This window comes from Vigna angularis, chromosome 3, assembly GCF_016808095.1.
Source record: "Vigna angularis cultivar LongXiaoDou No.4 chromosome 3, ASM1680809v1, whole genome shotgun sequence".
In the NCBI taxonomy this organism is placed as follows: Eukaryota; Viridiplantae; Streptophyta; class Magnoliopsida; order Fabales; family Fabaceae; genus Vigna; species Vigna angularis.
The window spans coordinates 15,061,673-15,188,429 of record NC_068972.1 but is presented as its reverse complement, the minus strand read 5'-3'; the positions used below and the strand labels follow the sequence as shown (position 1 = coordinate 15,188,429).

Below are 126,757 nucleotides of genomic sequence, written 5' to 3'. Positions count from 1 at the left end.
CCTAACTTCTTGTCTTCCAATCTTGATTCAAACTCTTGAATGTATTCACCATAAATGTACTAAGGCGTCGGACAAATTTAACTAAACGAACAAGGTAAATTAATTATGCAAAAGGAGATGAAAAATTGAAGAGTTAACAATCAAAATTGAAAGATCAATACAGATTCATCACATCAAATAAAAATTTCAAAGGAATTTATAAAGAATTTCTCTCACCAAAACCAACCTTCACTAACTTTAAACTAAGACTTTAAACCTAATTCAATAAAAACACAGCACAAGAAATTACAAAAAAAAATCTAAAATATAAGAAAAAAAATTATAAATTTTAATTCTGCTCTTGACCCTTCATACTCTCATCAAACTAGCGAGTTATTATTTTGCTTTTTCTTATTATTTAAACCATGTTTCTCATCAAGCACCACAGAGGGACCCACCCACGGAGTAGACACAGCGTGAAACAAAGATTGTTCTCTTAAAATCGCATGCATTTAAGATCAAAGGATTACGTTACTTTTAAAGGACCTGAAATCTCCAGCATGCATCACTCAAAAACATAAGGACGGTCTACTAATCGCCTCATACTTTTTGCAATTAACAACATCATTGGCCATCACACCGAATCTCTCCCCATATAGAGACATAGTTAAATGAAATTATCAACACTCAATGAATACCGACAGTTAAATACTCTATTAAACTCGCAAAACCCGAAATAAAGTTCGACAACCTAACTTCAGGCTAACCTTGCTCAATGAATGAAGTCAATAGGCATGGAATCCATATGGTAGGTAGGATATCCTTAGTTTCTGACATTAACAGGAATGAGTATCTAAAACAAAATAAATAAATAGACACACAACAGTACACCAAATATGTCTACTCTGGTCTCAATAACTACAACATAAAGAAACTAATCATTTAGCAACGTCAAAAAGATTGAAGTAGAAATTTTTAAGAATCTTTAGTTGTCGATAAAGCTTATCAAGTTAACATAAATGCATCCAAAATGTAAAATTGAAGTAGATGAAAATTCCTAGGTTTCGGTCATTGGCTCGTCCGAGACATCACTTCCTCAATACAACAAAAAAACATTGCATTTACCTCTTTCTCTTCTTGTTTACAGCAACAGCACCCTTATTGAATTTACCATAATTATTCGTGGTCTCAGCTGTATTCTGCTTTTTCAACCCCTTTTTGCCTCCAAAACCAAATCTAGAGTTCTTGACATCTCTTTTCTTTTGTTTATTTCCTTTACCAAAGGCTTGTTTTGCCTTACCTCCTGTCCGATCCCCTGGAGCCACTCCTGGCCTTTTCTTATTAGACCTCTCAAATACTTTTCCATCCTCAAAGTCAAAAGCCTTATCTGCATCATCGCCATTGTCAGCAAACCCACTTTGTTGCCTCTGCTTCCTCCATTTCTTAACAGATTCTATATCTTGCTTTTTCTGCTTAGCCCTTTCTTTTAGTTTCTGAGCCTGAATCTCTTTAGCCAATCTCTTGGCCTCCCTGGCCTTTCTTCTCTCTTCAGCCTCTTCCATCTTTCGTTTCTCTGATAATAGCCTACCTTTAACCTTTTGCATGTGGACATCTGTCTTTACCATTTCAGCATAATAGTCTGCAGGTCTCAGAAAAGGTAGACCCATTGACTGAAGTTTCTCAAAGGCCTGCCTAGTTCCCTCCAGTGCCTGTGTGTAAAATGCAAGTTCTCGCGCCAAATCATCATTGACATCTACTTCTTGCTCTTGATCAACATCAATGGATAATTTGTGTATCCAGTCCACATTCTCAGGCCAACTGATATCTCCAAGTTTATCTAATAGAGCATCTCTCTTATATACTGCATTTTTTGATGGTTCAGCTAATTTCACATCTTCTTCCTGTTCTGATTCAGACGATGACATTTCTTCACCCATATCTTCATTTTCATTCTCAATCATTGTATCTTCATTTTCCGATGGCATCGCCATTAAACCTATACAAGCATTTAAAAAGGAAAAGAAAGTTCGCATTATACCAACACAGTGTAGTTAGCATTTATAAGCAAAACAGAACATCATTTCAGATTTAAGGGACATAGATTTCACAATAATTTATAACCAAAACTCAATTTGGCACCAATCCCTAGGATCAATGGGCCAAATAAACCATATTTCGGAAGTAATGCTATAAGCAGACCCTTAATATAATCAGCATAATTACATACATGATAACATAAATAACTCGCATAACACAATATCAACAATAACAAAAACAAATAATAACAGTCATATTGGGTCAAGAAAGGAAATTAAAGCTCATATTCTTTTAATAGAGAAAAAGCCCAATGTTGAGTAAAATAGAGGTAGCAAAAGATATTCCAAAATTTTACATTAATCCGAAATGCCCTGTTGACTTAACATTAATCCGCTTTCACCGGCCTCCCACAACACAACTACTAAAATACTTCACAACTTTGTTTTACTTTAGAAATAGAAATATAAGAATGAACATGGTAACACAAGGCGCAAGAGGATGAGAGAAACACTAGTCCCTAGCATACAATGGCTTAATTCATGAACAGTGCACCAATTGTACAGAGGGCCGTAGTGTGCAGGTGGGATGAATTAAATTTTAGTAAAGAACCAAATGGAGTAAAGCAGCAGATTTTCAATAATAAAATCTCAATCAAGAATTCAGAACAAAACTTCATTGAAAAGCTGATCAAGAGAGAAGAACTGATGAGCTTCCTTCAAACTCCAAAACTAAAATTCAGTAATCGCAAGCCCTGTCCCCTCAAAAGAGAGGCAAGAACAGCGCCATTTTTGCTCCCTATCCCCCAAAACCTGAACTTTACTCACTCTCACTTAGTCTAGAATGACAAAGGATAATGACAAAAAAACAAATAGAATTAAATAAGTGTAACCTTAATCTTGCGCTTTGAATAGAAAACACGTATAGGATTCTGCTTTTGATCATTTAACCAGAAAAAAAATAAAAATAAACAGGAGGGTTGGGGAAAACCACTCTAACTTCGCCACTGTTTGGTAACAATCTGGAAGTTGAAAAGAAAGAAAATTAAAAAATAAAAACACAACACATCCAATCCAGCGCAGAACATCGAAAGAAAAAAGTGAGGCTTGCGAAGTGAAATCAGAATCAGAAAGTGAAAACAAACCTAACGATGTTGTGAGGGAGATTGCGACGGCGGAGAAACTGGCCGAACGCAAAGTTGAAGGGTTTTAGTTTAGGGTTTAGGACTAAAGTTGTGAATCAATTTTTTTTTTCTTTTAAATACTCTGCGAGTTTGAAGAAAAAAAAGAAAAAAAAACCATTCGGGTCGGGTCAACCTTAACTAGGCTCCGACCAGGCTTATTTTTGTAGTATATGGATCCGGTTAACGTGTTCCTTCAGATTTTCCTTCTTTGGACCAACTACTAAATATTTCTATATTATAAATTTAGATTTAAATGTTTTTTTATTCTGAAACATAATTATATTCAATTTTCTTCTTCTGCATTTTTTTATTTATTTTCAACTCTTTTGGTATAACCTTTTTTTAGCTTCTATAAGATATAAACCCTCTATTTTTAGTTCTTATCAAATATTTAAAAAATAATTTTGAATAAAATATTACAAATCCTTCTTACGGTAAAAAAAAAAAATAAAGAAATACCTTTTTCATATAATAATTATTAACACACAAAAAATATTAATAAATTTATAATAATATTTGTAAAAGGTAATTAAAAAATAAATAATATTTATAAATGTATCATAAGTAATTTTTTGTTGTATACAGTTAATTAAGTTTAAAATAACAATCATCTAAAGATAAAATAGTAAGGATTTATGCACATCATAGAAATAGATAAAAAGGAGAAGTATTATAGTTAATACAAATACAAAGTTAAATATTATAATAACTACTAAAATAAAAATTACTATGGAAAAAATTAAAAAACTAAATATTTTTTGTTAATTTTATAGTGTTATAATTATAGATCAAATGGGCTTGACCTTATATAAGGCTGAACATAATTAACTTAGTTACAGTAAACTATAGATAATTTATACTATTTTGTAGTATAAAAACTGAATTATACTATTTTTTTAGTGCAGTTTAGAAAAACTAAACTTTTTCTATTAAGAGTATATTTAATTGTTTTATACTCTGAATTGTGTTTTAGACTTGATTTAAAACTTTTACTTGTTTCGCTTTTTTTTTCATCAACATAAAAAAATAAAAAACAAAGAAACATGTTTGAATTATCTTTTAGATTATATATATATATATAATATAATATAATATGGACAAATAAATAAATAACTGTTTTTAAAGTTCTTTATAAAGTTAATTATAATAATAAAATAATATTATTAAATTTATACTAAAATTCATTAAATATTTTAAAAAAACAAAATTTTATTAAATTGTAATTATGAATCGATAATTATTTTGTAAATTAATAAAACTAAATATATATATATATATATATATATATAAATATATATATATGATAGATAAATAAATAAGTGTTTTTAAATTTTTTTAAAAAGTTAATATAATAATTATTAAAATAAAATAATATTATTAAAATAAAATAATATTATTAAATTCATACTAAAATTCATTATATATTTTAAAAGAAGTAAATTTTATTAAATTGTAATTATGAATTGGTAATTATTTTGTAAATTAATAAAACTAAATATATTTGTAAAATAAAAAGATAAAAATGTGTATACGATAAAATAATTATAAAATATAATATAATTATATATATATATATATATATATATATATTCTTTTATTTTGTGTGATTATAAATATTCAATATTATTAATATATAAGCAAGATCGGTATATGTATGTAAAAATTTGTTAGATTTCAAAATAATACAACCCATGAAATAATTACAATGAATACACAATTTTGTGTTTCAACACATTCTTAGTATATATAAATAACAATGTATTGATTTAATACAGTTATTAGTTAACTATATAAGTTCAGTTTTTAAAAATTAAATTATAAAACAGTTCAGTTCAATTATTATCTTAAATAATTCAATTTTTTTAGTTTAGTATAATATAGTTAATTATAGTTTATTACAATTTAATTTGATTTGCCAAACCCTAACATTATGCGACAAGGAAGGGTATAAACATCACCATATGATATGCAAAAGCAACTACTAGGAATGGAGATGTTCCTAGCTGAATCATCCAGAGAAAAAATGTCAGGGATGGAACAATATCTGTGGGACTAAACCTTCATAAAGTAACTAGATAATTAATTGTATTGCATAACATTGATTAAGTTTATTTAGCTCTTTGTTGACTGGAACAAAGATTGCATGTATAAATATGTACTGTTTATTGTAGTCATTCATTTCCATCACAGATTTCAATGGATAACACAACCTTGGGTCTAGTGTCTATCTCACTCTATCTTTGGCATTCGGTCTGGACTGGATTCTTCTTTTATAGAGAATTTCAGTTACTGACCGATTGGTTTTCTATTAGTATACTTGTAAATAAGCGTTCAGTCTAAGTATAGTTTTCTATTTAAACTTCGTAATCAGCTTAGTTGAGATATTCTATAATATTTAAAGTCGATCTCAGTAGTGCTCGGTCTTGAACCAAGCGCTCGATCTCAGTAGTGATCGGTCTTGAACCATGCGCTCGATCTTAGTAGTGTTCGGTCTTGAATCTAGCGCTCAGTCTCAGTAGTGTTCGGACTTGAACCAAGCGCTCGGTCTCAGTAGTATATTCCGTAAAATATATGTAGTAGGTATTAAGAGTGTTAGGCCAAGCTCAATAGTGTTCGGCTCGAGTTTGTAGTATTAGGTTTAAACTCTTAGGTCTCTAATAAAAGCTTTCATCATTTTCGGTTAGGTTTAATGATATGTATTCTATAGTATTCTAGTAAAGACCTTTCGGTCTTGTTCTGTGGATAAGTGAAAGACCGATCGGTCTTACACTAAGCATTCTGTTAGGATTAATAAAAAAAAAATATTCTCTTGTTCAGTCTTACTTCCAAGATGGAGGTTATTTCTTTCAGTTCTATTCTAAGATGGGATCTTGTTTTCTTGGTTCAGTTTGAATGTATTGATGATGGAGTATGATGATATTTAAAATGTGATATGAATGGAATATTATGGATATGAAAAAATATTCCAAGGAGGAATATCTCATGGTTGGTTATTGGAATGGTAGAGTATGAATATGGTTATGCTTAGTTGGCGTTTATCCTGATATTCTGTGATTACTCATTCTCAAGTAGAGAGGAGTAAGTCATGTGTGAGAATGACAAGAGGTCCTAGTCCATAAGGTGAACTTGGGCGGAACGGACTAACCTCGGGTGACAACTGTTGAGGGCATCCCAGCTACTACATCATCCGGGTGCACAAACGTCGTAGCTACACAGAATTCATACAGTCAGGACAGTCAGAGTAAAGTGGTCGGTCATTGCATGCATTACTGTATGGTTATGGATGGAAATGTATGATTGGTTGTTGCAAGATTGACCTATTGATTTATCTCAAATTTATGTGAATTATATGTTTTACTGAATTAATTAAATTACATAAGCTTACCCTACTTTCCTGTCATGTCATGTTATCCGTCTGGTTATCCTTCCTGTTGCAATGATCATCCTATGGATGTGAGCAGAAGGGGACGAGTGTTTGCTGGAAGAGGCTCTGGAAGAAGTGGAAGTAAAAGTTGAACCATAGGACCGTTCGGTCGTTAGAGTAGTTCTATTTTATGCATCCGATCGGTATACGCATAGTTTTGAAACCGTTCGGTTTAGTCTTCTGTTTTGTAAAGTTTAAACTCTGTAGTAGTATTGTTGTAAGGTCGTTCGGTCATAAACATACATCTTTTCTCTTAGACTGAACTGTAATATTGTTCATTGTGAATATTCTATGATATGCTTGTATACTGTATTTTTGGGATGTTACACCCTTTAACAACCTAATTTCATTTTAAACATTCAACAACAAATATTGAATAGTATGACAGTAATTTGAAAATTTTTTTAATAGTATATTAGAAATTAAATGTGACTTGTTTTGAAATACTTTTATTGGAAAAGTTTTTAAATAATACATTTAAAATATGAAAAATGAACTTCTTTAAAATTATTAATAAGATTTATTTTTGTAATAGAAAACTTCTATATACTAGGAGATTTTTAATCCAAAAGTCATTCTTATAACTTCAAAATAAGTTTTATAAGATATTTCTATTTAAATATACTCCTATGACATCAAACTATGAACTACAAAGATAACAATTTATTTTTAAATTTAAAAACTTGAAGCATAAATAAAAAACATTTAATTGTGAATTTCATTAGAAATTTGTATTAAAAAGTATAATAAAGTCTTACAAAGTAAAAATAGTAAGATGCACCTAAAGTACCATAAAACCTTATATTATAACATTTGTTTAGAAGAAGAAATAGCTTCAAAAGTCTTAAAAACTGATCCTAAAATCTAATAATTTAATATTACAAAAGTAAGAAGGTAAGTTAATAATATGAAAAATTATTCTTAGAGTGGTAAAAAAGAAACACAATAGAAAAGTTGAATTATTTGTATATAATTTAAAACCACTCATGTTTAACTATTTTTAAAAACACAATTTCATAGTTAAAATTTAGTAATTAATTTAAAACTTATAATAAAAATTATAAAAATCATTTTAGTTTATGTGTGATTTCTAATTAATTCCATTTTTTTCACAAGTATTTATTGACAAATTTATCCAAACTAAGTAATTTTGTTAAAGAAGAAACAAACTGAAAAAGCTTCAATTGCAGGAAGTGTTCATTCGAAGGTTATTAAGATATTGAGTTATGGAGTGAAGGTGTCTTCCTTGTCCTTATATGGCAGGATTACATATTCTTTAGCTAGATTGCGGAACTACTCGATTATATCTGTATGGGAAATATACATTGGAGATTGTAGGAGCGATTACAATCGATGAGGTAGGGTACAAGAGTGTGACTGATTTTTTCCACTATGGTGTTTATGGTATGCTGATGCTCATGGTGTTTTTCATGACTGAGATAGTAATGATGGTGGCGTATCTATGATGGTGATCATAGTGGTTGAGATGCTCCAAGTGATGTTATGTGATAGTGGTGTTATTATAAGAGTATAGTAAGAAGTTAGCATAGGTGCTAAGGAGTGGATGGACCAAAAGTCTATGTGAGATGTTAGTGATGACATCAAGAATCGAGTAATTGATTTGATTGAGTTGTTATGTTAGAAGATTAGAAATCCTATTATTATTACAATTATGTATAAAGTGTTTGATTTAATCAGTATGTTTATATCATATTATTATTATTATTTTACTACCTTACCCCATACATTTTGTATGCATGTGAATGCAATGATCGTATAATGTGTGATATTCGTGAGGAGATGGTGTTAAGACATGATAAATTCGAGAAATGACGAAGGACAAACTTGAAATTTTATTTACAGTTATTATTTTTTAACTTTGAGACAATGTAATTGAAGTCATTTTATTTTTTTCGTTATTTTCATTGGACAAATGTTTTAAAACTATTATTTTTTATGCTCGTTTAATAGTTGAGTTTTTTTGAAAATAAATTTTTGCGTTATATTAAAATTAAAATTTTTACCGTTTTTGAATAACCCGTGACATCTTAAAATTTGGGATGTTACATGGTAAAAGTTTTAACTTTAACATAACGCAAAAACGTATTTTTAAGAACTTCAATCGTATAAAAAATAATAGTTCCAAAACAGTTCTCCAATAAAAACATCGAAAAAAACAAAATAACTTTAGTTACATTATCTAAAAATTCAAAAATAATAACGATAAATAAAATTCCAAATTTATCCCAATTATCTTTCAAATTTATCATGCCTTAACACCATCTACAACATTCACTCCTCACATAACAACGCACATTATACGATCATTGCATTCACATATTAGCGTAAGAAATTGACAAAACCCGAGAAAGGCCATTCTTTGGTTCACAACTCATTATAATAAATCAAACTTTAGAAATTGGAAAGGCATAAACTAAATTCACCTTTTAATGGTAAGTCTACTTACCTCCTTAATTAATTTTCCCCCGTTTGAATGATTATTAAAAAATTCAACCAAACTATTTATATTTATATGGTAACTTATTTTACATCTAATTTTTATTGTAATCGTTTCTACACTAAATGTATATACTGTGAACGATCCTTACACTGAATATAACCATGATTTTTAGAATATTTGACAGAACCTGAAAAGGACTATTGTTGGTTCATACCGCACGGAAAGAAAAATAAATCTATAATCCATACTTCAACACAGGATGCTTTCATTTTTTCATAGTTTCCAGTGCTTCCATTATTGTGTACGTTACTACCACGAAGCCCCTAATAAATAAAAAAGAAACATACAGTAAATTGTAGAAAAAAAAACGCTAAATTCCACCTTGGCAAATAAAAATTGAAGATAGCCATTTCATAAAAAGTAAAGTAAAAATAGCAAACTCTACAACAGGTGGCATAAAAAAGCCAACTGAATGTTGAACTTGACATATCTAACCAGGAGCAGGTTATTGATAAAGGCAAATGGACAATGATCCACTCACAAAACCTGTCCTTCAACCAGACGCGTTCTTCCTCGCAGAATATACCCTGTAGGCTGCCAGCCCAACTACGACCACTGCAGCTCCAACTGCAGCATGATGAGTGATGCAAAATCATTAAATGTTGAAACAAATGGAGGAAGCATATAATCTAAAGATGATTGCTTGCTTATCAAATCAAAGCTCAAAATAAAGTATATTCCACTTCTTTGTTTATAAAAGCTTCAATAACACACCAAAACGAAAATTGTCAAAACAAGCTGAAACCAGAATCACAAAAACCCGAAAGGAGCTCCAAAGATAGGAGCTTGTAATGTAGGATTCAGCGACTCCTTAACTACCATTGATTTTGATGATTCATCTGTTAATTCATCCCTAAATTCCAAGCAAAATCTACCCGACAAGAAACCGCTAAAGCAAGAAGCACAACGAGATGAAAAAAATGAATGAATAAATAAATAAATTATAGTACTGATAATGGAAAACTCCGATGCTCAGTGTCTACCATTTCATTCTGTTCAATGATAATAATTCATTGCCAAACTAATCCCAAAATTCCGAGCAACATCCAACCAACAAGAGACAAACAAAGTAAAGGACCAACTCAGGTGAAAAAAGGAAAGAAAAAAGGAAAATAATAATACTTTAAAAATAAAACAGTTAAGAGACAATACAAGCTTACGTAATTATATGAGAACATAGGGAAATTACAATGAACAACTGCACAACCACCCGGACCAACATAACCTAAATTGATAAGAATATATTTATATTGATAAGAAGCTACGTGCGCTACAACGCTCACCAAAAAACTATAATAAAAAGCAATTATACTCTTCATTCATTGATTGATAATGGTACAGAGGAGTGCATTCATTACCTAAAATGTGCCGATAAGTGAATAACGTTAGGACATTAATTTTAGGACATTAAACTAAAAACTAAATAATATTCTAATTATATCCAATAAAATTCTATAACCATATAATATTCTTTCTTGTGGGCCACCCTTTCGCTTTTCTTTTAGTTAGGAAACAATATTGAAGTTCAAACAACCTTAAGACATACTGTACGGAATAAGCTAGTCAACCTGAAGCTGACATACCTGAAACAGTTATTAGAGATCGATTAATAAGCCTGTGGTACTGCTTGCGGCTTCTTCCAGCTTCAGTTTCTGGAATGCTTAAATGAGGATGCTCAGCAGCGGTTACAATCTTGCGGAACAGACCATTGAAATCGCCTAACTTGACACTGATGGGTATAGGAGCCTCAACTCCCATATCTTGACTAACCTACAAAACACATTTACATGTCAAAAGTGGCATTGCAGTTGACAAATCTAGTGCTTTAAAATTTCTCAGCAAGAAGCACACCTATCACAATTACACATGCTACGATAAAAAGAAAAAAAACATTTACTTGATAATCTGTTCAAACACTCGTGACTATGCTTATCCATCCATTACTTATATAATTGTTGCCCATAAATACAAAAGTTACTCACTTAAATTATTGATGATCAAAGGATACATATACAAAAGCCTATTTGGCATTTATGTTGCTTTTCATATTCCCTTCAAAAGTTTCTTGTCTAATAATTATGTATAGTAATATGCACACAATAATGCAAACGAACAAGTCAATAAAAATACCCTAGTGGACTCCTGGATAGCCATTGGAAATGAATCCAGATCATCTTTAGCTGCAACTATCAGGCAGGGCACCTCAAAGCCGGTATCTTCTCCATGACTAGCAATTTCAACCAGGAGTTCAGATGATGTTCTCCAGGAGGATTCATCAGACCTGAAATGAACATCTAGTCAGCTATATATACATTTTTTTCAGGCATGAAATGAGTTGTCCTCACCACCTGATCACAAAATGATAATTAATTATAAATACAGTTGACGAGTTGCCATTTTAAACAGTGATCTTCTAATGCATAAAATGCAAATCTTGAGCACTAACTTCTAAGTTGTTTAAAACTTGTTTGAAAGTCGCAAATGTTAATCTAAAACGGGTCACCCAGAAATTACTTCCTTTTCAATATACAATCTCTTTCACGAAGTCATCCAAATGCACAGCAGATTTATTAGAAGCGCTTATGAATTTCGATGCTGAAATATAGTATATAAGCTAAAAATATCAAGCATACTACACAATCAATTAAAACATGAATTTTCACAGCAACATGTAATGCCAAAACTCTTTGAGGCCTCTTCTAAATAAGTTATTTAACAGTGAAATGTATCCTCTACTGATGCATATACTAAAAGAGAACAGGAAATAGATGTGTAGATCAATGGAACTTCACAAAAGTGACCTAAATATTTTTCATACTAGTTATGTAACAAAGTTTATCCATGACTTTGATCATATAATGATCTCTGATATTAATGTCACCTATCATGGACAAAAACTGCAATGTCACATGATGCCAAAGACTCCTTATTGGACAGGAGCTTCCTAACTCCATCTTCTGGTATCTCTCTCAGCACAAGATATTTTTTGTTTTCCTGAAAAAGAAATACTTTACTAAGAGACAAAACAAAAGCTCAGATTTATAAAATGAATAAATAGAAGCAGGGGCAGGTACTGAAACAGATGAGAAAGATAGTTTTTTTGCCCTGTAAGTAGCAGCTATTGAAAAATGTCAACCAGGTATCACTTACCATAGAAACATCAACTACATTTACACCATAACGATCTTCATTGGTTGGATTGTAACCTTCAGAATATGGCCTACATTATTGATTCAACAAGGTATAAGTGTTGGAAATTATAATATCAATAAGCTTAAAGGTAACACAAAAAAGGAAAAACCTTCCAATAAAAGAATTCAATAATGCAGATTTCCCAGCCTTCCTAGGCCCAAAAACAAAGCACTGCAGAACGTTTCTGTCTGAATGTTGCTTCTTGCGATCCAAACGCCGCCTCCTTGTCACACGGATAGCAGATGATGGATCACCAGGATAACCAATGTAAATCAGATTCTCCATACTAAAAGTTGGGTTTAGAAGTGTCATAAGTGACCACTGTAAAGAAAAAATTAAAATTTTGTTAAAACAATCAACAATCAATGTCAATGCATATAAAATGCTATCAGCAATTGTAAGACACACACCCCAGATATACAGTTATAGAATACATATTTAAATTATATAAACTAACGGAACACGTAACCACAATGGAGCAAGTAAAACTATGCAACCTTGATTCTTGATGCATACAAATTCATGAGTGATAAAACTCTTAAGAGCAGCCAACAATTTTCTAAAACTAACATTCAACAATATGCAGGGTAGACCGATAAAGATAAAAAGACTTGCTCACCTCTGACAAAAATGCATCCAGTGATAGTCCTCCAAATGCATTTCTTTCTGCAGCATCTTCATATGGAATTCCAGTCCAAGGACTGCAAATCAAAACAATAAAATATCATATATAACACTGGAATACTTCCAAGTCCAATTTCTATCAAGACTCCTGACCTGGTTTACCTGATAACACAAGCTGTTTTGAACAGCATTTTTATTAAGGTTAAGTTATCTAACCTGACTGTTGACTGTTACGAGGTAAAATAACAGGTTTCAAGATCAAATTCACAGGAAGAACATTTAAAGGAGAAAATTTAAATCAAACTTAACCCATTGGGATAACAGAAATAGACAGTACATCAGGAGGACTCCAAAGAGGGTTCATGGTTAAGAAGATAAGAAATTGAAAACCAAATCATAATATGAACAATTTAGAAGTCTTCAAAAGTTCTGAACTAAATCAAGAAAATTTAGATAAAACTCTAACCATTAGGACAACAGAAATATAGAGTGGATCAGGTAGACTCCAAAGAGGGTTCAGTGTTGAGAACATAAGAAATTTATAACAGAACAATACTATGATCAATTCAGAAATCTTCAAATGTCAAACCTTAAGGCGACAGAATAACCTTCAAAAATTAAACAACCAAGCTAGACAGAACTACAAGCTCGGATGTATAACAAACTAATGCTGAAAAAGCCAAAATGATGGCAATCCATTATTGAAAAGAGCATGCAACTTCATACTATAGTAGGTCTAGACACTTCAACGAAAATGTCATCAATAATGAATAACTACCACTGGCAGAAACCAACACACATATATTGAAAGAAAGAAAAAACAAATATATTTAAAAACAACATAATAACAACCTAAAACTTATAGCATTTATACAAGTCTCGTAATTACATGATAGTCATCAGTATAATCTTAAACATAATTTACAAAAAACAATCTCATTTCTGTCATTTTCTTCGAGTTGGGAATGTTTATGTTGGAATACTTTAATTCGCCAGAATAGGCTAACTTATCTTTTGTTCAACTATGGGAAGGCTAAAAAGCTGTCTGTATCTACCCATTGTATCTCTAATAACGTAAGAACTCATACACACATACAAATAAGCTGAGAGATAATGTTCTCTGAAACATCATTGCTCGTGTTTTCATTCCCAAATTAGTATCAAGGAAGGTATATCACATTCAGTTTGTCACTGTCCGTTGAGAAAACTGCCACTTGCCACTGCATACGATCATTCCTTTTCCCAAACTTTACAATTTAATCGTGATAAATATATTAATTATTTATTGAAAAATATAACAGTTAATTCAAATAAAATAGATTAATTTATCAGAAATAATAGTCTCGATTTTAATGCCAATTTTATCCAAATTAAATGGATATGGATTTAATCTAATTTAAACGTAAATTTAAAAATAGACTAAATAAATCCAAATTCACTTGATCCAATTAATGAAATACAGCCCAATCTATTTCATCGAATTTGAATTGGATATGGACTGGGTTTTTAAAAATGCTTCATAAAGGCATACAAATACTTCATCTAGAAATCATATATCACATCATATAGTCTATACATACCAATCATCATAATTTCTCAAAACATAATAATTATGTCATTATATGGATTGTCTTGTTTACAAAGGAGACTACCAAATATTTGGTAGCTCTCCTTGCTTGTTTTTCTGTTTGTTTCTTAATACTATATTACTCTAAAGTGTGGCCCGACTAGGCAAACTGTAGTTTGTGCACCAGTCAACTTCCAAGGAAAAGCCCCACATGGTAGGTGGGGGTTGAACATAGCTCAGGTGGACAGGGGGGACTCAATATTAAAATCTTATAAGTATATATCTTGTAACTTTTACTCTTCGTTGATAGAAAGCATATCCTGATCTGATTTGCTTAGATCTGATATAATTTGAAAGAGAGCTCTAGTACAACATTGATTCAACTAAAATATTACGTTTCAGAAAAAAAAAATTCTTATCATATTGTATAAATGTATCCTAAGGTTCAGAATATTATAAATAGAAAATATATCATGCTAATTCAAAAACCTAAGAAGACTCAAACTTTTCAGTACTTAAGGTTGCAGAAGCATAATACGGTTCCAGGTTGCTAAATTTACCTAAGGATACAATTTAACCACACTTGTGATCAGTTCTGCATCTTAGGTAAGTAACAGATCATAGCATGTGTAAATTTGAAAAAATAACAAAATATGATTAATTCCGCATCACAGTGCTCCATTACCAATTCAAGAAGAAACCAATGCAAAATAATCTATTATAGAACGGCAGATAATATGACAAAAAGCAATCTACCTTTCAGGGGCAGTAGAAAACAATTCTTCAAGTTCACGAGGTCGTAACATCCCATCCTGGGGTAACAAAAAAATATTTCCCAAAATAAAAATAGACTTAGGCAAGTTACTACTTGCAACTTGCATCATAATAGAATCATCGGTGAAAATAATTGAAAAGAATTAACATACCCTATCACCATCAAATGCATCAAAAATTGCCTTTAAAAATTCAATCGCTTCATTTGTCAGCTCCACACTCTGCAGACATTAAAGTCAATCTTAATCAAAACAAGATAAAAAATACCCAGTCATCCACAAATTGATTTCAGACAGGTAGAACAAATAAACCAGTGTCACAATTCATCTCCAAAGAAATACCTGATCAGGGGCAAGTTTTACAGGTGGAATTAGATCGTCAGCAAGTTTGATATCATCATTATATCCAAACTTCCTTAGCACAGTCCATGTTGTCTCAAGACGCCCTTTTTCTATGAAAAGGGCATGAAGAAATAGGAATCCAGTCAAAGTAAGCCCACGTTCATTCACCCCTTCAGACATTTTTTCTTGTACAACCTTCTTTACACCCACAATTTCAGATGGTTGCAAAGGGGCGTTGAAACATTTAACCTGTTGAATGTTTTGATAGCTTTTTCACAATTCAAATATATAACTATCTTGTCATAACATAACGCAAAAATGCTAATAAGGTGGCAGACTATTATACTTGATAATAAATGACTCAATTTTTTTGCTTAATATTGTCATCTTAAAAGGGGAATCCAACCTGAAAGTCATTCAGTTCAGCATCACTAAGGGCACCATCTCTGTCATGGTCACAGAGGATAAAAATCCGCTTCAAGGCTCGCACACATCTAGGCTTTAGGGTTTGCGACTCTTGATCAAATAATGGAGCTGTTGGATGAAGAACGGCCTTTTGTGCATAGTAGAAAACTTCGGGGACCTTCAATAAGGAAATTTAATAGGCAATGCATGAAACGAAATCCAAATACAATTAATCAGCAACTTAATAATATGATGTCAAACCAATGGTTGGTGTAAAAGATACCTGAATATGCCTACATGCTGAACACTCAATACAAGTTTCAATCTCTCGAAATTGTTGCATTATGGGCGACATCACCTGTTCTAAGCTCACCTGCTGATTTTCATCCCTCAAATCAAGCTTACAACCAACTACTATAACTGGAACTTTCACCTGTTCATTAAATTCAAATATCAACATCCATGCATACATACACCAAAACTGAATAGACAAATATATTATGTGAATACGATTAAGCTGTGAAATGAAAAGATGTATGCAAGCATGTACAAGTTATGTTCTTTTCACACAAGAAAATAACATATCTGGTTTGAACAATATGCAATAATCTAGTTGGGTCATTCCCCATCCATTCTTTATGAATATTTACTTCTCGCCGCCCTTTTTCCTCTAAACTTCTAAGACGATAAAAAAAGATCAGGACCTCTAATTTGCGAAGATGTGGAAGCCAAAATGCACTCAGACTTTCAAGTGTCTCAGGTCGATCACATGCATATGTAAGGACTACTGTGTCAGCTCGCTGCAATTCTTCAGCAACTTTATCACTATGCTCAGAACTGCAATAACAACAATACAAAAAACAAATAATAGAATGAACCAATGAAGACATTCAGACTTAGGATCGACATCAACTCAACAATAAATCAATTGTGCATGTTTTGCTAGAAACTACTTTGAGAAATAATTACTTTTTTTTTTTATTTCGCTGGCCAATGTAAAAAAAGATATTAATATTTTCAAACAAACTGAACTCAAGACAAATCTATAAGCATAAGAGTGCATTTATTTGGATCATTACAATATAGCTCTTCGGTTTCAAGGAAGAAAATACGACAAAATACTACCAAAAGGTTTAAAAATTTTAACGACGAAAAAACATCCAATTAAAACAATAACAACAAAACCTAGCGCTGCTAATCAAACCGTTCCACTTCAACCAGATGTTATAAGGCCTATGAATCTTAAATTAAAAAGAGAAAGCATAACTTCAATCATCTCTATATGACTTTCGGCTCTTAACTGGAGAAAGAATAAAACGAATCACACACAGGCTAACCCAATCCAAAACCGCGTCACACTTTACTTGAAATAAAATCTGACAAACAAAAAGAGACCGTACCGAGAGGAGGTGTCGATGATGGTGATAGGTACTCGATCCGGATAGAGATCTTCCGGCAAACGTGTGGGAGGCAAAACCGGCGGCACATTCACTGGAAAATTATCCGCCGCCGCGGTGATGATGAGGCTGGATTTTCCGGAGCCTTGGTCTCCAGCGACGACGATACGAACTCCGGTGCGGCTGTGAGGATTGACTGTTCCAGAAGAGGGTTTTGCCATGGGTGATGGGAGCAGCAAGAGTCTAATATGGAGAAGGGAAAGAGTGAGAGATTGGCGTTGGAGTGAAAACAAAAACCCTAAGGAAGGAAAGTATGGTGGTGTACCCTAGAGTAGACGGTGCTTGTAGGTGGCCACTTCTTCAGCGGTTAATATTTGTAACACCTTTACTTTTCTTGCACCGCAGAATACTGTACCACACTACCAACAGAATTGGCCTTTTCCATAAACGACTGTCGTCTAATAACTTTGTAGTCCTTCTACGCTAACTCTAACGGCCCTCTTCTCTCAACCCAGCTTCTAAATACTATTTTGTATAACTATTTTTGGAATAATCTTTTAATTAAATTGTTTTTATTTTTGCATAGTTTTTTATTCCAAATTAATCGCATAATCTTTACACTCAAAATAATAACCAAAAAAAACTCCAAAGTAAATATAAATATTCGCAATAGTAAATCTTTTTATTTTTCCACACAATCTTTACAACAAAAAATTCTCATTTTGATAAAAATATAAATTGGTAAGAACTAATGTATAAAACCTTTCAACTATAGAGTATCCAATATAATCATTCCATTTTGAAGTCAACATGATTTTCACATTATCTTTCAAAATATACTCTCTTTTTTAATGTAAAATATAAATCATATAATTTATTTTAGGGTTAAATATGTTTTTCGTTATCACACGAATTTGGTTTTAGTCCCTACTTGAAACATTGATGGTTTTTAGTCCTCTTAGTTTTGAAACTTTTACTATTAGTCCTTAAAATTAGACAGCATTAACTTTTAGTAGATGTGGCAAACGGCGAGGTCACGTATTATGCCAGCTTGTCTCTTCATTCTTTGTCACATTGTTTTTCTTTTTAGCTGACCAATAAGAACCTGACACGTGTCACTCCCCCTTCCACCCTAAACTAGGGTTTGCCAGATTGGGGAAACTTGCCCCTGCACCTCCGCCACGATTTTGCTCTTCTATCTTACGTCGTCATAAGCCAAGAACGCGGAAGGGTTGCTCTCTTGCAGGTGGCGATGGAGTTTCTGCTGTGTTTTTGGATTTGCAGGTCTGTTGCAGGTGATGACGCCTCTGGATGACGGTGATGATGCGAGGGAGGATGTCGCGGCTTGCAAGGATTTTGCGCGTTGAAGGTGGCGTTGATGGAGGATGGGCGTCGCTGCAGGGGAGCTTACGAGATGAAGGCGCGATGGCGGAGAGACTTAGGCGATTTAGGGTTCGTCGCAGCACTCGCGATTTGGGATTTCGCTTGGCCATGGTTCTCGATTGGTCGGAGCGAACTCGGTGTGCATCTTCCGACACGGTGCGATTTGCGATTGGGGTTGCTCGCGTTTTCTAGTTTTGTCTGAGTTTCAGGTGATTCTGGGTCTCGCGTTTTCTGGAATGCCATGGAGCAGGTGTTGACGGCGCGAAACAGTGGACGTTGGCGGCCGTCTGCTTCGCCGAAATGGGAATGATAACCCCTACTTTTAGGCCATGCGGAATCAAGGGAAGGGGAGACCAATCCTCACAACTCTGACCGGTTGTCGAGGACGGCGTCGGCAGTGACCATCCTAGTTTGTGGCTCGCGGAAGCTGAGCTCTCTCAGGCGGCGATTGGCGAAGGAACGAGAGAGCTTCTCTCGCGCGCGCGAACAAAAGGCAAGGAGGGAGAAATCGACGCCACGACCAGCAATGGCCCCGGTGGCGATTGGTGTTGCCGTCCAATTTTAAGGTCTAATAGTAAGAGTTTTAAAACTATGAGGACTAAAACCATCAAAATTTTGAATAGGAACTAAATTCAAAATCGTGTGATACTTAAGAGACAAAAAACACATTTAACCCTTTATTTTATAATATATATATATATATATATATATATATTACTTATCCAACCCAACAATTATACTAAATAATATAATTCAATAATATATTATTGAATAAATAATATTAAAAGAGATATTTGTTAATTTCGTTATCATATATAAATAAGAAAAAGATATATAGTCAAATCTCATAGTTTATTAAATGATATATTAATATTATAAATATACTTTATATCATATATCAAATAAAATATATATATTATTAATTTAATTAAATGATATATTATTACTATTTTATCACACGTACAAGAAGTTTTTATTATTTATTAATATCATCTATTTTATAAGAGACTTCATGACCCATAAACATTATAAATATACGTGATATTTTTTCATAAGCTATAATTCAGTTCATATTCACTATATTATTTATATACATCACATCACAATGTTTTCTTGTTTATTTGAGCATCATATGGATGTGCGATATATATTATCTTTATTCTAATATCAGAAGTATTTAAGTTATATCTTGAATATTATTTTCTGTATAAAGGTCTATCTTTGGGTAATATATATATATATATATATAATTGTTTTCTTTGTTTCTAGTTTTAATCAGTGTGTAAAGTTAGTTTTACTTTTTAAAAAAAATTCAATTTCGTCTACACTTGTTATAATTTGCTTTAGTCAATTCTCTTTTCTTAATTTTGTAGAAATGGAGTTAATTATGTACTGGCAAAAAAATCAGTAATCAGTCACTTTTTTCTCTACGTGACTGTCATGGACTCATAGGATTTCTGATTTGAAAAAAGATTGAAAATGATAACATGGCAAAATGTGGTGACAACTCAGCTTAATTTGATGACTCTACATCTGTCACGTTAATTAATGATTCCACTTCACTACATTAATTAATGACTCCACCTCACAGTCACAAGTCAGCTCAGCTTAAATTTAATCCCGTTAATCCAATTTAACAGCAGAGACGCAATTGCAATGGTTTTTCACTTTTAAGCACCCAATTGCAGAAGAAGAAAAAATAAGAAATGGACTTATTTGAGAAGATCCAACGTAAATAGAGACTATCAAAATTATTAAACCTATAAATTATTTATTTCATGATTTGGGTCAAGGAAAGTGAGAATACAAATTTATTTTATGCTTACACTACTACATTAAAAGAAATTATATCATAACTTTCCAATAAATTTAGACTTAGTAATAAGTAATTAGCCTAAACATTTTAACAAATGTATAAATTTAAAAAATAATCAAAAGTATTTCATTTTAAATTAATGAATAGTAAAAATATAAATAAAATAATTAATATATTTAAAACATTATTTTTTATAAATAACTACTAAAAAAAAATAAAAACTTATAAAAAATTCTTGTATAAATAAAACTATTTCCATATTATAATTACCATAATTACTTTAAGGTTTAATAGCCTATTTTGTCCCCACTTTTGCTGAATAATGTCAATTTCGTCCCTCGTTTTAAAAGTGCTTAAAATTGGTCCTCACTTATTAAATTTTACATCAACTTCGTTCCTTTCGTTAAATACGCATGAACGACGTTAACTTTTTTTTTCTCTCTGTGCAAAGCAATCTTTTGTCAGTATTTTGCAGCATAAAATAATTACTTTGTTAGTTTTGAATTTACTTTTCAAAACAACATCTCTGTCTTTGTTTTACCAACAATCAACACACTTCGCAACCTCATGGCTCTCCCTCCCTCTTCAGTTTCCACTACATTCTTCATCACCTCTTCCCTTCTAACTCTCCTCCTCACCGAGTCAACTCAGCCTCCTCATTCCTGCGACTCCTTCTCCAACTCACCCTACTATGCATTCTACATATCCAAGCTTCCCATCCCCCAAAGAGTAAAAGACCTAGTCTCGAGACTAACCCTCAACAAGAACAACGTTGTGAGGAACCGAATGTGGTCCTTCCTGAATCAAGTATTTTCTCAAGGAACCCCCGACCAAATATTCAGTAATAATGCAGAACATAGGAGGTTTCTTGTAAGCTGCAACAAACTGCATAACCAATACATATCATGTTTTAATTATTTTCTTTATTATATTCACCAGTTGAAAACTTTACACACAAAGCTCTGTCTTCTCTATTAAAAAGCAACTCTTATATTAGCCTGCCATTCATATGATAGTCCACAATGCCACATATCTACTTCAAAGAAAATGAATTCACCTGCTAAAACACCTTTTGCTCGGGGCATGCAGTAAAATCATATTTTCTGCATAATTTCCTTTTACTAATAATTGATTCAACTTTTCACAAAATTTCACACTACACCAAAAGTCTTCAAACGAAGGCACAACACCCTCGGTATTCAAATCACATGTCCCCATTTATTTGTCTCTTTTTATTTCCCTACAATTAAAAACTAAAATTTCTACAACAACCACACAAAAAAAAAAACACACTAACAACCTCAGAGAAGGTCAATGACATGACATTTTTCGATTAGCAAGAAAGAGAAGGAGTACCACTGTACCACCACATCATGGAGCGGTTAGGCGTATACACGATTTTTTCTATCTATAACATCTCGCAATACTTGCACCTCTAAACCAGACAAAATGGTTATGAGGGGGGGAAATATTATATATTCTTTTAATCACTGAGAAAAAAATGGTAAAGGGAATAATACTAATGAAAGAACATTAACGTCGTGTTCACTTCAAGGGAAAAGTTTGTTTACGAGTAAAAGTGAGCGCTGATTTGCGAGATATTTGTTGTTCGTTTACGTTGATTTGCGAGGAAAGAAATGTGTTGATTTACGAGATGAGAGTGTTTTAACAATCTCGTATATATGGAGGAGATTTGCGCTGATTTATGTTCAAATGACATATTTTCCCATTGATACTTGTAAAATACCATGACAATATATTAAGCTTTTAAATCTTATTCGATTCCACCCGATTTACGTTCAAAGAACTGTGTTGATTGATGATTTGAAAGAAGCTTCATGTTGAGGAGGTTGATGAATGAAGATGAAGAAACCTTGAAGCAGCCATTGAAGAAGAGTTTGATGTTCTTCAGGGCCGTGTATTCGGTTCTACAAATGGGGTATCCGGTTCTACTGGTGAGAAAATCCACATCTTGTTGTATTCGGTTCCATCTCAAGTGTATTCGGTTCCACTACTTTGAACAAATTTCACACAATGCGTATTTGATTCCTCCCGTGTGTGTATTCGATTCCAGCTCTCATGGGATTTCAAGAATGCCTCGTGTTCGGTGTTGGAGGCGGCACATAAAGTGGATATGGTGGTGTTAGAGGTGAAGTTGGTAATGGCGGTGGCGTTGGAGATGGTACACGAAGCAGTGTTGGAGATGGTACAGGAAGTGGTGTTGGAGGTGGAGTTGATAATGGCGGCAACATTGGAGGTGGTATGGGAAGTGGTGTTGGAGGTGGACACAAAGATGGAGTTAGAGGTGCTGGAACCGGAGGTGGTGCTGTTGGTGGTAAAGGAGGAGGTGTAGGAGGTGGTGCTGATAGGGTTTAGGAGGAGGTAGTGGAGCTGAAGGAGGAGCTGGTGGTGTCGGAGGAGAACCTGGTGGCAGACATGGTGGTGGTGTCAGAGGAGGAAGTGGTGGGGTTGGAGGAGGTGTAGGAGGAGGAGGATGGGTAGAAAGGGAAGGTGCCTATTGATGTATGAATGGTATGAGGATGAGTATTGGGGTGCTGTGCATGGATGGGCTGGGATTATACATGTGCTAATGGATATGGAGTTGAAGCCAGATGAAGTTGAGGACGTTAAGGGAACTCTGAAATACATGATAAGCAATCGATTTTCCAGTGGAAACTATCCCGCTAGAGAAGATGATAGGAAGAGTGATGTTCTTGTGCATTGGTGTCATGGAGCTCTAGGGACAGCCCTTACACTTGTCAAAGCAGCTAAGGTTATTTTACATAGATAACTTTAATTCACTTGTTAACATATGTTTTCTCAAATAAGAACTTTATAATGGTTTGGGGAGATGCAAAAGTTGTATGTTTCTGGAATCCACAGGTTTTTGGAGATAAAGAATTCTTGGATGCAACTATGGAAGCAGGAGAGGTGGTTTGGAATCCTGGTCTACTGAAGAAAGTTGGGATATGTCATGACATAAGTGGGAATGCATATGTGTTTCTGTCACTATACCAACTTACAAGGGATGTGAAACATCTATATAGAGTCAAGGCTTTTGCTTGACAGAGCTCATAAGCTAATATATGAAATTGGTGGTGGATATTAATATATGATATCTTATGCTATCAATCATGCATGGATGTAGCATGATTATTATCTATATATTATTAATTTCTACCATACATGGGTGAGCATGCAATGATATATAGTAGTATATTAATTAAATAAATTATTGAATTTTGTGAAATGATGTTCACCCATGTATGGTAGAAATTGACAATATGTAGACAATAATACAATTACTTGGTAGAAATATATAAAACATAAATAAGTGGAAATAAAATGTAGAACATATCAATTACATGTATATTAAAATTTTTGTACAATATTAAAATTAATTTTACTAAAATAAAATTTGTACAATATTAAAATTAATTATAATAATTAATGTTAAATTTTTACTCTTCATAAACTTTTTTACAATCAAATATAACTTTAACAATTGTCATTTTATATTACATTAATAACTAGGGACATTTTGGTAATCTTCAATTTCTACCAATTAAACAAATTTTTTTATCTGTCATATCAATCAAATCCTACACTAATTCTCATAAATTTTACTTCCAAATACACTTTTATTTACCTACAAATTCACTCAAATAAATAACAATTAATTCACCCTCAAATCCCCTCAAATCCATCCACCCACTCTCCCCGAATCCCTCTCCCCCAAATGAACAAAGGCTAAGAGTGAGGAAAGAGGATCAAAGTTATTATGTTCCATGCAGAAACAAAGATAAAGGGTTAAAGAAAGAGAACTCACAGTGATGATATTTGGATGGTGCAAACGAAAGAGCAAATTAACCGCAGAAGTGAATTGCTGCTCTAGCGAAATAACCAAGTCCTCATCCTCCTCCAGTTGACTCACCAGCTTAATTGCAACGTCCATGTGCTTGTAGATGTCTCTATAGATCCTGCTATGCATCCCAAAAGCAAACTTGGACCCAATGAACAATTGAGACAAATCAACACTCAATTCTTCTTCAGCCTCTCCCTTTATGGTTGCCCCGAAGAGATCAAATTTCTTTAAACCAATACAAGTTCTTCATCCTTCCCCGCTTAATCCTTATGGGAACCCAATGCAGATTCCAAAAGCTAGTCTAAAGTTTTTGTTTTTATAAATAGTGAGGAATACCCAGTTTGGAGAAACTTGTTTTTCATAGCTTTAACTAATTCCCTACGCTACCTACATTTTGAATCATCATCACCATTTACGCAGCTGAAGAAAAGAAGAACAAATAAAAAAAAACTCCAAACCACAATAGATGAAAGAAAAGAAAGGAAAAAAGGGTGAGGCATGAGGGGCATTTAGTGAGAGAGAAGAGTGAGGAAGAGAGAGGAATTGGAGCTTATAATTCAGTAGCATCTAATTCTCTATAATATTTTTCCAAATCACTTTCCTTTTTCTAGTGTTTATGCTGTTTTTTATTCTTCCATTTCTTGTTTCTTTGATTCTTAATCCATCTCTTTTTCCATTGAATAACGCAGTGTTAGTTTCTTTCTTTAACAATATAGTTTCAAAACCAGTTTAGGGGTGATTTTTAACATAACTCAATTCTAGTTTTAAAATTGAATTTATAATATTTTTAAATGAATAAAATATACTCTGCAACAAAATATATTTGTCAGAACCCTTAAAACTCCAACTTAGTGGATTACATGTGTAAGTGCAAGGGTGACTGAAATTCAGAAAGTGGAAGATATTCATGCCTGGTTGAGAAAATGATATGTTGATCACTGTTTCATTCATCCTGTGGTATGTTCGTGTCTGTTTACACATTTTGATCAAGTGAATTCATTTATTTAAAATATTCAGGTGTTGAATTTCATTCATGTCATGTAAAGCCATGTGCATTGTTATTTCAGTGCTTTGTTGATAATTATCTATTGAATTTGTGTTTAACTGGCTTAGTATTCAATTTCATGAGTACTTTGAAGTTACTTTGGTGTAATCTCTGTCAAGCATCAAAAACTATGAAAAAGTCATTTAAATGAGTTGGCCGACAGATTTTCATTAGCAATTTTTAATGATTAAGATATGTGAAAATTAAATTGTCATTTCTATTTCAAAGTTGGTTCTGTGGAGATTTATTTTTAAGTTCAAATGCATAACGAATGAGCTATGATAATATACATTGAGAGCCTGGATGCAGAAAATGAACTTATCAAATTTGCATAATTTTGATGTAAATTATTTTGTTTAAAAAATGTTGAAAGATAGCACCTGAATCAGCTCTTGTGATTGAATTTTTTTTCATATGTTGTTTTGATATGCATAGTTGAATATATGAAGTTGAACAAATTGGGATATGAGAGTGCATGAATCATAGTTGGTGTTTGGGAAGTTGAAATTTGTGTTGTCAAAATTAGTTTCTGTTTCGGATGTGTAGGGCAGTGCGGTTATGAACCTTCCAACCTTCTTTCGATCTTCTCTCAATGGCGGATCTTCTTCCCAAGCTTTGACTTTCCTCTTGACCCGGAGGGGTGGAGACCTACAAAAGATTCTCCGATGCCAAAGTCAGTTTCAGAGCAATGGCTTTTCTCAAGGGATAGCAATAAATGTGCATTCAATGTAACCTATCTACCACTCACCGTGAACCTGTATTTATAGTTTTCGCTATGGGCTTTGGGATTAGTGAAAGGTTAATCACGGCCCAATCAGCCCAATAGCTCCTAATTTCTACTTACCTCTAAACCAGGTCGATTTACTTGAGCCACAGTGATTAGTGATTTGGCCGGTCAGTGTGATATGGGCGTCCGCCCAAGTGATACGGGCGTTCGTCTTTCCTATGGACGACTCGGGCACTACATTGGGCGGACGATCCCCTATGCGGTCGCCCGGCACTTCGTTGGGCGGACGATCCCCTATGCGGTCGCCCGACACTTCGTTGGGCGGACGATCTCCTATGCGGTCGCCCGGCACTTCGTGATACCAAACGTTCGTCTCTCGGCGTCATCCTGTAGAACAGTTTTTGTCAGCATGGAGAGTGCGGCACTGTCTCGTGGTGATGGAATTCCTTGTGAGTTCTTCAAAGTTTCTCTTAGAGACAGAGGTTCTACCCCGGTGGTCGGCGTAGGCACCGAGATGGTCGGCCGACCTCATTAGTGGGCGTCCATACGTGCGACGCCGAACATTAGCTGGTGTAGGAGAGTTTGTACGGTCTAGGTTCAATCCGTACCTACTTGGGCGGCCAAGACTTGGGCGGTTGAGCATTCGTTTGTGGCGGGTGTGACATGGGCGTCCTTTGGGCGGCGCCCGTCGCCTCACGGGCGTCCTTTGTACGGCGCCCGGCTCTCCCTAGTTGGGCGGCCAAGACTTGGGCGGTCGAGCATTCGTCTGTGGCGGGTGTGACATGGGCGTCCTTTGGGCGGCGCCCGTCGCCTCACGGGCGTCCTTTGTACGGCGCCCGGCTCTCCCTGGTACACAAGCCCCCCAAGTCCTAGTGCACGTAGTGAACGTAGGATTTTGGATACGGCGCGCTTTGGGTCAGGAACCCGCAATTGGGCTTTATCCAGTGGGCTTTTCGAATTTGGATTTTGGGCGGGAAAACACGTGGCGCGCTCTTATTGACGGAAGGTGAAGCGTCGCCAAATCCGGAGCGTTGGTCGTGCTAAATCTAGACGGCCAGGATACACCCAACGGTTACTAACTTTTTCCTATAAATAGCGGATTTAGACGATGTCATTTTCACTTATCTTCATTACTCAAGAGCTCAAGATTCTTTTTCCCTCAGGTAATAAATGGCATATGTGTCCATCGAGTCAGGTTCTGGGTCGTCGGGCGGAGTCCGGGAGGGGTCTGCGCGAGGCGACAGCGGCGATTCTCCTAGCTCGGTTTCTTCTTATTTTTTGGAGGAGGCGGTTGGGTCTTCCGGGGGGGGGGGGGGGGGGGGGGGGGGGGGCCCTGAGTCACCAGTCTTAACCAACGATCGTATCTTCCACGGCGTGGCACTGTTCCTGCTTAAAGGCGGTATTCGCGTAGTCGGGTCGCCCTTCGAGCCGGATGGTCAAGGGACGGTGGTATCTGAGTTGGCACCCGTCGTTCCCAGCCGGTATGCTTCCTGCTATGCTTATCGCCAGGAGTTAGAATGGAGAGTCCGCCATACCCATATCGTCCGGGATGTGGAGGATTCGAAGTTAATTCGTGCCGGGGTGACTTTATTAAACGAAAGGGTCTTTCATGATGGGCGGTCTAGTCCATATGATTTCTTCTTCATGTACGTGACCTTCTTCACCCACCTTTTTATCCGGGTGCCCTTTACTGAATTTCAAACGGCCGTTCTTCGAGCAGTTAATGTGGCTCCCACGCAGCTGCATCCCAATTCATGGGCGGCTGTGCAGGCGTTCATGGCGATGTGTTCGGCAGTAGGTGTCACTCCCACCATCCCGGTCTTCTTTTATTATTTCGCAGTCCGCCCTTCTCCTTCTGGCGGTTGGGTATCGTTTAGGTCGGTGCGGGACAGGACCTTTTTCCGCCCCTTCTCCGACTCCTTCAAAAATTTTAAGCAACATTATTTTAAAATAATCGTTGACAAAGCCGGCCTCTACGAATTTTCCGATGGTGAAGGGAGGCCGATGTTCCCCTTCTATTGGACGAGGGACCCTCGGCGCATAAGGGCGAATTCTATCGGGGATTTGACGGCACGCGACCTAGAGGCCGTGCGTACCATTAACACCCTCCCCCGCCGGATCTCCGCCCGTCACTTAGTTGAATGCCTTAGTCTTGAGGATTGTGGACCAAAGGCGTTCGGTATGGTCTTGTCACATTAGGTGTGCTCGTTTTTCGCATACTGACGTTAATTTTTCTGAATTTCTTTGTTTTTTGCAGAACTAATGACGACTCCGGGCCCCCGCAAATCCAACTTCCTCACCATCAGAAAGAAATCCGGGGCCAGCTCGTCAACCGCCCGTCCAACCAGTGTTCCAAAGGTGCCGCGCCCGCCTCCTGCCGGCGCTTCGACTGGACGGGTCCCCCCCACTGATAAGGCCGGGGGTTCAGGCGTGAAGGTTTCGGGTTCTAGCCTACCACTTGAATTGGCGGCCGTTCAGGTAGGTCCAACCTCTGGGGCGGCCATGACTTCCGCGGATCCTACTCGAAAGAGAAAAGATCCTACTGTTGAGGGACGCAAAGACAAAGAGGGTTCTTCGTCTCGGTCAGCTTCAAAGAAGGCCCGGAAGGACAAGGGCAAAGAGAAGGATCGGGAGAGGGTATTGGCTGTCCCCCTACCCGGCGGTGTTTTCAGCCCGGATTTTAGCATGAGCGACCGGACAAAATTCCACATGAGCTCTTCTCAACGGGCGCTCATTGAACCCCTCTCCGAGCTGGAGCTAACCAACGCCATGCTAGAGATGTCTACCCGGACGTCCGCTCTAGCGTGGTATCTGAGGAACTTTGCTGACCGCCCTAGAGTGGCGGAGGTCCGGGCCGAGCTTGACAGGGAGAAGAAAAACGCAGCCTCCCTTCAGGTGACTTTGGAAGAGATGGTCCTCAACCAAGATGAATATGATAAGAGGATCGAGCAGCTGGAGGCCGACCTAGAGAAAACCAAAAGGGAGTCCGCTGAAAGGTTGTCAGCCGCCCGGATCGAGCAGGAGCGCTTGGCGGAAGAGAGTCGCCAGAAAATCGATTTGCTGGAGGCGGAGGTAACCCGCGTAAAGGAGGCCGAATCGTGCCGGGCCAAGGCTAATGAGGAGCTCACTCTTGAAGTGGCTAAGGCCAAGGAGCAAATTGCCGAGTTGGAGTCCACCATCCTGTTTGAACATGAGGAGGGCTTCAACAAAGCCCTTCGGCAAGTGACTCTTCTGGCGGGCGTCCAGGATCCTTTTGCTCTTGGCGTGGATATAGAGAAGGACGTTTTCAATGGCGTCCTCGTGGATTTGAATGCCGCCGAAGAAAATGAGCCGGCTGCGGAGGCCGCCGTCGGGGGAAAGAATTAGGAATTTTATTTTTGAATTTTTTGGACGTGTATCTTTCGACCGTCCGTCCAACGTCTGGGGTTGTCCAGATGTTGGCCGGACGGTCTTTTTGTAAATCTTGGCGCCTTTTAGCGCAAATGATTAATACACTGTGACCTTTTGAGTTTCATGCATTTCCTTACGTATGTTGTTATTCCTTTAGCGATAATTTTTCTTTAGTTAATTGTCCGGCCTTGGTGGAGACTTTCCGAGGCGAACAGTATCGTTTAGCTTCAGTTTTTCGCTTCATTTTTTATCCGAGTTTTGTAGGGCGGACGGTCCTTTCGTGGTGTCGCCCCATCAAACTGATAGTTGTTTCTTGTTGGAACACTTGCCAGCTTGGACTTTGGTAGGGCGGACGATCCTTTCGCGGTGTCGCCCAACCAAGCCGAGAGTTGTTCTCGTTGGAACACTCGCCAGCTTGGAGTTTGGTAGGGCGGACGATCCTTTCGCGGTGTCGCCCAACCAAGCCGAGAGTTGTTCTCGTTGGAACACTCGCCAGTTTGGAGTTTGGTAGGGCGGACGATCCTTTCGCGGTGTCGCCCAACCAAGCCGAGGGTTGTTCTCGTTGGAACACTCGCCAGCTTGGAGTTTGGTAGGGCGGACGATCCTTTCGCGGTGTCGCCCAACCAAGCCGAGAGATGTTCTTGTTGGAACACTCGCCGGCTTGGAGTTTGGTAGGGCGGACGATCCTTTCGCGGTGTCGCCCAACCAAGCCGAGAGTTGCGCTGAAACGCTTTTTCTACTAAATTTCTACAAGATGCTTCGCAGGAGACAATAGATATTTTGTTTGATTGATTGTGGGAGTACATCAAAATAAGTAATTGAAATTAACTAAAATAAAATTTCAAATGTGTGGCGTTCCAAGTGTTGGTGATGGGACGTCCGTCCATGCGTTCCAGCCTGTAGGCCCCGTTTCCGAAGGTTTCCAGTATCTTGAATGGCCCCTCCCACTTGGCGGCGAGCTTTCCATGTGCCGGGTTTCGGCGGGCGTCGCCCGCTTTTCTCCATACTAGGTCTCCCTCCTGGAAGGTTCTTGGCCGGACCTTGGAGTTGTATTTTCTTTCGACCATTCGCTTGCATGCTTCGGCTCTCAGTGCCGCTCGGTCTCGCCGTTCGTCCAGGGAGTCCAACTCGATCCTCAACTCTTGGTCGTTGAGGTTCAGGTCTTCAACTTCCCGCCTTAGCGACGGTTCACCCAGCTCAACCGGCAACATGGCATCAGTACCATAGGTTAGGTTGAAAGGGGTCTCGCCTGTGGTTCCATGAGGTGTGCATCTATAGGCCCATAGGACCTCGGGTAGTTCGTCCACCCATGCTCCCTTCCTTTCTCCCAAACGCCGCTTAAGTTCTGAGACTATGGTCTTGTTCATTGCTTCTGCTTGACCGTTCGTCTGGGGGTGCTCTACAGAGCTGGTGATGTGCTTGATCCCTAGCCCTTTGAAGAATTCGGCGAGTTTTTTGTCAATAAACTGCCGGCCATTATCTGTGATGATGGACTGAGGGAGGCTGAAGCGACATATCAATTTCCAGCAGAACTTCTGGACCTGGGCGGCCGTGATGGTTGCCAAAGGTTCGGCCTCTACCCACTTGGTGAAGTAATCAACCGCCACCAAAAGGAACTTCTTCTGCGCCCGCCCAGCTGGGAACGGTCCTACGATGTCCATTCCCCATTGGGCGAACGGCCAAGGGGATGATATTGAATGTAAGGCATGTGGCGGAAGGTGGGAATTGTTGGAATGTTCTTGACAGCGGATGCACTTCTGGACGAACGCTCTTGTGTCCGCCTCCATGGTAGGCCAATAATATCCAACTCTCAGTAGCCGGGCTTTTAACGTCCTCCAGCCCGTGTGGAGACCACAAACGCCGTTGTGAAGTTCGTCCATGACATAGTATGCCTCTTCAGCCCCCAAGCACTTAAGGAGGGGGGAGGAGAATCCCCTTCGGTACAAGTCATCCCCCACGATAAGATAACGGGCGACTCTCTTAGCTTCGCCCGGACCTACCATCCGCCCCTCATCCTGGCGGTTCATGATTTCCCGGATTCCTGCACGCCAATCTTGTCCTCCACTGGATACCGCTGAGCATTCCACGGAAGGCTGTAGTAGAACCTGTCGTACGACAGTAGTCAACTGCCCCTTTTCCTTTCCCGAACTGAGTTTGGACAGTATGTCCGCCCTCGTGTTTTGTTCCCTGGGAATATGCTGTATATCAACTTTGTCGAACGCTTTGGCGAGCTCGGTCGCTCTCTGGTAGTACCGCAAAAGGCGTTCCTCTCTGACTTGGAAGTTGCCATTCATTTGGCCCACCACCAGCTCAGAGTCCGTCCGACAGGTTATCCTCCTCGCCCCCATGTCCTTTGCCAGCTCGAGGCCGGCCACAAGGGCCTCGTACTCGGCCTGATTGTTGGATACTTTGAATTTAAATATCAAAGAATGCTCTAGTAAGAATCCATTGGGGCCTTCAAGTACGATGCCGGCCCCGCTGATCGAGCGGCCGGAAGCCCCATCTACATACAAGTTCCAGTCATCTTGGCCGGAAGGGGGTAATTCGGCCGCGAAATCCGCCAAATGTTGGCCTTTAACCGATCCCCTCGGTTCATAGCGCAAGCCGAACTCTGAGAGCTCTACCGCCCATGCCACCATCCGTCCGGCTAGGTCTGGCTTCCTGAGGATTTTGGAGATTGGGAAGTCTGTCCGGACTATGACCTGATAACTTTGAAAATAAGGACGAAGTCTTCGGGAGGCATGTAATAAAGCCAAGGCCACCTTCTCTACCCGCTGGTACCGGGTTTCTGCGTCTAAGAGCGTGCGGCTCACGAAGTAAACTAGCCTCGCCTGAGGCCGTTCCTGCATCAATACGGCGCTGACGGCCGTTTCTGACACTCCTAAGAAGATGTGCAAATCTCCACCTGGGACCGGGCGGCTCATGACCGGTGGGTTGCTAAGGAGGGTCTTGACGTCCTGGAACGCTTGCTCACATTCGTCGTCCCATGTCGGACCGGTCCCTTTCTTCAACTTACGTAGGACCGGCCTCATCCGCTCCGCCAACTTGGGGATGAACCGGGATAAAGCAGTGAGGCGTCCGACCAGTCTCTGCACTTCCTTAAGGGTGGCCGGACTCTGCATTTGCAATACCGCGTCGCACTTGTCCGGGTTAGCCTCAATCCCCCTGGATGTTAGCATGAAGCCCAAGAACTTTCCGGCTGCTACCCCGAACGTACACTTTGCGGGGTTTAAGCGCATGCCGAATTTCCTTACTTGGCGGAAAACCTCCTCAAGGTCCTTGAGGTGTCCCTCTCCGTCTGCTGACCGGACCACCATGTCATCCACATATACATCCATGCACCGGCCTATCTGGTCACGGAAGATTCTATCCATTAGGCGCTGATATGTTGCCCCCGCATTCTTCAAGCCGAACGGCATAACCTCGTAGCAGAAGTTAGCCTTCTCCGTAATGAATGCTGTCTTTTCAATGTCCGGCCCGTACATGGGTATCAGGTTATACCCGGAATATGCATCCAGGAAGCTCAGTACTCGGTGCCCGGAAGCGCCGTCCACCAGGGCGTCAATGCTGGGTAAGGGGTGTGAATCCTTCGGGCAGGCTTTGTTCAGATCCGTGTAATCAGTGCACATGCGCCACTTCCCGTTGGCCTTCTTCACCATGACCACGTTAGCTAGCCATGTGGTGTAAGTGACTGCCCGGACGAAACCAGCTCTCCTCAACTTCTCCACCTCTTCTTCCACAGCCTTACGCTTCTCCTCGCCCATTCTCCGCTTCTTCTGGGCTACGGGGCGAGCGTTCTGGAAAAGCGAGAGCTTATGGCTCATTACTGCGGGATGGATGCCCGGCATATCCGCTGCCGTCCACGCAAATAGATCCCGGTTTTTCCATAGGAGTGCCCTCAACTCCTTTTCCATCTCAGGGTTCAGCTCCCTGGCGATGAGGGTGGTCTGAGCGGGTTCCCTTCCTATCAAGATAGGTTGGGTTTCCCCAATAGGTTCCAGGCGGTCCTCGGTATTCGTCCTAGGGTCGAGGTCTGCCATGGCCACCTCAGAACCGGCCGCCCGCCTTTTTACTGGACGGACGTGCAACTTCAACCCCGCTGCGTAGCACTCTCGTGCCGTCTTCTGGTCCGCCCGGATCGTACAGATAGTTCCCTTCTCGGAGGGGTACTTCATCGTGAGGTGGGGGGTAGAGACGATCGCTCCAAAAGCGTTTAAGCACGGCCTTCCGAGCAGTACGTTGTATGACGTGTTAGCCTCCACCAGCAGATACCGGACCCTCTTCTCCTCGCTAGATCGTCCGGTCCCCAACCTCGTCCTCAACTCCACGTATCCCCTCGTGTCAACTCTCTCTCCTGCAAATCCCACTATCTGCCCATCGTAGGGGACGATCAGATCTTCTGAGATATCCATCTGCAGGAAAGTCTTCCAGTAAAGGATGTTGACCGAACTTCCTTGATCAACCAGAACTTTGCTTATCCCGTACCGTGCTATTTCTGCCGTTACGACCATTGGGTCATCTTGGTCGGGATCAGGGGCGTGAAAGTCCTCGTCCGAGAAGGTGATAGGCGGCATGGAGCGGCGCGGCTTATCGACCAGATGGACGGAATGGAGGGCTCGAATATGGCGTTTACGGGCGGAGGAAGATGATCCTCCTCCCGCGAATCCTCCGGAAATGATATTGATATGCCCCCTCAAGGGGCGCTCCCGACTGCGGCTTCGACTTCGGCTCGAGGGCCTCTCTGAGCGGGGCCGCTCCGCTCTTGGGTTCCGTGGCTTATCCTTACGGTAGGCCGGTCTCTGGGCAGGCCGTTCGGTCGGTTGCGGTGGGCGCTCGTCTCGGACGTATTTCTTGAGCTTTCCCGCCCGGATGAGTTCCTCTATTTTGTCTTTGAGGGTCCAGCACTCTTCGGTGCTGTGACCCATGTTTTTGTGGTAGGAGCAGTGTTTGCTCCGGTCAGCGTTCTTCGAAGTCGGGAGCCCTTCATGCTCCGTTATCAGCTCTGCACTCAGGGCCTCTCGGAGAATTTTCTCCCTTGAGGCGTTCAAAGGTGTATACTGTTGGAAGCGGGGTCCTTTCTTCTGCTCCCCGGGTCTAAGGCCGAACGTTTTTCTCGTCGACGAACCGGTTTTATTATCGTCCGTCTTTTCTCCCCTAACTTCTTGATTCTCTTTTTTGTAGGAGAGTTTCATCTCCTCCACCCTTATCTCGTCAGCTGCTCTCTCCCTCAATTCCTCCATTGTTTTAGGAGCATGCCTGCAGACACTATCCTTGAACGGTCCCGGCTTTAGGGCCGGCAGGATATAGTGAAGGGCAAGCTCGGGGGTCAGGCTTTTTACGCGACGGACAGTTTTCTGGTACCTATCCATAAACATCCGCAGTGTTTCGTCCTTCCCCTGCTTGAGGGTCATCAATTCAAATACGGTCAAATCTTGGGTGCTGCTGGCCGCGAATTGTTTGATGAATAGTTGTTTCAATCCAGCAAAGTTTTCTATAGAATTAGGAGGGAGGGTGTTGAACCATTCCAGTGCTTCGTCTTCTAACGAGAGCGAGAATGCTCGACACCAAATGGCGTCATTGCCTGTTCGGAACGCCATCGCGTTCGAGAATGTCTGGATATGGGACGCGGGGTCCGTTGTCCCGTTATACATTTTGAACTGCGGAGCCATGAATTGCTCCGAGATTTGGACATTCATTATGTTCTGGGTGAATGGAAGTAGTAAGGTGGATGAAGGCTCCGACTTGACTACCATCCGCCCGTCCTCGGCAGCGCTCTCCGCATGCACCGATTTAGCCTTGCTTTCTTCTGCCTCCGATCCGGAAGGCCTCCAAGTCCTATCGCCCTCGGTATCCGGGGGCGGGCGTTCTCCTTCCACCCCCTTTCCTTTATCCTTCACTCGCTCTCCCCCGTCCATCTGCCCAATCTCCCGAGCTATCCGGGCTTCGCAGTCGGCCTTTACGGCCGCCATCTCTTCTTCATGACGTTGCTGCATCTCGTCCATTTTTTGTTGTAGCACGCGCATCATCTCCGTGGGATCGTCCATGCTCATGTTTCTCGTGGTCACCATTGGGTTTTTTAAATCACGCGGCCCCACGGTGGGCGCCAAATGTTTCGGATGTGTAGGGCAGTGCGGTTATGAACCTTCCAACCTTCTTTCGATCTTCTCTCAATGGCGGATCTTCTTCCCAAGCTTTGACTTTCCTCTTGACCCGGAGGGGTGGAGACCTACAAAAGATTCTCCGATGCCAAAGTCAGTTTCAGAGCAATGGCTTTTCTCAAGGGATAGCAATAAATGTGCATTCAATGTAACCTATCTACCACTCACCGTGAACCTGTATTTATAGTTTTCGCTATGGGCTTTGGGATTAGTGAAAGGTTAATCACGGCCCAATCAGCCCAATAGCTCCTAATTTCTACTTACCTCTAAACCAGGTCGATTTACTTGAGCCACAGTGATTAGTGATTTGGCCGGTCAGTGTGATATGGGCGTCCGCCCAAGTGATACGGGCGTTCGTCTTTCCTATGGACGACTCGGGCACTACATTGGGCGGACGATCCCCTATGCGGTCGCCCGGCACTTCGTTGGGCGGACGATCCCCTATGCGGTCGCCCGACACTTCGTTGGGCGGACGATCTCCTATGCGGTCGCCCGGCACTTCGTGATACCAAACGTTCGTCTCTCGGCGTCATCCTGTAGAACAGTTTTTGTCAGCATGGAGAGTGCGGCACTGTCTCGTGGTGATGGAATTCCTTGTGAGTTCTTCAAAGTTTCTCTTAGAGACAGAGGTTCTACCCCGGTGGTCGGCGTAGGCACCGAGATGGTCGGCCGACCTCATTAGTGGGCGTCCATACGTGCGACGCCGAACATTAGCTGGTGTAGGAGAGTTTGTACGGTCTAGGTTCAATCCGTACCTACTTGGGCGGCCAAGACTTGGGCGGTTGAGCATTCGTCTGTGGCGGGTGTGACATGGGCGTCCTTTGGGCGGCGCCCGTCGCCTCACGGGCGTCCTTTGTACGGCGCCCGGCTCTCCCTAGTTGGGCGGCCAAGACTTGGGCGGTCGAGCATTCGTCTGTGGCGGGTGTGACATGGGCGTCCTTTGGGCGGCGCCCGTCGCCTCACGGGCGTCCTTTGTACGGCGCCCGGCTCTCCCTGGTACAGTTTCTGAACTGATTGTGCTAGTTGAAATGCTTTCTTGTTAAACCTGGAGATAGATTTTTTGAGCTTAGAAGAGAGTTAGGAGTGTTAGACATATCTTAGAATCAAAATCTATGCAAATTTTTGCATTTTTCGTAAACTTAACGCTTCATAATCGATTATCACTAAGTTATAATCGATTATTCATGCATTAAAATCAATTCTGGAAAATCTTGAGCAGATAATCGATTATCATTATGCATAATCGATTATCATGCAATTCTGGGCAGTAATTATTGAACTGATAATCGATTATCACAAGCAATAATCGATTATCACGCTGACAGGTTCAAAAATAGAGCCGTTGGAGCATCCCATAACGGCCATAAACGACCATAAACGGCTAGTTTGTCCATTCTTCTTATAATGTAATATTTATTTTCATAAATAAAATGATCTCTTGATTATATGCATCCTTTGATTAATTGAGGGGGAGATCATATTTAGGGGGAGCCTTCAACATCCGATCTTTTTGCTTCTGATCAAAAAGGGGGAGAAGAATAATACAAGGGGAGAAGTATAAATTATTACAGGTATTGCTAACCTTGTTGTTGTTTGTTAGCTTGTATGTTTTGCAGGTAAGCCAAACTTGCTTTTAAAATTGAATTTTTGATCATCATCAAAAAGGGGGAGATTGTTACCAATAAGGAGTATTGGTAAATCTTGAAGAAATTTGTTTTGATGATGCTACAAGAAGTTTTAGTTGAAGAAGATATTAGAATTAGTTAAAAGCAATTTGTAGAAATTAAGTGTAGTAGGAAATTCTTGTAAACCTTGTAAACTTGCATTTTTAACTGCAATAATCGATTATGATTAAGCAATAATCGATTATCACAAGTCATACTTGAATAATCGATTATCACTTCATATAATCGATTATCACATTTTTGAAAACCTGTAACGGACTTGAATAATCGATTATCACTTACAATAATCGATTATTCATGGCAGTTGGGAGCTGATCTTTGGCACTCAGTGTACTTGGCTATATATTTTATTTTGGAGAAATTAGAATATAACGTTGTTGAACAAAAGCTCTAGCAGAATACTGTTTGTCAGAGGAAGTTCTCAGAAGCTATAGTTCAAGTTCCCTTGCTTGGTCTCGTGAACAGGAGAGGCTCGCGTTTCGTGTGTCGATTGTCGGAGCAAGCTCTCTTCGAGTTAGCAAGGTGCTCTGCCCGGTCTCGTGAATAGGAGAAGCTCGCGTTTCATTTGTCGATAGTCGGAGCGGTTCTCTTCGAGTTGGCAGAGTGTTCTTCTTCCGGTTCGTTCGTCGAAGGAAGGTTTATTTATCTGTTTTATTAACTATTTGTTGTAATCTGTGAAACATCTTTTTAGTGGAATTGTTAATCACTTTTTATAGTGATTAACGACTGGACGTAGATTCTGTTGAATCGAACCAGTATAAAAATTCTATGTTGTTCTTCTTATTCCCTATACTTATTTTATTGTACGTACATCAACGGTTTGGAAATTTGTCTCTAAGAAAATTAAATTTCTAAAACTGACCATCTTATTAAGAGTTTGACTGAACACGCTTTCCGCTTTATAAGTTATTCCGCTGTGCAAAATTCTATAACGGTACCGATTGTTCCAACAATTGGTATCAGAGCTTGCTTTGATATTCTTTCAAACTTTTGCGAAAATGGCCGGTCATCAAAATCAAGTATATGCTGAGGGTGCATCCATCAACAGACCACCTCTTTTTACTGGTGATAACTATGCATTCTGGAAAGTCAGAATGGAAATTTTTATGGGGTCTGTTGACAGAGGCATCTGGGAAGCTGTGCTAAATGGTCCCTATATTCCTAAAAGAACTGTTGATGGTGTAGAAGAAGAAAAACCATACTTTAACTGGACTCCTGAGGAAAATAGAAGAGCCCAATTTGACATTAAGGCTCGTAATATTATTTCATCTGCTGTTGTGCTTGATGAATTTTATAGAATTTCTGTGTGTAAGACAACACAGGAAATGTGGGAAGTTCTGAGAGTCACACATGAAGGAACAAAGGATGTGAAACGTGCAAGGAAGAACACTCTCATTCAGGAGTATGAGATGTTCAGAATGCAACCTGGAGAAACAATTTCTGATGTCCAAAAGCGTTTCACTCACATAGTGAACCACTTGACAGGGTTGGGTAAGACTTTTGATACTGATGAATTGAATGTAAAAATTTTGAAATCATTGGAGAGGTCGTGGCAACCAAAGGTAACTGCCATCTCTGAGTCTCAAAATCTCACTCAAATGTCAATGCCAATTTTGTTTGGGAAACTCCGTGAGCATGAGCTTGAGTTGAGAAGATTGACGGCTGAAGAAGATCAAGGCAAAAGAAAGACACTAGCCTTCAAGTCCGAAATCTCCAAAGTAAAGAAATCTAATAGGATTGAAGATGATGATTCTGATGATGAGGAGAACATGAGCCTCATGATAAAGAAATTTGCCAAGTTTATGAAGGCAAAAGGTAAGGACAAATTTCATAAAGAAAGGAGAGAAAATCAAGAATCTTCTTCAAGTGTTAAATGCTATGGATGTGGAGAAAAAGGACACATGAAAACTGAATGTCCAAAGAACAAGAAAAGTGAAGAAAAGAAAGAAAGGAAATTCCCAAAGAAGAAGAAAGCTTACATAGCTTGGGAAGACAATGCGTCTAGCTCAACAAGCTCAAGTGATTCAGATGAAGAAGCCAATATTTGTCTAATGGCTGAATCAGAAGATACTGGAAGCCAAGTAAGTGATTCCAGCTTTGAATCTAGTGAATTTGATGTACAAAAGGCTTTTCTTGAATTGCTTGATGAATCTGAAAAATTGAATGTTGCTCATAAAAATTTGAAAAAGGAATTTAAACAATTGCAAATTAAGTATGATAATGCATTAGATGAGGAAGTCATATTAAGAAACAAAGTTAGTAATCTTGAAACAAAATTGTCTGAATCTAATTCAAATGAAAAACCTGTTGAGTGTTTATCTTGTAAAAGTCACATGTTTGACATTGACATATTGGAAAATTTACTTTCTAAAGAAATCAAGCCTATCTCACATGTTCAAAATGTTTTTAGGAAGAGCAATCTTAGAAATATAAACATGCATCTTCATAAAAAGTCTAAAGTTAAGAGAACTCGTAGAGTTTGGGTTAAGAAAGGGACTTTTTTGAAAAACAAGGTGCATGATGTTTGTTGTTTTTATTGTATGAAAAAGGGACATACTTTTAACAAATGTAAAATTAAACATTTTGATGTTCCAAATGGAAAATATGCTTGGATTCCTGTTATAAAGTAAATTGTCTCTAACCTCAAAGGACCCAAATGAGATTATGGGGACCAAAACTCTATTGTTTTTACTTTGCAGGTTAAGTTTTCAAAAGAATAAGAGAGCTCTATGGTATTATGCTCTTTGAAGTGATGCTACAAACCAGGATGTAACTCCATCAAGTGGTATCCAAAAGCCTTCATTCAAGCACCAAGTAATTGAGCTAAGTGTTGTTTAAACTGTGGTGTTGCATCCTGTATTTACTTGATCTTCCATTATTTAGTTACTGTTATATTCATGCCTGGTTGAGAAAATGATATGTTGATCACTGTTTCATTCATCCTGTGGTATGTTCGTGTCTGTTTACACATTTTGATCAAGTGAATTCATTTATTTAAAATATTCAGGTGTTGAATTTCATTCATGTCATGTAAAGCCATGTGCATTGTTATTTCAGTGCTTTGTTGATAATTATCTATTGAATTTGTGTTTAACTGGCTTAGTATTCAATTTCATGAGTACTTTGAAGTTACTTTGGTGTAATCTCTGTCAAGCATCAAAAACTATGAAAAAGTCATTTAAATGAGTTGGCCGACAGATTTTCATTAGCAATTTTTAATGATTAAGATATGTGAAAATTAAATTGTCATTTCTATTTCAAAGTTGGTTCTGTGGAGATTTATTTTTAAGTTCAAATGCATAACGAATGAGCTATGATAATATACATTGAGAGCCTGGATGCAGAAAATGAACTTATCAAATTTGCATAATTTTGATGTAAATTATTTTGTTTAAAAAATGTTGAAAGATAGCACCTGAATCAGCTCTTGTGATTGAATTTTTTTTCATATGTTGTTTTGATATGCATAGTTGAATATATGAAGTTGAACAAATTGGGATATGAGAGTGCATGAATCATAGTTGGTGTTTGGGAAGTTGAAATTTGTGTTGTCAAAATTAGTTTCTGAACTGATTGTGCTAGTTGAAATGCTTTCTTGTTAAACCTGGAGATAGATTTTTTGAGCTTAGAAGAGAGTTAGGAGTGTTAGACATATCTTAGAATCAAAATCTATGCAAATTTTTGCATTTTTCGTAAACTTAACGCTTCATAATCGATTATCACTAAGTTATAATCGATTATTCATGCATTAAAATCAATTCTGGAAAATCTTGAGCAGATAATCGATTATCATTATGCATAATCGATTATCATGCAATTCTGGGCAGTAATTATTGAACTGATAATCGATTATCACAAGCCATAATCGATTATCACGCTGACAGGTTCAAAAATAGAGCCGTTGGAGCATCCCATAACGGCCATAAACGACCATAAACGGCTAGTTTGTCCATTCTTCTTATAATGTAATATTTATTTTCATAAATAAAATGATCTCTTGATTATATGCATCCTTTGATTAATTGAGGGGGAGATCATATTTAGGGGGAGCCTTCAACATCCGATCTTTTTGCTTCTGATCAAAAAGGGGGAGAAGAATAATACAAGGGGAGAAGTATAAATTATTACAGGTATTGCTAACCTTGTTGTTGTTTGTTAGCTTGTATGTTTTGCAGGTAAGCCAAACTTGCTTTTAAAATTGAATTTTTGATCATCATCAAAAAGGGGGAGATTGTTACCAATAAGGAGTATTGGTAAATCTTGAAGAAATTTGTTTTGATGATGCTACAAGAAGTTTTAGTTGAAGAAGATATTAGAATTAGTTAAAAGCAATTTGTAGAAATTAAGTGTAGTAGGAAATTCTTGTAAACCTTGTAAACTTGCATTTTTAACTGCAATAATCGATTATGATTAAGCAATAATCGATTATCACAAGTCATACTTGAATAATCGATTATCACTTCATATAATCGATTATCACATTTTTGAAAACCTGTAACGGACTTGAATAATCGATTATCACTTACAATAATCGATTATTCATGGCAGTTGGGAGCTGATCTTTGGCACTCAGTGTACTTGGCTATATATTTTATTTTGGAGAAATTAGAATATAACGTTGTTGAACAGAAGCTCTAGCAGAATACTGTTTGTCAGAGGAAGTTCTCAGAAGCTATAGTTCAAGTTCCCTTGCTTGGTCTCGTGAACAGGAGAGGCTCGCGTTTCGTGTGTCGATTGTCGGAGCAAGCTCTCTTCGAGTTAGCAAGGTGCTCTGCCCGGTCTCGTGAATAGGAGAAGCTTGCGTTTCATTTGTCGATAGTCGGAGCGGTTCTCTTCGAGTTGGCAGAGTGTTCTTCTTCCGGTTCGTTCGTCGAAGGAAGGTTTATTTATCTGTTTTATTAACTATTTGTTGTAATCTGTGAAACATCTTTTTAGTGGAATTGTTAATCACTTTTTATAGTGATTAACGACTGGACGTAGATTCTGTTGAATCGAACCAGTATAAAAATTACTCGTGTGATTTTCTATTCCCTACACTCTTTATTTTTTACGCATATCAACTGTTCGATAAATTTTCTGAAAGAAAATTATTTTTACAAATTTATCTTAAAAAGGTGACCGAACACGCTTTCCACTCTCTTTCAAGTTTTTAATTCCGCTGCGCGACTCTATAACGGTACCGATTGTTCCAACATCTTCATCTTCAACCTTCTGAATCTCCTCATTCTCTCTACCATCTCCACCTTCTCTCTAAGGATTCTCATCCTTTTCTTCTTTCGTTTAAATCGATCAAGTTGTGGTTTCAAGTCGGTGAGTTACTTTCTCCTTAGAACGTTTGTTTCCTTTCACATGCAAACCTAGATTTATGGTTGCATGAGTGGATCATCTTATTTTGAGTATTTCTGGTCTTCTGTTTGGTTTAGTTTCTTAAAGCGCGTGACTGTCGAACGCTAAGGTCTCTGGTAGTGGTGAGCTATATCTTGTATCGTTGAGCGTTCGGCTACATTAGAGGTAAGGGAAGCTTATATAACTTGATTAAGATTCTTGTTTTGAATGGTTGCATGTTGATTGATTGCTGAATGAATATGAAGTATGGTTGTTACTGCATTGTTGGCTGTATGAGTATATGAATCTAAAAGATGAGAAACTGGAATGATATTGTATTTGATGAATTGGTTGATGATGAAATATTGTATGTTGTTTAAAAGTATTGATGATTAATGAAAGCCATGAAATGGGTATGGATATTATCTGAGAGTCATTCTGTAATACTCTGCAGAATTATGTAAATTGTAACCGAGAGTCAGTATTGAGCGTTCGTTTTTCCTTTGGGTGTTCGTCTAAAACTAAGTTCTTATTCTATAGAGAATTTAGTTAATGATGATCGTTTTATATTATTAGATATATGTAAATGAGCGTTCGGTCTAAGTATAGTTCTTCTTTATGTTCCCTAAATAGTTTAATTAATGTATTCTATAATACGTAAAGTCGTAGATGTTATCGTTATTTTTCATTAAAAATACGTGTGGCGTAATTGTGTGTGTGTGTATATATATATATATATATATATATATATTCCTTCATTTTTATTTAAGTTTAGTAGTGCTCGGTCTTGGACCAAGCGTTCGGTCTCAGTAGCGCTCGTTCTTGATAAGTGCTTGGTCTTGGACCAGCGCTCGTTCAATAGTGTTCGGTTTCTACAGTGTTCGGTCTTAAACCAAGCGCTCGGTCTCGTCTCAATAATCTATTATTACCGTTTTTAAAATAAGAGCATTCGGCCAAACTCAATAGCGTTCATTTTCTTCATAGTACTTCAGTTTGTTAATGGTATTCGATGCCAAACAATATCGGTCTCTAAATGGTGTTCGGCCTAGAGTCTTAGTACTCTGCCTAGGCTTCGTGGCGTTTGGTTTGAACTCTTAAGGGTCAGTTCATTGAAGTGGATCAATTTGTAAATAGCGCTCGGTCATGTTAGTTTCTAAGGAGTGTTATTCCATTCGGACTTGTGCTATGATGAAAAAGTGTGATCTTATTTCAGTTAAATATATTGATGATGAAGTATAAGGTGTCGCAACCAGAAAAAATCGCGACGGGACGACGATCCGAAAAAGAAAACGGGTTTTTGAAAAAAGAGATTTGGAGTCGCCACCATAGTTTATTCTGGAAAACTACGGAAAAATCATAAAATGATAAGGCATGGTCTATTAGAACCAGATTCTTGGTTCGGGAGTCGGTTACGTGTAGGGAAGGTATTAGCACCCTACAACGCCTGCCTTAAGGCAGTACCTTTAATTAAATATGCGAATATGGATGTGGTTTTCAAAATGTTTAACTTTCCCTTGAAATAAAACTCGAAAGAAACAAACAATATTTTTTAGGTTTTTGGGCCCGACAAGGATTGACCTTGCTCCTACGTATTCTCATTCAGAATGAGAAATCAGGGTTCCGTAGTTCATTTAGAAGCTGTTTGAGAAATTTGTTGAGAAATTGTTTGAAAATTTTGTTTGGAAAATGATTTTGGATTTTTGGGGAAATGAACCTGACAAGGACTAGCCTTGCTCCTACGTATCTCCACTTTTGATGGAGAATCAAGGATCACGTAGTTCTGGCCAAGGCAATATTGTTTGTAGTTTTGAAAAATAGATGTTTTTTAGTTTTTGAAGATTTTATATTTTTTTTGGTATTTTTTATTTAGGAGAATGAAAAGGTTTTTAGCACAAGGACGATGCGTGCGATCACACATGTGCCTAAACCTTTAAAACATATTTTTTGTAATTTTTGAAGAGAGAAAAGTTTTTTAGCACAAGGACGATGCGTGCGATCACACATGTGCTTAAACCTTTGAAATGTATTTTTTGCATTTTTTTGAAAAAAGAGAAAAGGTTTTTGGCACAAGGACGATGCGTGCGATCACACATGTGCTTAAACCTTTAAAACATAATTTTGTAATTTTGTATTTTGTATTTTTTTCTTTTTATCTTTATTCATTTTTTTTATATATTTTGTATTTTTTTTTTAATTTATCTTTTAATTTTGCATTTTTATTTTTTTTGTCTTTTATTTTATATATATTTTTTATTTTTTATTTCTTTATGAACAAACCCAACAAAATATAAGATACAATATACAAGAGTGGAGTTATCACACAAAGGGCTACATACAGTAAAAGAAATAAAGAAATAAAAATTTAAAAATAAAGCGAGAGAAACAAACCAACAAAATAGGGATGCAGAGATAAAAAAAAACCAGGACCGCAGAGAATAAATGAAGCTCTTTTGTTCGGGCCAAAATCCTCTTCTCCAAACTTTGCTGCTACGGGTGTAAGGATGAAATTTGGGGGTGCCATTAAATATTTGCTCGTCAGGCCCAGCTCTCCTTTTGCAGAAACGGAGGGGCTTAAACCCAAATGGAAGGGAGTGTGCGGGTGAGAACCGGGGGGGTGCGGAAGGAGAAATTGTATTTTTATTTTTATTTGTAAATATATTATATGTATTTTTTGTTTAAGTGAAAGCTGGATCAAAAGCAAAGGCCCAAGCCTTTTCGTTCCTTGGATCAGGAAACCCTTAGGGGTTCTTCAATTTTCGTTACCATTTCACTCAACTGAAACCCCAGGATCTCCTTCTCTCTTCCGCCTGGCCTCCTCGTCGCCGCTGCCACCGGCGACTGCGTCACCGCTTCTGCGAGCAAGCTTCCGCGCCACCACCTCTTCCGCGGCGTCGCTCCCTTTCTCTTCTTTCGTCTCTCTTCGCGCGCGGCCCAGATTTGCCGCCGGTACACGCGACCAAACCGGAAACCGCCTCGGCTCCACCACCAAACGACCTAGGATGCCACCACTGCCACCGCGAATCGTAACCCTTTCCTATCGGACACCAACATTGAAGTTCTCGAGAGGGAGATGAAGATGGTTCGGCCAAACTGGAAAAGGATTTAAAGGTTCGCAGTGACTTAGTCATTTCTGGTTTTTGTGAATTCCTTCTTGCAGGTTTGGATAAACAAAAATCGATGGCGGGGAGGTATGGTTGATGGGTTGGAGTTGGGTGATGGAATGGAGGAAGAAAGGTGTTGGCCGTGGGGGGTGTTGGTGTTGATGGTGATGATATGGGCTGTGTGTAAGGATGAAGGTGATCAGAGAGGGTTGAACAGATGAAGAAGGGGTGATAGCAGAGAGGTTAAGATCGGATGATGAGAGTGAGGAATTGCTTATGGTGGCTGATGATGGTTCGAAGAGGAAGATGAGGGTGATAGGTGCTGGCTGTGAGGTGTATGGACGAAGATGATGATGTTGATTTTGCGGTGAAGGCCTTGGTAGTGGCACTGAGTGAAGAGGTGAATAAAGAGGAATGAAGAATTGGAGGTGGTTACGGATGAGAGGAGCAGAGGGAGCCAGTGCCCCACGGCTGTGGTTCCGGGCCTCCTCCTTTGCAGTGAAGATGATGGGCTCCTTAAATTGGCATAAGGGGTGCCATTGTCGGCAGCTTTGATTGGGGAATTAGGAGCGTCGGCAGCTCTCATTGGAGGATTGGGAATGGTGGTCATTTTCAGTTATTGAAGGTGGGAATATTGGTGTAATGCACTCAGACCACCGTCGGCAGGTTTCATTGGTGCAAACTCAATAGTGGGTGCGGGAATAATTAGGGAATAATTGAGACGTATGGACCCTTTTTTTTATTTTTATTAAAACAAATAAAAACAATAAAATATGATTACAATAAAACGAACGCCTCATACTGTTTGGACGAGTGGTAGACGAAGTGAGGACGAACGGCAGAAAAGGGCACAGACCTGAACGAGCGGTAGAAGACGGAGAATGATGGACGAGCGAGAGAAGAGTGGAATGAGCTGGACGAACGATAGAAAGGGGAAGTGATGGACGAGCGGTCGCACAAGGACAAGGACGAGCGTTCAAAACCGAACGCTGGAAGAAAATAATCACCAAAAGTACGAACGCTGAAGGAGACCGAACGTCCAAATGAAAAGCGAACGTTCAAATGAAGACCGAACGTTCACTAACACATCAAAAACCGAACGTTCACTAAGAATAAACATGACCGAACGTCCAAAACCGAACGCTGAAGACATATATCATTGAGGCCGAACGTTCATCAAATCATTATGACCGAACGGTTGGAGATGAGGACGAACGTCCTAAGGAAACGAAAAGCCGAACGGTTGAACAGTGCATAGGACGAACGCTTACGAAAAGGCAAGGACGAACGCTCTTCTAGGCATATGACGAGCGCCCAAAACCGAACGCTCGCTGAACACAAATATTATGGAGACCGAACGTTCATCAAAACAACCGAACGGTTGAAGATGAGGACGAACGTCCTAAAGAACCGAAATACCGAACGGTCGAACAGTGCAAAGGACGAACGGTCGCATAAGGGCGAGGACGAACGGTCACATAAAGGTGAGGACGATCGTTTTTTCTTTTTTTTATTTTTTTATTTTTTCTATTTTTATTATTTATTAATTAAATTTTTTTATTTTTTTTTACTCTCGTTTTTTTGTTATTTTTATTTGACACTCATGATAAAATAAATTTATTAGTCAATCCGGACGAAATTGGGTGTTGACATAAGGGAATTTAAAATGTGATACGAATGAAATAGTTTGGTTATGAAAGAGTATTGCAGGGAGGAATGTCTCAGAAAGTGATTATTGAATGGTAAAGTATGAATGTGGGCAAAGCTTAGCGGGCGTTTATCCTGATATTCCGTGATTGCTCATTCTCACGTAGAGAGGAGTAAGTCATGTGTGGGAATGACAGGAGGTCCTAGTCCATAAGGTTAACTTGGACGAAACGGATTAACCTCGGGTGGTAGCTGTTGAGGGTATCCCAGTTACTACATCACCCGGGTGCACAAACGTCGTAGCTACACAGAATTCATACAGTCTGGACAGTCAGAGTCAAGTGGTCGGTCTTTGCATGCCATGATGTATGAATTATGATTTGGTTGTTGTTTGATTTAATCATGAAAATTGTATGTTTTATTGAATTAATTAAATTACATAAGCTTACCCTATTTTTTTGTCTTGTCTGTGTTGTGCGTTCCGTTGTTTATCCTGTTGCAATGATCATCAGTGTGGATGTGAGCAGAAGTAGAAGAGTTGTTAGAAGAAGCACTGGAAGAGGTGGAAGTGAAGACTGAACCTTAGGACGTTCGGTCAGTTGTTGGCTTCTCTTTTGTAGGACTGTTCGGTATAAGTTATTTTGTAAACCGTTCGTTCTAATTGTAGTCATTGTACAGTTTTAACTCCCTGCTATTTTGTAAGGTCGTTCGGCCATAACTATACTTCCTATTTGTGTAAGACTGATTCTGTAATATTATTAATATGTGATTATTCTCTTATATGGTTTTATGCTGTATTTTTGAGATGTTACAATATTTATGTTTGAAAATTATATTTTTAGAATGTGGAGTTGTCATTTCAAAGCTTTTTTAAATTTCTACAACATTCAATAACTACCGTTATCACATGAATGTATTTATAAAAGCTCTGTTAAAATAATATTTTACTTAAATATTAATGACTTAAATTTATTATATAACATATGCAATTGTTAAAGACAGGACAATGTCATTATTACTTTCTTTCCACGAAAAGATAAACTGATAAAAGAAGAGAAAGGTATGCGTTATAGAGGAAGGAACAAAGGAGAGAAAAAAAAAAGTTAACGCCGTTCATGCGTATTTAACGACGTTGATGCAACATTTAATAAGTAAGAACCAATTTCAAACACGTTTAAAACGAGGGACGAAATTGACATTATTAAGCAAAACTGAAGAAAAAATAGACTATTAAACCTTACTTTAATAATCGTATATACGATTAAAAATGAGTTTTGAATTTATTTAAATATGAAACTCAATTGACTTATAATATGTTTATTATAAATTTTATTGTTACACATTTACACATTTATATTTCACTTGAATAAAAAGAAGTTAAAAATGTGTTATTTTAAAAGAAAAATTCTGAATTCTTACTTGAGAATGAAAAGCATTCGTAGCCGAGTGCATAGACTACATTAGTTTAACCATTGAGTTAGTAGAGTTTCTTTTTTCTTTCTTTTACTGAAAAAAGTAGTCCTATTAAGCTACAAAATAATACTGTAACTTTTTTTCATACATGTCATAAAAACTTAATTACAATTCCCAAATGTTTGAAAATATAATATTTTTTACTTATGATTACAATTATATCAAAACAAAATAAACAAAAACAAATATATAATTTGTGCTTATGCTTTAAATAAAGTCATAATTACAAAACAGAAGTTAGGAAATGATAATAATCACCAAAAACACATTTAAAAGTTAACAAAATATTTTGCTTAGTTACGCTGAAACACGTGAACAACTAACAATATATTGTATTATATAATAAGGATGAAATTTTCAAGACATACATATTCGGTAAAACATCTTGATCATATAACAAAAAGTAAGATTCATCTAAAAAATCAATAGGATAATTATTCAACGTCTTTTAATAACAAAAATAACTAATGCAGAAGGAAAAATAGAAGATAACACGGTTCACGTGTTAATTTTGTCGGCCTCCACTATAGACTTGTTCAATGAAACTATTTTCTGTTCCAATTTCTCCACCTTTTTCTTCTCTCTGCAAATAGTTTCATCATGTTTTCCTTCTGAACTTTCCATTCCTCCATAGCACTTGGATAACTCTTAACTTTTGAAAGTAACTGCTTCTTTTCCTCTAATGTCATGTAACACTCCTTCAGTGAAGTGAAAGAGTAGTGCAACTCCGACGGAAGGGAGTCAATAATCTGTTGGTGGTGCTCGACGTCTTTCTTGAGAAGTTTGTCAGTGAAGTTTATGAGGCTCTGAATCTGTTGCAAAGAAGATTCATCGACTAGGGTAGCCATTGGCATGATTTGTTTGTGTTCTTGAGAATTAGCTGAATGAGACAATTTCTTTTTGGTTATATTGAGAGGTAGAAGAAAAGGGTTATCTAAGGTTTTTGTCTCGGCAGTGGATGTGGTGTTAAAGAAGGATATATACAGTGACAATATCTTTCACTCTCTCAATATAAATTATTTAATTTAGTATAAAAAAATATAATAAGTATAAAAGTAAATTATTTAAATTTAAAATAAATTATTTAATTTAGTATAAAGAAAACGATTAATTCAATTTATTAATTTAATATAAAATATAAAAAAAATAATTAATTCAATTTATGATTAATATAAAAGAAAGATAAATATTTAATATAATATAAAAAGATAATTAATCCAATACGAGTATAAAAAAATAATTAATTTAATTACAAAAGAAATATGAGTATTTAATTCCGTATAAAAGAAACAATTGATCCAATGATAAAATAAATAAAATATGACAATTTCTTTTATGTACAAATCTTTTTTGATAATTTGAAAATAAACTTTTCAACATATACATTCAATTCAAAATATTCAAAAATAACATTTATCAATCCAAAACTAAAATAACAATCAATTTAAACAAAATATTATTATAAAAACCAAAACATTCTCACCAAATCACCTTCAAATTCGATCTATTGAAAACATAAATAGTTTACTTATATTTTTTTTATTGTAAACACCAACTCACTCAAAATTTAGGGATTTAAAGTAAAATATGAAAACAGCCAAATTTCAATAAAAGTTTAAACAAGTCAAGATAATATTTGTTTCAACTCTTCACCAAGATTAATGACAAAACTATAAAAATATAGACTACAAATAAATATAAACTTAATCCATTTCAAAACTTAATTAATTAAAATTGATATTTAAACTCATCAAGTATGATTATATTTTAAAATAAACGAGGTAAAAAAAGTAAGACATTTATTAAAAAAAAGAAAATAAATAAAAGAAAAAGTGCAGATATTACAAGTTTTTTGGAAACAAATAATTTATAGTATTTTCTAGTTCGTGTCAAATAATCTTACAAGGATAAAAATTAATATAGGAAGTAATCATAATTTTATAATTTTGTTATAAAGTCCATTTTTCCATATTTTTAGATGATTAATAATTTTGTATCAACTATCTCCACTAATATTACATTGATAATTGCAAATAAATAATTATTTTATTTATCACATTAATGTTTTTATAATAACAATAATTCAATAGATAAACATGGTGAGAAGTGTCTTGAAAATATTTGGCATACACATGCTTATCCACGTATTTTCGTTGGTATTAGTTAATAATTTTCAGATATTTTTTTATCATATCTTAATTATTTTTATTTTTATCTTTATTTTATATTATTTAAAGTATGCACAAAAAACATGTGTATATTGTTTAAAATTCAGATTATGATAAACCAAATTCTAAATTAGTTTAGATATAAGTTGGAAGAGAAAAGGATTTGTTGGAGGTGATAGTTGGAGACTCACTTTTGAAATATTTCGTTTATATTTAACTGTGATATTTGAAGTTTAAGATACTATCAATTAGGAATAACAGTTAATTAATTTTTATTTAAAATTTAACGAAATTTATTAATTAATATAACTAGTTATTTAAATTTTGTAATATTTTTTTTTGTTATTTTATAATTTGTTTCTTATTTTTATTTGTTTTTTATGTATGTGTTTTTTTATTTGAAATTTTTGTTATATTTATTTGGTATTTTTTATTTTTTTAATTCTTTTGATTTGTTTTATAAGTTATGTTTTTTGTTATTTGAATTTTTTTATTGTTTTGTTCTGTTTGGAATTATTATTTCAAAACAAAAAACTATATAACAACAAAAAATTCAATAAAAACATATTAAATAATAAAATAAAACAAAAAAATTATACAATAACTCAATAAATTAATTAAGTTAAAAAAAATTCAAATTACTCATTAAACATATTTCGAATTATATTTTTTTACTTAACCGAAAGCAAGTAAAAAACATAATTGGAAATATGTTCTTCCTTAAAGTCATGTCCTCCACCATTTGACACGCATTACCAAAAAAATTATTATTTAGTAAAGGTTAATTTTTTAATTTAGGAAAGATTTTATCATTTGCAAATTAATTTACATAGATTTTTCAAGCTTTTACAGTTAAATAATAAAGTAAGATATTTTCATTTTTATATGTGGATGAACAGCATGATGTGAGATACTAATACACATGAAGAATTACAGTTACAAACACGTGAAGGGTGATGTTCTCAGATACAAACTATGAAAAAATAGAGAAATAAATGAAAAAAGGGGAAAAGAAATTTGGAGCGACATCCGTGACCAAAAAGAAACTCAAATGTCTCAGAATAACCTAAACACTCACAAAACATAAACCAAAACACAAACCAAACCATGGCTAGCCAAATTCAGCTCTGGAAGAGATTCAAGAGTGTCTGTAAGTTATTGACACTCTCCATTCGGAGTTAAGCCGTTCCTATGGCGAAATCGTGGCCATCCACAGTGAAAATATGGTTATTTCAACTTTCCTTAACAACATGATGGAGGAGAGGAACGAGAAGCTTATAGAGGAAAACAAGAAGCCCGAGGAGGGAAAGAAGAAGCTAAGAAGAAGCTCGAAGAAAACAAGAAGCCCGAGAAGAAAAAGAAGAAGCTCGAAGAGGAAAAGAAGAAGCTAAGAAGAAGCTCGAAGAAAACAAGAAGCCCGAGAAGGAAAAGAAGAAGCTCGAAGAGGAAAAGAAGAACGAGAAAGGTGAAAAAGAAAACATGAAGAAATTATTTGACGAAGAGAAGAAAAGTTAGAGGAGCTGAAGGAGAAAGTGGTTTATATGGAGGCAGACAAACGGAAGAATGGAAGAATGTATGGACGGTACTGTTTGCTTCTTCATTAGTTGTTTTTCTTCTTAAAGAACCTTGAAAATTGATCCTGTTGATTTCTTAGATGAATTTACTTTTTTCATCCTTATTATGCAGGAGAATAGGTTGTTAATTAGCTGTAATGTTTTGGAGACGAGAAATGGTTCCCGTGTGTTTCAGAGTAACCAAGCAAAATACTCTGTTAATCTTTGCATGTGTGTTTCAGAGTAACCAAGCAAAATACTCTGTTAATTTTTGAATGTGTTTAGACTTAGCAAGCAATGAAAATAAACACATTATGACCCGTTTCAAGCAAAATCAAAACATCAGGATGTATATTTTTTAACCATTTCGCAATGAATATTAAGAACACCAAAATGCAATTAAAAATGCACAAATATTTTAGAGTATGAATTACAGGGTGTATTATGCTGTGTACTTTGACCACAAATTTGTGCATGCTCCTAAAAATAAAAAATGGCAGTTGTAAACAGTGTGGTGGATAACGAAAGGGTCATCATAACGTACAACTCTTAGAAAACTTTTCATAAATATCACTGACTTAAAATGTAATTAGGCCTTCGATTTCTTCTCTTTGGCTTCATTAGATGGTTGGTTCTTGAAAGGCAGGAAAGTCTTTCCCCAGATGAATGGCCTAAGGACTTCTGATATCTCTACACCCACCATCTTCCTTCTGGTAGTTCTCTAGGATGCAGCACATGGTCCTCTCAGTAGCCGGTGAGAGTAGAGTTCAACAAATGAACATATTGTTTCATCTGCTCATTGCTCTGAAACAGATAAACCGATGCAAAGTCAAATAGTTAAACTTCTGAAAGTTTATATGGGGATTGTAATCAGTTAAAGCTAAAATGAAACATTATTCACGGGAAATTCTCAGCATCACACTATGATCAATTAAAAGTTTAATTATGGAACATCATGGGCTCTTAACACAAAGAGGCATCATCATCGCTCATGATTATTCTCAAAATATACATCTTTACTTGTCTGCCGAAAGACTATATTCGCACGAAAAGTAAGAAATTAGAGATTTCCAGACAGAATGGTCTCGTAGGTATTAAAGAACCACAACCAACTACAGAAAAATAGGAAGAAAGGGTAATGAACAGAAACCCCCTCAATCAAATTTTGTTATTCCAACTCTCCGCCACATCAACACTCTCTCCTTCCCCCTTTTGTTTCTCCTTACATACACTCCACCCCTTAAGCCTGGTCAGCCGACATGCTAATACCAAATGATCATCCTATCTATCAATAAAAGCAGATTGAGAGAGTTTTACATGAAGGTCCCATTTTATAAATAGAAATGAAAATTTTAGTGAAGTTAATAAATAATGCTTACTGAAGTCAGTCATTAACATGGCTAACCTTTTTCTGACCATATCGAATTTCTAATCTTCTAGCCTGATAATCTGTACAGTTTGAACAGGACAATAGCTCTCTGTAAGCTTGAGAGGCTGGAAACCATGCTTCTAGATCATACTTCTTTGCTGCAGCATCATTCAAAGCACCAGATACAATGGAAACAACTTGATACGGAAGGTTTAACTGCAGTAAAGTGTCTCGACCATGAGATCCCGCTTCTTTGCGAAAGCATGATGAATACCTAGCATATCTGCAGAAAGCATATTTTCGGAGTTAAAGGTAACATAATCTTATAGGTTCCAATGTTAACATCTGGGAAAGAAAATCATATTACCTTATTGGTAGCTGGGATGGGTGGATCCAATCATCTAAGTGATATGCACAGAGCGGCTGTTATGCTGTAGCAATCAGATATTTGTCATCTCCTTCACCAGTTACCTAACATAATAACCTTTTCGTTGATGCACTTGCTTTCGGAAGTTTAAAGTTATACAAGTGCGGTAGAGGAAGGGAAAGTTGAGAAGGAAAAGTTGAAGAAAATATTTGACGAAGAGAAGATGAAGGTGGTGGAGAACTTGAATCAGAAAATGGTTTCATTGCAAAAACAAAGGCAGGAGCAAAAACTGTAGTTGCAGTCTGCATGTTCTTACTCGTGTGTGCCTCCATAGACTTGTTTAATGAAACCCCTTTCTATTCCAACTTCTCCACCTTCTTCTTCTCTCATCAAATAGTTTCTTCATTTTTTCCTAAAGTGACCGTGTTTTTCTGTGTGGAAGGCCACGAGCATATTTCGCGAGCGGTATAACTCCGAGGGTGTCAATATCTTGGAGAGTGTTTGGGTTCTTCTATGAGACATTTTCTTTTATAGAGAACTAGAAGGAATGGGTTATTTTTTGGTCACGATTATCTTCCTAGGGCAGAGTGGTGTTAGAAAGGATAAATAAAAATTAATTAACTGTTATTTAAAATTTAATAAATTTGTTAATTAAAGATATTGAGTACATATTTTCTCACGTTATTTCATATTATAAAATAAATTAATGATTCAAATTGTATTACCTATATGGAACAAAAATTAAATATGTTTTTAATCCTGCAATTATTGTTTATCTATATTTAATATTTAATATAGTTTGAGTTATTAAATTTTAAAAATAATAAATATAGTGATGAAAAGTTGAAGTTATTCGTGGAATATGGATCTAAACTATTTCTATTGAGGAATCATTATGGAGCTTCTAGTAGAGTGTGAATAATTTAAACCTTATATCTTGGATCAAGTAGTATAAGATTTATTTTGATCATGTATTCTGAGCCGAGTAATAGAGGATTTCTAGACCACTTGGATCAACAAAGGTCAAGGCCCATTATTAACCTAAAGTGGACGTCCATGAGCTTATGTTAATAACGTGGTCAAAGTTTTAACCTAACTTGGTAAACAAGGGTGTGTGGGACATTTCCATGTGAGAGTGGTCATGTGTCATACTCACATTGGAGAAGTTTTGTCATAGTTATTATCCATAAACAGTGACCACATGTCCTCCTCCTATTGGAAAGAAATTTTGTCTTTGTCTCTAAGTTAAGTCAAGGTAGTGTTTTTAGAATTTTGCTTCTACATTTTAGAGACACCCTTAGCCTATAAATAAATGTGTCTCTACCCTGTATTCTTACTTTGAAATTATTAATGAAATACTGCCAAAATATTAAGTCTTTCTATTAGTCTCTAAAATCAACGCTGGAGCATCCCATGTAGTTTTTTCTAGTCACCTTTCTTGAAGAGTTTACCTAACCTCTTTAAGAGCATCTTCCACTCAACATCCTTTTACCATACACAACACCACAAGTCACAAGCCTTCACCTAAAATCATCCATAGCTTCTGCACCATCTCACCTTTAGACTATCACTATAGCTTGTGTTTTAGTTTTGGCCTAACTTAACTAAAAGGTTACTATCATATAGTCATTAAAATCTAGAGTTAAATTTAATGAACATGTACGTTTCATGCTTATATTTAACTTGTTTACAACATTTAATACTTTATAATTCAAATGTTAGTATCTAACATAATTTAACATATGAAAAAGTTAATCTCATTAAATTAAAAATACTGTATCAATTTATTTTAAAAATTTTAAAAATCAAAATATTACAAAAAATTTAAATATAAATAAATTATTATTTTATATCTAAGTTTAAGGGCTATAAATATATATTTAATCATATAATCACGTTTGACTTATTCAACCATGTAAATTAGATTGAATCAAAAGCAAAAGAAAAATTATTAACAAAAGAGAAAACTTACTTTTTAATATTTTTACCTCGTATATCTTAATTGATATTCCCAAATAAATCATGTGTTTATGATTTGTGTGTATGTGTGAATAAATTTTAAAATGGCATAAATGTTGCTCATTTATAATTGTATGAGAAATATAAAAAAATAATAAAAATTAATTTATGTCTTATAAATGTTATGCTGAAAAAGAAAATAAATATATTACTAATGTAATAAGATTTAATCTATAAAAATTAAAAATATTTATTTTAAAAGGAATTATCAAATTATATTAATCTTCCAAAAATATATAGAAATCGCTATTCATGCTAAAAAAATAAACACAACTATAACATAACATTAAGATACAAACAAAATTTAAAAAGTAAAGCTGATAATTTTGAACTTACCTTGATTCTGAAAATTATTTCGGTTTTTGTTATCTCTTCATTTCTGAAAATTAACATAAAGAGTACCAAGATTATAATTAAAAGGAAGACCAATGGTATTTGTAGAAGAAATCATCAAGAATTAGAATATCATCACTCGATTTACTCTATACCTTATTTGGACATATAATCAACGGATAAAAAAGCACAATAGTAAAATTTAAAATAAGAAAACAAAAGACCGTATTTAACTAACGAGAGCATCTTCTTCCCGCACCTTATAAATTTCTCCTTGCACCCCATAAAAAAAATTATTTTTATCTTTTAAAATTGTATAATTTAATTTGAAAGTTAAAAATTACTTTCATATTATGTACTCTAAAAGTAAAAAATAAATTCCAAAAATCAATAGGGTTAAAAAGAAAAAAGGCTTCCGAATTACATAGCTTGAAACTAAAATATAATATTCAAATTGTATAATTTAAAAACCAAATAACTTTCAAATCTTAGGATCTAAAAGTTCTTTCAAGAAAGCAATAGCTTGCAGAATGAACATTCATGAGTACTTTTTACTTTAAAATTATACAGTTTGAAAGTCCTTTTGACTTCTAATTATATAATCTGAAAATCTTTTTGTAAAGAAAAAAAAATGACTTTGGGATTGTATATGGAAAACAACTTTCAGACAATAAAATAATAAAAAATGATTTATTTTTTATATTTCAAATAAGCTCATTCTGCCATAAAATATTTTTTTTATATTGGGTGCATGGGAAATTTATAGAGGTGCAGGAAGAAACTTTCATTAATGGGTTATCATGACCCAATCCAGTTGTGTAGGTTGGCCCAGTTACGCATCTAGATTAACAAATTCTCAAGAAGAACATAAGAAAAGATGAACATGAACAGAAGTTAAAGAAAGAAACTTTGGAGTGAAAGAAAAATATTGAAAATGATGTCAGGACATTATACCTCCATTGAAAATCAAAAGGTTTCAGGATCGGTACCTGTAAGTTACCATCATCAATATCATCATCATCATCATCACATCTTGTAATTCAGTTCATCTTCCACTTTTTATTATCATCACAATTCATTTTTAATTTCATGCAGGCCGTTCCAGATCCACAATCCTTCAAATTTTCAGGTTCATTCATTACCAAATCCACTTTCATTTTCATGTTTGTCACTTATAATGTTGCCCATGCCATTGAATAAATAAAATCATTAAATTACATTACACGAATCTTAAACAAAGAAATAATGGATAGATATATAACGTAAGTTTTTTGAATGTCATGCATTGATTTTATTGTTTTTAGTTTGTAAGATATTTTTGTATTGATGGATGCAGATTCAAATCTTCAAACATTTCCTCCTGCAGCACAAGGAAAGATTGGTGGCAGTGGTGGTTCAAGGCCTCCAACTAATGTTAATGGTATTTTTTTTTTAATTTTCTGTATAACTATGCTGTAATTTGTTACTTGCATTGGAACAAGAATTGTGTGATTGTTTTTTATTTGTATTATACAGATACATTTTCAAAAACAGTATCTAGTTCCGATGAATCCCAGCAAAGTGGTTGGTTTCAGGCATTTTCACTCTCCACTTACAAACCATACTTTGATATTGACACTATAGATGTTCTGGATCGAATTAAAGATTCACTCTATCCATTCAATGGAGCTTTTAAAGAAAAAACTGCTTCCAATCCTGATTTGTAAGTTTACTTTATTCCTTCTAAATTTTTCTTTAGTTACCAAATTACAGATCAATGGTTATTAATATATTACACCACCAACTTGACAGTTCTTTCATTGCTTACTCTTTTCTAAACCTAGGTTATGAGGAAGACATGATAATATTTAACTTTAAATAAGAAATTTTAGTTCTCAGGCTCAACTAATATTAGACTTATTTTTATATTGAAATAGGATAAGACAGTGTGAATCCATTTCATGTTCTCCAAACTGGAGACGAAGAAGAATATATAGTTAATTAGATTAAATGAAATGCATTCAATTTCACTTGATTGTGTTAATTCTCATGTTATTTCACAGTAGTGTTTTTAGTTGCTTGAGTTTCTCGTTACCTGATTACCAAGGTTTGAATTTCACCAGAAATGTGCAACAGGTATGGACCATTCTGGATCTGCACCACCTTAATATTTGTAGCGGCTTCTATTGGCACATTTGTGACATACATAGCTCACAAATTGAAGCATCAGGAATGGAACTATGACATAAATGTGGTGACTTGGTCTGCTGGCTTGTTTTATGGTTATGCCATCTTTGTTCCTCTTTGTTTGTATCTAATCCTCAAATACTTCTCTGTACCTTCTGGCCTTGTCCAACTACTTTGTCTTTATGGATATTCCCTGTTTGTCTTTATTCCAGCACTGGTAAGTGACTGCCATTAAAATGTTAGCTCTCTCAAGAAAAATATGAAATTTGACATTTTTCTTTGCATCTTCCAAACCCTTTGTTTGGTGCAGTGTTTGTCTGTTGTGCCATGGGAGATATTCAGATGGGTGATTGCTGGGGTGGCTGGATTCATGTCAGCAACTTTTGTAGCACTTAACCTTCGGGCACATATTATGTCAGCTGGAGAACGATGGCTTTTGATTGTTGCTGGCATTTTTCTATTACAGTTGGCTCTGTCTCTTGTACTCAAGATCTACCTCTTCAAAATAACAGTATGAAAGGAAACTGGTATTGTTATCGATCAACATCAATGAAGTGTAAATAAAGAGAGTTTTTGTTGTTTTTAATTTTCAGTGATATGATTTGTATGTTGAATAACTACTAGCAATTGCTTCAGTGTATTACATCTATAACATGTCTCTCAAGTAAGAACCTTTAGACTTGAAATTTGGATACAAGCTCACCAATCTTGTGCCAGAATACCTGAGAAAAATTCAATACCAAAATAGTGGCGAAGTATTCTATAATTTGTTGCATCTAAATTCCACTGTTTTTTTTAAGTGAAGAAATAACAAGAAATTGGCATATTATTTACATGAGAGGTTCTGCCAATGACTAGAATTAGAATTAAATAGAATAACAATGGTATTATAATCCGATGGTAGTAGGTTTTGTTCTATAGTTGCTAATAAAGTAACTTCTTGTTGTATAACCCTGTTCTGTTTTTCTAACAAGGAAAAATATTCTATTTTATTTCGTTAGTATAGAAGAACATGGCAAACTTAACATTACTATTGGGCGAGGAAGAGATGGATTAAAAAAGAAGTGAAGCAATGTAATTGATATTTTAATATAATATTTTCCTAGAATACTATTTTTAAGAATAAGAAAAAAAAAATATGGGATGAGACATGAACTTTGCAGTGGTTACTTATTCTAAAATAAAATATTCAATTAAAATTGTTCGTCAAAATTGGAAAGAATAGTTTTAGATAAATTATCTATTTTTGTTAAATACTATTACTTTTTCTGTTTAATTGTCAAATTTATTTTAAGATTTAGTACATCAGTAGGCTTTTGAAGTCTAGGAATTTTAATTAACTTTTTAAAGCGTATTTGACTAAAATTCGAATTACCACTGGGAAATCCATGCCAGAACACAAGAATAAAAAAGGAACCGTAGGAGGTTCTGACAATTTTTTTTTATGAATAAACTATTTGACCGTCGAATAATAGAGATTCAGAAACATGGGAATCAGTCCGCGGCGTAAAACCTATGAACGTTATGAGCAATGATAAAGAACTCTAGCCCCCACTACAAGCCCAGGTTAAAAACTCTAGCCCTCATTTAGTATATGAGCAGCTCAATTAAATTAAATTGAACGTATTTTAGAAAACTTTTCAAAAATATCACTGACTTAAAATGTAATTAGGCCTTCGATTTCTTCCCTTTGGCTTCATTAGATGGTTGGTTCTTGAAAGGCAGGAAAGTCTTTCCCCCCAAGAATGGCCTAAGGACTTCTGGTATCTCTACCCCATCTTCCTTCTGGTAGTTCTCTAGTATGCAGCAAATGGTCCTCTCAGTAGCCATGAGAGTAGAGTTCAACAAATGAACATATTGCTTCATCTGCTCATTGCTCTGAAACAGATAAACCGATACAAAGTCAAATAGTTAAACTTCTAAAAGTTTATAGGGGGATTGGAATCAGTTAAAGCTAAAATGGAACATTATTCACGGGAAATTCTCAGTATCACACTATGATCAGTTAAAAGTTTAATTATGGAACATCATAGGCTCTTAACACAAAGAAGCATCATCATCGCTCATGATTATTCTCAAAATATAAATCTTTACTTGTCTGCCAAATAAATTTCACGGAAAGGCTATACTCGCACGAAAAGTAAAAAATTAGAGATTTCCAGACAGAATGCGTTTCGTAGATATTAAAGAACCACAAGTGGAATGAACATTCCTACAGCCAGAGTTGAGCTCCCACATAGGGCTAATGCTCTCTGTCCATAACTAGTTTGATTACCCTCAAAAGATACCCTTGCTTCTTATACTCAACCAATATAACAGAAACCCCCTCAATCAAATTTCGTTATTCCAACTCTCCGCCACATCAACACTCTCTCCTTCCCCCTTTTGTTTCTCTTTACATACACTCTACCCCTTAAGCCTGGTCAGCCGACATGCTAATACCAAATGATCATCCTATCTATCAATAAAAGCAGATTGAGAGAGTTTTACATGAAGGTCCCATTTTATAAATGGAAATGAAAATTTTAGTGAAGTTAATAAATAATGCTTACTGAAGTCAGTCATTAACATGACTAACCTTTTTCTGACCATATCGAATTTCTAATCTTCTAGCCTGATAATCTGTACAGTTTGAACAGGACACTTGCTCTCTGTAAGCTTGAGAGGCTGGAAACCATGCTTCTAGATCATACTTCTTTGCTGCAGCATCATTCAAAGCACCAGATACAATGAAGTTGTAGCTACAAAAAAATTAGGAAAAAAAAAACGGGGGGGGGGGGGGGGGGGGGACGCACTAAACTTTCCCATGGTTAGATATATTTGGCATGTCAAACAACATATTTTCTCATTTATTAATGGTACCCTGGGATCACTGTTTCCAAATTGTATATTACATGTTTATTTGAAATTTGAACTCATTCACAAAGTTGCCCTATAAATTATTTGCCAGACAACGACAAGCCCCACCGATTGGCATCAAGGTCACGCCCGGAAATAGAATAACACGCCTTCCTCTCCTTTTTGGCTGGAAGTCAGAGTGGGTAATCACAACTTTAGGGGTTCCCATAAACATGGCCAGAGCTCCCCTTCTCCTAAAAGCCTTTCACCTATCCGCAGCACCCAATTCCTGTTTATGTGCTTCGGAAAATCATCACAGCTATATGCTGATTACACCCATCTCACCACACATTTAGTAGCATACAAGTACCTAATCACGGGAGCAAAGTCCTACAGTAAAGGACCCAAAAGGTAAAAAAAAAAAAAAGTTTAGTAGCATACCTATTTTCTACACAATCTTCTAACGTCCACTAGTGTATTATAGCAAAAGTTAAGCCTATCAACAGTCAGGGCTGACAAAATATTTTATCTCGTCCATAACAGAAGAGAAGTGCTCATTATTTGGCAGCAAGTAAAACCCAATGTAGTAAAGATAGTGCTGGTTTCTTTATTTGGACCTGAATTGCTATCATTACATCTCTAAGCTCACAAGTTCTATCATTAAAGCCATGTAGTAATGTTGTGGTGGACTGAAAACAGGGTGGGGATATATATATATATATATATATATATATATATATATATATATATATATATATATATATATATATGCATTAGCAGCTGGTTATCTTGAAAACATTAGCGTCTATTTCTTTTCCATAGAAAATAGGAATGACTGATGACTAATTGGTTGTTTGACTCATGATGCTCAGGTTGTAGCATCTGAAGGCTAGAAGGCAAATATGATAACAGACTATGTACTGCGGGTAAAATTTGGTGAAGGATACCATTAACAGCTACGTGTTGTACTATAGTTTGCTGTCAAAATAATCGGTTAGAATAATATCTATAATAAAAGAATCGTAATAATAACGAACTTGGTTAAAGAATGAAACAATTTCAAAGTTTGAGTCACTTTTTTTTTTGTAGATTTATTTTTTAATTACCTTCTTGTTTCAGATTGTATTGAAATATATTTACTGTGAATACTAGGTTCATCCTTATTGTCTGTTTGATGCAAAGCATAATCAATACATATCCCTGCAATACTGAAAGGTTGTACATTGTTGGATGAAAAGCCTTTCACTAATTTGGGTGCAATTGAGAAATACTACAAGACCAAGGGTGTTGATGTGAAATTAAAACCAGATATGAAAGTCCCATGCTCGGTATGAAATACTGAATACTGTTATTTTGGTATAATATAGAATTTTGACAAGTTGGATTGACCAGTGTTTAGATGGGTTGTATTGATAGTTAACCTTTTCATTCACGTCCTATATCATATATAATTATTATCTCAGTTATAAATCACATTTTTTTTCTTATTTCGTAGTGCATAAAACATTCTTTAACTATTGTGGTTTTTTATTACCTTTTTTATTTTTTTTGTAAGCTTCATTAGTAGATGTTCCAAAAAAAAAATAGTAGAGTTCACAAACACTTTTGAAACGACTTACCAAACAGTAAAAACATCAGAAACAACAACAAATTCAACAAATCTATCATATATTGGTTTAAAAGTTTAAACTGAAGTAAGATGTTGTTTTTTGGTGACTTTGTTTAAATCATCATTAGTCCATGATCTAATTGTTTCCGGCCATGTTAGTTTAATCATTATCTATTTTTTTTATATATATTTATTTTATAATTGACATACTTTATCTTAAATCATCAATAAAATTAATTCTGATTATTTTTGTAATTTTTGTGTACTTTACAATTTTATATATTTTAATTATTTTCTATTATAAAAAACATATTTTATTAAATTAAAAAATTATAAATATATGTGGATAATTAAAAATAAAGGAGATTTTAAATCTTTACAAAATAATAATTATTAATAAAAGAGGTTAAAACTTATAAAAAAAAAATCTTTACAATATAAATCTGATATAAGGTATTCTAAATCTGATATCAGGGCATAAAAAACCTCTGCAAATAAATAGCCATGTCTTTAACCGTGAAAGTTTGAAAAACATAACTTATAAAATAAATCAAAAGAATTACAAAATTAAAAAATACCAAATAAATATAACAAAAATTTCAAATAAAAAAAACCCATTCATAAAAAAACAAATAAAAATAACAAACAAATTATAAAATAACAAAAAAATATTACAAAATTTAAATAACTAGTTTAAATTAATTAACAAATTTCGTTAAATTTTAAATAAAAATTAATTAATTTTTATTCCTAATTGATAGTATCTTAAACTTCAAATATCATAGTTAAATATAAACGAAAAATTTCAAAAGTTTAACCCTTAATAAATAAATAGAATGAGTAATATCTAAGCTTTTAAAATATATTTAAAATCTAATTTATTGTAATAAATGTTTTTGAATACATATATTTGAGATCAAACTTGTTTATATTGAGCTGGTCAATAAAAGAGTATAGGAGTCTCCAACTATCACCTTCAACAAATCTCTTTTCTCTTCCAACTTGAGTTATATATCTAAACTAATTTAGAATTTGGTTTATCATAATCTAAATTTTAAACAATATACATTGTGCATACTTTAAATAATAAGAAATAAGAATAAAAATTATCGCAAAATTACTGACTAATACCGAGGAAAACACGTGGATAAGCATGTGTATGCCGAACGTATTTTCAATTTATCTATTGAATTATTGTTATTATAAAAACATTAATGTGCTAAATAAAATAATTATTTATTTGCAATGAACAATGTAATATTAATGGAGATAGTTGATACTAAATTATTAATCATCTAAAAATATGGAAAAATGGACTTTATAACAAAATTATAAAATTATGATTACTTCCTACATTAATTTTTATCCTTGTAAGATTATTTGACATGAACTAGAAAATACTATAAATTATTTGTTTCTAAAAAAACTTGTAACATCTGCACTTTTTCTTTTATTTATTTTCTTTTTTTAATAAATGTCTTATTCTTTTTATACCTCGTTTATTTTAAAATATAACCATACTTGATTGTAATTCGGAGTTTAAAGATCAATTTTAATTAATTATATTTTAAAATGGATTAAGTTTATATTTATTTGTAGTCTATATTTTTATAGTTTTGTCATTGATGTTGGTGAAGAGTTGAAAAAGATATTACGTTTAAAATTGTATTGAAATTTGGCTGTTTTTATATTTTACTTTAAATCCCTAAATTTTGAGTAACTTGGTGTCTAAGTTTGAACTTTCTTTACAATAAAAAATATATAAGTAAACTATTTATGTTTTTAATAGATTGAATGTGAATGTGATTTGGTGAGAATGTTTTGGTTTTTATAATAATGTTTTGTTTAAATTGATTGTTATTTTAGTTTTGGATTGATAAATGTTATTTTAGAATATTTTGAATTGAATATATATGTTGATGTTTATTTTCAATTTATCAAAGAGATTTGTGCATAAAGAAAAAACTTATCATGTTTTATTTATACTATCATAAATTGGATTAATTGTTTTTTTTATATTAAACTAAATACCCATGCTTTCTTTATATTAATCATAAATTGGATGAATTCTTTCCTTTATACTTATCATAGGATCAATTATTTTTTTTATACTAAATTAAATACTCATATTTTCTTTATACTAATCATAAATGGAATTGAATCAATTGTTTCTTTTATACTTTATTCTAAATTAATAAATTAGATCAATTATTTCTTTTCTACTAAATTAAATAATCTATTCTGAACTTAAATAATTCACACTCACAGTAAAAGAGGTGAGTGAAAGATATTGTTTCAAACTTCACTATATATATCCTTCCTAATACCACATTGCCGAGACAAAAACCTTAGATAATCTTTTTCTTCTACCTCTCAATATAACCAAAAAGAAATTGTCTCATTCAGCTAATTCTCAAGAACTCAAACAAATCATGCCAATGGCTACCCTCAAGAAAAAGCCGAGCGCCGCAAACAGATTGACTCCCTTCAGTCAGAGTTGCACTACTCTTTCACTTAACCGAAGGAGTGTTACACGACATTAGACGAATACAAGCAGTTACTTTCAAAAGTTAAGAGTTATAGAAGTGCTTCTGGAGGAATGAAAAGAAGTAAAGCAATGTTATTGATATTTTAATATAATATTTTCCTAGAATACTATTTTTAAGAATAAGAATAATAAAAGAAAAAACACTAAAATAAAAAATATGGGATGAAAAATGAACTTTGTAGTGGTTACTTATTCTAAAATAAAATATTCAATTAAAATTGTTCGTCAAAATTGGATAGAATAGTTAAATTATCTATTTTTGTTAAATACTATTACTTTTTCTGTATAATTGTCAAATTTATTTTAAGATTTATTACATCAGTAGGTTTTTGAAGTCTAGGAATTTTAATTAACTTTCTAAAGCGTATTTGACTAAAATTCGAATTACCACTGGGAAATCCATGCCAGAACACAAGAATAAAAAAGGAATCGTAGGAGGTTCTGACAATTTTTTTCTATGAATAAACTATTTGACCGTCGAATAATAGAGATTCAGAAACATGGGGATCAGTCCACAGCGTAAAACCTATGAACGTTATGGGCAATTACTACAAGACTAGGTTAAAAACTCTAGCCCCTATTTTCCAGACCGCATTCCTCTTTCCCACGAAATTTGTAAATGAATTTAGTATTTGAGCAGCTCGATTAAATTGAACGTGTTTCTGTTTCAATACCCTGCAAGACAAAACCAATACACACTTCAGAATTCTAATCCGATCACCCAGAATTTTCCTTGCACTTCTACAGCACTCAAATTCAGCTTCATATTCGTATTTCACAGGATTCTGTCACGGTGATCAAATTATTCCCCGTAACCCCTATGGAAGAAAAAGATTTATGCCCAATCAAATAATCTCTTCTTAAAATAACCGGACTTAACAAGCAATGAAAATAAACACATTCTGACGCGTTTCAAGCAAAATCAGATCAGGATCTGTATTTTTTAACCATTTCGCAATGAATATTAAGAACACCACAATGCAATTAAAAATGCACAAATATTTTAGAGTATGAATTACAGAATGTATTATGCTGTGTACTTTGACCAAAAATTTGTGCGTGCTCCTAAAAATAAAAAATGGCAGTTGTAAACAGTGTGGTGGATATCGAAAGGCTCATCATAACCTACAACTCTTAGAAAACTTTTCATAAATATCACTGACTTAAAATGTAATTAGGCCTTCGATTTCTTCCCTTTGGCTTCATTAGATGGTTGGTTCTTGAAAGGCAGGAAAGTCTTTCCCCCCATGAATGGCCTAAGGACTTCTGGTATCTCTACCCCATCTTCCTTCTGGTAGTTCTCTAGTATGCAGCAAATGGTCCTCTCAGTAGCCGTGAGAGTAGAGTTCAACAAATGAACATATTGCTTCATCTGCTCGTTGCTCTGAAACAGATAAACGGATGCAAAGTCAAATAGTTAAACTTCTGAAAGTTTATAGGGGGATTGGAATCAATTAAAACTAAAATGGAACATTATTCACGGGAAATTTTCAGCATCACACTATGATCAATTAAAGGTTTAATTATGGAACATCATAGGCTCTTAACACAAAGAAGCCTCATCAAAATATACATCTTTACTTGTCTGCCCAATAAATTTCACCGAAAGGCTATACTAGCACGAAAAGTAAGAAATTAGAGATTTCCAGACAGAATGGGTTTCGTAGATATTAAAGAACCACAACCAACTATAGAAAAATAGGAAGAAAAGGTAATGAACAATCGGTGAAAGGAGTAGGTCACTAATGATTTATTTCAGACTAATAACAAAAAAGGGCTACAGGGGAATGAACATTCCTACAGCCAGAGCTGAGCTCCCACAGAGGGCTAATGCTCTCTGTCCATAACTAGTTTGATTACCCTCAAAAGATACCCTTGCTTCTTATACTCAACCAATATAACAGAAACCCCCTCAATCAAATTTTGTTATTCCAACTCTCCGCCACATCAACACTCTCCTTCCCCCTTTTGTTTCTCCTTACATACACTCCACACCTTAAGCCTGGTCAGCCGACATGCTAATACCAAATGATCATCCTATCTATCAATAAAAGCAGATTGAGAGATTTTTACATGAAGGTCCCATTTTATAAATGGAAATGAAAATTTTAGTGAAGTTAATAAATAATGCTTACTGAAGTCAGTCATTAACATGACTAACCTTTTTCTGACCATATCGAATTTCTAATCTTCTAGCCTGATAATCTGTACAGTTTGAACAGGACACTAGCTCTCTGTAAGCTTGAGAGGCTGGAAACCATGCTTCTAGATCATACTTCTTTGCTGCAGCATCATTCAAAGCACCAGATACAATGGAAACAACTTGATACGGAAGGTTTAACTGCAGCAAATAAAATTTAATAGCATGAGAAACAAAAAAAATTGTGGAAAGTAGTAAGAAGTCAATATAGTCAGACGACAAACCAATACATCAATCTACATGCAATGATATCCATAAAAACTAGAACACGGTAAAATTAAGTAATCACTTGGCCAATACAGAGGGCAAACAATCATCCAAGTACAATGAAGTTGTAGTTATAAAAAATTTAGAAAAAAAAATAAGGGGACGCACTAAACTTTCCCATGGTTAGATATATTTGGCATGTCAAACAACATACTTTCCCATTTTATTAATGGTACCCTGGGATCACTGTTTCCAAATTGTATATTACATGTTTATTTGAAATTTGAACTCATTCACGTAGTTGCCTTAAACATTATTTGCTTAATGATGAGAACTGTGGCTGTATCATACCGCTTTGTAGAAATCCTCGGAGTTCTTAAGCATTTCCTCATGCATGTTCCACGAATCGTTGTCATTTGGGCTAGTGAGGCAAAATTGCTCCACCTTCTCAAATTGGTGAACTCGGAATATTCCTAAAGTGTCTCGACCATGAGATCCCGCTTCTTTGCGAAAGCATGATGAATACCCAGCATATCTGCAGAAAGCATATTTTCGGAGTTAAAGGTAACATAGTCTTCTAGGTTTCAATGTTAACATGTGGGAAAGAAAATTATATTACCTTATTGGTAGCTGGGATGGGTGGATCCAATCATCTAAGTGATACGCACAGAGCGGCTGTTCTGCTGTAGCAATCAGATATTTGTCATCTCCTTCACCAGTTACCTAACACAATAACCTTTTAGATGAACTCAAAAAACAGCTAAAGTGGTATTTGTTTCATATCTATTATTATTTACCTTTATAACAACAACAAAAACACTGCATTTCTTTTACTGTGCTACCTGATGTCAATGTTTTAAGGAGAAAATGATCTTGTTTTCTCCATTTTTCTTCGGCTTTTTTTAAAATGAAAATTGAATGAATACAAGGTGCATTTTGTGATTATAAATCAAAACATTTCAACTGAAACAGAAAGGAGAAAACAGACCAAACCAAACATTATGTAAGCATTAAAACTTTAAGCAATACAGTACAAAAAAGGCTATTGACAGTTTGGCACTAAAAGATTATGGATATTATTCAACAAAGCAAATAGGCATATAAATATAAAGATAAATTATATACAAAACTATTTATCAAGGTCTTAAAAATCAAAAATTGCATTTGGATATAGGCAGATAATGAAATTTACTAAGTTTTACCTTATATAGTTCTTCATCAAATTGGGCTAACTGAGCACACTTTGACATTATATCTTTTCTCATGAAGAAAGGAGTGTGCAATAAAGTATACTCCCTTTTTTCCAAAAAATCAAGCCCAAAGTTGATAAGAGCTTGATTAAGACGAACACCATCTCCTTTGAGATAGAAACCTCTACCTCCAGCTATATCAGCTCCTGTTATGTAGCAAGCAAATTGAGATAAGAGATTAGAATGCATATGTGAACAATAGGAGCAGAAACGCACAAATTAGGGAAAGCATTGGCTACCACTGTTGAAATCTAACAGTGTTCGTGTTCGTAGTCTGCAGTATTAGATTTTTGTGCCACATGCAAAACGGTATTACAGATCAATAATACTCATAAGTTTCGCAATCAAGATGGTGTCAGCAAGACCAAACATACACACGGCTATAGTTCATAAAGTATACTACCAAGAGAGAAAAGAGTTCGAGGAAAAAAATTACATCGAAAAGTAAAACCAAAATGCTTGTCACCCCATAGAAATGAGTAAAACAGAAATTCATCACTTAAACACCATATAAATAAATTCACACCTTTCTTTGTATCTGCTATACCGAGAAGCTCAACTAGATCCACATGATTCTTTAGTTTAGGCTCCACTCTTTTCTCCCCCCACGATCTAACCACAGCATTGTTGGCCTAACGCATAGAAAACTCCGGGATTTATTACGAGCATTAAAAACAAACACAAGTAAAATAGTACTAACAATTATTACAAAAGAAAAATAAAAATAAGAAAACCTCATCGTTGCTGACTGGAACCGAATCGTGTACGAGATTTCCAATAGTTTCCAACTTGGAATTCAAGAGATTTAGAGTTTCCCGGACTTCAACCTCTTTCTCCGCTATCAATTTCTTGGTCTCCTCCGATTCACTAATGAACTTAGAAGCATCCTCACCAGCCTAACATGCAGAACATAATTAAAATGAAACCATTCAAATTAGCATCTTAATTAAAAAAAATATAGAAAAGCCAAATGAAGACACTTACACGCTTGAGTTTGGAGACTTCCTTATTGATCTTGTTGAAATCCTTGCGGAGAGTCTCTAACTCGAATTGACCTGAAAAATCACACATAAGATATAGCATTGGTGCGAGATTCCACTGGCTACATTGTTATTGTGAAGAGAGAGAGAGAGAGTAAGAGAGAGAGAGTACGCTTTCGCCATTCTTTGTCGAGATCGATGACCTCGTCAACGACTTCGACGGGAGCGAAACGACGGCGTTGCGATTCACGGATGAGCTCAGGGTTATGACCCTTTTCCTCCCTGAATAGGTTGATGTCCAACATGCTTCTTCTCACGCCGCCACCACTGAATGTAAGAAATGAGAAGAAGGGTTTCACGACTTTAACAAGAGGGTTTTTCTCTTCTAATTTTCTTCGCTACCTTCTTTTAACTGCAAAATGTAAATCATTTTTTATTTCCAATTGTTAATAAAAAAATAATTGCGACTCCAGTTTCTTTTTCGTGAAGATTCCAATGGATATATGGTTGGTAATAAAAGTAATTTCTTCATTCATCTCTCTTTTTTTTTTAAATTGTAAACGTTATTATTGACCATTAAAGTAGTTATGAATTTTATTTATTAAAAAGATTTATTTGATACATATGGGAGAGAAATATAAGTAAAGAAAGTGAGAGAAGAAATTAAAAAAAAAAGTTTAAAAATAGAGATGATTTAGTTCAAAAAAAATGGGAAAAAGAAAAGTTTTCTTATAAAAAATACTTATTACTCTTTTCTATTATACTAACAGTTGTTATTATTATAGAAAATCAAACCATACAAAATATAATTAATTTTATTCACAATACTATTAATTACGTGTTCTTATTCAAACACCGTTCATTTTAATATTGATAAAATAATATTCTAAAGATTACCTTAGTTATAATCAACTATTCTAACTAATTTTTATTACAGGATATAGTTTCAAGTAAAGAAAATGATATGGATTTGCACCTCCAAAAGTACGTTGGTATATTTTTTTAAGTACAGATATAATTCATTAAACAATATGCTGTTAATAGAAATAAAATAAAGAAATAAATTCATTAGAAGTAAAATACATAAATAAATCACATTTTCAGTTGAGATGAGTCTGATGACATAAGTTATAGGAGCTTGTGTAATTAGCAATTAAAACTCATTTAGACTATAAGTTCAGGCGAGGTATAAAAGTATGTATTCAAAATTTTATTCAAAAATATATATATATATATATATATATATTTTTACGAAAATGGTACAATTTGCACTTATTTTACTTGAATTTGCACTAATTTTACTTGAATTGATAAATTTTTAAAATGTTTTTGTCGGTAAGTCATGCTGAGCATGAAGAGTTCATTTACAAAAGACATACACAAGATTTCTTACTTATTGCACAGAAGTCCTGCACACAAAAATCAACTTTCAAAAAATCTTGAGCAGTAACTAAGGATTTATTATCTTGATTAAGTTTAAAAATATTAAAGTTGTCTCTACATTTTTTTAAAATAAACAGTTATACATGAATAACTTTAATTTAGCTAGTTGTATCATAGCTTAAATTTCTTATATTTTTTCTATAAATAAGATATAATATTATTTTAGTATCACCATAATCGGAGTATTAAATTTTTGTATTAAAGCAATGATTTTGTATCCTAAGAAATGCGATGAGTGAGCTCAGTGTGTCTGTTGTGCATTCATATGTTAAAACATGAATATGTTATCGTGTTTGTTTAATAATATATTTTAGTATTTTTTAGGTGATATCAGAAAGAAAAAAACATAAGAAAAAAAATACATTTATCATTTCACTTGTAAGTATATAACGTACTGTTGCTGCGGTTGTCTTTCCAATTGAGTTGTCTTTCCGATTGAGTTGTCTTTCCGATTGAGTTGTCTTGAGCTGATTCGGCAAGTGCTGGTGTGCACAAGAGACAAATATCACACTTGGTTTTCAAATTTAAACCAAACTATTGATAATTTAAATCATGCCAAATACCATTGTATAAAATTGAGAAGGGAAGAATCCCAGTTACTTTACAACACCAGAATCATACGATAACTAAGCAATACAGTTTCTTCTGCATGGCTGGATTGTATCCAAAATTATACTCTATGTCGTAGTATATAATTCTTCGTTATCACTAGTAATACATCTTACACCTGTAACAAATCCGGCTATTGTTATAAAGCTTTCCTGAAAGAATGGTAACCTATTGAAGAAAGAATGAACTTAATTGGTAACTTTGCCTGGTTCGACTCAATAGAATGATTTTCATCCCATACAGACTCAGACTCTCCCTTCACTACAGCTGTTGTTCGTGCGCCAAAGGTCTCACCCCCACTAACAAAACAATGGGTCCCGCCACAATCTAACTCATTGTGAAACGCGAAACAACCACTGAAAAAGTGAAATAGTCACTCGTTGTGAAGGAGGGACAGTTGAATTGGCAGGTGTCACATCTTGGGTGAATCCGAACTTATTAGGTTGATCCACAAGTTTGCAAGCTTCACGATGCAATGCTTCCCGTTCCATGTCACCAAATTCAACCCTGATCCACAAAAGTCATTTGGTAAATGAATTACAGAGCCAAAGTGGTAGGTAGTTGAAATTTCCACACATTGTAGTTATTGATCCAAACAGATACTAAATGCAAATGTAAATTGGTGTAATATAATGCAGAAAAGACTCTTTCCAACATTGATCCTGCAGTACGTGCACCTTATTTTCATTTCTTTTTGGCTATGTGGAATATTTTTTCGGTAACATGAAACCATTGGAGAACAAGTTCACTGCTCAATTGCTATCATATCTCTTTAGCTAACATGAAAAGATTTCACTGAAGGAGCTCCATGCGACAACTGCCAAAGGAGCTAGGAAACTTTCACACTTAAGATATTATATTTTTCCTATTCATTAATAATGGACATTTGGACACCTTTATGCACAGTAACAAGCAATAAGGAAAATATTCTATCAAAAAATAATTTTAAATGGATTTGGATTCTCCCATGTTTATCGTTAACAGGAGAGGTCTTGTTAAATAAAATCCTAACCATTTATTACATTTATTTCAAATTCAGTTGAAATAAAAGCCAACTAAAACTATAAAAGAATGGGATGAGTGCTTACTTTAGTGGGATAATTAGCTGGTTAGCTTTTATTTTAACCAAATATATTCAATAAGTGATTAAAATTTATTAACAGGACTTTTCCTATTAAGCATGAGCAGCACAGGATCCAAATTCATTTTAAATCAATTTTTATCACTTACATTCAAAGAAAGTCAAAATTATAGCGCACATACCTGGTATGCAACCCCCTGGCAAGGCTGACAACTGACAAGTAGTTTGTTCTCCAGAGATAACATAGCTACGAAGTGCATGTTCATCAAGCTCGTGAATATACTTGATGGACTCAACTAATTCCCTTGAAATTTCATCTGGCTCAAAATTATTCTGACTTGATATACTCAAAAGTGCTTCTTGAAGTCCAGAAGCCAACCATATGCTATAACACTCGTCCAAAAGGAAACATAAACTTTTATGATCTGTGTAATCTGATAACATCCAAGGTTTGTGAAGTTTGATTGAAGCACCAATGATTTCTGCAACTCTATAAATTTCCCCGAGTGCAATGATATACTGAACACCTATGTGAACCCACCACCCCAGAAAACAAAGGTTATTGCAGATTCCTTATGTTCATCTACATCAGCAGCATATGTATTAGGCATGACATAATTATGTAGCTTACCTTTTCGGTCAGATAATATCTGGTCATGGACATTCTTTAGTACAACTTGCTTCCAAACATCAGCACCATGCTTCAGCTCTTGAGAACAAACAAAGGCTATTTTGAACCATATGGTAAGATAATTACACTGATCTTCTCTTGATCCCAACTTGAGAATCCTTAACGTGGATACTGTATCTTTCAAAAGTTCAATTGCAGATTTAATATCCTTCTCAGCCTATTAAAATACAAATGTACAAGTGTTGTTAAACTTAATGGTCTGGTAAGAAAGAATGTTATCAATAAATAAAATAAGAAAATATAAACTATTATCTATTAAATTAATCACTATTGACGGAAATGGCTAAATCCGATATTTAATCATATATTCTGTTTGAAACTATCAAAACCATTCATAGTTACAGTACTATTTGCACGTGCAACACATTAAACTTTAAAAATACAACAGAATATTTTCAAGAAGTAGACATACCATCAACAACCTTGATGCTAGCTGGTATTCGGACTCAAAAGGTTGGAACCTAGGTTCCTTCAAAACTTCAAGAAGTTCATTAAAGCAGACATTTGTTGGGCAATAATCCTCAGAGAGATATTCAGTAGGGACATTCATTTTGTCCTGATGCAGTATCTCCAAGAATTCCTATAAAAGACAAAAAAATAGTAGAAACAGTTCCGGAACTATTAATAGCTTGTACATTTGATTAATAACAAGGAAAAAATATCCACACACAAATACAAAAGCAGAAGAAACCCAAATTCACAACAACATAATGCTAATAGCTCAACTCGATAGTTTGATTTGGAGTGGGGGTGGGGGGTAGGAGGGGGGGTGTTTGGTGGGGGCAGACTTCGACCCAATGTACATAAGTCCCAGGCAAACCATTAGGTCTGGGTTTCTGCTAGATTTTTGCCAAATCCTTCCAGACCTACCTCCGGATTCTCTCATTTCCCCCATGTAGAGAAACCCACTCACCTATCCCTTTCCCAGAGTTTTACATTTACTATAGCAAGGGAAAAATAAGCAAAAACCACAAAACATTAGATAGGAAATAGATAACAGAATAGTTCATATACTGACCTGAATTTGTTCCTCAAGAGCTTTTGCTTTGGCATCTTCACCCGAAAGGGCAGCATCATTTAGAGTTTTCTAAGAACATTAATTTATAAGTAATTTCAGTGCCAGAAAATTTGAGCATTATCTACAAAAAAAGACCACAGAAGGTTAGTTACCTTGAGTTTCTGAAGATGAGACAGAACATAATTGCACAATTCATCCTTCAATTTGCTATAAAACTCTGCATAGTCACTCAGCTCTAATTTCGTGGATAACTGGGCCACCGGTAAATCTGTGAGATCTAGAGTAGATGTGTGATCTTGACTTTGTGTTCCATAGATGGCATCCTTGAATTCCCATGAATCATCCTCAAAATCATCTTCATCGTTGGCCAAATCAGAATTTAAAACAGTTGGGGAAGAATGCAACCCATTGTCATTGACTTGCGATGTGTAACTAAAAGAAGTTCGCTGTGATTCATGGGTGAATCGTGATTCAGTTGAAGCATCCTTAAAGTCCCAGAAATCATCATCTAAACCATCATTATCAGTAACCAAACTGGAGCCTGATACTTCAGGTAAGGCAAGAATCTGATTTTCACTTGCTTTTGGAGAAGTTTGTTTTTCAGCTTGATTATACAAACTCCATATGTCATTGATAGATAACTTGGATGCAAGGCTATTGAAATTGTTCCTTACTGGGGATGTTGGTGTACAGTGAGATAGATCTTGAGGCACAGATTGTTCATCAGTATCTGGTGTCTCATCACCAAAAATTGACAGAGGCAAGGCTTCCCTACGATTCTCTGTGCCTGTTAGGGGCTTCTGCAAATAGAAAGAATAGTAACAACAGTATTATGTTTAAAAAGTATGAACACTTAAGTATAAACAGAGGAATGAGTCATAAGACAAACTTGTGAAATTTTTTCATAAAATCAAAGTAACTCAAGAATCAAGATTGAAAATCCTTCTTCAAGAAGTTAAACCTATACAATGTCACATGACATATAAAATATGACATCATACTGATTCAGTACCTCTTGTTTTGTAATAGCACCCTCTGATTCAAACAAATTGACATCTGAATTGACATTTATATTAGTTGGGGAAGCATTGTTTATGCTGTTATCAGCCTGATTGATTTTGGTTTCGATTCTTTTCAAGTGTGGCTCTGAGCTATGATTGTCTTCCCCCACAGAACTGGAATTGAAATTAAATCCGAAGTTCCATTCATCAGATTGATGAGATACTGATGCAAGAGATGAACCAATTGTACTGTCAAATTTGAGTAATTCCATACTAGTGGGATAAATGTCAGCCTTCTCCAATGCTTTCTAATACCACAAAACCACAATCAGATGGTGTTAATGGATATTCCTCAATAATGTGAATGAACAATGTAACACAAAATGAAGAAATTATGTGAAAACAACTGACCAAATTTTGATTTGATCCAGACCCTGAATTCAATTCCCCAAAACTTTGGCTGGGCATGGCAAACCCAGTTGCGACATCTTTTGATTCACCATTCAGACCAGGTTGTGGGTTAATATGATTTTGCGAAGCAAATATTGGACTTAACTCAAATTCCAAGTGCCACCCACCAGCTTTGTCCGAAATCCCATTGGACGAATTGGACACAGTAACAGCATGAAGAGCACCATTATCATGCTTTTGCAATTCAGCCTTTAAAATATAATACAAATTATCAGGGAGACAAAATTCATTACATGAACGAGACAGTATGTATTTATGTGACGTAATCAATCTCTAGCCCAAGAAAATAGCCCCTTAATGCACTTTAAATCATAGATATTGGCGGGCAATGGAAAAAACGACCCAAAACAAAAAATTTAAGCATGCAACAAAACAACTCATCGATACCCACTAGCACTATTTTCCTACCCTTTTCTGTTCTCTTTCGGGGAATTAACTCTTGCTTCTCACATGGAATCTACTAAAAATAATCACATATTACTAGCAAAAATAAAAAGCAATCACATAACTCATATGGTACATAGCTTTCCCCAAACCCCGTGTCAATAGTACAAGCAATATACGCCGACAATTCTAAAAGTAAGGAAAGAAAGATCAATGATACTTGTGAATTCCAGCATTCTCTTCAGCTTAAGTTCAACAACCACACACCTTAAATAAATTCGTTCTATTACCTTAACATCCTGGCTCTTGATTCCAGTTTCCCATTCCGCAGACTTGAATTCCCACCCATCCTCATCCTCCTCCTCATTCAATTTGTTTTCCTTGGTGTTCGCGGGATTGGGAGCAGCACCATTGGATACCGAAACCGATCCGTTGATAGAATCCATTTGAGGAAGCTGCTGATTATACAAATTGGAAATCAAATCACTGATTCCAACGGACCCATTCGAACCAGATCCCCCTTTGACAACCCCGCCGTTGGGGAAAACATTAGAAGGAGATGGTTCCTCCTCTTCCTCCTCCTCCTCGCCGAAGATCGAGAGCGGAATAGCTCTATTGGCCTTTTTCGCCACCTCGGCTTGAACTGCGACGTCGTTGATGCCATTCACGTGTTTCGTCGTGGGATCGGGTAAGGGTTTCGATAGGTCGTTGTTGATCTGGCTGGAATGGTTAACGAAGTCGCCCCAATCGTTGTCGACGAGGAAGTTATTATTGTCGTTCGTCGTGGAAGGGAAGGGTTGACTCGGAAACGACGCGAAGGTGAAGTCGCCGAAGCTCTCGTCGTCGTCCTCCTCCTCCGCCATAGCTCCCAGACTCGCTAGCAATTGCGTTTCTTTCGTAAGATGTTAATAACGTTTTCGCGTCTGTGTTGCTTAAAAAATGGTGAGGTGATGTATCACGTGTGAATTATGTAATGCCACTGCCACTACTACACCTATCGTCTGATGTGGATTTATTGCGCTACGCTAATTCAGCATATAAACATTAATTTATTGGAAAACTATTGTTTATCCTCTTAAAATTAACTCCTCAACGTACAGTCACTACTTTCTATGCTATATTGCACAACAAAGTTAATAATTCATTTAAAAATTTCACCAATTTATTTCGTCATGTTTGAATAACCTTTTTTTTTCTTTTAAAATGTTTAGATTAATAGGAAAACTGATGATTTTTTAGAAGATTTTATTTAATAAATACAACATGAATAAAAGATAAATTCAACATATATAAATTGTTTCGATATGTAGAGTCACGTTTATAAGTCTTTTAAGTAATGTGCATCCAAATGTTAGTTGGTCATAATTTTTACTTTGATAACTTTGATATTGGGAAGAATTCGATAGTTTCAATAATAAATACATAATTAATGTAATTATCTTATCTTATTATTTAAATTAATATTAATCTAAGTATAATCTAAATGTTAATAATCATGTTTTAACTTAAGGAAATAATCATCAATCTCATTTGTTGTTTAAGACCCACCAATTGGATCATTCTGTCCTCAGGCTCTGTACATAAATAAAATAAATTGATATTATGTCAAATTCAAAATCTAACAATAATAAAATAAGAGATTTTCATTTTACATAAATAAATTGATATTACGTGGAATTCAAAATCCAAGTAAGATTTTCATTTTTATATGTTGATAAACATTCTATTTTTTACCCAAATTTCAACCGAAGAACAGCATTTGAGATACCAATATACATGATGAATTACAGTTACAAGCACGTGAATGGTGATGTTCTCACATGCAAATTATGGAAAATTAGAGAAATAAATGAAGAAAGGGGAAAAGAAAATTGGAGCGAATAAACGGATTTATTTGAAGAAGAGAAGAAGCGTGGCGAAGAAGAATGCTGGCATGAGGAAGTGAGGAAGCAGAGAAGAAGATGCAGAGGAGAAATCTCCAGAAGTAGTGTTGGTGGCGACAATGAAAACCATCCAATCATCTTCGGAGCCAACACCTGCAGACTTATACTTGGAATTATTGAGGTACTTGGTGAAGCGATTGAATTTGGTGTAGTTGGAAAACAGGTCATCGGAGTTCAACTTGGGGAGGCAGAGAGGCATGATGACCCCTTCTGTGGTGGTGTTGATGTTGATGTTGCATTTGTCTATGTTCTTTTGAAAGTTGGGAATTTTTGAGTTATTACCAGGCGTGGGGTAGTAGTCACGAAAGACTTCACAGTGCACGTCTCCTAGATCTTCTGCAATCTCCTCAGCTAAGCAAGAAGCCTTCTTATTCTCATCCAGAACAGGAAGGTTCAAAATTTTTCTGTAAGTGTTGATGTCATGAAGCAGATCCTTCTCCTTGTCTGCAGTGGAAGCCACACAAATCAATCATCAGTAACATGAGAAATGTCACAACACGTAGTGATTTCTCTCGCTTGATTAACGAGATTTACTTACCATCACAGGCCACTGGACTGGGAAGCAGGTGGAAGACAACGAGAGAGGCAATGAGAAGGTAAAGACCAACATTGAAAGAGAGCATGATTGAATTGATGGAAAAAACACAAGGAGAATGGTCTCACGAGAGGTGTGTGTAACAATGTGTTCATGTGATTATGATAGACTGTTGTGAAAACATGTATTTATAAATATAAAAAAAACTTTAGAATTACAAAGAGGCAAAAAAAGAGACTTTGATGAGGAGAATGGAATAAGAATGAAAAGATTCAATAACATAACACTACAGAAATTGTGGAATTACCAACTAAATGCAGAAATACCATGTTTTCTTTATTGAATTTGGATAGACATTTTAATTCTTAGAAAATGTGACATGTTATCGTGGAACAGAACTGAACTTACTCTGTATAGCCTTTTTTTTGGTTTAACAAACTCTTCGTTATTGATACTTGTCGTCCAAGCCTTCTTGATTAGACCTGTCAATTTGGCCCTCCTTACATGGTTTGGTCCTAACCCACGTGGGTTGGGGCTAGAAAAATTCATAGGGCCAAAAAGCTCCTCGTAGAAAAAGCCCACGGGGCCAAAATATCTTCAAAAGCCCTGTGGGCCAGGGCTAGCCCATGGGCCTTTTTTTTAGAAAAAATGTTCATTTTGAATACAAGAAAAAATATAATTAACTCTTAATTTGTTACAAAAATAGTTACTATAAGAAGCAAAAGCAAAATGGCAATATTTATTGAGTTAGATTCTTTAAGTATATAATTAAAGGATCATTTTATAAATTTGAAATTTAAATATTTAATTTCACTTTTTTTTTAAGTTATAAGTAAGAAATTAACTTTTTATCTAAAATTATCCTAACTGAAATTTAAGAGAAGATTTTCTCTAATTGAAACTCTTAATTTAAAAAAAAATGAGGCTTCTTTATTTTCTTAGAAAGTTATTGAAAAAGAAATTAAATATAAATGATTTTCTTTTTCATTTTATACTCAACAAATCATGTTCATAACAAAAATAATAAATAAAAAGAAAACACTCATAAACCTTGTGCAGACTAAAGTTGTATTCGCCCATAGAATTCAATCTCGTCGTACTACTCACTCAAAATGTTTACATTTTAAATGTCAAAGACATAAATATAAACATAAACATAAACATACATTTATGTTATGTGTTCTAATTGAAAGTTAAAAATAAATTATTTAATGTGTTAGTTAAAGAATTGAAACACTATAACATTTGTCACTCTTTAGTACTTTAGGTCTATTTAAAATTTTCATTTTTTATAAATTTTTAAGAAATTAACTTTCTTTTTATAATATATCTTATGATGATTTTGAGAAAAGATTATCAGAGAGAAAAAAATAAAATAAAACATAAGTTTAATTTACACATAAAATATTAATACTATTTTTGATCCAAAAATTTTAGATAATAAATTTTTGAATTATTTTTAATTTTAAATAATTAAAAACAGATTGAGTGATATTTTAGAAGTCGAGGAAACAAATCAATGATTCTTTTTAAGAATTGTAAAAGCAGTGCAAATATTAAATCAAATTAATATGTTATTATCTCTCTTTGTGGTTATTTTGATATTACTAATTATATATAATTTTCTAATAATTGGTGTTTGCAATATAAGACATAATTTTATTAAAATTGACAACAAAATAAAGCATTTTTATAATATTTCAGTAAAATAAATTTGTAATACTATTTAGTTGTATAAAATTAAGTGTGTGGTTTGCAATTGTTTTTAATTATTTAAAAAAGTGGTTATTTTGATTATTAAATATTCTATTATACTATAATTAATTAGTTTTATTTAATAATTTGAAATAAGAAATCAATTACATGAATATAAAATTTAGTACTTTTAATAGTTACTATTAAGAATGTTGAAGTTTAGTTTCCAAAAACATTTTAGTGGGCTAAACCCACCTTAACCCTGACCCTAACCCCCTTGAGATGGGGCTTTGGGGGTTGGGGCTTTTTTTTGGCCCCCATTTGAGGGGCTTCTTAAGAGGGGGCTTTTTCAAGAGTGGGTTAGGGCTAATCCCAGGGTCATGAATCAAATTGACACCTCTATTCTTGATTCTTTTTGAATGACGGTATATTGGCATAGCAAGGAATGTGGTTATTAAACAATGGATGCAGATACAATTCTCGATATTAGATAATTTATCTCTAGCAGATATGCTATGTCAGTTGTACTTGCTACAAATTATCTAGTACTAAATATCTAATAAAAGATATCTTATTATTGACTTCGTCCACATATAATACATGAAATTATGGAATATATGTTTTAATTAAGTTTGAAATAAAAATATAAAATAATTAAGGTAAAGTTGTATAAATTATGTATGGAGAGGTATTTAAGAGAAATAGAATGAGTAAAGGAGTGTGTGATGGTTGGATGATTCCTTATGCTTTATTAGAGAGAGGGAGTTCTTCCTTACTTTTTCTGCTACCTTGCTTCTGATGTGCAATTATTCTTTTTTGCTTCTGGGAAAAGTGGTATTTACAAGATAGGCATCCATGATTTGGAAAGTTTTTGCTTTTTTCATTCTAATCAAATTCCGAATGCATAATTTTCTCTTGTGTACAATACTCAACGTAGGTCCATATATCTGCTCACGTCTTATCACATTATCAAATTAGTGAATAAGAAAATAAAGAAAAATAAATAAATGTGTTTATTTTTTTATTTGATCTCTTTTAGTATGCTTTTGTAATGATTTATTATCATTGAGCTTTCACCACAAATTATTTTAAGTATGTAGTTTATTTTTTATCTTTTATTATTATGTCAAGAATAAATTTAAGAAGATAAAATGTTCGGAATCTATGTAAGAAAAAAATTTCAAAAGTTCATGTTTTTAGATGTTCTTTTTACGTAAATTTGACTCAGATCTATTTTTAATTTTTTTTTCAATGATTCTTCTTAAAAAAATCTATCAAAACAAAATCGTAACAAATACAAAAGTCTGATCTTTAAAATTTATTATGATATATCCAAAAGTTTCACTGTTCAAAAATATTAAAAATAATAAATAACTAATCATATAATTTTATCTTTATCTTAATTGAATTTATAATACAAATAGTTTACAAGATATCATTATTGTTTCAAAATTTGGGTCCGCGAAATCTTTTTTAAGGGTTGATTGCCCTTTTCTCTTTATTTCAACTTATTTTCTGTTAATCGATTGAGAGATATTTATAAAAGATATTATAGAGTCACTTTGTTTGAATGGAAAAATTATAAATGTATAATTAATGCACAGTCTATTATTTTATCTTGAATCTATATTTACAGTTTTTATAATAGGCTTTTTTTATCATTGTTGACCTAATTACAAACTCAAATTTCACTAATCTGGTTAAAGAATTTAATTAGAACGATCTTTTCTTTTAAGTCATTCCATTATGACCATTCGATTTTTCTAATAAAAATGTCTTCTCCGTTACTAGATTAATAAGATAAAAATACCACATTTGGTTAACTAATGATTAACCATATATACTGTATACAAGACCTCCAAGGCTAAATATCATAAACTAATTAATCTCTCAGACAACTTGTTGACGAACCGTACAATTATAATAATTTTGAGTTTTTATTAAACAAATGAAAAAAATTTAAGAAATTGTCAAAAGATCATATTTTCTTTTCTTATGAAAATATGATATTACCTTTTTTATGAAAAAAAATTATGTGTTAATATCTCTGCAAAAGCACCATTTTGGTTTAATTTTTTCAATAATTATCAAAATAAATAATTTTAAAAAATTGTGAAATTGAACAAATCATATCAAGATAATAGATTTTTGTGAAAAGTCGTGTGAAACTGATACAACTTTAGAATAAAACATTTTCAAATTTGAAGTAGTTCTAATATGATATATCTTCTATCAAAATTAAATTAAAATCATATTACATTAAAGTGACTTCAATTTAAAATACAATTTATTGTGTTACCTTAATAAGACTTAAATTTAAAAATATTCTACATTAAATACTAAAATGTGTTACTCTAAAATAACTTATTCAATAAAATTATATTACGTTGAGACGACTTGCTCATTTTTATAACTATTTTTCAAAACTATCCATTTAGGCAAGTTTGAAAGAAAAAAAATCACTATTTTAGTGCTTTTGCCCAATACCTCTTTTAAAAAAAATACTCACAGTCATGCACATACTAAGAGGCTGATCTTAGTGGTAATATAAGGCTTTGGACTTCCAAATTTTTTAATCATAGATTAGTATATATTTTAAAATATATTCTTGATAGGTTTAATATATTTTATATATTTAGTATTTTAAAAGAATTATATATCTAGACATACACTTCTATTTTATACACATATATTAAATATTTATTTATTTTATTTTTATCTTTCTCTTTATCACACCAGTACATCTATAATTTATCTTTTTTTAAGGTATATATCAAATTTATATTTTGAATGTCCATCAATTATTTTTCAAAAAAATACGATCACTTAACAATTCAATATATTAATATTCCAATTCTAATTTTTTTCATATTTTTATATAAATTAATATATATTATTATATTGTTAGAATAGGGTATGAGATTAATTTGTCTAGAAATTAGAATTTTCCTTTCCAACTAAATAAATTTGTCTCAATAAATTCTATGTCGAAAGCTCTCGAACGAAACGCAAATAAATCCTAAATTGGTAAGTGATAGTAAAATATATATTAATATCATGAAATCTATTAAATTATAATTTAATTAAACCCACCATACATTTAGTACAGTTCCTTTTAAAGCAATTTTGTTAGTAAAATTATTAGAAAAAGAAATGAAAAGTTGCTTTAAATATGTAAAAACATATATCAAATAATATGAAAGAAAAAAAAAGTGGATTAAAAACATAAAAGAAGACGTAGAGATAAGCAGAACCTTGTGTTGGTCGAGAATGTCCGTTTCCTCAGACGGGTCCAGTGCATGCGAATGAAAGGACACGTGAATACCTCCTTGTGCCACTCTTCACCACGTTGCATGTTCAAACCCCTTTTGATCAACACATCATCATCCTCACCTCTTCCCACCTTCAAATCCAATCCTTTATATATATTCATCCATCTTTCATTATCATCAACTTTCTTCCAAAACCTTCTTTCCAACAATGGCTTCCGGTCAACAGAAATTCCCCCCTCAGCAGCAAAAAACACAGCCCGGCAAGGAACATCTTATGACTCCACCACCCCAATTCACCAGCCCTGACTACAAGCCTTCCAATAAACTCCAAGTAGACACACAGCAAAACCTTATTGTTTCCTGTTAATTTTTTAGTTTAGAAAAGATGGTGCATGCATGCATGCACGTTGCGTTTTGTTTGTTTGGTGTCACTGCTATTCATTCTGTGTAGAAAATTGGATTTCCTTTTTCAGGGGAAGATTGCATTAATTACTGGTGGTGATTCTGGGATAGGACGAGCTGTGTGTAACTTGTTTTCGTTAGAAGGTGCTACTGTGGCCTTCACGTATGTGAAGGGGAGTGAGGACAAGGATGCAAGGGAGACCCTGGAGATGATAAAGAGGGCCAAGACTGCGGATGCCAAGGATCCAATAGCCATACCGACTGATTTGGGTTATGATGAGAATTGCAAGAGGGTGGTTGAAGAGGTGGTGAGTGCTTTTGGTCGTATTGACATTCTGGTCAACAATGCAGCTGAGCAATACGAGTGTGGAACTGTGGAGGATATAGATGAGCCTAGGCTTGAGAGGGTCTTTCGAACCAATATCTTTGCCTATTTCTTCATGGCCAGGTAAAATCGTGAATCATGAATGATAAATGATGTGATAGAAAACATGAAATGATGTGTTTTTGTTGTATTTAGGCATGCTTTGAAGCACATGAAGGAAGGAAGCAGCATAATCAACACGACATCAGTGAATGCATACAAGGGGAATTCGAAACTACTGGATTACACTTCAACCAAGGGAGCAATTGTGGCCTTTACGAGGGGACTGTCCCTTCAGCTGGTTAGCAAGGGAATTCGGGTAAATGGGGTGGCTCCAGGACCCATTTGGACTCCACTGATACCGGCATCTTTCAAGGAGGAAGAAACTGCAGAATTTGGAGGTGAAGTTCCAATGAAGAGAGCTGGTCAGCCTATTGAGGTTGCACCATCTTTTGTTTTTCTTGCTTCCAACTCGTGCTCCTCTTACATAACTGGACAAGTCCTTCACCCCAATGGTAACACTGCTTATGGTTATATAGTACTTTATATACTACTACACTCTGGTTGACTTACTAATTAACATTGCATGTGCATTTTCAGGTGGAACTATTGTCAATGGTTAAACTGCATCAGTGATACTCTAATAGTACGGTGTTACGTTTTTGTGTGAATCAGCTTCTCTCTTCGCTGTTCGAGGTGGGGGTGTTAGCTGAATAAAATAAGTCTTTGTAGAGAAATATGAAGAGTAAAATCATGCAATAAAGTTCGGTATATGTTAAGGTGTATGCGTCTGGTTATAAGTGCGTGTGGCATTCTACTTAATTGAGTTTAACAAATAACTAAGAAGACATATCAGAGGCTCAAAGTTTCAGAAATGAATGATAATAGAACTTTCTTGATTCCTCTTCATCACAAGACGACAGAGACATCCTATGCTAAGATTACAAAAAAAAAAGAGTCATAAAATGGACACTCAGTAAATTCAAGTCTTTCTAGTTTTTGGAAGAGTTTAGTTAATTATACCAACAACTTGAAGATCAGGACCACGATATGATTAATCACAACAAATTTCTCCGCCTTCCAATTCCACTCCTAAATTGGATTTTCTTTAAACAAATGGATTGGTTTTATATTATATATATATAAAATAGGGTTTGTTAACGTGTACACCTGTTTTTCTAAGTTTTAAGAAGTTTTAAGGTTAAGGATAAAACTTAGAATCCATAGGTATTTTTGTCTATAATATAACTATAATGTTAACTTCATATTTGATGACACGCCAGCCAAATTCAAGAAGAGAAGGGAGAAGTGTTGGTGTGTGATAAATGGATGTTGCTCTTCACGTGTGCCTGTGAGGTGAGGTTCCCATTAAACGAATTTCTCTAAGGCTGACACAGCTGAATATCAAATGCATCAACAACAACTGATTATTTGTTAACATGATATAGTACTATTGAATTACAATCAATTTCAATGCGACTTTATTTGCTTTCATAGCCAATGACTTAAGGAATGATTGAACTTTATAACATCCGAATGAAACAGGACTCAGATAAGCATGAATTTCCTTTACACAATTTCCCTTCTTTGATTTATGTCCATTGTTCAGGTTCTGCTTCTCTCCCAGCTTTGACATTAGTATCCATACTGAAAGCATCTGCAAAAGATGGGAAACATATTATTGCGCATAAGCCTAAGAATATACGTGTAGACACAGAAAAAAACAGAAAATATCTAGTTTATCGCTGACTTTCATTGTTCCAACAAGTACATAAAAAAGAGGGACTAAAATGTGACGGCACAGAGATCTCAAAGCTTCCATAAATTTCTTTTTCCCAGTTATGGTAAAAACATAGAACTTACATCTATATCAGTAACTGATGCTCTCTGCTATGCTGCTTTCTATTCTTTGATGCTAGCATAAAGACTCTCAACAAGGTTAAGCAAAAATTTATCTGCACCATGTCTGGCAACCAGAGAAATTGATAGGGGAAGATTATTATACATCCCTAGTGGTATGCTTACCTACACAATGTCAGGAAATACCACATTGTTATAACATTCTGACATGAAGCTTAATTGATTAAGGAAAATATGAGTCCAAGTGCTTCATAAACACTAGAGAAAGGGACAACCTGGCAAAATCCAGATACTCCAGCAATGGACAGCAGGCTAAAAGCCCTTGCACGAAAGATTTCTAATTCAGACGTATCTGTTTGAAGTTTTGGGGGAGGCCCTGGAACTGTGGGGATCATGAGAACACCAAAATCCTGAAATTTTCTAACACAGTATTATAGTAACTTATACAAAAGGAAAGCTTACAAAAATAAGTGTTGCTTAATGACTACACTCCTTTATTTTTACAAAACAGATTAAGAGGGAGAATCTATAATCTTCATTGTGGAATGAGTTGTTTCGAAAACAAACACAGTCCAGCTAGAGGATAAAAAAGAAAAGTACAGATAATTTTTACTTCTGACAAATGAAAAGGTTTGCTGAAAATCAGAAGGGTTTCAAATAGTATTTCAAAAAAATTGCTCCACGATTAATAACAAGCATGTTTGAAATTATTTCTCAATGGGCAAAAAATAAAGAAGGCTTCCTTTAGTGAAGACTTAAAGAGAGAATCTATGCCAGACAGAATGACTTATGCATATAATATGCACACACATATATCTATATGGTTTGATTAAAATATAATTCATGTTCGTATGTTGAAATATGCTGATTATCAGTAAATTAAGAGGAAGAATACCCCAAGAAGAGCAGCAAGGGCATCGTGCAGTTCTCTTTTTACCGAATAACAGGTATCAATGTTCTCCCCTGTTGTCCTTAAGGCATCTGATACACGTTCTGAGATTCCAGGACCTAAATCTGGTTTGACTTCTGTGATCCATTCACCATGGTTATTCTTAAATTCATACCTACATTACAAGTGAAAAATAAAGCTAGAATCAAGTTTTAATCTAAGGCAATCCACAATCCGCTAGAAAATTATAATTATCTTTACTGAAGACTAGGGATTAATGGTGAGCTATACCTTTGAAGTAACCGCATGGCACTTGAAAGTGCAGACAGTGATGGAATGTTAAATATTTGGTCTGTATTCTCTTTACTCATGAAATGTTTCAAACTTGGAACATTGGTCTTCACATAGTCTCCAAGGATTTCCTGCTTTAATACATCCCCTGCAATAGTGGATACAACAAAAAACCTTCTCACTTGGTAAAATAAACTTTTTCCAAAATGCATATCATACATCGTTAGTGGGATGAAACCACAAATAGATTTATAACTAAACTAAAAGGGGTAGAACAAGAATTCCTATTAATTTAGAATTTATATCTTGGAATCTTTTGCTTTATAATTAACAATTAATAACATTGAATTGACAGCAACGGATCTATCTGATCATTCACCTCCATATAACTTCTCTACTGCTTTCACGACAGTTTGTGTAACTACATCATATGGAATGAATGAAAGCTGGAAACAGTCCTTTGCAATGATGAAGCAAGAAGGTCTGACTGGTGCTACTTCTGGCAATTGTAGAATTACACCACCTACTTTGCTCAAAATCATTGGATCCCTGGCAAACCATCCTAGATGTAAAGATGAGGAACAAGAAAATGAGTACCGAGAAGAAGCGCTCAACAGCTGGTGGAGCTATAATTTCAACACCACTACTTGTACACCATATCACTAGGAGATGAAATGTAGAAAAGGGAAAATTCAAACTAAAAATTTGGAGGAAAAAATTCATAGCTAACTTCGTATTGCTATATATCATGAATACCTTTTAACCAGATAAGTAGAGAAAAACAAGTACTAGAACCGTGAGGTAAATGTTTTACATAAATTCTTATGTAAATTTCAGAGCACTGGATTGAAGAAAGAAACTTATTCATTGTAAAGTTTAAGAGAAACTGATAACTAACTCCCCTCGAGACTATCTAATCACATTTTCATCATGATACGTTTAGGCTTTAAAATAAAAATCATGAAAGGTAGAGATTTAACACAGTCATCAAGTTAATGGATTATTACCCACAGTGTCAAAACTTTGTGCCATAGGGATAACTCCTGATACTGGGATAGCACCATGAGAAGGACGAAAACCAAAAATCCCGCAGTATGATGCGGGCACTCTTACACTCCCTCCGGTGTCAGTTCCTATGATTAATAAGACCATTCCAAGTATTAATCAAATGATGCCAAAATGAAACTCAACGGAAAACAAGAATAGCTCACTGTTGAGGAAAACGTATCAGCACTTGAAATTATTAACAAAATTTTGACAAAAAATGACCGATGGAAGGGAAGAATAAATCACCCAATGAGAAATCAACAAGCTTTGCACCAACTGCAACAGCAGAGCCACTAGAAGATCCTCCAGGAACTCGGTCTGCTGAACAAGGATTTCTAGGCGTGCCATAATGTATATTCTCCCCGTTTATACTGCCACAAAAGAGTACTCGGTCATGTGAGTAGAAGAAATATGGTGTTCAAAATATGCACATATCCGAGACAAAAAATACAAATAAGCAGTCATTTTTTATAAGGTGAAAGCTCAATAAAAATGAACAGAAGTGAGAAATTATCCATTTAAATGAAGTGCAACCTTACTTGCGTACTTTTTGAGACATCTTAATTATTGGGGAACCTTGTCCTTTCCATATGATCTACATAGTGACTGAAAGCTAAGAAAGTTATATTACTTCCAACTCTAAGATTTATCCTAACAAATCAGTCTACACAAAAATGGTAGATAATAGTCACCCTTTGAACATTAAAGCTGGTCATAAAAGAAGGTAATTCTTGTTAAAAAGTTTCTCATATTTCCTTTGTTTTTTTCCCTCACTATCTTCGAAAAATCTGGGTAGTGAGACTCCTCTCCCAATCATCTGAAAAAACTCTAGCTTATGTGATTTTCTTCTTCAATGTTGCATGTTTTACACCCTATTTTGTATTAGTTTAAAAGGTTCTGCAACTCCGGTAGCCCTCTATTGGTGGTATGCAGAAGGGATGTTGGAATCCAGTATTCAACGAACTAAGTTTTGTGGTGAATGCTATAAAAGTTACTTGTATAAAGAATTCTATAAATATTACTGAATACTCTTAAAAGGTAATTAAGCATTCAATTTCTACTAAGTAGGCACATCATTAAATGTTGTTGGGAACTACAGAATAGATCCCTATGGGTTTTGGAATGAGCAAAAATATGAGCAAAAAAAACCGAACCTGTAAGCCATTTCATCCATGACAGTTTTACCAACACAAGTGGCACCTGCTCCGAGAAGAGCCAAAACTGTTGGAGCAGTAGAAGTGGCCACCGGATGAGTCCTTGCCCAGTCAGGATTTCCGAAGCCGGTCACATATCCTTCCACGTCAAATCTGTTGTTCGACACAAAAACCTCCTTCAAGTTCAACTTGCAGAAAAAGTGGATTTTGACAACAGAAATGTTGTGGCTCGAAAGGGAAAATACATACATCTCTTTAATAGCAAAGGTGAGTGAATTGAGCGGAAGATCGGGAACAGAATTTGGTGGTAAAGTGAATTTCTCCATGAATGCTCCGTAGTCATCTGAAGCTGTCTCCATTCCTGTTGTAAGTTCCTCTCTCACGTATACAAACCACTAATGGATGGTAATGCTAATAAATTAAAGAGCATCTCAAGTCAGAATAAATTTCATAGCATTGTGTTTTACTCCACGATTCTTGTAAAGATAAGGCTAAACTTTGATTGGTCAATCCAAATACCAGTCGCACAACATTTCTTTTCTACTAACCAACCATTTAGTATATTTTATTTTTTACACACCATTCATTCATTCATTTTCTTGTACACCTTGCCCACTTTTTCTACTTCAAGTTTAAAAACCATTTTATTTTAGTTTTCACTTCTGGTATCATTCATTCATTTATACTATTATCCTCCATAGTTTTTAGTTTTTCCAACTGCAAGATTGTTGAAACCTACGCACTTTATTCACTTCATTTTAAATTTCTCGCACCATTTATTCGTGTTGATTAATTTATGTATTCCTATCGATCATTACTTTTCTTAGTGTTTCCAGCAGTCAACTTTTCTTTTTTTGTTTTATTGATTTATGGCGTATCGCACAGTGGAGATAACATGTTTCACACACCATTGGGTAACACCTCATATGATACATTAAACCAAATAATCAAATGTGTACATGCTTTCTTTATTTATTAATTTTTGAAAGTGTGCAAATGTTGTTAGCTTATAATTGCTTAAAAAATCAAGCTTTTAACATGCTGGAAAAGGAGCCTCCCCTGTTTCGTTACAACTTCATAAAATTAGACTATGGAAATTGTTATACTAACAACAAACATGTGTTAAACAACTTTACACTCTTGGGTGGAGAATGGCACCTTCTGCGGTAACTGAACAGGATCAATACCACTCATTGAAGTGTGAAAAAAAATTTCCTATGCTATTCAGGAAGAAATTACAGCAAATACATGAGAATAACAGAACAAATAATCTACTCATTTTCATCAGGATCACCATCAAATATGTATAGGTATGGAATCGCAGTTGTGCGATCAACTAATGCACTGTGAGAAACCTCAGTATTTATCCCGGGAGAGCTCCAACCTAACCGTTGTACGTACACAGCATCATAAGCTTCAATGTTCATTCCTGAAGCAAGAAATAGTTGAATCTCATATACAAATCTGTCCGTTCTTGCAGCCAGAAATCGCCTTGCAGCTTCAGAGACTGACATCTTGAACTCTTCCTGTTTCTTTTCGGGTGCAATCACGAGTGACTTCTGCTCTCTTCTGTAATTCAAGAGTTATTACTAGTCACCATCCATGTTTTCCGACTCAAAATGCACAAAGAAACTTACCTTGTATATAATGCTGCTTTGACCACGCCAATTATATGGTGCACAATGATGTCAACATCCTCCTCCTTTAGATTAGAAAAAGCAGGTTTAAGTCAAGATTTAAGACACCTATGCAATTACTATAGCAACCCCCACTCCCGTTTTCCTCCCTCCCCAAGAAAAAACTGATTAAAAGACAGAGAGGGAAGGATTTGAAAGAATCAGAAATTTCACCAATGATTATTAAGCACATACATACAATAGCACTAAAGAAAACGTAAATGTGAATCAATATACGTGTAGCAGATAAATCACACTGTTACTGGATATTTTCCAGTGTCAAGGCCTGAGAGATAATGCACCAACAAACCACTAATCTGATAAGTTTACTAACCTGGATAAGTGCTTGAATTTCTCTTCTTAACCAACTTTCAAGCCAGGAGTTTGGCTGAGAGTACTTACGAGATCTCCAATATTGTGATATATTGAATATGTCATCTAACAAACCTGCTCACACCGAGTTCATAAAAAAAAGTAACATAAAAATATCAAGAACGAATATTTGACACAAACCAAAGGATAGACAGACACCATTATCTCATAGAAGTAGGACGAACACCTTGATCAGTGTAATAGCATTGTAATCTATATCTGTGCGCTCTTGACAAGATAAAACTGCACACACAAACAGAGGAACAAAGTATAAAACGGATAAATCTACCAAAATTTTTAACTTGGACTGAAACAAGACAAACCTATCCTCAAAATCCTTATTCACATAGTGCCGCTGAATGCAACTTCCTTCCACTTCATACACGATAGAAAAATTTTCTGTCTGCATATTAAACACGAACTAAGAAGTCAGCAGGTCACTTGATCGAGCTTGATACTAACTTCTACTATCATTCACCCACTTGATTGTTATAAATCATCATCCTTAATGATTTGCAAATTTGGACATCCATAAGAAGCATTTCAGGGAGCTGTAAATTGAGAGCACTTAAAAATCCTGAATTGAAATTCTTTTTAAAGGGTGTAAAATGAAGAGAATAATTTATACTTAATCAAAGTCAATAACGCACAAAAATATATGGTGTTCTAGGAGTTAAAAATTGAAGGTATTTAACCCAACCTTACAGAGGGGGCATTTTACAGAAGAAGGAACAGAACGGTGCTTGCCAGCAGCCACCTTGGTCCAGCGTAAAATGCAATTGAAGCAAAACTTGTCTGTCACAAAAGTAAGCTCATGCTTAGCTAGGAATAATAACATGTAAAAACAGTAAAAGTGGAATTGTGGTACATTTGCCTCTTATTGCCTCCTAATAAAATAAAGTATTTTCTTGATATAAAATTTGCGAGGGTGATTTTCGAACAAAAGGGTTCCCGAAGACTACAAATTAGAGCATGCAACCAAATCATCAATCAATCAGTCAAACCCATTAAAAGGACTCTACAAAATGCAATAATACATACTTCTGGATTAAAAAGACAGAAAAGTTACCATCGTCTTGCAAAAGAAGGTAGAAATGAGATGGTTATTAAGAAACAGAGTAAAAGGGAATAGTTTGAGGGCATACGAAAACATTTGTCGAGGTAAGAAAGTTGAAGAAAAGGCCCTAAGCAGATTGGGCAGCAGCAACTGGAATCCTCCGACTTCGAGTCCGATGAAACACGGTCGCTCACCCCAATCGCTGCATCATTTTCCATCGTTTCCAACCCTATTTTTCCTTCCAAAGCACAAACTTTTGTCACATCTATTTTTTTTTTGGATCGGCGCTACATACGATAAATTATTTATTCTAGTAGTATATAAACTTTTAGCGTTAAAGATTGAAACTTTATAGATTATTATTATTATTTACTTTTAATCATTGAGTATTTTAAATGCAACGTTAATGATGGTAAATAATTTACGTGTTCTAATAATTTAATGTAACGATTAGATAATTTAAACCAAATAAATTATCTCAAAACCTATATATAATTTATTATTGAAAAATTCAAACAGTCTTGATCTTATTTTATGACATTTTACATGGTAGTTGCTATTGCATACAAATGTCTTGACATTATTCTGAGAAAAAAGTTAAGTAGCATTTATATTGTACATGATTCTATCAATCTATGAAGAAGGTTTATAGAATTGTTTTTACATAATGAACTAACTCTCTTTCAACGAATGCATCCCTTTAGTTGCTTTTGGAGCTTTAATTTGCAGGTATACACTTTCAAGAGTTGTGATTTTATCATTTCAACGTCTTTTCTCATCATGTTTATCTCCTGGGCATTTACTATTTCCCTTCTTTCCAAATCTTGGTTCACTCTCATGATCGTCTGAGCATTTGTCCTACGGTAACTCGATCCATTACTTGTCATTGATGTTGTCATATTCACTTGCTCCAAAAGGACAAATTCCGTAGTTAATTTCAAGGGCAACCTATCATTTTGCATCACATGCTTACGTGCTTCTTGTGACAATCTATGGTATTCCAAGTTTCTACTGATATCTGTTCGATCTTCTTCTGTTAAATTTGGATGTGCCTGCAAAATTAAGTTTCTTTAATGAGTCTCAGTGATGTGAATGAAGAACAAAATGAGATCTTCAGCTGGAGATAAATATTATCATCACTATTACCTTGAGGTACATGTCAATGGCTCTATAGAGGTTGTCATCACAGTGTCTAGCATTTTGTGGCAATGCTTCAACAATTGATTTGAAACTTTCCATTGTCAGATTCTCATCCCTTGCAATTTGCATGAGATACCCATCAACCAACCTTCCAACACTGTTTGGTTTTGCTTTTGCTGAATGATTACTTGACATACCACAAACATAAAACCGTAACACCCTAAGTACCACAGTTACATCATACACAGAATGTTTTTCTTGTTGATTTTTTACCAAGAGATCAGGAACACGACATTTGTCCAACATTAAAGCTACCCTTCTTTCTAGCACACACAACAACTCAGAATTTATTTTCAGCATCACCCCTACCTTTAGTAGATGAAGCAAAAAATTGCAAGTAACTGAGTTTTCTTCTGCAGGAAGTATGTTAATCAAACACTCAATGGATATTCTGTGCAGAGTCAAGGATTTAGGAGTCTCCTTGTCAAGTCCAAGTGTGACTTGAGAAAACCATTTTCTTGTCCAACGTTCTATACAAGAACTTACAAGCTCAGGTTTGATTCCACATCTTTTGATTGATTGAATCACTTCAATAAAATGGTCTATCCGTAGAAATGACACGTCTTCAAACCACCAATCATAAACACTATTATCAGTTTCACTTTGACAAGTAAAACTAGATGCATTTGGATCTGCACACACTTTCAAAGCTATTGCCTGTGAGCAACGTTTGACTATTTGTAAGTCCTTGGCCCAATGGGAAACAGATTCGGTGGTTTTAAGTATTCGAAATGTGTCTTTCCATGAAGATATTATGAGAAAAGTGAGAAATGTTTCTGTCTTGGATATGAGATTTCCTTGTTGGAGATCTTCACTCATTTCCAAGAAATGTGCAGCACAATACAAAGGGGCAATGTTGGATGCAGTTATATCAAATTTCCTTCCATAACAGAACTTGACTATGGATTTAAAAGACTTTGTACCACCTGGAAGATTTTTAATTTGGATGATCAGACTCTCACCGGCACTTTCTCTGTTGCTTCCCCTCTCAAACACAAGCCGGTTCAAATATTCGCTTCTTGAGGCCATCACAAGCTGAAAATCAACCACATAGACAACCAAAATTTTAAGAATATTTCATGGAACACTGTTTTTTTTTGGCAACTTTTATGTATAAATGCAAATTCCCATATAATGAAATGTGTGATTGACCCACCTTGTGCAAGTGGAAGCTAGAATCACCAATTTGTATAATTAAATCTGTAGGGGAATTTGACCTAGCAATCCTGCATAATGAGACTAATTAGTTAAGATGAAACAGGCACACATGTTGATAATTTTGACTTTGTTTGCAAGGAGAAGGGAGAGACATTAATTTACCAGTTTGGTTGTGTGTGTTCCAAGGAATGAGCAAGAACAAGAAGATTAGGTGGTAGAAGGTTACATGGGTCAACACTTTTACCTCCCACTGTGCCTTTTTCAAGCACTGCAAACTCAAACCTTTTCTTCATCATTCCTAGCTTTAAGAACTTCAGTGGTAGAAATTATATGAAGAGGTTCAGCATGGATTGTAGATAATATATAGACAAAAAAGTCATGCTTTTAGAATAAGAGTAGAAGGTGTCACTCTTGCCTCATTATTATGATCATCAATTATGTTATCAATATTTCTATGCAAGTTCGATCGGAAACATAATTAGTATCTATCATCAGCATCTATCAGTATATATTTAAAGTATTGTTTATTTTAAAATATAAAATTTTGTAACAATTTTATTTTTAAAAATATTTAAATTACATTTAATCTCGATTCTTAAAATACGTATTTAATCTCGACTTTTAAACTAAGTAAAACGATTGAATATAATAGAAAAACTATCAATTATGATATCTGTGTGAATTTAAATTGGTTGAAGCAGTATTTGGTTATTTTGGAGACAATGCTGAAACATTATAGCAATTGGAATATTGGAGAGTCCACAAGAGTGCAATCTCATCCACTTAATGATAAATAGAAAACTAAAGTTGTTGATGGTGTCAGCTTCATCAATTAAGAAGGTGTTTCCTGCAGGTTGTAGCAAATTAATAAGACATCCCAAACCTTCTCATCCAAAACATCATTGTGTGGTCAGAAAACCTGTTCAAGCTTCTCACCTACGTTTTCTTTTTTGTCTTCTTTTACGTTTTAAAATGATAACCATCACCACAAAAATAAAATGGAAACCTTTTTTTCTTTTTCATTGCGATGCACTTTTTCCTGATTGCCAACACAATGCTTTTGCACTTTGTTTAAGAGATCGTAATTTTTTTTAAAACATTGTAACATTTAGGAGGTTTAAAGAAATGTCCTAGGTACAAGCTTCAGAATTTTAAAAAAACTATTTCAAGTCTTGAATTAAAAATTGGTCACAGTATTAATTAAAGCCAAATTCATAGTGAATTTGGTATTATTAATCAAGTTTTAGTTAATTTTTTAATATTCAAAATTTATATATATTTTAAATTAATTATCTTCTATTTAAATTTTTTAATAGAGTAATATAATTATTATTTTGTCACATTATCTTTTTTTTTCTTGCTTATTAAAAAGTATGATATTTCATAATTAATATAAAATAAAATTAGGATTAGTCGTTTAATGTTTACATCAACTACAGTATTAATATTTATATTAATTATAAAAATTATCACATTTGAAAATAAATAAACAAATGAAATAATAAAATAACAATTATATAATAAAAAATGGCTTAATTTGAATATAAAATTTTTCAATATATACTAAAAAATAATAGACTTAAAAATATTTAAATTTATTAAATATTTAAAACTTAATTAAGTCTTAGAAAATATTTGTATTAAATATATGTTTTAAGTAAAAAAAATGAAAGTAAAAATAAAAGATATAAAAAATGGGATTATCATAATATTTATTCTTTTACAAAAATATGATGCGATTTATTAAAAAAATAATGAAACACATTGAAAATAGAATAGCATATATATAAATTGCTGATATATAGATTTATTATAAGACCTTTTCCATTACCGATCCTTTAAGTATTTTACATTTTGTTAGTTTATAGATGGCACCTGAATATGGCATTCCTGGTATGTGGCCATTAATCAATTTCAGAATGGATGATGTGGAAATCAAGTGAGAGAAAGGTGACATGTAAAATAATATAAATAGAAGCGGTAGAAGTGCATAAGATCGGACTGAGAGGGTGAAAATTTTACAAAATTGGTGTTTTGCATAATTATGCAGAGTGGTTAAGCGAGCGAGTAGCTTCCTGGGTGAGTAAATAAGAGTTTTGACAATGATTTTTAGGGGTGGATGAACTCTCTCGTTGGGTTGGGGGAACTTTATGTTTTTTCTCTCATTGGACAACATAGAGCTGCTCGCTGGGTGCCATGATTTTGACGTTGGGTGAGTGGGTTTGGGCGTTTTTGGTTGTTTTATCTTCTATTTTTTATTGTGTTTGGATTAAATGGTGTGGTGTTTCATTTAATACTTAGTGATATGATTAAAAATATATGATGGTATGGAATTAAGGTTTCTAACAGTTCTAAGGAGAATTCTTAATGATTGTATCAAAGTGGTGTTGGTATGAATGTAGGAAGTTCAGTCTTGTGGTTATACTAACACTATAATGGTCACTCATTCTCAACTAGAGATAAGTGTTCCATTATGACTTAAGACGTGGAATAGACTAACCTTGTGCGTGGTAGGGTGAAACTCATTGACAATGACTCTGCACAACAACATAGACCACCATAAGTGCATGACCCGCCATAGCTCGATATTCATACTATATCTGGATGGTTAAGTCTAGGTTTATGACATAATTAGAATATTTGATTTACTCTGTATGAAATGTGATATATAATGCAATTTTAATATACCATGTTGGATTATTTTTATCATTAATTTATCCTACTTGAGTGTTTCTTTGTTAATTGTTATTGTGTGTTGATTCTTAAACGATGATCATATGAGTAGAGGGAGATAATGTCTATGTAGAACAAACATTAGGTGAGAATATAGAAGTTTTCTTTTGGTTTTAGAGAATACATTTTCTATATAGTTTTGTTTTAGTATATGTAACATCCCAAAAATACAGTATAAAACCATATCATAGAATACTTACAATTAACAATATTACAGTTCAGTTCTGGGAAAAAAGAGGTACGTCTATGGCCGAACGGCCTTACAACCATACTCCAGAATTTAAAATTTACAAAATGAAATACTAAACCGAACGGTTCCAAAACTATGCTTACACCGATCGGTTATCCAAAATAGAACTAATTCTAACGACCGAACGGTCTTAAGGTTCAGCTTTAACTTCCACTTCTTCCAAAGCCTCTTCCAGCAAACACTCGTCCCGTTCTGCTCACATCCACGGGATGATCATTGCAACAGGAAGAATAATCGGACGGACAACATGACAAGATAGGAAAGTAGGGTAAGCTTATGTAATTTAATTAATTCAGTAAAACATATAATTCACATAAATCTGACATAAATCAATAGGTCAATCATGCAACAACCAATCATACATTTCCAACCATAACCATACAACAATACATGCAATGACCGACCACTTTACTCTGATTGTATGAATTTTATTGAGCTACGACGTTTTAGCACCCGGGTGATGTAGTAGCTGGGATGCCCTCAACAGCTGCCACCCAAGGTTAGTCCGTTATACCTCGCCCAAGTTCACCTTATGGACTAGGACCTCCTGCCATTCTCACACATGATTTACTCCTCTCTACTTGAGAATGAGTAATCACAAAATTTCAGGATAAACGCCAGCTAAGCATAACCACATTCATACTTTACCATTCAATAACCAATCCTGAAATATTCCTCCCTGGAATACTCCTTCATATCCATACTATTTCATTCATATCACATTTTAAATACCATCATACTTCATTATCAATACATTCAAACCTAACCCAGAAAACAAGATCCCATCTTAGAACAAAACTGAAAGAAATAACATCCATCTTAGAAGCAAGACCGAACAAGAGAATACTTTTTAGACTAACATAACCGAATGCTTAGTGTAAGACCGAGCGGTCTTTCACTTATCCACAGAACAAGACCGAACGGTCCATACTAGGTAAGACTCATCAGAAGTCGAACACTTACGGTAATACAAAACGTTTACTCGATACTCAACAGTTATGACCGAACAGTCTTTACTAGACAAAACCCAAAGAATTTATTGAATACTATAATTAGACCTAACCGAAAATCTGAAAGCTTTTAACCGAAACCTAAGAGCTTGAACCGAACATTACAAGCTTTAACCAAAATCTATTGAGCTGGGCCTAACACTCCTAGTTTCAAATATAAGTACATAATTGAGTATTGTGACGAGACCGAGCGCTTGGTTCAAGACCGAACACTACTGAGCTTATACAAAATGAATAAATATATTCTAAATACAATTACCTAACACTTATTTTCAACAGAGGATAAATATAATATCTAAGACTTTAAGTATTATTGAATACCTTAACTAGACTGATTACGAAGTATAAATAGGAAACTATACGTAGCCAGAACGCTTATTTACAAGTATACTAATAGAAAATCGATCGGTCATTAACTGAAATTCTCTACAAAAGAAGAATCCAGTCTAGACCGAATGCTCAATGGAAAACCGAACGGTCAAGAATGACTATCGGCAACAATTACATAATTTTGCAGAATACTGCAGATTTAAAATCAAACCATATTCCTACCCAGTTCATACCATTTGTAAATCATCAACACATACAGCCGAACATGCAATAACACCCATATTTCATATCCATCAAAAATCAAACAAAGTATCATTCAAACATACAACCATTCAAAACAGAGAATCATAATTAAATTAAACAAGATTCCCTTACCTCTAAACTCAGCCGAACGCTCACGGTTGCAGGATGTGGCTCACCACTACCAATCTTATACACTTAGAGTTCCCCGATTACGAAACTAGACCAAATAAAAGACCAGAATTGCTATCAGAATTTCATGGAAGAAGATAATAATCTCATGCAACCATAAACTTGGCTTGCATGTGCCAGAAAACAACCGTGCTAAGAGAAGAATGAACTTACCAGCTCAAACCAACAACTTGATCGGTGCAAAGTGAAGCCCTTGACACCAGGAAGACTCAGGCGATGCCTGAATGATGATCGGAAGAAGAAAAGGGTAAGATTTTGTAGAGAGAAGAAGAAGATTGTAGAGAGAAAGAGAAGAAAATGAAGAACTCAGAAGGTTGAAGATGAATGGTGCATGCGGAAAAGTGGCACGAAAATTTGAAAACTTGACTTATTTACTACCGTCAAAACCGATCGTCCACTCTACAGTCCACACCTGTCTTCCACTTTCTGAATTTTAGAAACCCTTGCACCTACACCTGTCTTCCACTGACAACATGGAGTTTTAAGGGTCACGACAGTATCTCTTATGCAAAGATTAATTATAGTTATGTTTTGTATAAGTGTAACAGAGTAAATAGATGTTACAATTTGAATGTTTTCCTTGCATAGAGAATGTAAATGATTTTTAAGTTGAACATTTTATTCTTAATTAACGATATTGAATATATAGTACACGAATTTTAAAACACATGAATAACATTAAATAATTATTATGTATTTTAATACAACAAGTAATGAATCTTTATATTAAACTTTTGATATTTAGTTTAAATATCATATGATTTTAGTAATTATTATACTTGATATTTAATTTTATATATATATAATATATATATATGATAAATTTGTTGTTTTTTATAAATATGATTTCAGAAATTGTAAAATGTCACATAATAACTATAATTAATATTTATTCTTGTAAATATTTATTTTATATTTTAATTCATTACATTATTTATATTTTATAGTTAACTTAAATTTCACTAAGATTAAATATGATTTTTTAATAGAATTTAGAATAAAATAAAAAATTAAAACAAAATAAAATAAAATTACAATTTAACTTTAGAGGATGTGAAAGAGTTTAATGTAAGTAAAATGAATGTTTATAACTTAAAAGTAAAAAATATGAAATACTTTATTAAAAAAATTGTCCAGTAGATAATTTATCATTGAGTTTGAAAATAATTCAAAAACCAGATGCGCCTCTTTTGAAAGATTGAAAATTGAAATTGGGATATGGACAAATACCCAAATAAATATATACTTTCCTTCATCTTCTCTTCTACATTTCTCTGAAACAACGGTCATCATAATAGAATACAGTAGAATGCTGATAGTGAAACCCTACATCTGCAGAACCCAATGTTCCTTCTCAATTTCAGATCACCCTCTTCCATTTTTAATTCCCTCAATCCGCTTCAATTCTCACATTCTCAATCCTATTTCGCTTCGCTTTTCTCAATCCCGTCCATCTCCCACAATCGCATGCGTTAAAAGGCATGATTGGTCTCAACCATCCAATCGAACGATTCTTCAACTGGCTTCTGCTGTCGCGTTCAATCTCAAGATCTTACCTGAGCCTTTCAATTCCATTGCTGGCGAAATCTCACGCAACGATACTAATACTCTGAGTCGCCTTATAGGTGGCGGTAGAAAGAGAACGACGGGAAAATGGAGGGCGAGAAAGAAGGAGTCGGCGTGGTTTGCATTATTTTTTATCTGCATTGTAGGCAGTTTGTGGTCGTGGAAGATTGGAGAAATTGATCTGTTTTTGAGGGTTTTGTCGTTTTGTCTTGCAGGGATTTCATTGATTCAGTTGTGCTTAAGAAAGAAAGCTGTGAAAGAATGGTTTTTAGGGTTTATATTTGGGATAGTTTTGATTTTTAGTTCAAAATTGAGGAATGAGGACATGAAATTTTGGATTCATAAACTCTCCTCTTTTCCTGGTAGTGTAATTGTAATTAGAAAGAGAAGTAGAAACAGATATTGGCGAATATTCAAATGAGTGAATAGTTGCATCAATGTAAAAAATCATCTGTTCTTTGATTCAAAATTCAATTATTGCGTAATACTGATGAAATTATTGGTTTGTAGTGTAGTAATCAACACATAGTGCACAAAATGTCTTCCAACTGTAATCAACTGTGAAAATAAGAGAATTATTTGTTCATTTATCAATTATCAATATTTGATTAGGATGATTAGGATTGCGATTTTTAATTGTTCAGTTATTTTATATATATTTTTAATATCGATTTTACTTTTACTAATTATATTATCATTTAAATTTTGTATTATTTTTAATAATATATTTATATCTATACTATTATATAAAAAAAGTATTCATTTTAGTGTATATAACTTTTGAAAATTTTATTCTTAATATTTATTTTAAGTAATTTCTTTTAAATTTAACTGTTATTTCTTGTTATCCGTGGTTTTGAATTTAATTATTATTTTTTAAATAAAATAATTTTATAATAAAAAATAAAAAAGTATCACATTTATTTTTTATAATTATAATGTAAAGATCTAGAAATTATAATTTTTATTTTTTAATATTCTACCAAAAAGAGAAATAATATTCTAACATTTTTATTTCCTAATAATACTCATCAAACCTTAAATAAGTATATTACTAGGATGATTTTCATAAAAAGAAAGTTTTTTATAATTTTGTTGATTTTAAAATAAAAAAATTAATAAAAATAACTCTGAAAGCGGTAGGCATTGAGTAAGCTTGCCTCCCAAGTTTGTTTATTGGTTGGCAGTTAATAATCAATAAAATGCATTGAATTCCTTTTATAACAGTCATCCAAGGACCAATATTGAAGCTAAAATTTCCATAACAAAATGATAGATTTTTAATGAATTTCTTGACTTAAATAAAGAAAATCTTAAAAATAAATTATTAAAAGAATCTTACTTTATATATCCAATTAATTTACATTAAGAAATGTTTTTTATAGATATAAATTTCCAAATAAAGCTAAACAAATAACAATACGAATTTAAATATAAAATATACAATCTTTAGAAATATTACTTCTTAAGAAATATTTTATTTTAAAATGTATATGAAATATAGAAAGTATGATTTTGTAATCCTGACTTCTGGTATAACCAAACATAACTTCAAGGTGAAATAGAACTTTATCTAAATATGATCTTACCAATAGTAAAAAGAGTAAAAAAATAATAAACAAACAAAAAATGAAGATAAAGTTGCTCAGTTGAAATTTATTTAAAATGCATTTCTCTCATTTTTTTTCTCATCTCCACCAAATATTTATATTAATTACTTCATTTATTTATTTTTATCAATTTTCTCATCCAAACCAAACACTACATGATTGATTACATATATTATATTCATTAATTTATTGCTTAAAAAAAATCTACATAAATTTCTTACCGGAACCATTATCTCTCTTCAAATGTAGAACTTTTCATAGAAGGCTGTGTCAATTTTGTTTTGATTTTGGAACGGTAGAAAGAAAAAGTTAATGAAGAACACGTGCAAGGATTTTAAGGATTGGGTAAGCTTGCGGCACAAATTTGATTATTGGTTGAATTTTCGGTGGCAGCAGCCCAGGCCCAAATATAGTTCCAAAAGAAAAAATAACTACAATAAATAATTAATACCATTAAAGTTTCCCTTAAGCTGACTGTTGGTACAATTTGTGCTGTGTGCTATGCATTGTGCATGCTGCTCTGTTTTTCACTGTGACAAACCAACAAACAAGGGCGGTGCGAGATGGTTTCCGAGGCTGATGAAAAGAATGTGATGCCCAATGATGATCAGTGCTTTTTAGTGTATTTCATTGTGGGAACCTACTTTGGTCCTGACATCAAATCCGAAGGAGCCACCAAAAAATCAATATTGCAGAGAGTAGCAGAAGGGTTCCCTCCATATACATTGAATCAATTAACCAATTCTTTCGTCAAAGTTGCTGAATTGGAGCGTGTTTATTATTATATACTCAGGAAGAGTGATAAATCACTGATCCTGAAGATAAGCTTTCTGCGTCGGTTCTTTCAAGGTCAGGGTGGAAATAGCAATTACCCCCACTTTCTCGATTTGTTCCCTCCCCACTTGCACCCTCAGTCCCGCTTCCAAAACCTCTATAATATCGTTCACAATATTGTGTTTATTAACAATCCTGATATCAGGTACATAAAGCCAGAGGATGTTGCGAGGTTCAAGAGACTGAGTGGGGTTGAAGAGTTGCATGTGGACAGAGACGCTGTCAGGTTGCAACTGGGTGCTTCTTCTTTAGACAATTGTGTTCTCAACAACTCTAACATGTCTATGGGGAAGAATGAGAATGAGTTCTCTGGTGGGTTTTATAAGTTTCGGGATAATGTTAATGGTCGTGTGAGGGATGCTACAAGTCGACATCAGGGTGGTGATATTGAAGATGAGGTGAGGGATGATCCTGAAGAAGTTGGGGCAGCTATGTTGTTCCTTCCTACCCCTCCTTCTAGGGAGGAATTGTCTGACATGGTGGCTGCTACAAAGAATGGATTTGCTTTAACTGGAAGTGTGGCTAAGGCACAATTTGGTCCCAGCATAGGACTTCTGGACATTGGAGAGTGTGAAGACTCCTACCTCTTTCGTGTGTCTCTTCCAGGAGTCAAGAGGGATGAAAGTAAGTGACTTATTCAGTGTCAACTCTCAAGAATTCATTTCTAATATACTGGCTTTGCTGACTGAAAATTTCCATGAAAATTGTGTAGGACTCATAAAATTCAAAAGAACACAATTTTACATATTTTAATTCTTTAACCAGTGTGAAGAACTGAATAGTGTTTGTCTTGATGTATTTGTGTGTTATTCTTTTAATTCTGAGGTTTTATGCTGTATGCACCTGAATATTGGGAATGTCTATTTTGTGTAAATGCTGTGAACTTTATTGCAAAAAGCTTTTGATTAATGAAATGGTTTGTTTTAAGTTCCATGCCAGCTGATATGGATCTCAATATATGAAGGGGTCGACTTGTTATTGTAGGAGAAATCTACCCTTCTGGAAGCTTATTATATTTAATTTTTGGTAATTTGCTTTCTTAAATATGGTCAATGGTGCTTTTAAGTGTGTTAAGTAATGCTTATGTATGCCAAATTTCTAAATTGGCCATGAAAATAATAATCCCGTTTGATAACTTTTACAGCATTGTGTCTCGGATATGCTACTGATAACTAACATAGCTGGGGTTTATAACTGCAGAGGAATTCTATTGTGATGTTGAGACTGATGGGAAGGTAATGATAACAGGAGTAACTATAACAGGAGAGACTACAGTATACAGGTATTCTCATGCTTTTGAAATGCAAACTCAAAACCTTTGTCCACCAGGTCAATTTACCTTGTCCTTCCGGCTGCCTGGTCCTGTTGATCCACATCACTTTTCAGGTAATTTTTGCACTGATGGAGTTCTTGAAGGAATTGTTATGAAAGCAAAATCAGGATGAAAAAGTTGTTTGGTTAGAATCATCTCTTTTATTTCACTAGGCACCATCGAAAGCTACTATTGGGTTGAGTGACAATATCAAGTAGGGTAGCTACATTATCCTCACTTTGAATATCCAATTGTCACATGATTAATTAGTCCATTTTATCCACATATGAAAGAGTGATTCACAGACTTGTGTTAATTTTGTGCTGACTACTCTGCAACTTAAACACACAATCCCTCTCCATTTGGTAACTCTATACGTAACTATATTGTTCCACCCAACTGGAACTAGGCCCTCAGTGACTGCACATGAAAATAGTTGACACCTTCATCAAGTGACTTGGATAACATTAAAAGCTCAGTTCTTTCTTATTAGATGGTTTCAGAATTGATTTATGGCATTTTCCTACTTTTTCATTTCTGAAAGATTGCAGTCCATTATTACTGAACTTTGAAACTTTTAAATCTTACTTCATTATATTCAAGTAAAAAACACGCGACTGAATGATCAAGTTCATAAATTAACTATGGGAAGAGATTGGTTGATAATTGACACCTTCACATATTACAATCTTGACACTTGACTAATGACTTTGTGTTGTTCTTGAGGGTCTCAATTGAAATTTGAAAGCTGTATCGTTCCATATTAGTGTTATTTAGCTCCATTGTTATTATTGACACATTCTCATTCTGATCCTTAAATAAGTTCCCAATTCTGTTTCAAAAACATGTACTTTTATTTTACATGTATAATAATACTTAAATAGAAGCTGAAATGTCAATGATTCGAGGGATTAACATTTTTCAATTGTACATTGATTCACTATTTGATTCATATATATATATATATATATATATATATTATTTTTACACACTATCTTATTTGTATTAGTTAAATATGTTAATATATGTTGTTATTATATACCAATACAATAATAATCAGATAAGTTAGATATTTTAAGCATTAAGATCAATAATCTATTTACTTGAAATTTGTGTTTTATGGGGTTAATTTTTTGTTCTTTCTACATCCCATTATGTAACTATCAAACAAATTTATTTATTTTTATGTAAGAAAATACAACAACTGGTAACATTCAGTCAATTAAAATTGGAATTGGTTACTAGACATGGTGAACCAGTAAAATTCGATCAAACAAGATCAAACAGAATTATTATTTTATTTTATCAACTAATTTCATTTCAAATATTTATATCTGAAAAAAAATCATGATAAGTGGGTTAAATTACTTAAAATGCTATTCTAGCTCACACTAAAACCTTAACATGCACTTCTTTATGTTTCTTTTTTTTTTGTTCAGTGTTGAATTTTTAGAAAATGATTTTATTGTATTTATTTATCTTTTTGTAAAAATAATATCATACTGATTGTTTTTTTATTAATTGTATCCATACATTTTTAAATATAAAAGTAAACATTTGCTTTATTTTATAATTAAAAAAATGTAATGTCTTTATTGTTTTTACAAAACAACGTTGGAAGCACAGATGAAAAGTGAAATGGAAAAATTATTATTATTATTAACAACATACACAATGAAGTATCTTATGTGGAACTTCAGCAAACTATATACTTATTCTCAGAAGAAAATAACAGGAACCTGCAATATGTGTATTTTCTAGCAAAAGAGTAATCAAAGTAATTGAAATTTAGAAGGTAAATTATGAAGTTCATTTATATAATTTATTTATAGAATTGACTATGGTTGATTATTGAAACATTCACTACTTTAATAATCCAACAGTTCAATCACAACATCGACTACTTCATCTTCAACCCAAGACAGGACAGTTACTAATAACATCTAAAAGCCAGATGTTTTCACCAATGCAAAGTCAAATTGAAATAATTACCCAAATCATAATGCAGTTTCGAGACCAACATCAATGGCAACTATAACTGATAAAGCATAAACATTATTGGCAATTAATTAGTTTGTATATTTGTCATACATTAAGAATCTGAGAGTGAATAGGAAAAATATAGAAAGTACAACTCAAAAACTGCAGACTTAAATTTTACTATAATGTACTGAAATGAACAGTCCAACACCAAATTTAAGATTTAAATCCTGGGAAAAATAATTAACAAGGAAGTGCCTTTTATAATTAGTAGCTACTGGTCTGATGATGATTGTTGTTGTTCTGGTGGTTGTGGCCACATTTGTTGTGCCATGTTGTATTGATGAGACTGTTGAGCATAAGGGTCCATCACAGTCTTATTACTCATCATGACACCAGCAGCTCCTACTTGTGCATGTTGAGGAGGCATATAGCAGTAAGGAAGTGCCTCAGGGGGAGCTGTAACAGGTACAGTTCCTCTTGGCATTGATGCAAGCACTTCATCTTTATAGTCCTCCCTAGGCACAATGTCAACCAAGAAATCAAAGATATCAGTTCTTGTGATGGCTGCTGCAATGTCATTCTTTTGAAGTGTTTTTCTTTTGTTCTCTTCAGTGTGGTTCCAAGAACGCAGGGTTAATTCCAATATGAACATTTCACATGCCCTTGCAAATATGACAGGTGCCTCAGCTGATATCATTCTGACATCCTCATCTGCCTTCATAATCTTTTTTATCCTTGCCAAAGGAAGGCTGTGGTTTTTGAAATCAGTCACTTTCTCAATTTCTTGATATTGATTTGTCCAAAAGACTTGGAGTCTCTGCTGCATCTGTTGTTGTTGTTGCTGATGCATGTGCTGATAAGCAAGTTGATGCTGTCCTAGTTGAGTTGCGGCTGCTTGAACAGTGGATTGAATGGTCCCAGGTGATGCAACAACCATCCCAGGTGAACCTGTTATGTGGCTGCCCTGGTATGGATTAGAACCATAAGTGAGTTGAGTTCCACTCCCAACAACTCCCAGAGATGGATTCTGCCCATGCCCATGTCCTTGATGATCCATCCTGTTTCATGTCAAATCAAACAAATCAATGCCTGCACATTACATGCTACCAAAATAATAGTATGCATGCAGACAATTGCATCTTTGGATTACCATTGCTCCCTTCTAAATGTACATCCAGAATCATAGGTATAAAAATACCATTATCTAAAACTATGTTCATCACTTGAAAGTATCCTGAGAACCCTTATTCAAACAAGCACAAAATGTGGAATCATCATATACACAAAAACCAGATTCTTTAGACAGGGAATACCGGAGTTGGAGGGAAGAAAAAAAGACACCCTTTTCTCTGTATGCATTAAGCAAAACTAGTAAAAAAAACTATATATAAAATTCATCCTTAGATCTTGATCTTCACTCGTTTCATCTACATATTTAAAAGCAAATCTGTTTACAAGTTCAAAAGCTGCATACAATAGTATGCATCATAAGAAAAATGCTACATATATTTCATGGTTTTGGTAGATAGATAATGCTATTCATGTCACAAAAACTCATCCAAATTTTGGGGTTTGGATTGACAACAAGGTAGATAATGACACACGGTTACACTACACCTAAATACATGAACAAAATTACGTAGATATGTGTATTCATGTAGCTAGAGTTGCTACCTTCTCTATGACACGTGATGCTTTGTTCTGCAAATATTAAGAATCTGCACGGGGTTACAAATGAAAATAGAAAGGAAAAGGGAAAGGCAAAATCATCAGAAATCTCTATATAGATCTATTATGCCCGAGTTTTAGTGCACCAAAAACACATTGTGGAATGTTTTCCTTTCCTGCACGCTCAAAGATCCGAATTCTTTTTCAGGGTTTCATAACAAAAGACAGAGTTCCGTAACTATTAATGAAGTTTTCTTCGAATGAAACTAGGAGGGGGTAAGTATCAACTTTGCTATTTTGTTGTTGTTTATAATAAATATATATATATATATATATATATATATATATATATATATATATATATATATATATATATATATATATAAAGGAGAGTTATTATGTTGTTTATTCCTGTAACTATTACTATTATTTTTCTATGTAATATAACTATTTTTTTACATAAAATAAATACTATCAATATGATTAATTACTTCACTAAATGAAATCTTATATATCTATGTGCTTTTGTGATATTAAGTTTATCTATAGAAGTTATAATTTTGTGGTAATTATGACATTAAATATTTCATCAACATTTAATATTATTTTCTATATTTTTTTATCATATTATATCAAATAACATTGTCATTCGAAACATGCATGATAATATCATGTGTCATTGTGATCATTTAATTTGAAAACAAAGACAAAAACAAGTGATTAAAACTAGAACAAAAGAAAAAAAACATATTCCTGGGATAGTAGAGTTAAAAAATATTTTTTTCTTTTCAATGATTATTCTAATTTAAACCTACAGAGAATCATATAATATAATTTTTGTCATATAACACATTTGTAGTTTTGTTTTAAAGGTCTAAACTATAAACTCATGTATATTTGTTAAATGCACTGCATAAGGCGTTAGTTGTTTCATGTGTTTCTCGTATAATTGGTATCTTTACAATTATCTTCACTAGTTAAAAAATTGTGTTATATAAATCAACAAATATTTAATGCCTACTTTTTAATTCATCCATAATATTTAACAAAATATATTCAGCGTTAATACGAACCTAACTTTTATTTATTTTTATTGTAAATGCAATAATAGATAAAGTACTCAAATAAGGTAATCAAGTAAAAGTTAAATAATACTAAAATAATATTAGATTATTTTAATTTACGTTGAAACTATCTTAATATTATGTTAAACATTTTGTTTGATGTAAAAGCATGTGGAAGATAAAATTCATTTAATAAATTATTAAGATATTTTTTAATTATATTTTCATTTCAATTTTGTTACTATTGTAATAATCTATCATTTATAATAAAAATAAAAAATTATAATTAAAAATAGATATTATAATAAAAAGTTATCATAGAATATAAAATAAATATTTTTTAATCAAATTATTGTACTATTTAAAACCTATATTTTGCATTAAAATTTTTTGAGACTGTACCATTCAAAAATCACTTTCAAATTGCGCAATCGGAAAGTTATTGTTATAAGACCGAAAGAACTTCCATTACAATCTGTGTGATATGTTGACACCTTCTAGAAGAGAAAGTGTGAGAGGTAGAAAATGTAGGATTAAAATAAGACATTTTAGTTAATTTATAGTTATAACAGTACAAAGTATTGTAAAATCAAAATTTCTTTAACATAGACTTGATTTGTAGGAGTAAAATGCTATAACAACATAATTTAGTATCTTTTTTTTAAGCTCTTGAGACCTTACCTGAAGAGATAACAGATAAACCAATTTCAGTAGTATTTTAATCCAAAGATGTCTTTAATGTATGCATCATCCTATCTCTAATAGAAAAAGATGCCAGATATGAAAAATAGTATGCTAAAATATAAAATGTGCCAGAAATATAATAATTTGGTCATTAATTTATCACTAATTTTGATAACCAAAGAGGTCAATGTGAATCAATCACGAACCAAATAATAATTGATTTGTTTGATATTAAATCGGTTACTATTTTTATTAGTAACCGATTTTATTAATTTAGTGATTGAATTTTTTTGTGATTATTTGTTGTTTTTTTAGGATAAGTAATTACATTTGTAACTAAAATTTATATAACTTAAATATTGTATCTATAAATCAATTATCTAATGTAACAACTTCTAACAATGTGTAAGAAACTTTAGCTAACTCCAAATAGAAGGATGTTATGAACGAGGATATGAGATCCTATAATAAAGAGATAACATGTGAGAATTTATATTTAATTGTAATAAAATAAAAGTGTATTACTCTAAAACAATTGTTTTCATAGCTAAAATTAACACAATTTAAGTATTGTTATATCTAGTTGTAAATTGAGAAATCCTTATAAGAATTTGATGTGAAAAATGTGTTCATACATAAAATTTCATGCAAAAATTTATATGGAACTACAAGAAGGATGTGGAATCCCGAATAAACATAACAAGAAGAAGATATACAAGTTGAATAAATTATTGTATGAACTAAAGCGCTTGCCACAAGTGTTGCTTGATAGATTCAATAAGTTGTTTTTGGATATCAATAAAGTAACCAATGTCATACATTATTTCCAAAGATTTTATTTTTACAATTTAATTGCCTGTGTTGATAATATTATAGTTAAACACGATACTTGGCAAATAAATTTGTGATAAAAGATATTGGATCATTAAAATGCTTTGTGAGAATTGAGGTCTAGAGATCAAAACCAAATACTTTTCTCTTTCAAAGGAAGTATACATTTCATTAAATTTATTGAAAGAAATTGGGATGACTACATGCAAAATGGACAAATTCTTTAATTGAAGAATGGTTGAAGCTCTCTATTAAGAGAAATCAAACTCTTGCTAACAAGGGGAGATATAAAAGATTTATATGAATATTGATGAATCTTTCACACACCATAATAAATTGAGTTTATGTTCTTAGTATGGTTAGTTGGTTCATACACAATTTAAGTGAAAAACACATTAGTATTATTTTAAAGATTTTAAGAGACGCAAAATTTGCATTTGGATAAAAGGTTCTATTAAGAAGAACTTAAACTATAAGGATGATGATTTATTCTAACACATATTGACATGCACCCTTAATAATAGAAGATCAACATGTAGATTCTTTATTAAGAAATAAGTTTGTCATATGGAGAAGAAAAAATAGAATGTTGAAGCTAAATCAATTACAAAAGTTAAATTTAAAAGAATGATTATTGGCCTTTGTAAATATTTATGACTCATACTACTTGTAAGATTTAGGATATGGACATGCATATTTCATTCAATTGTATTAAGTGACTTTTCTTATAATCTTACCCCACATAAAGCACGTGGAAGTTAATAGATTTTTTATCAAAAAAAACTTGATAAAAATATTTTAAAATTGTTAAAATTCAATATAAAACTTAGTTTGTAGTGACAAAGCAAATTTCTTATAAATTATTAACAAGTTGGAAGTGCGTGACATTTATTTACCAACTTTGAGGAGCAATGTTGAGATAGAAATATTTGATTACCATAATTCTATAATAAGAACACACACACACACACACGTATATATATATATATATATATATATATATATATATATATTAAAAACGTATTTAATAATATACATATTTTATAAAATTTTAATTAGTTATTTAGTATTATTAGTCAAATAAATTAAATTAGTTAGTGTTTTTACATGTTAAATTACTGTATTATAATTTAATTCATAAGTATTAAAAATTTAAATTATTTTTACATATTTATATTCATAAGTAATATAACATAAAAAATAATTTTGAATTCTATTTCACTTTTTAATTTTAGAAAAATGAGATGACAATTCAATTCGCGAATTTAGCCAATTAGACAGAATGAATTAGAGCATGACCAAGACAAATTTTGGCAATCAGCCCAATAAAATTTGGAGTCCACTCATTGATAACTTATAAGAAAGCCCACTCACTCCTTTTGAGAATTTACAATATAATATCTATGGCTAAATGTTTTTCAAAAATTATTTTATTTATGATTTATTGTTATTAGGATAAAACATATTAATAGTTATATGATTGGTAATGAATATGTATGAGATGTGTGTACATTCTCTTTGATCCCCTTTCATGAATCTCTTTTGTTTTTTTTCTTTCACTTTATGTTTCTTGGATTAACGAGAAAGTGAATACTTTATGTACGATGTATCACTGATATTCCACACAATTATGATTGAAGTTAAAGACAACTATACTATATTACATTCTTTATTCGCTGTCATATGCTAACTCTTGCTTTTATAATTTCCGACTCAATTCGGATGTTTTTTTTCTCCTTCTTTATTCATTCTAATGTTTCGTGGATCACTACGCCCAAAAATGTTATCTGCTGTGTATATTTGTCATTATTGTATAATAAATATTAGGTTTAATAGGTTCGAAAGTCCCTATATTTGCGAGTTAGTTTCAATTGGGTCCTCCAATTTTAGAAGTGATCAATTGAGTTCCTGTTTTGGTAAAATTAAATCAATAATGTCTTTGCCGTTAATCTTAGTAAACGGCGTTAATTTTTTAGCGAGGTGGCATGCTGAGGTGGCTTTTAATTAGCACGTGGCACGTTGTGTGGAAACCTTCTTGCCTTCCCCTTCCCCTTTCCCGAAACCTTCTCCTCTTCCTCTTTCCCTTTCCCGAAACCTTCTCCCCTTCCCCTACCCCTCCCCTTCCCCTTCCCCTACCCCTTCTCCTTCCCCTTCCCCCTTCCCCTTCCCCACCAACTCCAACTCCATATTATTTTTATTTTTCTCAAATCACTCTCAAACATTACAACAAATAACACCAACATTGCATATATGCGATTCCAACATAAAAAGAAATTGAAAAAAGAAAGGAGTTGCTGCAAATGTTTAGACTGGTCAGGAATATTGCTTCAAAAAGAAAGGATAATAATAAAAAAACTTTACAAAAAAAGTAAACACTTAATTATGCATAACAGAAGCACTCTTTTCCCATAAGCTGCAGAACAAAACAAATAAAAAGAGGACAAAAAGAATAACAAGGAAGGAATTAGGGCTAAAAATGAATGGAGTGTGTGACCTTGTCGCGAACCCAGCCACCCGCGACATGGAGCTAAGATCAAAGTGGCGAAGAGTGGCAAGAAGCCTATCAAAGATGCTTCTCTCGGTATCAAGTATGTCGATTCTGTCACGAACCTGAACCATAGACATTGGTGCGCCACCGCAACTCCGAAACGACGACGGAGGGCGAAGTAGAGGTTGAGGGGGTTGTGGAGGAGTGCGGCAGTAATGAGACGGCGAGCAACGATGAGAGATGTGGAGGCAAGGGAGGTGCGCTTGACGGTTGGATTGGGGGATGGGCGTGAATGTAGATGTTGAAGAGGTGGGTGTGGGAGGGCGAGAAGAAAGTTTCCCAAAGATGGGAGAAGGTGAGGTTGGAGTTGGAGAGGAAGGGGAAGGGGAAGGGGAGAAGGTTTTCGCACAACGTGCCACGTGCTAATTAAAAGCCACCTCGCTAAAAAGTTAACACCGTTTACTAAGATTAACGGCAATGACATTATTGATTCAATTTTAACAAAACAAGGACTCAATTGATCACTTCCAAAATTGGAGGACCCAATTGAAACTAACCCGCAAATATAGGGACTTCCGAACCTATTAAACCTAAATATTATAAACAATATAATATAAAAATATTAAAAACTAGGATATACCCATGATAAAAAAAAATATAAGAATAAAATTATATTTGTGTAAAACTAAGGTTAAATAAGTTTCTATTACTTCTAAAGTTAGACCGTATTAAAAATTATATCTCTAACATTATTGATTTTGGAACTTAAAATTTAATAAATATAGGAATTTAATTCTAATATCTTTGTATTAACTATCTTAATACGCTAATTTTAAGAATATTATATATTAACATAGATACATATTACATAAAAATATTTAAGCATATTTGATATTGTTTAAGTATCGATATCAAGAATAATTTAAATATATTTTACTCTTATAACTTTTTGAAGGATAAAATCATTACAAGAAAAATATCTAATTGATTCTAACAAAAAAAATATAATCTTTTGTGAAATAATATTAGTTAAATAATTATTATAATTTTTTTTATCAAAGTAGCATATATTATTTTTTTAATTTATCAAAATAAACAATCTTTAAAAACAATTATCGATATAGATAAATCGTGTTAAGTTGACACAATTTTATTTAACATTATGTCAAAATAGCATGAATTTAATCTATAATATTTTTAAAACTCTTGATCTAAAGTGGCTAGATTTTAATTTAAAGCATTTTAAGTTAAAGTCATCTCATCATGACTTATATGTAAATTTTTTAAAATTGTCCATTTTTGATAAAATTAAAAAATATACCAGATTGATGAAAAGAAATGACAAAAAATAAAATGTAAAAATTATGAAGATATAAAAAAATATTTAATTGTACATAGAAAATACTACAACATTTTAAAATATATTTATTTATCAAACACAACTTATTAACAATAAACAATGATAATGAAGACATATTATTGATTGGTAGAGAAGTCTATATCTAATTATAAATTAATAGCCAACAGTATCTACCGTATACAGTAATGCATGCAAATTTTGTACTTAAAAAAATATATAGTAAAACAGTATACGTAAATGGAAATAACATTGTCTTACATAGAGATTTCTGATATTTTGATTTGTTTGAAAAGGTAAGATGTGAGTTAAAAAGAATGAAAGATTTGAAAGATGCGTATAAGAAAAGAAAAAGTTAGAGTGTGGTCCCACAGAACTCTGGGGCTTTTACTGTTCATACCTCCAATCAGGAACATAAAAGTTTGAAGAAGCATTGTTGCCTCTTCTGAGTTTTTGTCGTATTCCCAACACCCCAGAGAAAGACTCAAAGAAAAGAAGATGCACCAGAAATATAACGACTCTCTGTGGTTTATTGAACTAATTATTTAGGTAAGGACTAAGAGGAAGAAGGGAGTGTTCAGATATTTTGATTAGAAGCAACTTATAAAAAGAAATGAGTAAAATAATGTCAGAAAAAAGAGAGCATTGAAATTGAAAGTAGAAGTTTAGAATATTGTAAGGATATTTGGGCAATAGAATGAAGAGCATTGAATTTTAGAGACCCATATGGCTGTATTTAATTTGAGGAAATTAAAAGGCCATGTGAGAGTCTGTGATGACTTACACCATGATGCCCTACTCAGGACCAAAACAAAACAAACAACACATGATATCTCTAGTACTCCTAAAAATGTTGCACAGTTTTCTAGCACTAGGACAAAATTTAATGAACCCCCCGAACAAAATACTACAAACAAATACAAAGAAACCTAATTAAAACAAACTAGTCACCACTAATAATTTACATTATGCTGCAGCTCTCCGTGTTCTCGTCGCTGAAAACATGCGTCATAGGATCCGCCATCGGGTGTGACGGCATTGGTGGCGGTGGAAAGTAGTTCATCGACGGTGCCCTTCCGTACATCATATGCGGTGGGTACATACCCATGTTCGCTTGCTGCTGCTGCTGCTGTTGGTTCATCATCATGGCCATCAATTGTTGTTGTTGCTGCTGCTGTTGGATGCTGTAAGGGTTTTGCTGTTGCATATGCATCGGCATACCTTGCATCCCTTGATAGTAGCCACCGTTCATCGCCGCCGCGGCTGCCGCTGCCGGTAATCCTTGCACCGCCGGGATGTTCATGTTCATGTTCCTCATATGGTCCATTTGACCCATCTGATTCATTGGGCCTCGCTGACCCATGGGGCCCATCTGGTGACTCATTGGACCCATGTGACCCACATTACCATTATTGGCACCGTGACCCTTGCCATTACTGTTTTTACCATTATTGCTGCCCTTGCCATTTTTACCTTGGGGAGAGATATCGAAATCTTGAAAGTCAAAGTCAATTTTGTCCATTTTACCTCCTCCGTTTTTCTTTCCTTTGCTGCTGCTGTTGTTGTTTCCACCTCTGTTGTCTTTATTCTTGGTTGCTGTTGTGTCGGCCGAACCTCCTCCCTTCTTGTTCTTTTTCCCAAGGCCAAGAAACCGAACAAGGAAGCCACCACCATTTTTGGCTTTGGAGCTCTTTTTCTTGTTACCATGGTTATGATTGTTATCTCCCCCACCGCCCCCACCCTTTTGCTTTCCACCTTTGTTCTTTTGACCACCATCTCCATTGCCTTTTTTTCCTCCATTTCCATTTTTACCCTCGTTGAAGTTTCCACCTTTGCCTTTCATCTGTATGGGTAGATCGATGACCTCACCCTTCTTCACACTCCCAAAATTCCCACCCCCATTCCCTTTATGGCTGTTCATCCCAGGCCCATTCATCATTCCGCCAGGCCCATGAGGCCCACGCCCGTTCCCCATCTGGCCCATCTGGCTCATCATCTTGTTGTGTTGCATAGGATGCCCCTGTCCCTGCCCCCGGCCATGGCCATTACCATGGCCGTGTCCATACACTTCCTCCTCATCCTCTTCGTCAAAATCATCATAATCGTCTTCAAACTCATCGTAGTCATCATCAAATTCATCAAAATCTTCATCACTTTCATCAAGTTCATCCTCTGATAAGTTGAAGTTGACAGATTTCTGATTCTTGGGGGGTACTTTTGACCCTTCCTTCATATTTTGGAAGTGTGCTAGTTGACCACCACCTCCACCGCCTCCGCCTCCTCCACCTCCACCTTTCTGAGGAGCACCACCCTTGTGATTGTGAGACTTGTTGTCCTTTCCTCCTTTGGTGTTATCTATGTGCAAGTTCTTGAACTGAGGGTAGGTGGGGTAGTTTTGGTTGTACATCATGCCTCTCTGCCCACCCCAAACTTCGGCATGCTTCCCTGACCTCTTCAGCTTTTTTATCAGCTTCGCTGGATCTATGTGCCCTGACACCATTACCTTCCCCCGCTCCGCATCTATGTTCACGGAATACACTCCTGCACACCAATAACTCACTATGCTTAACGACAAACTTAAATAATACTCTCCAAAACTAAACTGTCGAATCTCAAATCTAATTATCTTTGCTTGCAAATACAGAAACCATCCTACCCAATAAAGAAAAGTTCCAATCTATGTACCAAGAAAAAAAAATAAAAAAGTAAACTTGGAAGCTACATACCAAGAAAAAGAGAGTAAAGTTGGAAGCTTGATGTATAACATCAAAATAAAGTGGATAAATTAGGCGGCAGGATAAAGTTGAGTAATGAAGCTAATTAGCATCGCATGAGAATTTGAAAAATGAAAAGGCAAAATGGTGGGTGCTAGAGATGTACCATCAATTTTCTGCAGGATTTTCTTTACTTTCTGTTCACAGCCATCGCAGTGGATATTCACCTTGAGAAGGCAATTCTACACGGGGGAATAAAAACACAACATAGATCAGTTATCACAAGTTTAGGGAACAGTACATCTTAAGCAGAATAACAAACAGGTTTGTCTTTTGAACTAGTTTAATTAAGCTATGAACAAAAGAGTGAAAGCAGTAACAAGTGTGCACCTGAACTTTGAGCATGTCTTGTTTACTCATCCTGGTTGGATAGGTGGTGGTTCACACACACAGCACAGATATGTGAGTGGAGAAGTAGAGAACAGACAGTGAGAGTAGTGTTTTGAGAATTGTTTTTTTAGAGAGAGGAAAGGTTATTGTTGGTACGCATTGGACACTTCTATATTTGTTCCTTTCCTCAAGTATCCGTACTGTTTAGGCTCAAACACACGTACAAGAACAGCAAAGTCACATTTTAGAGAGAAAGAAAGAAGAGAGAAGGTGATTTTCGAACCAGGGTAGATAGCTTCCTATGACTGTGAGTTGGCTTTATGTTTTATGCTTTATAATATATATATATATATATATATATATACATTTATATATATATATATATATATATACCTATATATATATATATATATATACCTATATATATATATAAATAAGAAACTCGTGAACCTTTCAAAGTGGTCTCACACTGACAGCTTAATACTGCCATGCCTCACCTAAAAAATTAGGACCAAACTATCTTTTTAATCTGTTTTCCTTTTCATAAAATGACACACTGACTTACTTTGACCCCCTTCTTTTACCCTATTCAGCCCATTAGCTTCTGGGCCGGCCCTGTTAAATTGGGCCTGCAAAAATGTATATATTTTATGTAAGTAATTTGTCTCAAAAAATAAGGTCAAGTTGTTCATGACATTACATGAATTGTTCAAGAGAAACTGGTATTCAACCAGTCAAAAAGAAGCAGAAAAATAAATGACACAAAAAAGGTACAATAGCTTATGTAGCATGTGACCTTGCGTGAAAGCAGAGTAGAACTCTCCCTATCAAGAAGAATAGTCAATGAAACTACTTGAGAAGTTCAATTCTTGGAAGGGATAATTTGTGCAGCACATTACGTTACAATCCACTGCACTACACTCTAGTGAAACTATAATTTGTAATTGGAATGTGTTTCTTGAAGAGCTCATGACCATTTCATGCTTTGTTACTGTTTCTTTCTTTGATGATTATAAAAGAATTAGGTGTTGTAACGTATATATTGTCTATGGATTAATGTTTCCGTTGTGAAAGTGTGGAATAAGAAGATGGTTTTGGAGTTTCAGAAAGGAAGGTAAGATGGTGATTCTGGGTTTGTGTGTAAAAGCAAGGAACACAGGGACCTCTAAAACCCATCCCGATGGTACTGACATATAATACAGCCAATCACTACACTCTAAAATAATGCACAATTTTTTAAAGTAGAACAATGATCTTCTGCGAGTTAGGACCCTGCTTTTCCAACCAAAATCATTGTTTGTCTTCATTAAAAGTCCAACCTGGTGCAAATTTGCTGTCCCCATGTCACCTTTTCTTTATTTTTACCCTTTCAAATTTAAAAAAAAAAAGCCTCAAAAGATTTCTGTAATCTACAAAAGAACCACCCCACCTTCCTAAAAAAATCCAAAGTTTATCAAAATGCTTGTTTTTGTAGGATGTGGGGTTGGTTTAGTTTTGTATAATTTCCACCACTTTCCATTTATCCTTTCTTTTCTTTTCTGTCTCCTTTCCTTTTTTATAGTTTCCTACTACTTGGTATTCAACTAGTGTGTATACTAAATCAATAAAAAAAAAATTTAGTCTATGTGCTAATCAATCTTTGTTTTTGTAGTGCTGCAAATTATATTATATGGATTGTACTTGTTTTCTGTTCATGGACAACTCCTTCCTGTTGTTGAATCGAACATCTTGTATTATGAAAGGAATAGAAGATTCGTTTCTCACAAGCTTTCCACTTCACATTTTTCTTATTGATCATTATTTGACCCTTTAATTAGGGACCCTGTCACTGAAAAGGACACACACAACTGCTCTTTAAGTTATAGATTTTACTCTACACATGATTGAACATAAAATATAACATCTTTTTTGCAGTTTAATACATAATAAAACAGAGCTATCAGTTTTTGGTTTGATATTTACAGTCTCCAATTTATTTGAAAAACCAAACAAACAGTGTTTGAGGTAAGGAGTTTACCATATTTAAATGTTTAAGATTCAAAAGTAAAGAGAATTTGTTGCATCATTGAGTGAACATGCCAATAAGAATAGCTTGATAAATACCTGGCTGTCAACTAACCCATCACTCCATTATTCAGATGCAAGTTTTTGGATCCACTGACCCAATTGACATAAATATATATACCTGTTTGACAAGAGTGTTTGAAGCATATATCTCATTACAATAAATTATTTCATGTGCTATTTAATGTCTCATTTATTGAATTAGACACTTCTCGTGTTTAAATTTCAACAAATGATATTTTTATGTGTTTTTTTTACCTTATGGGGTTGGTTTAAGTACTTTTTCTTTTTTTGACTCTTGTAATGCATTAAAAATTATTAAATGGTCTTTTTCAGGTTGGGGTTTCTTGACTTAAAATCCAAACTTTGCTGGTAGTGTTACCAAGAAAATAACAAGCAAAATGGTCCAGAAAATGTGAAACTACATTGAGGAAAGCGATGAGGAAACCCATCACATGTATGGAAAGCTCGACTATTATAAATAATCCGCTAGAATTTAGCATACAGATGTTTCATTCCAAACAAAAATAATTTGATGTTGTTCAAAATCTGTCTAAAACAGTCACTTCCTGCTAATCCTTTCTGTGTGGAAAATGACTAAAAATAAATTAATTCCATTTTGAATTGATGTTTCACCTCCCCCTCCATTGTTATACAGCAACAGATGTATTTGGCAAATAATGAACCCATTGAATCTAACTTATCAAACTCCTGAAAATTATTAGAGATATGTTACAAAATCCTCAAGACGTCACAGTCCAATAATTCAGTCAGTATAGTGAAAGTCATCTGATATTATGAAAAAAAAATATTTTATTTTTATTTATGCAACTATTATTATTTCAGCTAGAGATGTTTGAATCCCTCTTCGTAATAAAGAGAAAATCAATGATTAAGATGGGAATACAAATATCCCACCTAAATCTGGTTAAAAAGTGACACTTGCACAAAAGAAAAAAAAAGGGAAAATTTTAGTGGGACGGTTGCTCTTAAAAACTCGGTTGGTTGATTAGCTATGTGATGGTCACATACAGAACTGATATAGCCGAATTTCGGAAAATGGAGAAAAGAAAAATTTGACTTCTAACCCCAAAATTGTAGTCAAATAATTCACGCAACATGCATAAAGTTGTTCAAGATCTAGATGTATCAGTGCATGAAAAAAGTACTATTGTTATTGCCTAAGTTTTGAAAGATATGAAAAATTATTATCGTGCAAGTAAGTCGTGACCAAACTTGAGCACTTCTACAGCAGATTAAGACGTGGTTGATCATGTTCACACTGATTTTGGTTAAGGGTTGTTTAATTTTTGATATTAGAGTAAGATTTGACATAACAAAAGACATGCAACAACACTTGCGGGGGCTAATTTAATCCTGAAGAAGGATAGTGATTGGTGTTGGTAGTGGCAATGAGAACTGAAGTAAGGTCCTTATCAGAAGGAATAGGCTACCTTTCATAGAGGGACATGTGCCCTAGGAAGGCAGAGACTGGTTTATGAACTTGACAGATAAATTAAGAGCTCGGGACCCCAAACAGAAGGGCCAGGTTGGTACAGTGGAGTTGTTGGGTAATCACTTCAGAGTCATAAGTGCTTTTATGAGATTGGAGGAACCAAAAAGCCAATCTCAATTCCATTTCCTTTTTTATTCTCTTTACACATACATTTCACCCAAAAAAAATCATCTTCAAGACATGTTTGTTATGAAATACTTCTTCAGTATTTCAAGTAATAGAGTGAGAGAAAAACAGTTTACAAAACATAAGAAAAGATGCTAAATTTTCTACTAGATTTAACACTGCTTGGTTTGAAACCGAACTGAATTATTGGTTCTGCAAACTGGTAAGGTGTTGACACTGACACCATGTGTGCCTGTGGAAGTGGAAGCCAGATGCTACACATCCTAACCTAATAAAAAGGATGAATCGGGGTAACATGGTTCCGTGGTGACCCGTACCCGACCCATTAGACAGTACGCATGCTGAAGCTGAACTCATGACATTCTAGTTTGCTAATGTATGACAGTTGACCATGATGTCAGGTTTCAGTGAAATTTCAAGTCAGAAAGTTTGATCATGCAAAGTAGCAATACAAAGACCAAAGACAAATTATACTGTTACTAATTTATTACAGTGTGGAACAGTAGCATGATATAGAATAGTATGAATTATATGAAAGCAGAGTTAATTAATAGATTGAAGTTGATGGAAGAGGAAGCAGCAATCCCCAGAAGGTGGAAAATCCTTGAGGAGAAAGAAAGGATTGTTAGTGTCCGGAGTGGTTGGGTTTGCTTTAAGACAGGAATTAAGAGTTTCAGACATTGAGATTTGAGAGCACAGAGAGGAGTGTGCTTTGGGTACCTTTATTTGACTTCGATATTCTAAATTCTGAGAGGCTTGGATCAAAAAATTCAACTTTAAAGTAGATAATAATATTAAGATGCCAAAGATACTGTGGTTTTACGCTTGCTTGTCGCGGTTGATATTCTATATTCCCACTTTTGTTCTGCCTTTTTATTCTCCTGGGACCTTGTGCAGGGGACACCCACCACAGAGTTTACTTCATCTATGATACACTACCAAGCAACCAACACACAAAACAACTAAAGAAGAGAAAAAAAAATATACAACATTAATGTTATGCTCCTTCACAGACCATTTTGACTGATGTCTTCTTTACCTCACTTTCTCCAACAACGATGCAACGTAACATAACTTGATTGACAGCTTTGAAATTATCCTTCTCTGTCTTCTAGGAAGTAACTCACTCATCTCCTACTTCAATTTCTCTCACTGTTCTCTTACATTACCATACACTTTTTTTCTTCATAAAGATAAAATTGTACAGATAAACACCATGGATGTCCCACTTTCTAACCAAGCTAAAATTGAAGTTGCCAATGATGTTCAACATTGCGCAAATTGCACAACAGATCTGAGACTCCACTTTCTTTGGGCACATAGAAAAGATTACTATAAACCACCATAGTTAAGTTCAAAATACTAATTAAGTCACCTCAAAAAATATCAATTCTTGAAATCATACAGTACTATAGTTCACATGCTATGCATGTGTGATTCCTTTGAGCAAACGGAACCATATTCATGATATTCACATGAGTACACAAGTATGCACAAGAACATTTTTCTTATGTATTAAAAGATAGAGTGGGATAATCAATAAATAAGTAAGAAAAAAAGGAAGAGGTGGTAACAAATGGATGCGAAACAGTGCAAAACTGTGCCAAAAGAGAGAATAATCTCATTCCCAATTTGGCAGCTTTGACCAGAGAAACTTATCAGAAACCATAAAATACCAGGCTAACAGTAATTCATTCATTTCACCCGGGCTACTTATGAAGACAAGTGTATATTACCAATCACTTGTGCTGATTGTCTTCTTTATAGACTGAAAGAAATTCCAATGTACAGGAATTGAACTAATATCACTTGTGCTAATAGTCTTCTTTATAGACTGAAAGAAATTCCAATGTACATTTATTTCTTACAAGCTCCCCTGTGATATGATATCCTAAAAGTAATTTGGTTTGATTATGTTGAAGTTATTATATTTTTAGTCAATATTTTCAGTCAATTGTCAAAGTTTGTTTGTAATTTTTTATGTAAAAATGTATAAACTTAATTATTCTATTTTTAAACTAATAACTTTTCTAAAGCCTATACTCTGCTAAGTTAGAAAACCAGATTTATTAATCTGAAAGTATAAAGAACTTAAACAATTTTGATTAAAAGCATAAGACTACAAAGATGTTTATTTTTCCTTTCTGATATATATAAATAACAACAATTAGCAAAAAGATCAATTATGAATCCTATAGTAGTGATATACCAATAAGAATACTGTAATTTGCTCTAACAGTGAGACAGTTATCTGGTGGTTGTTTGAAAACCATTATCAGATATTTTGCTTTACCTCAAGGGAGATTATTGTAATTTGGTATGAATGATATCTCAGACCATTATTAGATTCGGGTAGGCGACAAATAATGTTCACATTTCAATAAGGTTGCAAAGATACTGTTGTACAAGTAACATGTCAATGACAAAACATAGCATAGCCTAGCAGCAGGGTCTAATTCATGGCATAAACCTTTGTGCACTAAAGTCTTAAAGTCAAAATAAGAAACATACCTCTCTCAGATTTTACCTACAAGCTACTTCAATACACATCTGGAAGGTCTTCAATTAATTCTCAAACTACAATAAGCAGAAATCAAGGGTAGAATATACAATAACTTTAGTCCTTACCTTCAACTAACTTGTATAGAGACTCACCATTGCAGGTCCAACATCAATTCAGTCCACATCAAATGATAAAAGTGTCAACTTTAAAGATGATTAAACTGCAACGATGTCACTCAGAGATTGGTAAAAAAGTTAAAAAGAATTACTCAAAAGACACAGAATCAGCATCTGCAGACATTCATAGTCTCGTCCACCTTACCAATACTATGCCCTCACAACCACATATTCTCAGTGAACATTCAAATGACCATCTTATCTGAAAAGAAAGACACAATGTTACTATAGACTGATTCTATTCTCAGCTACTGAGAGATGAGAATGTAGGCTGTGGATAATAGAGGGGTGATGAAATGAAATATGTTGAGTATATATTGACTTATACTGTAACATTGCAAGAAATTAAAACAACTCTTATAGCAACAACAAAATTTATTCTTGGTCAAAGGCATTGAAACAGTAAATAAACTAAAAGGAATGGTGTCTGTAATGATTAACCAGCTAAAACATAAAACAGCAAAGAAGTAAAAAAGAGAAAAGGAAAAAGATCATCACATTGCTCTCTGATGTACATACAAAATCTCTACATGTTTTTTCAAAATTTCATAACACGATAAACTGATTCAAAATTAAAATTAAGACTAGTACAATGCCAAGTCCAAGTCAATAGTTAGTGTTATATGATGTTATTCACTCAATGTAATATGTGTAACTGTACACAATTTTAGCTGATATTACATTAGGACAGTGCTGAAAAAACATCAGTGGAAGAAAGTAGTTTGGTAAGATTGAATGGAAAGAAATCTCTTTGTTAAATTTGACAGAACTTACCATGAGTCTTTTCTTCAACCATGCCCAAATTTTTACAACAATTTCCGAGATGCATTAAAATCTGTC

The 126,757-nt window shown here is 34.4% G+C and overlaps 15 protein-coding genes and 1 pseudogene across 24 annotated transcripts; 4 read left to right on the top strand and 12 right to left on the bottom strand.

Annotated features, from left to right (window-relative positions):
* Positions 1–951: 951 nt before the first annotated feature.
* Positions 952–3,272, bottom strand: LOC108343839 (probable rRNA-processing protein EBP2 homolog). Of its 2 annotated transcripts, none has more exons than XM_017582244.2 (2): positions 3,158–3,272; positions 952–1,975 (listed from the first exon to the last, which is right to left on the bottom strand). In XM_017582244.2, exon 2 carries the CDS (start codon positions 1,968–1,970, stop codon positions 1,101–1,103), a length of 870 nt encoding a protein of 289 aa, XP_017437733.1. In that variant the 5' UTR covers positions 1,971–1,975; positions 3,158–3,272; the 3' UTR covers positions 952–1,100. The 2 variants fall into 2 exon arrangements, with proteins under 2 accessions (XP_017437733.1, XP_052730858.1); XM_052874898.1 differs by lacking the exon at positions 3,158–3,272 and adding an exon at positions 2,906–3,118.
* A 6,054-nt stretch (positions 3,273–9,326) lies between these two features.
* On the bottom strand, positions 9,327–17,955 carry LOC108345740 (mitochondrial Rho GTPase 1). 2 transcript variants are annotated; one of them, XM_017584473.2, is made up of 15 exons: positions 17,767–17,955; positions 17,445–17,684; positions 16,749–16,881; positions 16,328–16,477; positions 16,046–16,222; positions 15,640–15,888; positions 15,451–15,519; positions 15,281–15,336; positions 12,953–13,034; positions 12,443–12,654; positions 12,292–12,361; positions 12,023–12,135; positions 11,272–11,422; positions 10,725–10,911; positions 9,327–9,708 (listed from the first exon to the last, which is right to left on the bottom strand). In XM_017584473.2, exons 2-15 carry the CDS (start codon positions 17,660–17,662, stop codon positions 9,635–9,637), a joined length of 1,941 nt encoding a protein of 646 aa, XP_017439962.1. In that variant the 5' UTR covers positions 17,663–17,684; positions 17,767–17,955; the 3' UTR covers positions 9,327–9,634. The 2 variants fall into 2 exon arrangements, with proteins under 2 accessions (XP_017439962.1, XP_052730174.1); XM_052874214.1 differs by having other exon boundaries at positions 17,445–17,942.
* A 5,206-nt stretch (positions 17,956–23,161) lies between these two features.
* On the top strand, positions 23,162–23,706 carry LOC108345500 (lanC-like protein GCL2). The gene is made up of 2 exons (XM_017584078.1): positions 23,162–23,413; positions 23,524–23,706. The coding sequence occupies exons 1-2, from the start codon at positions 23,162–23,164 to the stop codon at positions 23,704–23,706; spliced, it is 435 nt and encodes a 144-aa protein (XP_017439567.1).
* Positions 23,707–53,017: 29,311 nt separating this feature from the next.
* LOC108344151 (serine--tRNA ligase, cytoplasmic-like) lies at positions 53,018–54,821 on the bottom strand (annotated as a pseudogene).
* A 2,964-nt stretch (positions 54,822–57,785) lies between these two features.
* On the top strand, positions 57,786–59,585 carry LOC108345414 (uncharacterized). Its single transcript, XM_017584014.2, has 6 exons — positions 57,786–57,856; positions 57,961–57,994; positions 58,202–58,285; positions 58,381–58,567; positions 58,981–59,248; positions 59,342–59,585. Exons 1-6 carry the CDS (start codon positions 57,800–57,802, stop codon positions 59,546–59,548), a joined length of 837 nt encoding a protein of 278 aa, XP_017439503.1. The 5' UTR covers positions 57,786–57,799; the 3' UTR covers positions 59,549–59,585.
* An 851-nt stretch (positions 59,586–60,436) lies between these two features.
* LOC108344152 (serine--tRNA ligase, cytoplasmic-like) lies at positions 60,437–61,839 on the bottom strand. The gene is made up of 3 exons (XM_052874475.1): positions 61,832–61,839; positions 61,610–61,772; positions 60,437–60,909 (listed from the first exon to the last, which is right to left on the bottom strand). Exons 1-3 carry the CDS (start codon positions 61,837–61,839, stop codon positions 60,700–60,702), a joined length of 381 nt encoding a protein of 126 aa, XP_052730435.1. The 3' UTR covers positions 60,437–60,699.
* A 4,607-nt stretch (positions 61,840–66,446) lies between these two features.
* On the bottom strand, positions 66,447–72,583 carry LOC108323699 (serine--tRNA ligase-like). Of its 2 annotated transcripts, none has more exons than XM_052874355.1 (10): positions 70,836–71,058; positions 70,668–70,738; positions 70,418–70,579; positions 70,210–70,315; positions 69,636–69,829; positions 69,053–69,156; positions 68,785–68,968; positions 68,188–68,367; positions 67,190–67,410; positions 66,447–66,701 (listed from the first exon to the last, which is right to left on the bottom strand). In XM_052874355.1, exons 1-9 carry the CDS (start codon positions 70,966–70,968, stop codon positions 67,201–67,203), a joined length of 1,344 nt encoding a protein of 447 aa, XP_052730315.1. In that variant the 5' UTR covers positions 70,969–71,058; the 3' UTR covers positions 66,447–66,701; positions 67,190–67,200. The 2 variants fall into 2 exon arrangements, with proteins under 2 accessions (XP_052730315.1, XP_052730314.1); XM_052874354.1 differs by lacking the exon at positions 66,447–66,701 and adding an exon at positions 72,502–72,583 and having other exon boundaries at positions 66,991–67,410; positions 70,836–71,075.
* Positions 72,444–78,317, bottom strand: LOC108345768 (uncharacterized). Of its 2 annotated transcripts, XR_001833735.2 has the most exons (10): positions 77,652–78,317; positions 76,918–77,166; positions 76,518–76,814; positions 75,658–76,305; positions 75,506–75,574; positions 74,900–75,067; positions 74,428–74,644; positions 73,979–74,323; positions 72,670–73,222; positions 72,444–72,588 (listed from the first exon to the last, which is right to left on the bottom strand). XR_001833735.2 is itself a non-coding variant. In XM_017584509.2 (9 exons), the coding sequence occupies exons 1-9, from the start codon at positions 78,222–78,224 to the stop codon at positions 73,128–73,130; spliced, it is 2,661 nt and encodes an 886-aa protein (XP_017439998.2). In that variant the 5' UTR covers positions 78,225–78,317; the 3' UTR covers positions 72,648–73,127. The 2 variants fall into 2 exon arrangements, 1 of the variants encoding a protein (XP_017439998.2); XM_017584509.2 differs by lacking the exon at positions 72,444–72,588 and having other exon boundaries at positions 72,648–73,222.
* A 728-nt stretch (positions 78,318–79,045) lies between these two features.
* On the bottom strand, positions 79,046–80,008 carry LOC108345280 (uncharacterized GPI-anchored protein At3g06035). Its single transcript, XM_017583869.2, has 2 exons — positions 79,843–80,008; positions 79,046–79,748 (listed from the first exon to the last, which is right to left on the bottom strand). The coding sequence occupies exons 1-2, from the start codon at positions 79,925–79,927 to the stop codon at positions 79,252–79,254; spliced, it is 582 nt and encodes a 193-aa protein (XP_017439358.1). The 5' UTR covers positions 79,928–80,008; the 3' UTR covers positions 79,046–79,251.
* Positions 80,009–84,973: 4,965 nt separating this feature from the next.
* On the top strand, positions 84,974–86,357 carry LOC108345830 (NADPH-dependent aldehyde reductase 1, chloroplastic). Its single transcript, XM_017584621.2, has 4 exons — positions 84,974–85,137; positions 85,280–85,656; positions 85,729–86,087; positions 86,173–86,357. Exons 1-4 carry the CDS (start codon positions 85,015–85,017, stop codon positions 86,193–86,195), a joined length of 882 nt encoding a protein of 293 aa, XP_017440110.1. The 5' UTR covers positions 84,974–85,014; the 3' UTR covers positions 86,196–86,357.
* A 617-nt stretch (positions 86,358–86,974) lies between these two features.
* Positions 86,975–91,333, bottom strand: LOC108345828 (amidase 1). Of its 2 annotated transcripts, none has more exons than XM_017584619.2 (10): positions 91,063–91,333; positions 90,814–90,966; positions 89,906–90,030; positions 89,620–89,745; positions 88,992–89,174; positions 88,613–88,760; positions 88,328–88,496; positions 87,708–87,842; positions 87,436–87,597; positions 86,975–87,229 (listed from the first exon to the last, which is right to left on the bottom strand). In XM_017584619.2, exons 1-9 carry the CDS (start codon positions 91,170–91,172, stop codon positions 87,475–87,477), a joined length of 1,272 nt encoding a protein of 423 aa, XP_017440108.1. In that variant the 5' UTR covers positions 91,173–91,333; the 3' UTR covers positions 86,975–87,229; positions 87,436–87,474. The 2 variants fall into 2 exon arrangements, with proteins under 2 accessions (XP_017440108.1, XP_017440109.1); XM_017584620.2 differs by lacking the exon at positions 91,063–91,333 and adding an exon at positions 90,199–90,265 and having other exon boundaries at positions 90,814–90,954.
* Positions 91,334–91,852: 519 nt separating this feature from the next.
* LOC108344770 (uncharacterized) lies at positions 91,853–94,228 on the bottom strand. Of its 3 annotated transcripts, none has more exons than XM_017583259.2 (8): positions 94,007–94,228; positions 93,562–93,656; positions 93,344–93,412; positions 93,185–93,264; positions 93,049–93,104; positions 92,824–92,936; positions 92,451–92,515; positions 91,853–92,379 (listed from the first exon to the last, which is right to left on the bottom strand). In XM_017583259.2, exons 1-8 carry the CDS (start codon positions 94,134–94,136, stop codon positions 92,085–92,087), a joined length of 903 nt encoding a protein of 300 aa, XP_017438748.1. In that variant the 5' UTR covers positions 94,137–94,228; the 3' UTR covers positions 91,853–92,084. The 3 variants fall into 3 exon arrangements, with proteins under 3 accessions (XP_017438748.1, XP_017438747.1, XP_017438749.1); XM_017583258.2 differs by having other exon boundaries at positions 91,853–92,382; positions 94,007–94,226; XM_017583260.2 differs by lacking the exon at positions 93,344–93,412 and having other exon boundaries at positions 91,853–92,382; positions 94,007–94,224.
* A 189-nt stretch (positions 94,229–94,417) lies between these two features.
* LOC108345221 (root phototropism protein 3) lies at positions 94,418–96,687 on the bottom strand. Its single transcript, XM_017583804.2, has 4 exons — positions 96,439–96,687; positions 96,275–96,344; positions 95,065–96,153; positions 94,418–94,970 (listed from the first exon to the last, which is right to left on the bottom strand). The coding sequence occupies exons 1-4, from the start codon at positions 96,570–96,572 to the stop codon at positions 94,602–94,604; spliced, it is 1,662 nt and encodes a 553-aa protein (XP_017439293.1). The 5' UTR covers positions 96,573–96,687; the 3' UTR covers positions 94,418–94,601.
* A 7,984-nt stretch (positions 96,688–104,671) lies between these two features.
* Positions 104,672–106,661, top strand: LOC108344821 (increased DNA methylation 2). 3 transcript variants are annotated; one of them, XM_017583325.2, is made up of 3 exons: positions 104,672–105,665; positions 106,242–106,323; positions 106,428–106,661. In XM_017583325.2, exons 1-3 carry the CDS (start codon positions 104,771–104,773, stop codon positions 106,429–106,431), a joined length of 981 nt encoding a protein of 326 aa, XP_017438814.1. In that variant the 5' UTR covers positions 104,672–104,770; the 3' UTR covers positions 106,432–106,661. The 3 variants fall into 3 exon arrangements, with proteins under 3 accessions (XP_017438814.1, XP_017438813.1, XP_052731462.1); XM_017583324.2 differs by having other exon boundaries at positions 106,242–106,661; XM_052875502.1 differs by lacking the exon at positions 106,428–106,661 and having other exon boundaries at positions 106,186–106,290.
* A 727-nt stretch (positions 106,662–107,388) lies between these two features.
* LOC108344153 (nuclear transcription factor Y subunit C-3) lies at positions 107,389–109,667 on the bottom strand. Its single transcript, XM_052875503.1, has one exon. The coding sequence runs from the start codon at positions 109,391–109,393 to the stop codon at positions 108,608–108,610; it is 786 nt and encodes a 261-aa protein (XP_052731463.1). The 5' UTR covers positions 109,394–109,667; the 3' UTR covers positions 107,389–108,607.
* A 7,389-nt stretch (positions 109,668–117,056) lies between these two features.
* On the bottom strand, positions 117,057–119,862 carry LOC108346102 (heavy metal-associated isoprenylated plant protein 34). The gene is made up of 3 exons (XM_017585083.2): positions 119,533–119,862; positions 119,309–119,384; positions 117,057–118,969 (listed from the first exon to the last, which is right to left on the bottom strand). Exons 1-3 carry the CDS (start codon positions 119,560–119,562, stop codon positions 117,390–117,392), a joined length of 1,686 nt encoding a protein of 561 aa, XP_017440572.1. The 5' UTR covers positions 119,563–119,862; the 3' UTR covers positions 117,057–117,389.
* Positions 119,863–126,757: the final 6,895 nt, after the last annotated feature.

Coding starts and splice junctions, on each gene's coding strand:
- LOC108345828 (XM_017584619.2), bottom strand. CDS start 91,172: ATGGAGACAGCTTCAGATGACTACGGAGCATTCATGGAGAAATTCACT. Junction 89,175..89,619: donor ACAAAGTTTTGACACTGTGG/GTAATAATCCAT, acceptor CTTTACATCTAG/GATGGTTTGCCAGGGATCCA. Junction 88,497..88,612: donor GCCATGCGGTTACTTCAAAG/GTATAGCTCACC, acceptor CTTGTAATGTAG/GTATGAATTTAAGAATAACC.
- LOC108345740 (XM_017584473.2), bottom strand. CDS start 17,662: ATGGCAAAACCCTCTTCTGGAACAGTCAATCCTCACAGCCGCACCGGA. Junction 12,362..12,442: donor TTGAATTCTTTTATTGGAAG/GTTTTTCCTTTT, acceptor TCAATAATGTAG/GCCATATTCTGAAGGTTACA. Junction 11,423..12,022: donor GCAGTTTTTGTCCATGATAG/GTGACATTAATA, acceptor TGTTCATTTCAG/GTCTGATGAATCCTCCTGGA.
- LOC108345221 (XM_017583804.2), bottom strand. CDS start 96,572: ATGATGAAGAAAAGGTTTGAGTTTGCAGTGCTTGAAAAAGGCACAGTG. Junction 96,154..96,274: donor CTAGCTTCCACTTGCACAAG/GTGGGTCAATCA, acceptor GTTGATTTTCAG/CTTGTGATGGCCTCAAGAAG. Junction 94,971..95,064: donor CCATTGACATGTACCTCAAG/GTAATAGTGATG, acceptor TTAATTTTGCAG/GCACATCCAAATTTAACAGA.
- LOC108344152 (XM_052874475.1), bottom strand. Junction 60,910..61,609: donor TTCGATATGGTCAGAAAAAG/GTTAGTCATGTT, acceptor TATCTGTTTCAG/AGCAATGAGCAGATGAAGCA.
- LOC108345830 (XM_017584621.2), top strand. CDS start 85,015: ATGGCTTCCGGTCAACAGAAATTCCCCCCTCAGCAGCAAAAAACACAG. Junction 85,138..85,279: donor AGCCTTCCAATAAACTCCAA/GTAGACACACAG, acceptor TTCCTTTTTCAG/GGGAAGATTGCATTAATTAC. Junction 85,657..85,728: donor GCCTATTTCTTCATGGCCAG/GTAAAATCGTGA, acceptor TGTTGTATTTAG/GCATGCTTTGAAGCACATGA.
- LOC108345768 (XM_017584509.2), bottom strand. CDS start 78,224: ATGGCGGAGGAGGAGGACGACGACGAGAGCTTCGGCGACTTCACCTTC. Junction 75,575..75,657: donor CTCATCTTCAGAAACTCAAG/GTAACTAACCTT, acceptor TAATGTTCTTAG/AAAACTCTAAATGATGCTGC. Junction 74,645..74,899: donor TAGCATCAAGGTTGTTGATG/GTATGTCTACTT, acceptor GTATTTTAATAG/GCTGAGAAGGATATTAAATC.
- LOC108323699 (XM_052874354.1), bottom strand. CDS start 70,968: ATGTTGGACATCAACCTATTCAGGGAGGAAAAGGGTCATAACCCTGAG. Junction 69,157..69,635: donor TTGATGAAGAACTATATAAG/GTAAAACTTAGT, acceptor TTATTGTGTTAG/GTAACTGGTGAAGGAGATGA. Junction 67,411..68,187: donor TTCGATATGGTCAGAAAAAG/GTTAGTCATGTT, acceptor TATCTGTTTCAG/AGCAACGAGCAGATGAAGCA.
- LOC108345414 (XM_017584014.2), top strand. CDS start 57,800: ATGATGTCAGGACATTATACCTCCATTGAAAATCAAAAGGTTTCAGGA. Junction 57,995..58,201: donor ACAATCCTTCAAATTTTCAG/GTTCATTCATTA, acceptor TGATGGATGCAG/ATTCAAATCTTCAAACATTT. Junction 58,568..58,980: donor ACTGCTTCCAATCCTGATTT/GTAAGTTTACTT, acceptor AATGTGCAACAG/GTATGGACCATTCTGGATCT.
- LOC108345280 (XM_017583869.2), bottom strand. CDS start 79,927: ATGCTCTCTTTCAATGTTGGTCTTTACCTTCTCATTGCCTCTCTCGTT. Junction 79,749..79,842: donor CAGTCCAGTGGCCTGTGATG/GTAAGTAAATCT, acceptor CTTCCACTGCAG/ACAAGGAGAAGGATCTGCTT.
- LOC108344770 (XM_017583258.2), bottom strand. CDS start 94,136: ATGGAAAATGATGCAGCGATTGGGGTGAGCGACCGTGTTTCATCGGAC. Junction 92,516..92,823: donor AAATTCAAGCACTTATCCAG/GTTAGTAAACTT, acceptor TCTAATCTAAAG/GAGGAGGATGTTGACATCAT. Junction 92,383..92,450: donor AAAGCAGCATTATATACAAG/GTAAGTTTCTTT, acceptor CTTGAATTACAG/AAGAGAGCAGAAGTCACTCG.
- LOC108343839 (XM_017582244.2), bottom strand. CDS start 1,970: ATGGCGATGCCATCGGAAAATGAAGATACAATGATTGAGAATGAAAAT.
- LOC108346102 (XM_017585083.2), bottom strand. CDS start 119,562: ATGAGTAAACAAGACATGCTCAAAGTTCAG. Junction 119,385..119,532: donor AAGACATGCTCAAAGTTCAG/GTGCACACTTGT, acceptor TCCCCCGTGTAG/AATTGCCTTCTCAAGGTGAA. Junction 118,970..119,308: donor AATCCTGCAGAAAATTGATG/GTACATCTCTAG, acceptor ATTGGTGTGCAG/GAGTGTATTCCGTGAACATA.
- LOC108344153 (XM_052875503.1), bottom strand. CDS start 109,393: ATGGATCATCAAGGACATGGGCATGGGCAGAATCCATCTCTGGGAGTT.
- LOC108345500 (XM_017584078.1), top strand. CDS start 23,162: ATGTATGAATGGTATGAGGATGAGTATTGGGGTGCTGTGCATGGATGG. Junction 23,414..23,523: donor CACTTGTCAAAGCAGCTAAG/GTTATTTTACAT, acceptor TGGAATCCACAG/GTTTTTGGAGATAAAGAATT.
- LOC108344821 (XM_017583324.2), top strand. CDS start 104,771: ATGGTTTCCGAGGCTGATGAAAAGAATGTGATGCCCAATGATGATCAG. Junction 105,666..106,241: donor AGGAGTCAAGAGGGATGAAA/GTAAGTGACTTA, acceptor TTATAACTGCAG/AGGAATTCTATTGTGATGTT.